General features: G+C 52.7%; 13 protein-coding genes across 13 annotated transcripts; 4 read left to right on the forward strand and 9 right to left on the reverse strand.

The window, feature by feature from the left end:
- Positions 1-46,619: 46,619 nt before the first annotated feature.
- MYCGRDRAFT_98073 (uncharacterized protein) lies at positions 46,620-47,370 on the reverse strand (the record flags this gene model as incomplete). Its single annotated transcript, XM_003846861.1, has 2 exons — positions 46,620-46,650; positions 46,784-47,370. 2 exons carry the CDS (start codon positions 47,368-47,370, stop codon positions 46,620-46,622), a joined length of 618 nt encoding a protein of 205 aa, XP_003846909.1.
- A 1,635-nt stretch (positions 47,371-49,005) lies between these two features.
- On the reverse strand, positions 49,006-49,739 carry MYCGRDRAFT_98074 (uncharacterized protein; the record flags this gene model as incomplete). The annotated part of the gene is made up of 2 exons (XM_003846860.1): positions 49,006-49,302; positions 49,701-49,739. 2 exons carry the CDS (start codon positions 49,737-49,739, stop codon positions 49,006-49,008), a joined length of 336 nt encoding a protein of 111 aa, XP_003846908.1.
- A 2,102-nt stretch (positions 49,740-51,841) lies between these two features.
- On the reverse strand, positions 51,842-52,439 carry MYCGRDRAFT_98075 (uncharacterized protein; the record flags this gene model as incomplete). The annotated part of the gene is made up of 3 exons (XM_003846859.1): positions 51,842-51,952; positions 52,002-52,054; positions 52,136-52,439. 3 exons carry the CDS (start codon positions 52,437-52,439, stop codon positions 51,842-51,844), a joined length of 468 nt encoding a protein of 155 aa, XP_003846907.1.
- Positions 52,440-54,774: 2,335 nt separating this feature from the next.
- On the reverse strand, positions 54,775-55,563 carry MYCGRDRAFT_98076 (uncharacterized protein; the record flags this gene model as incomplete). Its single annotated transcript, XM_003846858.1, has 1 exon — positions 54,775-55,563. The coding sequence occupies one exon, from the start codon at positions 55,561-55,563 to the stop codon at positions 54,775-54,777; it is 789 nt and encodes a 262-aa protein (XP_003846906.1).
- A 4,454-nt stretch (positions 55,564-60,017) lies between these two features.
- Positions 60,018-61,552, reverse strand: MYCGRDRAFT_98077 (uncharacterized protein; the record flags this gene model as incomplete). Its single annotated transcript, XM_003846857.1, has 4 exons — positions 60,018-60,397; positions 60,570-60,657; positions 61,012-61,019; positions 61,285-61,552. 4 exons carry the CDS (start codon positions 61,550-61,552, stop codon positions 60,018-60,020), a joined length of 744 nt encoding a protein of 247 aa, XP_003846905.1.
- Positions 61,553-62,133: 581 nt separating this feature from the next.
- Positions 62,134-62,517, forward strand: MYCGRDRAFT_98078 (uncharacterized protein; the record flags this gene model as incomplete). The annotated part of the gene is made up of 1 exon (XM_003846804.1): positions 62,134-62,517. The coding sequence occupies one exon, from the start codon at positions 62,134-62,136 to the stop codon at positions 62,515-62,517; it is 384 nt and encodes a 127-aa protein (XP_003846852.1).
- Positions 62,518-70,050: 7,533 nt separating this feature from the next.
- MYCGRDRAFT_98079 (uncharacterized protein) lies at positions 70,051-71,462 on the reverse strand (the record flags this gene model as incomplete). The annotated part of the gene is made up of 3 exons (XM_003846856.1): positions 70,051-70,187; positions 70,712-71,307; positions 71,416-71,462. The coding sequence occupies 3 exons, from the start codon at positions 71,460-71,462 to the stop codon at positions 70,051-70,053; spliced, it is 780 nt and encodes a 259-aa protein (XP_003846904.1).
- Positions 71,463-81,544: 10,082 nt separating this feature from the next.
- Positions 81,545-82,816, reverse strand: MYCGRDRAFT_51796 (uncharacterized protein; the record flags this gene model as incomplete). The annotated part of the gene is made up of 1 exon (XM_003846855.1): positions 81,545-82,816. A coding segment is annotated over one exon (1,272 nt), but the record flags the coding sequence as incomplete, so codon positions are not given.
- A 4,657-nt stretch (positions 82,817-87,473) lies between these two features.
- MYCGRDRAFT_51798 (uncharacterized protein) lies at positions 87,474-87,770 on the forward strand (the record flags this gene model as incomplete). Its single annotated transcript, XM_003846805.1, has 1 exon — positions 87,474-87,770. A coding segment is annotated over one exon (297 nt), but the record flags the coding sequence as incomplete, so codon positions are not given.
- An 11,051-nt stretch (positions 87,771-98,821) lies between these two features.
- On the forward strand, positions 98,822-100,358 carry MYCGRDRAFT_98083 (uncharacterized protein; the record flags this gene model as incomplete). The annotated part of the gene is made up of 3 exons (XM_003846806.1): positions 98,822-99,091; positions 99,153-99,179; positions 99,642-100,358. 3 exons carry the CDS (start codon positions 98,822-98,824, stop codon positions 100,356-100,358), a joined length of 1,014 nt encoding a protein of 337 aa, XP_003846854.1.
- Positions 100,359-104,555: 4,197 nt separating this feature from the next.
- On the forward strand, positions 104,556-105,623 carry MYCGRDRAFT_98084 (uncharacterized protein; the record flags this gene model as incomplete). The annotated part of the gene is made up of 2 exons (XM_003846807.1): positions 104,556-104,818; positions 105,452-105,623. The coding sequence occupies 2 exons, from the start codon at positions 104,556-104,558 to the stop codon at positions 105,621-105,623; spliced, it is 435 nt and encodes a 144-aa protein (XP_003846855.1).
- Positions 105,624-119,604: 13,981 nt separating this feature from the next.
- On the reverse strand, positions 119,605-122,906 carry MYCGRDRAFT_98085 (uncharacterized protein; the record flags this gene model as incomplete). Its single annotated transcript, XM_003846854.1, has 6 exons — positions 119,605-119,774; positions 119,852-119,861; positions 120,028-120,193; positions 120,469-120,978; positions 121,293-122,334; positions 122,621-122,906. 6 exons carry the CDS (start codon positions 122,904-122,906, stop codon positions 119,605-119,607), a joined length of 2,184 nt encoding a protein of 727 aa, XP_003846902.1.
- Positions 122,907-123,608: 702 nt separating this feature from the next.
- MYCGRDRAFT_98086 (uncharacterized protein) lies at positions 123,609-124,197 on the reverse strand (the record flags this gene model as incomplete). Its single annotated transcript, XM_003846853.1, has 3 exons — positions 123,609-123,719; positions 123,774-124,097; positions 124,150-124,197. 3 exons carry the CDS (start codon positions 124,195-124,197, stop codon positions 123,609-123,611), a joined length of 483 nt encoding a protein of 160 aa, XP_003846901.1.
- Between the last annotated feature and the right edge of the window lie 14,604 nt (positions 124,198-138,801).

Raw genomic sequence — 138,801 nt, forward strand, 5'->3', positions numbered from 1 at the left:
CCCTAACCCTAACCCTAACCCTAACCCTAACCCTAACCCTAACCCTAACCCTAACCCTAACCCTAACCCTAACCCTAACCCTAACCCTAACCCTAACCCTAACCCTAACCCTAACCCTAACCCCTAACCCTAACCCTCACCCTCACCCTCACCCTCACCCTCGTCATTCCATTCGCGGACGAGGACGGTGTCACCAATTGCATATTTGCTCCGGCACTCGTCGAATATAGGAACGTCATGCTTGCACTGGCACCTGAAGTCGCTTGCTTGAATTGCAACGAAGTCGTATGTGTCTTGCTCGTGAACTGTGCGGAACTTCTGGCGCACGAAGTGTCCTCCCTGCTGATATGGATCCTTGGCATACCAACATACGTCTGCCTTATCCAAGACGCAATCCAGGTCGAGAGCCGATGTGCCGCAGCTGCAGTTGTCGGACAAGAAGAGCTCATTCGCAAAAGGGTAATAGGCTTTGCCAAGTGTAGTGTCCTTTGGCTCGTACAGCCAGAGAACATCGAGCGAAGTACGATCTTTGCAAGTGTGCACGTTCTGAACATAGGCATACCATGCGTGCGCTTTGATCCCCCATTTGGTACTGACATCCGGCGCGACGCATACGACATCCCCTGTGTTCACCATGACTGCTTTGTTCCCCTCTTGAGATTCGCTTCGGCTCATACTCCTAGGCGTTAAGGTTTGCATTGGCGGTGCACTCGGAGATGCTCGTCGCGGCGTCAGTCTGAGCCTTGCTTTCAGCTCATCCGACTTCTTTAGCACATTTCGGTCCGTGATCGTCCGCTCTTCCAGCTGGTCACCGAAGTACATATGTCGAAAGCACTGGTAGACAAAAGGCGTGACGATCGTTCGCAACTCCTTGTTTGGCTGCGCTGGGATAGCTGTGAGATTATAGGGATCGACTTCACCCCAGATCGGTTGTCGGCACAATCCAGACTCTTTGTCATCGATATCCCAGCATTCTTTCCAAAGGAAGCCGACATTTGCGGCAATGGTCGTGCGGAAGTCTTTGAGTTTGCATTCAGCTAGCCATTGGTTGAAGCCAGTGTCATCGCCGTAGAGTCCAGTCAGCCATTGGTAAAATCGTCTGCGGAAATGTCCAAGGGTGACCTGCTGGTTGCTGAGGAGGTAGTCGACGAAGTGCTTCCCGAACCGTGCTAGCCAAAGGAACGGCTCGTAGAATCGACGATATTCCGGTGCAGGCGTTCCCAGCTCGTACCAATGACCAAACAGAGCGGACGCTTTCGACTGCAGCTTCGATTGAATGCAGATGCTACCGGCAAAATCTGTGAAGTCCAGGTCGCCATACCCACTGATAGCCAAGATCTCGAACCGTATGCCCTGCACGTAGCGCTTTTCGTTGCCTGCCGACAGAATGCCATCGAAACAGAACTCTGCATAGTTTGATTGCCGCAGTTTCTCAAGAGTGACGAGGTCCGATGCGCGTCGTCCGTCCGCCATGTATACCGAGAATTGATCGAGTTTGAAAGTAGCACATTCCGGAGTTTCGGTGCTAGCAGACTTCGCAGCTGCGAAGAAGCCTGCACTCAAGTCTAGGCTTGCTTCGACCTCGTTCACAGGTTGCAAAGGAGGTTTGTATCCGTGGTAAGCGCTTCTCGGAAATGCTGGTCCTGCAATGGAGATGTGGCTTAAGTAGCGAAGCTGCCGTCGTTTCCCGGAACGAGCTGTGGCCCCAGGCTCTGCTCTAGCAGCAGGCTCGTCCCCTGGTTCTGTTTCGGTCGCTGGAGGAGTGAGTGTAGTCCTGAGCCTTCGTTGTCTGGGCGTGCGCAGTGGGCCCTGGTCCTCAACTTCCCGATCTCCGACCGTTTGGCTCGTCTGCTCCTCGCCCGATTCCATCTTATACTGAACCGCTCTCTGCACTCCATCTTCTTCTTGTTGTTTCGACTCGCCTCGGTCCTGCTCAGAAGCCGCAGGACTGATCACAATCGCATTGCTTAGGGAAGCTCTAGCGCGCAAAATGTCCATCTGCAATTGTCCATTCCGAAGCCGCGGCTTCTTAGAAGGCCTCGAAGTAGGTCCTACTACAATGTTGTCCTCGTCATCCTTAATGACAATCGTGTCGACGCTGATCCGTCTCTTCATGGTTGCCGTGCTGCTTAATGCCGTCGTGTGCGAGGTAGTGATGGGGTTGAGAATGCCGCTGTCTCGCTACAAAGGCGCCATGTTCTTTTCGTTGCTCGAAGCAGTCCGTCCGCGGTAAGTGTGCCAAATCGCACAATGCGAGTGCTAGAGCTGCAAGTGAAGTCCAAGAGTGAATGCACCAACCATTCACCTTGCAAGCCGTGCACGCAGTGTAATAATCTGCCGAAGCAAAGAAGAAATAGCAGACCAAGATATCCGTAAAACGAATATCCGTAGAGGTAAAAAGGAATGCGCGCAACTTGCCGGTAAAACGTTGCTTCGTGAGGTGGTTAATGAAGTGTGGTCTAGAAGCTTTGAAGTGCGACCAAGGATGTTCCAGCTATTAACTTTTGACCGCGCCTACACCTTAATGCCCGTAATGGCCGCCATCGCGAATGGCATGTGTCAGCGCTGTCAAATTCAAACAGTGGAAGTGAGACGGATTATATTCGAGATTACTTACGCACGCCTACTTGAGGGCGGTGGCATGTGACCCGAGTCTTCGCTTAAGTGTTGTTACGAACGCTTGAGGTCCTCCTACTGTTCCTTGTCCGGCCACGGCATCGCGCTGGGCCCAGGCCTCTCGTATTCGGGGTTTGGCGTCCCTCGCTCTTTCGTATGCTCGGAGAGGGCGGCTCAAAAGTCCTTGCTCTCGCGGATGGTTCTCTACGGCGGTTCTCGCCGCTGGGGGCGTAGCTTTCGAAGTGGAGGGCTGGACAGCACGGAGGGTTATCCGTGCCTGAGAGAACTGAGGCACCTCCAGGAACCGTGTCCGGTTAGGCTTTGTTACCCTACCCTGGGCCTGGCTTAGGGTTTCTGCCGAACCCAGCGGAGAGGGATGATCCCTGCGAGTTTACGCCGTCGTTGCCTGTGCCGTGCACTCTCTCCTCCTCTTCGTAATCTTCCTCCTCGGAGTTCTCTTCTCCGTAACCATTCTGTTTCTGACGAGTCACGAACCGAATCGCAATTCTCCTCCCTGCAGCCTTCTTCCTCCTTACCTCTTCTCTCGCATTGTAGCCGCCTTGATCAACCCGATCCTCCGAAGAGCCTTTGTTGTCGCAATCGCAGCGCAGTCGCATCTAGCGCGATCGCCTCCTCCCTCCTCGAATCCTCCGCTGTCGCATCTGTCGCAATCGTAGCGCAGTCGCATCCAGCGCGATCGCCTCCTTCCTCCTCGAATCCTCCGCAGTTGCATCTGTCGCAATCGCAGCGCAGTCGCATCTAGCGTAATCGCCTCCTTCCTCCTCGAATCCTCCGCAGTCGCATCTGTTGCAATCGCAGCGCAGTTGCATCCACCGCAATCGCCTCCTCCCCGATCGAATTCTCCGCAGTCCTATCTGTCGTAGTCGCCTCCTCCCATAACCTTCCCAACCGCCTGCTTGCCAACGATGCTCGACGAAGTAGACGGAGTAGTGCGAATTCCCTTGGACATCCTGGACGCGCTCTTCCGGGCGACCGAACAGCGAGCCGGCAATGCGAACGACTTCGTCATCGTTCGCGCTGACGAGGCCCAGGACCGCCGTGAGGTCTGCTGTCTCTCTCGAGGATCCCAACGCCTTCGGGAACCGTTTGCCGTCTCCGAGGCTCAGGCTAAGGAGCGACTAAGGCCGCATACGGAGAAAGAGATAGAGACTCGTGTGAACAAGGAGGTCCGCCAGCGCATGTCGCGATATTTCGAAGAGAAGGCCTGCCGACGGATCTCGTCGGTAGTAGGAGCGGAAAGGCGGGGACAACAACGCCTACGCGCGACCTCCTCGCCTCCGCCGGCGTATACGGAGTATCCCTCCTCTGCGCAGCCGGCACTGGGCAGAGCGGGTGGTGAGGAGACAGCTCCTACGTCGGGAAGAAAGCGAAAGCGGGACGACTGCCGCGCACGGAGCTGCCCAGCGACGTCACCCCTTCGACGCTCTCCTCGTCGAGAGAAGTACTCCAAACCTACTGTGGAAGACGGGGTGGAGGAAGACCAGCCGGCGGAGAGCGACGGGGAAGAAAACGAGCCGGAAGACGAGCAGCTGTTGAAGAAGCGTCGGAAGCCCATTTCGCCGCGGCAGGTAGTGGAAAGCGACGCCGACGAAGACGCCGTCGACAACGGCAGCGACGACGGCAACGGGGAGCCCGAGGAGATCGTGGTCGCCAAGGTGAGGGCCGCCTCCTCATTCTGTCGCCCAAAAAGGTATCCGAAGCAGAGGCCGATGCAGCTCAAGGTACTGAAGGACCAACTGCCACAGAAGCGCAAGTCTGGCAAGGGGACCCTAAGATCGACCATTTCCCGTGAGACTGTAGACGAGATAACAGGTCGAGAACCAGGAGCAGCGGCGGAAGCGAGAGAGCAGGACCCTGCGGATCCGGAGGGGAATAGCGGACTGGAGAACGCTAGAGGAGGGCCAGACCCACCTGGAAGCGATAGAGAAGGGTCAGATCCTCCCGAGAACGCTGGAGGAGGGCTAGACCCACCTGGAAGCGACAGAGCAGGGTCAGACCCTCCTGGAGGCGATGGAGGAGGGCCAGATCCTCCCGGAAGTACTAGAGGGACGTCGGATGTTCCGGAGAACACTGGGGAAAGACTAGACCCTCCTGGAAGCGATGGAGGAGGACCAGATCCTCCTGTAAGCACTGGAGGGACGTCGGATGTTCCGGAGAACACTAGGGAAAGACCAGACCCTCCTGGAAGCGATGGAGGAGGACCAGATCCTCCTGTAAGCACTGGAGGGACGTCGGATGTTCCGGAGAACACTGGGGAAAGACCAGACCCTCCTGGAAGCGATGGAGGAGGACTAGATCCTCCTGTAAGCACTGGAGGGACGCCGGATTCTTGGGAAGATACTCGCCAGCCGCCCTGTGGTACGTTGAAACCCTCCGCCCTGCACCGTCCGCTGCTAACTATCCGAAGCCGGCGCTGAGGCCCGATGTGCGGAGGGCCTCCTGCAGCTCCGCTAGCATCCTGCGGCGGCGGGCGCCGTGTCTGGTGTGGAGGGAGTGGGAGGCATTTCCCCCACCCACCCGGATTACCGCCTCTGGTGTGACTTTGTTCAGGACGTCGCCGACAACGCCGGCAGCGCCGAGGACCATCACGTGAGCGCGCAAAGCCTGCGGAAAACACGAGAGGTCGACCTGGGTCTCTGGAAGCACTTCGAGAAATGCCTCGCCATCGCTCGTAGGACCATGGGAACGACCGTGATCGACGAGTGGCGAGGCTTTTTGCAACAGAGTCGAGACCTATGCCGGCGGGACAGGGACGAGGGGGAGACGGCGTTCGTCGAGGACGAGAGGCAGGAGGAGAGGCGGGAGGTGGTCGCTGCGGCATATCGGGAGTACCGTACGGCCGTGGATTGCGAGGTGGGGATCTGGCGGTCGAACTTTGAGTTTCGCCGCGCGACGGTGCGCCTGGCGGACCAGCTGGACCTCTACAAGAAGCTCCCGCCGCGAGGATCGTCGCAGACGACGGCGATGGTACTTCTGGACAAAACGCCCTCCGCGAGGGGGGCCCTCTTCCGGGAGATGCGTCCGGACTGGACCAACAGACTCCCCGCCGGCTTTACGAAAGAGGACGTAGTGCAGGAGGGCCTGGGGACGGAATGGAACGCCTTTGAGCGTGCGATCAAGGTGGGGAGGCGCTGGAGGAGGTTCGTGAGGGTTCTAAACCTTGACGCCCTGCTCCTTATCGACCTCGGGAGGGATCTGTCCTACATCCAGCACACCATCCCGCTTCCCGTCTTTGTCGCCTGGGTCCATCTCATCCGTCGAGTGCGGCCGGAGATTGCGCCGACGGCCGAGCGACTCCAGAGGTGGAGGTACTACGACCGCGCGCGAACCGCCGCGAAACCGTACGTGGCGAACCTGCGGCTCGAGATGCGCGGGTATCGCGAGCTGTCGCCAACGCAGCAGTTTGAATTCTCGGGCAGCGAGGACGGCGGGCCGCGGACGTGCGATCCGAGTGTCCTGTCGCAGCCCAGCGATGCGGTGACCGACGTCGACTGGGGTTCGTCGTTTTCGACCTTTCTGAACGACGAGGACGTAGGCGGAAGGGCTACGGAGGGACAGGATGGTTGAGAGGAAGCGCGGAGGAGATGAGGTCCAGTGAGTTATCCAAGTATAGATTCGATCTAGACCTGTCCGGCTCCTCTGATTCGTCGACCGCAAACTCTGAGCCCCACGTCTTGGTCAATTGACCAAGGTGGGTCCGTGTCCGGTCGCGTGGACGAATCGGCCGCGACGGGAGGGCCGCTGCGTCCTCCCCTGCCCATTGGCTGGCCGCAAACTCTGAGCCCCACGTCTTGGTTAATTGACCAAGGTGGGTCCGTGCCCGGTCACGTGGGCCCAGAAGCGCACCGCTGAACTGTCCCACCCGGACTCCTCCCTCCCTGCTACGACCTCCTCCGCGGTAACTGCCTCTATCTCCTGCACGGCGAACTCCTCCGTCTCGTCCGCTTCGACGCGGATTTCGTTGAATCCGAGTCTGCTCGAGGGTAAAACAAGCTCTTATAGATACGACATGGAAGATTTTGAATGGACAGTTCTTCTCGTAATTGCCCGGTCTCGGAGCCTGTCTTTGTTGCGAAAGAAACCGTCACAAGGTTCAGAAGTGAGGTTTTCGAAGTATGCGACGAGCGTCGGATTCGTCTTGCTGCCCCGACTTGCCGGCAGTGAGCTTGTTGTATTGGATTGTATTGTATATGAGGGTGGTAACAATACAATACAACATGTATCTTGGCAACATACAGTGGATATCCACTGTATACAACACTCTTAGACCTCATCGTCCACCACTGTTGCTTGTGAGTCTCCTTGAGCAGTGCAAAAGGTTGTGAAGCCGGCTGTTGTATCGCTTATGAATGAGCTTGTTGTCTGACCATCTATAGACTTCTCAATGTCCTCGTCGTCGTCAAATGCTAGTGTTGTTGCTCCGGCTCTTGTTGTCTTAATTGGAGGTCCATATGCACTGCGAAGGAACGCATAAGCCTCGATAATGTCGCCATGGAGCTGTGAACGGCGGTAGTCAATCATATCTCTGCCGGAGCTGAATGAGCGCTTAGGGTTGTCGCTCATGAGGGGGACTAAAAGGCAGTCGAGTGCCATTCGTAAGAGGCATGGCCACTAACGGCGACGAGCCATCCACCAAGCAATGGCGTCGAATAGTGGTATACGTTCGCACAACGAGTGTATTCAGTGCCCTTGATCTTAAAGGAGTCCGGCTGAAGGGCCTTGTCGAATACAGCGCTGCTCTTACAGAGCGTAACATAGTCGGAGGTGCGATCCTTGCGTGGTGGCAGTTGCCAGCCTGCTGTCGAGGGTGTTGAGGCTGAAGATGAGGCCATGTTGATGGCAATGGTGTTGTTACAATGGTCACAAGAGCAGTGGATTAATGGCTAACTTCTTAGGTGCAGACTCTGTTCATGCAGTGCAACAACACCGGCGCAGACTCCGAATACACCTCTGAAAACACCACCTCCGAATACACCACCATAAACATGGCCCTTAAAACCATGCCTACCATCACCGGATACAGCTGTATTGTATCCAGCCGTACAGCACGACAATACAATACACCAGCCTTAAGGTGAGGATCCACGACAGCTGTATACACGACAATACAATACAATACAACAAGGATACAATACAACAAGCTCACTGCTTGCCGGCAGACCCTTTACGAAGGATTTTCGGGTTTCGACCACAACTAACAACACCCGAGCAAGACATAGTACTGCCGCGGAAGAGGATAGTGAAGAGGAAGCGCGGAGGAGATGAGGTCCAGCGAGTTATCCAAGTATAGATTCGATCCAGACCTGTCCGGCTCCTCTGATTCGTCGACCGCAAACTCTGAGCCCCACGTCTTGGTCAATTGACCAAGGTGGGTCCGTGTCCGGTCGCGTGGACGAATCGGCCGCGACGGGAGGGCCGCTGCGTCCTCCCCTGCCCATTGGCTGGCCGCAAACTCTGAGCCCCACGTCTTGGTCAATTGACCAAGGTGGGTCCGTGCCCGGTTACGTGGGCCCAGAAGCGCACCGCTGAACTGTCCCACCCGGACTCCTCCCTCCCTTCTACGACCTCCTCCGCGGTAATTGCCTCTATCTCCTGCACGGCGAACTCCTCCGTCTCGTCCGCCTCGACGCGGATTTCGTTGAATCCGAGTCTGCTCGAGGGTAAAACAAGCTCTTATAGATACGACATGGAAGATTTTTAATGGACAGTTCTTCTCGTAATTGCCCGGTCTCGGAGCCCGTCTTTGTTGCGAAAGAAACCGTCACAAGGTTCAGAAGTGAGGTTTTCCAAGTATGCGACGAGCGTCGGATTCGTCTTGCTGCCCCGACTCGCCGGCAGTGAGCTTGTTGTATTAGATTGTATTGTATATGAGGGTGGTGACAATACAATACAACGTGTATCTTGGCAACATACAGTGGATATCCACTGTATACAACACTCTCAGACCTCATCGTCCACCACTGTTACTTGTGAGTCTCCTTGAGCAGTGTAGAAGGTTATGAAGCCGGCTGTTATATCGCTTATGAATGAGCTTGTTGTCTGACCATCTATAGACTTCTCAATGTCCTCGTCGTCGTCAAATGCTAGTGTTGTTGCTCCGGCTCTTGTTGTCTTAATTGGAGGTCCATATGCACTGCGAAGGAACGTATAAGCCTCGATAATGTCGCCATAGAGCTGTGAACGGCGGTAGTCAATCATATCTCTGCCGGAGCTGAATGAGCGCTTAGGGTTGTCGCTCATGAGGGGGACTAAAAGGCAGTCGAGTGCCATTCGTAAGAGGCATGGCCACTGACGGCGACGAGCCATCCACCAAGCAATAGCGTCGAATAGTAGTGTGCGTTCGCACAACGAGTGTATTCAGTGCCCTTGATCTTAAAGGAGTCCGGCTGAAGGGCCTTGTCGAATACAGCGCTGCTCTCACAGAGCGTAACATCGTCGGAGGTGCGATCCTTGCGTGGTGGCAGTTGCCAGCCTGCTGTCGAGGGTGTTAAGGCTGAAGATAAGGCCATGTTGATGGCAATGGTGTTGTTACAATGGTCACAAGAGCAGTGGATTAATGGCTAACTTCTCAGGTGCAGACTCTGTTCATGCAGTGCAACAACACCGGCGCAGACTCCGAATACACCTCTGAAAACACCACCTCCCAATACACCACCATAAACATGGCCCTTAAAACCATGCCTACCATCACCGGATACAGCTGTATTGTATCCAGCCGTACAGCACGACAATACAATACACCAGCCTTAAGGTGAGGATCCACGACAGCTATATATACGACAATACAATACAATACAACAAGGATACAATACAACAAGCTCACTGCTTGCCGGCAGACCCTTTACGAAGGATTTTCGGGTTTCGACCACAACTAACAACACCCGAGCAAGACATAGTACTGCCGCGGAAGAGGATGGTGAAGAGGAAGCGCAGAGGAGATGAGGTCCAGCGAGTTATCCAAGTATAGATTCGATCCAGACCTGTCCGGCTCCTCTGATTCGTCGACCGCAAACTCTGAGCCCCACGTCTTGGTCAATTGACCAAGGTGGGTCCGTGTCCGGTCGCGTGGACGAATCGGCCGCGACGGGAGGGCCGCTGCGTCCTCCCCTGCCCATTGGCTGGCCGCAAACTCTGAGCCCCACGTCTTGGTCAATTGACCAAGGTGGGTCCGTGCCCAGTCACGTGGACATAGAAGCGCACTGCTGAACTTTCCTACCCGGACTCCTCCCTCTCTGCTACGACCTCGCCGTCTCCTCCGCTCCGAACTCCTCCATCTCCTGGACTCCGACGTGGATTTCGTGCAATCCAAATCTGCTAGCGGGCGAATGAAGATCTGATATATACGATATCGAAGATTGAAAACAGACAATTCTTCTTGTCATGACCCGCACTCGGAGCTTGTATTAGTTTCGAAAGAACCCGTCGTGAGGTTAAGAAGTTGGGTTCTGAAAGTATACGACGAGCCTCGAATTCGTCTGTTCGCCCCGACTGGTCGGCAGACCCTCAAGAAGGATTTTCGATGGTTAAGAGGAAGCGCGAAGGAGACGAGGTCCAGCGAGTTGTCGAAAGAGCCCTGCTCCAGACCCGTCCGGCTCCTCTGATTGGTCGACCGCAAACTCTGAGCCCCACGCCTTGGTCAATTGACCAAGGAGGGTCCGTGTCCGGTCGCTGGGACCAATTGGCGCACTACTGAACTTCCCGCTGAGACTCCTCCCTCTCTGCTACAACCTCGCCGTCTCCTCCGCTGGGATTGCCTCTATGGCCTGCACTGCGAACTGCTCTACCTCCTCCGCCTAAACGCGGATTGTATCGCTTTCCGGAGCCATGGCTGAAGTCTACCCTTCTCACGATATAGACGATGCTAGGGCAGGCCGGCTACGGATTACGGGTGTGGGCGGATTTCTCGCCCAATGCCGGGATGGGCGGATTTCCAGCCCACCTTGCTGCTGGGCGGATTTCTCGCCCAATGCTGGGATGGGTGGATTTCCAGCCCACCTTGCCGCTGGGCGGATTTCTCGCCCAATGCCGGGATGGGCGGATTTCCAGCCCACCTTGCCGCTGGGCGGATTTCTCGCCCAATGCCGGGATGGGTGGATTTCCAGCCCACCTTGCCGCTGGGCGGATTTTCCGCCCAATGCCGGGATGGGCGGCCTCCGCCTGAAAGCAAAACGGAAACTTCCAAGAATTATAGCTTTCTGCTTTCACCTCTCGTATCTCGCGCACATAGCTAATTTCAAAGATTCTGAGAACACGGAGAGTAACTCCAGTATAAGAAGTTCCTTTCTATGTGTCTATATTCAATTTGAGATCGTTGTTGTAGTGTCAAAAAAGGTCGAGAAACTTGAGGTGTCGCTGCTAGACTGTGTGTCGGAATTTCCGTTTTGGCTTCCACACCTTGGGCGGATTTCCAGCCCACCTTGCCGCTAGGCGGATTTCTCGCCCAATGCCGGGATGGGTGGATTTCCAGCCCACCTTGCTGCTGGGCGGATTTCTCGCCCAATGCCGGGATGGGTGGATTTCCAGCCCACCTTGCTGCTGGGCGGATTTCTCGCCCAATGCCGGGATGGGTGGATTTCCAGCCCACCTTGCCGCTGGGCGGATTTTCCGCCCAATGCCGGGATGGGCGGATTTCCAGCCCACCTTGCCGCTAGGCGGATTTCTCGCCCAATGCTGGGATGGGCGGAGAGCTGACCCAGTAGCCGAACACGTAAGCGGCATACACCTCCTGCTCGACGCTCAAGAACAGCCACCGCAGAAACCTCTACGGACATAGAAGTCCCACGATATAAGAGCCTGCGACGCCAGCGCTACTACGTGCAGCTTTGTTACGCTTTCCACCGGGTGCCCGATGAGGAGGGGGTGGTGCTGAATGTGGGCAGGAATTACTACGACGGGAGAGCACTGCACTACGTCGTCGAGCTCCTCGTTGGCAAAAATACGCGGATGGCGAGTCCAACGTGGATTCAACGGCCTACAGAGGACGGCTCGGGCACGAGAACGGCACGAGGGAGAACAGATTAACGAGAGTAGGGCGGAGGAGGAGGAGGGAGAAGACGTGGACACAGGAGATTCGAAAGCGAGACGGTGAGGCAACAGACGAGACCGGAGACGAGCTGGGCGAAGGGAGAGGAAGACGGGAGGATGAAGAGGATATAGGCCCAGCAGGACGGGATGGCATCGAGATGAGGACGATGTAACGATGCCTGGAGAGGACGATATAACGATGCCGGGGACAGCCCATTCTCGGACCGGGGAGTGGAGGAAGAGACGACGAGCAGGACGAGTGAGTACGGAGGGGAGGGTGGCCCTTTATACCACTACCTCGTCGAGTGCGACGATTGTAATCAAGCCGTGGACCCCGGTAGACGGCGAGATGAGAGGATGGCCATCGACGATAACCATCGACGATCGTGAGGCTGACCCTGCTCGTGATTGTGAGAAGGACGACCACACCCCGGCCCTATAAGAGCCGGATGTGTTCCCTCCTCTCTGGAGCCTCGCTACCACCCGTTTACGCTCTTGGCCTCGGTTTTCCTCTACGGTGGAGACTTCGAACCATCCGTGAGCACTCTCTACCTAGGTTGCCCTCTCCTTCGAGTGCCTCCTACTACCGATCCCGACTCGTTACTTCGCCGACCTCTCCCTCGACGTTCCTCGTGGCTTCCTCCTCCCCTCTACCCTCGGCGTCGCCCTCTCTGCCCTCTGACCCTCGGATGTCATCCAAACCGTCGACGAGCGCGGTACGGCCCCAGGAAGGTCTGACGGCCTTTGCGGACGCCCTCTGGGAGCTCTATAAGGGCGTCATCCCGTGCGGCGGCGAGATCGACCACTTTGGCGTCCTGAGGAACAAGACCGGACATCCCGACACGGAAGGACGATACTACCGCACCTTCGAGTGCAAGAAGTGTCGTACGAACAAAAGGCGTACTGTTAAGGCATGGATTAAGAGCGTCACCGCGGAAATCGGCCGGTCGAGACTTACGCTTGTGGCGCAAACGATCCTGGACCAGCTTCGTGACCGTGGTAAGGATACGGCCCAGCTCGTTGCCTGGATTGAAGATCGACTGGAGGAGCCGGTGACCGCGCCGGCGAAGCGAGCACTCGAGTCCGAGTCTTCGATCGAGACGGCGTCCGCGGATTGTCGGTCAAGGAAGACGATCCGGCGTGAGGAGGACGTGTTCCTGGATATTCCCTCCACGGATCTTCCTTCTACGAGCATCCCTTCGACGAAGATTCCGTCGACGAATCTTCCTTCCACGGACATTCCGTCTACGGACATTCCTTCTACGAGGCTCCCTACCGACATCCCTTTGACTGGGCTGCCTTCGATCGACATCCCCTCAACGATCCCTACCGTCCTCGTCCCGGAGACCGACCCTGCCGCGATTCCAGTCGACCCTGTACCGAAGCCCATCGTACAGATACCCTTCTTTCAGAAATACGCCGAGGCCTGCCTGATCCGCGCGGCGAAGGAGACGAAGCGATCGGTTGACCGCCTCCTGTACACCCTGGGCGAAGGTCCTCCTCATCGCTCGGACGAAGGTCCTCCTTATTGCTCGAGTGAAGATCCTCTGGACCCTCCTGGACCTAAAGACGGCGCGAGCGAGCACCGGAAGGAATCGAGACCCGCCACGAACAGAGCCCCACCGCCTGGCCGGAACGACGCGCGAGCGGAGTCGATCGAGGAGAGACAGCAGAGGAAGAGTCTTCCGCACCGTTCCGTCGAGGAGAAGCGCGGAGGGAAGAGTGTTCCTCCCGAGGTGCGACCCTACGACCTCTTTCCTAGTAAGGACTACGACCTTCTCTCGCCCTTTTCTACGGCATCCGTCCCTCCTCCCCTTGTGCCCTCTCCGGACACGCCCTCTCCCGCAAAGGCGAAGGAGCTTACTCCCTTTCCGTTCTCTTCGTCGGGACGGTGGAGGCCGTGGATCGCGGACCTGGCCGCGCGTGCCGAACCGGTGACGCCCTCCCCGAAAGCGAAGACCTTCCGGATTCTCTCTGCGGAGCCGAAGCCACGAACGAAACCGACCTCTCCTTTGGCGGACCGTAAGCGGAAACCACTCCAACCCCGCTCCGTAAACCTTCCCAGGAGATCGTCTGCGGATCAGGTCCGCGAGTTCGTCGATCGCTATCGAGAAGCCGATAACAAATTCAAAAGGCGAGTGGTGCGGCAGAAGGCGAAGAGTGCCGGCGTCTTCGACGAGTTCAAAGCCGAGCTGATACGGCAGGGGCTGGAAGAGGAGCCGGCGGGACGGGAGGATGGCCCAGGCTCGAAGAGAGAGACTCGAGGAGCATCCTCTAAGAGAGAGAGTCGAGAGGCATCCGGGGGAGGCGAGTCCTCTCGCGGGTCGCGAGACCAGGAGGAATGCTAGGATTGGATGTATTAACATCCGGGGCTTGGGGGATGATAGGTGGCCGATCCTGGCGGCGCTGATTGACGACGACGTCCTCGACTACCTCTTTATCGTCGAGACCTGGTTCGTCGAGCATAAGAAGCGCCGAGCGGATCACCGCGTGATTGCGACCACGGCGAAGCCCGATACGGTGCCGAGAAAGGGTCGCTTGGGCTGTGGGATTCTGGTGATGGGGACGGTACGCGCGCGAAGTTGGCTCACCGGCGAGGCGCAGATCATTGGGACGGACGCCATAACCCTGCCGACGGACCGGGGAACGATTAGCGGAGTCTACTTTCCCCCCAAGCGGAAGCCGGATGAGGTCCGGTCTACGCTCGAGGCGGTTGCCGGCTCCGATGTCGTTCTCGGAGATATTAACGTCCGCTTTGGTAAGATGTCTCTCCAGAGCGGGAAGGCGTCGCCGCTTCCGAGACGGAAGGTCGTCTCGCGATAGATCGAGGACTCCGCGATGACCCATCTGATGCCGATCCAGGAGCCGATCACGATTGCGGACGCCGTGTGCGAGAAACAACTGACGACTGACCACTGCTTTGTCCGCCGGACGCTGCCGCATGCGACGCTGGCTCTACCGCGACCGACGGAGAAGATGAATACCGACCATGTCTACTGGCTCTACCTCCAGCTGGACCCGACTGCGGGTACTCTGGGTGGATCAGCCGTGCCGTATCAACTTCGACGCTATGCGATAAGCCGGCTGAACGACGACGATACAGCGCAGGCGCTCTGCTATGGCTGGGAGAGAAGGGCGCGGCATCGACGGCATCTGTACCATATGAGCGCCGATGTGGACAAGCGGAATGCGGAAATCGTGTCGCTCTGCCAGCAGGTAAGCGAAGCCGTGCTGGGACTCGCCTCTGCGCGTCGTCGAAATCGTCCTCCGGGTAGACGAAAGGCGGAGGATATAAGTGACGGAGGCGGAGAGAAGAAGAATGGAGACGGAGAGAAGAAGGATAGAGGCGGAGAGAAGAAGAATGGAGACGGAGAGAAGAAGGATGGAGGCGGAGAGAAGAAGGATCGAGAGGGAGAGAAGAAGAATGGAGGTGGAGAGAAGAACGACAGGCCTCGAAAGGCAATAACAGACCTGAAGCGAAAGCGAGCCGAGGATGATGACGACGCTGCTCGCAAGCCAAAGCGGCTACGCCGCCGTAGCAAGAAGAAGAAGGACTGGCGTCTCAAGGCGATGGCGAAGCCGAATCCGGACGCCGATGGCGGGACGCTCGAGACGGTCCGTCTCTATAAGAGAGCGCAGCGCCGCGCGAACGAGAACACACCGCTGGTGCCGACCCCGGCGGGGAAGGCGAGAGGGATGACGGCAATCGACGAGGTGACGGAGGGATTTGCTGGTCGATTTGTCTTGACGGCGACCCTCCCGGTACGGGAGATGTTTCCTGTCGACGATCGATCCGCCTCGCTCTCCTTCTCGATCGACGAGATAATGCAGGAGCTTACCCACCAGGATGCTACGAAGGCCTGCGGAAACGATGGGGTACACATCCGTCTGATGAAAACCCTCGCGACGACGAGCTTCCTCCAGATCCTGGCCGCCCTCTACAATTCCTATCTCCGGAATGGTAAGACGCCGCGGAGCTGGAACGAAACTGTCGTCTGTCTGGTCGTCAAGGACAAGACCCGACGGGAGGATGGTACGATACCGGCGAAGGACGCCAACAACGTTCGTCCGATCTCGCTGGTGACGATGTTTCGAAAGGTCTTCGAGCGCCTGCTCCTCCGGCGCTTTGATGGCAGGACATAGGCGAGGATGCATCCCAACCAGGCGGGATTTCGAAGTCACCACTCCACTGTGACGAACGCCGCGGTTGTCCACGCCCTCCTCGAATCGAGCCGGATTACACACGCCGTGTTCCTCGATTTTCAAGCCGCCTTTGACGTTGTGGATCATGTACTGCTCGCGGACGTTCTACGCCGGCGGAGATGTCCGGAGAACATGCTAGCTCTGATTGCGAGCCTCTGCTTTTTCGACGTCTGGTCCTTTGTCGTTTCGGATGGTACGGCTTCTCGGTGGTTTCCGCGGACGAGGGGAGTTCTGCAGGGCTCACCCCTCTCGCCCTATCTGTTTAACATCTTCATCGATGGCTTGCTCGAGGACTTGAATCGACCTGGGACACTCGCCCTGGCCGGCTCTTCCGACGTGATGCCCGCGGCGCCGCCGATTCCTCGCGCGCTGTTCTTCGCCGATGATAGTGTTCTCCTCGCTAGCGACTTGGACGAGGTGCGTCTACTGATCCAGATCCTCGAGTGCTGGTCCTCCGCCAACCGCATCGCCCTGAACATTAAAAAATGCGCCTATCTGGCTCCGGCGTCTTCGCAGGAGGCGATCTACCTCTTTGGTGCGGAGGTACCGAGGAGAGAGGTATATACCTACCTCGGATTTCCCGTGACGGCGCGAGGGATTGACTTGAGGAGGCACCTTAAGAGCCGGCTCGAACAGGCCGGGAAACGAAGCGACTTCCTGACCCTCGACGCGGACGGTTGGGGCTTCACGCATCGCCTGCGAGTCTATCGGCAGTATCTCGCACCAATGTTCGAGTATAGCGCGCCTCTCCTCGCGGCGTTTGCCGAGGACTCTCCTAAGTTCTGGGACGAGACGACCAAGGACGTTGCGAAGCTGACGAAGTGGATCTCGGGTTATGCTTCTAACCCTCACTTTACTCGCAATCTCCTGGGAATCTCCGCCCTACCCTCGCGATTTAAGGCACTAAAAACTGGCTTTCAGGTCGTAAAGAAGCACGCTCCGGAAGAAAGTCCGCTGCGGAAGTTGGGATTACTGATCTGGAAACCCAAAGCGTTCTTCCGGCGCTTGACGGAGGACAAGCTCTACGAGAAGTACTGCAAGACACCCGAGTCCTGGCCTCGCGACCGAAGCCTCAGCGAAGACCGCCGTTCTGTCCAGCGGTTCCTGCGCCAGGAGAGAGAGGAAGATATGGCCGAAGAGGCCAAGAAGTGGAGCCTGACCCGGATTATACCGGAAGAAAGCCGCCTGAAGCGGGACTTACGAGGAGCCGATCACTTTTTAAAGGCGCCGCGGTCCTTCCAGAAGCGCTTCCTCCAGTATCGGCGTGGAACCTTCCATACCCATGGTTTCTGCGTCTGTACGAGCAAATTCATCCGAGGACACGAGACTTGCTACCGGGAAAACAGGACGAGCTGGCTCTCAAGGAAGGAACGACGGGCGAAGCAGAAGATGCATAAGAAAATGGGCACTACGAACACGAAGTTTACTGAGGTAGACTTCCTTCTAAATACAGGATGCTGGGAGCGAGCCAACGAGATCCTCGAGCGAATCTCGACGAAGATTACGAAGGAGGAAGCTGCGAAGGAGGAAGCGGAGGAAGCGGCGGCACAGACCTAGTGTACACTGTCCTGAGTAGGACGTTAAAAGGCTCTGTCCGATGAGTAGGACGTTAAAAGGCTCCGTCCGATGGGTAGGACGTAAAGTGGCTCGGTCCGATGAGTAGGACGTAAAAAGGCTCTGTCCGATGGGTAGGACGTAAAGTAGCTCCGTCCGATAGGTAGGACGTAAAGTGGCTCCGTCGACCCGGGACGTAAAAGCGGAGATCATCCCTCGAGGATAAATTAGGCGTTTACCCTATCGAAAAGGAGTCTCTTCCCTCGAGATAAAAGTGGGCGTCCGATCGGTAGGACGTTAAAAGGCTGCGCTGCGACGTGGGAGACGTAGGCGACTGGCGAGGCCCGGACTGGCTCCGCACCGGACGATTAACTCTATCCGGAAGGCCCAGCAGTGGATGTGAGGCGTGTACCCTAGATCTGCGGCTGCTTCCTCTCAAAGCCGGGGAGCGGGAGGAAGAAAACTGGTACCTCTGCAGAGCAGTGGGAGGCTGGGAGGAATACGAAGGCGACGGCGTGGTGGGGGAGAGGAGTGGACGACGACGATCGCTGGAGGAGGAATTCTGGCCGAAGGGAAGACGGCTCTCCCCAAACCGTTCGGGAAGCACTTGTGGACTGGTGTGCAAGCGGCTCGATCGGAATCGAATGTCTCCGACAGTGGATACGCCGGACGGAGGGAGGACAGAGCTCCACTGGACGGTCTTGAAGCGGGATGTTCCCCCTCAACGAGACGGGGTTACAGTTTCGGGCGGATGAGGAGACGCACACCTTGTCCGTCACCTGGGAGGTTTGGAAACCCAAGGTACAATGGACGGTGAGCGATTGCTGGAGCGATATTGTGCGTTGGGATGCGGACTAGCCCATCGGTGGTCTCTCTTTTTGGCGGTTGGTCAACTCGGGAGATGATGAAAAGGACACCGTAAAACGTGGTTGGGCTGGGAGTAGCTGCGGTGCCGTGCATCGCGAGGCGCTTTACGTGGGAGCGTGGGTCTGTTTCCTCCCCTCTGAAGACGGCCAAAAGAGCCGGGAGCAAGGGCTTGGATGGGGCTTCAGTTCAGATCAGGTGCAAAGGTAGACTAGCCTATATAAACAAGTACAATGAACCCCTAACCCTAACCCTACTCCGCCGCATCCTAGGGTTGTGCCGTCCACCGGTGAGCGGCACGGATAGCCCGCTCCTGCATCTCCTGCCCGTTGGCGGCGTAGGTCGGCGAGGCGCCGAGGCAGTCGTTCCGGACCGCCTTCCGCTAATAGTACGAGAGGCTCCAGCGCTGATCCGCCTCGCAATCGCCGTCGACGGCCGCCGTAGCGTAGGTTAAGCTGTTCGTCTGGAAGATTACGAGGTCGTAGGGCTGGAGGTGGACGCGTAGCTAGAGCTCGGGCAGGACGAGCCAGCAGCCGGCACCAAAGTTAGCGAGGATAGAGTAGTCCGTGTCGCTGGTGTCCCGGTGCTCCTACGGCGAGAAGGTCGTAAAGGGAGTGACTATGCTATATAAGGGGTGGAGGAGGCCATCCGCGCCGGGAAACGTACGCTAGAGGACGGCGAAGACGTCGGCGCGAGACCGCAGCTCCGCCTAGATCTCCTCCGGTATTCCGTAGCGGTTAGTCCGGCTGTAGAGGTACCGGGCGATGTAGTCCTCCATATACTGCCGCGCGAAGAGGAGGACGTCGTCTACCCGATCCCGACGAGTCGTATAGGTAGCGGCCGGTCCGCCGCTCTGTTTCGTGTCGGAGGTCCAGACAGGTGTAGTTTGGCCCTGTCCCGCCCAGATGCCAAGGTAGTAGACCGGATGTCTTGCCTCGCTGTTCCTCGAATCCGGTCTCCCCGGGATCGCATCGCGCTACATAGCTTCTACCACTTGCTGGCCGCGCTTGACAAGCGCCCCTTGCTGCGCCCTTATGTTCTACTCCGGCTGCCCGATCTGCTAGAGAACGATCTCTCTACTAAGCGAGAGAAGGAGATTCCGTCGGTAGACCCGAGGTTTTCTAGTCGAGCTGGAAGGTAGGAGTATACCGTAGCCCTAGACGTCGGTCATTCCGTCGCTAGTGTAGGTATCGGGGATATCGCTGTTGTCGCCTTAGCGCACAGAGATAGTTAGGGGATTAGAGACGCTATAGATAATTTCCCGCCGGCTACGCTGCCGCTGGTCGAAGGTAGTCCACTTCGTAAGGTCTATGCCGAGCGAGAGGGGGTAATATAGTCTAGGAAGAATAGTAGGGCAGGAAACCCGGCAGAACGGGAAAGATAGCAGAGGAAAGATAGCAGAGCAGGAAGCTAGCCGTCCTAGGGAGATAGCAGTCTAGAAAAAAGAACAGTCTAGGAAAAGGAACAGTCTAGGAAAAGGAACAGTCCAGGAAAAGGAACAGTCTTAGAAAGCTAGTAGAGGAAAGATAGCAGAGGAAAGATGCCGGTGTAGAAAGCTAGCAGTCCTAGGAAAATAGCAGTCCTAGGAAGATAGCAGTCCTAGGAAGATAGCAGTCCTAGGAAAATAGCAGTCCTAGGAAGATAGTAGTCCTAGGAAGATAGCAGTCCCAGGAAGATAGTAGTCCTAGGAAGATAGCAGTCCTAGGAAAATAGCAGTCCTAGGAAGATGGCAGTCCTAGGAAGATAGCAGTCCTAGGAAGATAACAGTCCTAGGAAAATAGCAGTCCCAGGAAAATAGCAGTCCTAGGAAGATAGCAGTCCTAGGAAGATAGCAGTCCTAGGAAGATAGCAGTCCTAGGAAGATAGCAGTCCTAGGAAGATAGCAGTCCTAGGAAGATAGCAGTCCTAGGAAGATGGCAGTCCTAGGAAGATAGCAGTCCTAGGAAGATAGCAGAGCAGAAAGATAGCAGAGCAGAAAGATAGCAGAGTAGAAAGCTGGTACCGGGAGGAAAATTAGGTAGGCTAGGCCCTAACCTACATAGTGCCAAGCCTAAAACCCTTACCTGCTGCTATCTTTCCACCGCTATCTACATCTCTATTTCTTCTATCTTTCTTCCTTAACCTGCATACTCTTCTTCTACCTACACCCTTCTTATCTAAACTACCTACTAGACTACCTACTAGACTACCTGCCAGATTACCTACCAAACTACCTGCTATACTACCTGCTAGATTACCTGCTAGATTACCTGCCAGATTACCTGCCAGATTACCTGCTAGATTACCTGCCAAACTACCTGCCTAATTACTAGCTAGACTACTAGCCAAATTACTAGCCTACTACCCTCCTACCCTACAGAAAGAGCAATAGATTATACCCTAGGACAGCTACATAGCTAACAGGCCTATAAGGAGGAGCTAGGACACTAGGTAGAGATGTCTGCCCTACTAGGAGCCTAGCTAGACTAGATAAAGGGACTAGGAAGGGAGGAGGTAGTCCTAGAGAGTGTAAGGATAGGAGTTTAGATAGCAGATAAGCTAGTAGCCTATTACACAGCAGCTCTCTAGCAGATCTAGGCCTAGGAGAGCCTAAAGAGGGAGAAGGAGCAAGAGAGGGCTAAGGGAGTAGTACAGATGCTAGAGGGTAACTTTAAGTGTAATATTAAGCCCTATAAGGTATATAGAGAGATCCTAAAGGGTCTAGTTAAGGCTAGGGAGAACAGGGACCTAGAGGGAGTAGAGTTCTAGCAGGGGCTAGAGGACTAGTACATATATAGGACATAGAGAGAGCAGGAGTACCTAGAGGGGACTTTCTAGCTAGAGCAGCTAGGTAAGGAGGTAGAGCAGAGCTTTGCTAGTCCTTAGGAGCAGTAGGCTTAGTTCTAGAAGAACAGAGGTAGTTAATACTAGAAGGGTAGGAAGCTAAGGGCCTAGAGGGAGGAGGAGCAGGACAGAAGGGAGGAGAAGTTTAAGGAGGTCTAGATAGCTAAGCTAGATAAGAGGATGCAGGACAGGGAGAGGTACTACTAGCAGGGCCTAGAGCTTATTAGGGGGCAGCAGAGGAAAGAGAGGCAGATAAGGAAGAGGGGGGAGGAGAGGGAGAGGGAGACCCTAGTAGCAGAGGCTACTAGCAGAGGGTTAGCTAGGTTTAGCAGGTTAAACAGATTAGGGTAGAGCACATCTATTTCCCTTAGATAGAACAGACAATTTGCCTTTAGACAGAACAGTTTACTTCCCTTAGATTAATTTGCCTTTAGATAGAGCAGTTTACTTCCCTTAGATTGATTTGCCTTTAGACAGAGCAGTTTACTTCCCTTAGATTAATTTCCCTTAGGACAGAGCAGATCCATTTCCCCGTGGATTCGTTTCCCTTTCGACAGAATGGATAACTTCCCTTAGATCGATTTCCCTTTAGACAGAACAGATCTATTTCCCCATAGACAGAATAGATAATTTCCCTCCGATAGAGCAGATAACTTCCCTTAGACGGATAAGATCCATTTCCCTTTGGACGGAACAGATAGCTCCCCTAGAATAGAACAGATCATTTCCCCGTAGACGAAACAGGACCTAGGCCATCGTCCTTACGGCTTTTAGGACTTCCGGCGGCCGCGTTGTCGGCGGGTAGTGTCGGACTCGCCGTGTCTACGATCTCGTGCGGTTTCGTCGGTTACGACCTGAGATATCGCTGCTACAAGTCGCCCCGGCCACCGGCGACGGCGGGGTAAGGTTGTTCTGGATCCGATGGCGGATACGACACGACATAGAGACGCCTGGAGGAATAGATAAGGAGGTGTGGTAGAAGGGGTGTTGTGGATCACCCGCCGGTTTAGCTGTGGGGCGGAGGCACGCGACCCTAACCACGTAACGAGTGCTAAGGCGAAGAGTTTTCCAGCGGGGAGAAACTCCTCCCGGTTTTCTCTCTGCAAGACGATATATATCGACCGATCAAAGGGTGTCCTTCCTCTCGGCTTGAATCTAATCATAACTACTCATAAGCCCGGCGGAACTACTATATACATAGAGAATAGGAAGGATCCGGAGACCCCAAGGCTACAACCCCCACCCCAAAACCGATGTGAGCCTACGAACGGACTTATAATATGTTCACAATGGCCTTCGGGGTGCCTATTAAGTCGAACAAGTCCGACGGCACCCACTTGACCAGCCTAACTACTATCCCCGACCTCCTAACCCTAACCCAAACCCCGACCCGCTCCGCGCCTTACCCCTAGCCAGAACTAACCGGCACACATACTACACAGCCGGGACAGTTGGGGGGGGTCGAAAAGGCCACCGAGATCTTTTAGGAGAGCGGCCTTTCTTAGTTGCTGCATTGGCACATGACTTTTCTTCTGTTTCGCTCAAAGGCTTGGATTTTTAGTGTGTTAGGCAGCTCTGGGAGGCTTTAGGACGCCTGGGATAGATCGGGGAGGGTAATAGGCACCGGCATCGAAGCCTCTATCCCCGATCTTGTCGTTGTTCTTTAACCCTCTCCTGGTCCTCCCTGCCCGAAGGACGAATTCGTTTATAATTTAGGAGGGTAGATAGGTAGACCGGAGGAAAAGTGATTCGGATAGATTCTCCTAAGCGTTAAATACCGGGGCGAAATAAAGGTCGGCTTCCCTTACTTCTCTCTCTACTTCCTATAACTTATAAATGCCTCGGGGTTAGTACTAATCCTCGGCGAGTTCTTGTTTTTCTTCTGGCGGATTTTAAAGTCAAATTTTGATCCCACCTCCGGGAGGTGATATTAGTCGGCTTCCTAATAGAGCCGATGCACTCTCGAGTTACGTCTTAATATGGAAAATGGAGAGTAAAAAGTGGGTCTTATCTGTAGGGAAGTTCGACATCACCTCGTAAATTATGTTTGTTTAACTTTACTTGCTCCTAGCTTTCTAAGTCGCGGTTACTCTATAGAGGTACCGTGCTGCTATAGGTAGAGGAGTGTAGTCGATCTATCTGCAGGCATCTCTTTTGTAGGCGGCCACGGTGTGTTAATGCGCCCTTGCTCGACTTCCGGTCGTGGCCAGCACGGATAAATGTCTACATAGCGAAGGTTTGTATTAGGCTTGCCTGCGTTAAACGGTATCATCCTTAGTGTCTGACGATTGTTACAGAAGAGCAACAGAAATCTCCTATTAAGCTTTAGGCGGATGTTTAGGGTTAGGGTTATAGGGTTGTTTCCGAGCTAGATCCTAGGTCTTCCCGCTGTGAGGGGGGAACTTCCAAAGGTTCCGATCTCCCGCGGATAGTAGCAGTGCGGACGTACGAGGTAGCATAGGGGGCAAAAAGGGCGGTAAACTGTACAATTAGAGTGAAAGGTAGGGGGGCAAAAGAGGTAGTATTGAGAGCTCTGTACTGTTGGGCCTCGTGTGCGTGTCCAAGGTCCTTCCGGAGGTCGATGTCTTGATGATCCTTCGACCTGCCCACGAAGCTGAAGCTAGATACAGACCGCACGTGACAGTGCGATATTCCCCACTACACCGCCTCGGTGCTTTAGAAGACTTCTTCTTAGTCTTTAGTTCCTCCTTGTAGTGGTCCTTAAGGATCTTCTAAGTAGGTGGATCTTCATGTGTGTCGCTTGTACGCTTGCGATACCCGGGGTTTTCCCTGCGGGACCTCTTCTACTCCTTCAGCTTCGCCTTATAGACCAGGAACTGTTCTGCATCCTTTAAGACCCGTGCTCGAAGTCTGTAGTCTACAACAGTACATTCCGAGCGTTTTTCGCAAATGTTCTTGCCTTTTGCTTCGGTAAGATCTTACTAAGACGGTCGTGTACACTTCCCGTCTTTGCCTAAAGGTTTGTTAGACGAGCTCGGCCTTAAGTTTATAGCTTTCCTTTTCCGACTGTTCTCGTTGCGGCCGAGTTCTTATACTTGTCTTCAATCTTGCCGTAACCGTGACATCGGAGCAAAGGCCATTCTTCTACCTTTGTTTCTTTTAAATGTTTGGAAGAGTCGAATAGGCTTGTCCAGTGGAATCTCCTTGTCTGGCTCGTTATGAAGCATCTAGTCTCTTTATGCAGTAGGTGGATTCGCGCGGTCTAGTTCTATAAGACCCGAGAGAATCGTCCTATGGCGGCGTTGTAGCGTTGCGTGGTTGTTCATCGAATCGATATGGTCGAATTAAAGGTCGAAGTGCTGGATTTCCCGTCGGGAGGTAACGTTCGGATTTGAGTTTGCCCCTGGTAGACGATGTCCGCAAGTTACCCGATCCGGTATAGGCTGGCGTTCAAATCCGGGGCTGCAAAGACTGCTTTTGGACTTGGTCGATTTCTGAACCGGCGTTCGGAGCGTTCTTGAATATTCGCGTGTTCTCAGATGTACAGAGTCGAAAGATGCGCTGCTTCCAGGCTTATAACGTTTGGAAAAACGAGTAGGTTGTCGATTATCTACCGGTGCGAACGAGGGCTATATATATCCGTAACTACCGCATCCGAAAGGTTCTACGAAGGCGTTGGCCGACGTCGGAAGGCGTTGTATTTGTAGGCAGAAACGCGGTAAAGGTTCGATATATTTCCGACAAAGCGCTTACTAGAGGTTAACTACTGTCGATTGCCGATATATACGAGTGTCTCCTTGCTACTCCCCAAGACTGTCTCGACCCTCTTATTAAAGATTAAGCCTAGAACGGAATAGCCTTAACCTATAGAGTTAATAAGACCGACCTGTGTTTCTGCATTCCAGACGGAGTCGCGGTAATACTCTAGGGACAGATCGATGTTATTTGGTGCGTTAAACAGTCCTATCGGATCTCGTGGAGTATGCTTTTGTTCTTCGCATCGCGGCGGAGTACGAGAGACTCGAGAGCTATCCTGGTCGTAAAAGGTTGCCGATTAATCCTCGAACTCTTCGTTACTCGTGTCATCGAGCGTGCCGAGGCGGGTAAGGACAGACCTGCACCTCGCAGACCGTCCGACAGAACCGAAATCACCGACGCCATCCCGTAATATAGGCGTCTACCAAAAAGAGCATCTCGTGCGAGCACGAGAGGAACACATCCTAATATAGTCGCACGAAATAAGAGGCCGATACAGGGATTGAACCTGTAACCTTCCGTGCACTGCTGTGGACAGAAATCATACTACTTAACCAACTAGCTATAGATAAGAAACAGGGGATTTCCCCGACCTTATACACCCTTACATCAGCACTCGCATTCCAACCCCGGATAGCTCCCTACCTGGGGTTAAAACCACTCCGACGAGGACTCCGAGGAGCTCTCCGATCCAGACCTCCCCTTCTCCTCGGAAGGGAACATTTCCCACTTGGATCCGGTTTCTAATGTAAGAAGGGAGGAGATTTCCTCTTATTCGATAGCATGTATATCGGTCGAAGCTCCAAATTCATTTGACTTTCTATGTAGGATCGGCCGCATTCCGGCCAGAACGAGGAGCTAAACCCCTTAAATCGAGAGCAACAGATGTAGAAAATCTCCAGAGATAAGAGTTAAGGTAAGGCGGAAAGTAGGAAAGAACACCTCGAGATTCCCGTCACAACCCTAACCCTAAGCATAACACGGTAGCCCACATCGAAGGAAAGGAGAAGCGCTCCTCGGATCTTGCGCCCTTTCCCCCCGTTCCGGAGGAAGACTTCTCCCTTTTACGGCTGCGGGACGAGGTTAGGTCGGTGTTGCGTAGAGGACGGGGGGAGTGCGTACTATTACAATGTGAGCCTAGGCCAGTCCCTAGTCGTGGAGATCCATCCTCTGCTTGTGTACCGCTCTCCGGATAAGATTGTCGCGCGCCCTGCCTAGGTAACCGGCCGCTACCCCCTGCTCCGCGGGAGTAAGGGCTGCATAGCTGGGCCGAAACACGAAGCGGGAGATGTCCCGCTCCGCTTAAGCCCGAGTCTTTCCCTGCACCTAGGGAGTCCGGCAGAGGTTGGAGAAATCCAGCCAGTTTATGTACTCCACCGCAGCCCTCTTGTAATCCTAAGTCTCCTCGTGGACTAGGGCCCTACACAGCCGAAGAGCACTGGGAAGCAGCACCAAGTTGTCCTCATTTTCCTCCGACCTAAAGAGTAGGAATCTGGTCCAGGTGTCACATACTCCGCCCGGCACACCGGTTATTCCAGGAATAATGGGTTTGTCCCGGGCGGCGGTCTCGTAGACCTGCCGTAGGAGATCTCTCTTAAATTTGGTTAGACTAGCGGGAGCATAGTTAGGGAAGTTCTGCTCTATTTAGCGCTCGTCTAGAGTTTGGTTTAGGGCATGCATATTAGGGAAGACCGGAGCAGCTATGTCGATAATAGTGTGGACGATTGTCGATGTAGGAGTGCAGTCGTAGTAGAAGGTGTAGGTATGTAGTTGCTAGAGGTAAGGGGTAGTGTATTGTCGTAAGAGGTGGTAATCGTGGACTGTGTGAAGGTCCAAGGGAAAGGGAAGGAAAGGATTGCGGAAGTTAATAAAAGAGAGAGGGTTTGAAAAGAAGAACGCAGTCGCTTTTGTGCCCTTAGAGGGGCGACCTGCTAGTAAATTCGACCACGTACCAGTAGTCACCAGCTTAAGGCTTGTGATAGTACGTGAATTAGAGCATTCACCTGCTAGAATTAGCTGGACGATTGCACTTAAGCCCTTACCTTCCGAGCAATTACGGACCTCCTGGATTACGCTCGTTTATTCGAGATTACGCACACCCACTTAAGAGCATTGGCATATAACCTAAGCCTTTAATTAAGGTTGTCACGAACGCTTGAGGTTACGCATTTACCAAAGGGGAGGATGTTCAAAAACACCAAAAACCTCGCTTAGGTTTACTTAAACCCTTAAAGCCTCGGGCACTGTTTTACTTAAAGGCTCGTTATTATCACATAACTCGCTCGTTTCAGTTAGTCTATATAGCTTAAGGGCCTTCGCCCTCATAAATTAGTATCATTCTTTTCCGCTTTTTGATCAGAAGGGCGACCTGCTAGTGAATTCTACCCCGTGCCGGCAGTCACCAGCTCGAGGCTTGTAATAGTACGTGAATTCGATTATTCACCTGCTGGAATTAGCTGGACGATTATAATACTTTAGCTACGCTATTGCACTCACTTCGACCTTAAATTTGCATATCTGCTCTATATGTGCGAGCTTTTATTCTCAGAGCAATTTAAGGCTCTCCTAGAACTCTCCGCCTTCGAGGCTATTAACATTGCCGACCTCTTCCGGCATGAACAACAGCATTTTGGCGGTACGATTGTCTAATTCTTTAATGTTTAGGCGAGCGCTAGGACTAACATAAGGTGTCGATAGTGCTATTAGGGCTCGTGACTGCTCTTCTTCTTTAAGCGCACCTCTAGTAGCGACCGAGCTTGAATTTCCTTCGATCTCGACGTCTTCGTCCTTAGTCGGCGTTGTAGGTTGCGAAGCCTCTGCGGTGATATCGGTTCCTATCTCTTCTTCGACATGCTCGTCACGGATCTTACTTACTCTTAGAAACAATAACTGCAATCGAGCTTGCTCCTACGACTCTCGTAAAGACAGACCTAGCACGAGCGCTACTTTCCTGTTAACGCTATTGCCGACGATCTTGTGTTGCTAAGCAGGGCTACCTATCAGAACCTCCTAGTCTTAATAGCCCTAAGCTCGCCTCGCTTCCATAACAGTCCAGATCCGATTCTGAGACTAGTGCATAAAACGTCTATTAATGCTATCTCCGATGGCGGTCTTGGTGACGATAGTTGGAAAGAGGCTATTTAGGAACATTCGCGAAAACATTCTCGAGTTCTCCTGCCGACGGGTTGCGTTAACGTTGTCGCAGAATGTTAAGGGTTCTCCGCGTAGAAGCCCGAGCAATTTAGCCTGTATAAGACCTATCCTGTGCGGTTAAGTAGGTATAGCCGCCATCCGTATTCGGTTTGTTGCCGACTCTAGCAACATAGTCCGATAGTCTGGGAATTGCGGGCAAAGCTGCAGTTGCGCATCTCCGATGTCTGGCAAGTCGGCGCAAGCCTGCGCCGGAGTAACGTATAGGAACGTAGTAAACTCGTCTTTGCGACTGCCGAAAGGCAGGCCGTTGCTCGAGAGGCTAAGTGCACGACTTCTAAAGCTTATGTTTGGATAACTATAGCTGTGAGGAATTAGCGACAGTAGCGGCAGACCAGGAGCGGAAGCAGAGATAAACACTCGTAATCGTTGCTGTGGACTGCCGTGCGACTAGGCATCGCCTAGGAATTGCTGAACTTAATAACCAAGTGCGACTAAGGCCGCAACAATTTGTGAAAACACATTCTGATCTTTATTCGGTCCTATCTCGGCCGTTATCGTAACAACGTTCTTAAGGAGGAAGTACTGCGGGACGTAGAAGTCCACAAATGACACAATCGACGCTACTAGCAAAGCGTTCTGCTTAGACTGCTCGCTAAGCTTGAAGAGCTGTAGCATCGAAAATCCGGGGCATGGACTTCCGCCTGTGAGAATGTGAATATCTCCTGGCCGCGCAATGTTCGACATTAGGTCGCCCGCCATAGCTCTGGCAAGCAAGTCGTTAACTGAGCCTAGGAAATACTCTATTCTATCCGGCCGTCGAACGTTTGCCCGGTAGCTGTGCAACGTATGTTTATTCTAGTCGGCGGCATACTTGAATCTGGCGATACCGGCTTCTTCCAAGCTATGGTCAAAGGTTCTACTACCGCAGAAGAGACTTATTCCGACCATTTTCTCGCCGTGGTGCATATTAGGATTCCATCCTTCTTTCATCGGTGGGAAACTATCTCGTGCTGCGGAAAGGTCTTCGGCGAGGTAAAAGAAATCGCCAGTCCCGTCTCGGTCGTACGGCGTGACAATATCTCCAGAATCGATTTAGTCTTGACGAAAGCAGCGCACATAGCACTTCCGGATGATTTTGTCGCATACTTTGTCAAATACGACGTCCGTAAGTACCAGCTCGTTCGGCCTAGCTTTCGCGCCCATCTGCTGCTCGCTCTTCTGTAAGAATTGACGTAGAACGACGCGCCGCTTCTGGGTATCGAACTCGATGATTTGGGCAGGCTGGAGCCGGTCCTCGTTAAGGTCGTTATTCTATTCGCGGACGAGGACGGTGTCACCAATTGCATATTTGCTCCGGCACTCGTCGAATATAGGAACGTCATGCTTGCACTAGCACCTAAAGTCGCTTACTTGAATTGCAACGAAGTCGTATGTATCTTACTCGTGAACTGTGCGGAACTTCTGGCGCACAAAGTGTCCTCCCTGCTAATATAGATCCTTAGCATACTAACATACGTCTGCCTTATCCGAGACGCAATCTAGGTCGAGAGCCGATGTGCCGTAGCTGCAGTTGTCGGACAAGAAGAGCTTATTCGCAAAAGGGTAATAGGCTTTGCCAAGTGTAGTGTCCTTTAGCTCGTACAGCTAGAGAACATCGAGCGAAGTACGATCTTTGCGAGTATGCACGTTCTAAACATAGGCATACTATGCGTGCGCTTTAATCCCCTATTTGGTACTAACATCCGGCGCGACGCATACGACATCCCCTATGTTCACCGTGACTGCTTTGTTCCCCTCTTAAGATTCGCTTCGGCTTATACTCCTAGGCGTTAAGGTTTGCATTGGCGGTACACTCGGAGATGCTCGTCGCGGCGTTAGTCTGAGCCTTGCTTTTAGCTTATCCGACTTCTTTAGCACATTTCGGTCCGTAATCGTCCGCTCTTCTAGCTGGTTACCGAAGTATATATGTTAAAAGCACTAGTAGACAAAAGGCGTAACGATCGTTCGCAACTCCTTGTTTGGCTACGCTAGGATAGCTGTAAGATTATAGGGATCGACTTTACCCTAGATCGGTTGTCGGCACAATCTAGACTCTTTGTCATCGATATCCTAGCATTCTTTCTAAAGGAAGCCGACATTTGCGGCAATAGTTGTGCGGAAGTCTTTAAGTTTGCATTTAGCTAGCTATTAGTTAAAGCTAGTGTTATCGCCGTAGAGTCCAGTCAGCCATTAGTAAAATCGTCTGCGGAAATGTCCAAGGGTAACCTGCTAGTTGCTAAGGAGGTAGTCGACGAAGTGCTTCCCGAACCGTGCTAGCTAAAGGAACGGCTCGTAGAATCGACGATATTCCGGTGTAGGCGTTCCTAGCTCGTACTAATGACTAAACAGAGCGGACGCTTTCGACTATAGCTTCGATTAAATGTAGATGCTACTAGCAAAATCTGTAAAGTCCAGGTCGCCGTACCTACTAATAGCTAAGATCTCGAACTATATACCCTATACGTAGCGCTTTTTGTTGCCTGCCGACAGAATGCTATCGAAACAGAACTCTATATAGTTTAATTGCCGCAGTTTCTTAAGAGTAACGAGGTCCGATGCGCGTCGTCCGTCCGCTATATATACCGAGAATTGATCGAGTTTGAAAGTAGCACATTCCGGAGTTTCGGTGCTAGCAGACTTCGCAGCTGCAAAGAAGCCTGCACTTAAGTCTAGGCTTGCTTCGACCTCGTTTATAGGTTGTAAAGGAGGTTTGTATCCGTAGTAAGCGCTTCTCGGAAATGCTGGTCCTGTAATAGAGATGTGGCTTAAGTAGCGAAGCTGCCGTCGTTTCCCGGAACGAGCTGTAGCCCCAGGCTCTGCTCTAGTAGTAGGCTCGTCCCCTAGTTCTGTTTCGGTCGCTAGAGGAGTAAGTGTAGTCCTGAGCCTTCGTTGTCTAGGCGTGCGTAGTAGGCCCTGGTCCTTAACTTCCCGATCTCCGACTGTTTGGCTTGTCTGCTCCTCGCCCGATTCTATCTTATACTAAACCGCTCTCTGCACTCTATCTTCTTCTTGTTGTTTCGACTCGCCTCGGTCCTGCTTAGAAGCCGTAGGACTAATTACAATCGCATTACTTAGGGAAGCTCTAGCGCGCAAAATGTCTATCTACAATTGTCCATTCTGAAGCCGCGGCTTCTTAGAAGGCCTCGAAGTAGGTCCTACTATAATATTGTCCTTGTCATCCTAAATGACAATCGTGTCGCCGCTGATCCGTCTCTTTATAGTTGCCGTGCTGCTTAATGCCGTCGTGTACGAGGTAGTAATAGGGTTAAGAATGCCGCTGTCTCGCTACAAAGGCGCTATGTTCTTTTCGTTGCTCGAAGCAGTCCGTCCGCGGTAAGTGTGCCAAATCGCACAATGTAAGTGCTAGAGCTACAAGTGAAGTCCAAGAGTAAATGCACTAACTATTCACCTTACAAGCCGTGTACGTAGTGTAATAATCTGCCGAAGCAAAGAAGAAATAGTAGACTAAGATATCCGCAAAACGAATATCCGTAGAGGTAAAAAGGAATGCGCGCAACTTGCCGGTAAAACGTTGCTTCGTAAGGTGGTTAATAAAGTGTAGTCTAGAAGCTTTAAAGTGCGACTAAGGATGTTCCAGCTATTAACTTTTGACCGCGCCTGCACCTTAATGCCTGTAATGGCCGCTATCGCGAATAGCATGTGTTAGCGCTGTTAAATTCAAATAGTGGAAGTAAGATGGATTATATTCGAGATTACTTACGTACACCTACTTAAGGGCGGTGGCATGTAACCCGAGTCTTCGCTTAAGTGTTGTTACGAACGCTTGAGGTCCTCCTCGACTGTTCCTTGTCTGGCTATGGCATCGCGCTAGGCCTAGGCCTCTCGTATTCGGGGTTTGGCGTCCCTCGCTCTTTCGTATGCTCGGAGAGGGCGGCTTAAAAGTCCTTGCTCTCGCGGATAGTTCTCTATGGCAGTTCTCGCTGCTAGGGGCGTAGCTTTCGAAGTAGAGGGCTGGACAGCACGGAGGGTTATCCGTGCCTAAGAGAACTCAGGCACCTCCAGGAACCGTGTCCGGTTAGGCTTTGTTACCCTACCCTGGGCCTAGCTTAGGGTTTCTGCCGAACCCAGCGGAGAGGGATGATCCCTACGAGTTTACGCCGTCGTTGCCTATACTGTGCACTCTCTCCTCCTCTTCGTAATCTTCCTCCTCGGAGTTCTCTTCTCCGTAACTATTCTGTTTCTAACGAGTTATAAACCGAATCGCAATTCTCCTCCCTATAGCCTTCTTCCTCTTTACCTCTTCTCTCGTATTGTAGCCGCCTTAATTAACCTAATCCTCCGAAGAGCCTTTGTTGTCGCAATCGCAGCGTAGTCGCATCTAGCGCGATTGCCTCCTCCCTCCTCGAATCCTCTGTAGTCGCATCTGTCGCAATCGTAGCGCAGTCGCAACTAGCGCGATCGCCTCCTTCCTCCTCGAATCCTCTGTAGTCGCATCTGTTGCAATCGTAGCGTAGTCGCATCTAGCGCAATCGCCTCCTTCCTCCTCGAATCCTCCGCGGTCGCATCTGTCGCATTTGCAGCGTAGTCGTATCTACCGCAATCGCCTCCTCCCCTATCGAATTCTCCGTAGTCCTATCTGTTGCAGTCGCCTCCTCCTGTAACCTTCCCAACTGCCTACTTGCTAACGATGCTCGACGAAGTTCGACGAAGTAGACGGAGTAGTGCGAATTCCCTTGGACATCCTGGACGCGCTCTTCCAGGCGACTGAACAGCGAGCCGGTAATGCAAACGACTTCGTTATCGTTCGCGCTAACGAGGCCTAGGACCGCCGCGAGGTCTACTATCTCTCTTAAGGATCCTAACGCCTTCGGGAACTGTTTGCCGTCTCCGAGGCTCAGGCTAAGGAGCAACTAAGGCCGCATACGGAGAAAGAGATAGAGACTCGTATAAACAAGGAGGTCCGCCAGCGCATGTCGCGGTATTTCGAAGAGAAGGCCTGCCGACGGATCTCGTCGGCAGTAGGAGCGGAAAGGCGGGGACAACAACGCCTACGCGCGACCTCCTCGCCTCCGCCGGCGTATACAGAGTATCCCTCCTCTGCGCAGCCGGCACTAGGCAGAGCGGGTAGTAAGGAGACAGCTCCTACGTTAGGAAGAAAGCGAAAGTGGGACGACTGCCGCGCACGGAGCTGCCTAGCGACGTTACCCCTTTGACACTCTCCTCGTCGAGAGAAGTACTCTAAACCTACTGTGGAAGACGGGGTAGAGGAAGACTAGCCGGCGGAGAGCGACGGGGAAGAAAACGAGCCGGAAGACGAGCAGCTGTTAAAGAAGCGTCGGAAGCCTATTTCGCCGCGGTAGGTAGTAGAAAGCGACGCCGACGAAGACGCTGTCGACAACGGCAGCGACGACGGCAATAGGGAGCCCGAGGAGATCGTGGTCGCTAAGGTAAGGGCCGCCTCCTTATTCTGTCGCCTAAAAAGGTATCCGAAGCAGAGGCCGATGCAGCTTAAGGTACTAAAGGACCTACTGCTACAGAAGCGCAAGTCTGGCAAGGGGACCCTAAGATCGACTATTTCCCGTAAGACTATAGACGAGATAACAGGTCGAGAACCGGGAGCAGCGGCGGAAGCAAGAGAGTAGGACCCTATAGATCCGAAGGGGAATAGCGGACTAGAGAACGCTAGAGGAGGGCCAGACCTACCTAGAAGCGACAGAGAAGGGTTAGATCCTCCCGAGAACGCTGGAGGAGGGCTAGACCTACCTAGAAGCGATAGAGCAGGGTTAGACCCTCCTAGAGGCAATAGAGGAGGGCTAGATCCTCCCGGAAGTACTAGAAGGACGTCGGATGTTCTAGAGAATACTAGGGAAAGACCAGACCCTCCTAGAAGCGATAGAGGAGGGCTAGATCCTCCTATAAGCACTAGAGGGACGTCGGATGTTCTGGAGAATACTAGGGAAAGACCAGACCCTCCTGGAAGCGATAGAGGAGGACTAGATCCTCCTATAAGCACTAGAGGGACGTCGGATGTTCCGGAGAACACTAGGGAAAGACCAGACCCTCCTAGAAGCGATAGAGGAGGACCAGATCCTCCTGTAAGCACTAGAGGGACGCCGGATTCTTAGGAAGATACCCTAACCCAGCCGCCCTGTAGTACGTTAAAACCCTCCGCCCTGCACTGTCCGCCGCTAACTATCCAAAGCTGGCGCTGAGGCCCGATGTGCGGAGGGCCTCCTGTAGCTCCGCTAGCATCCTGCGGCGGCGGGCGCCGTGTCTGGTGTGGAGGGAGTAGGAGGCATTTCCCCTACCTACCCGGATTACCGCCTCTAGTGTGACTTTGTTCAGGACGTCGCCGACAACGCCGGCAGCGCTAAGGACTATTACGTAAGCGCGTAAAGCCTGCGGAAAACATAGGAGGTCGACCTGGGTCTCTAGAAGCACTTCGAGAAATGCCTCGCTATCGCTTGTAGGACTATAGGAACGACCGTGATCGACGAGTAGCGAGGCTTTTTGCAAGAGAGTCGAGACCTATGCCGGCGGGATAGGGACGAGGGGGAGACGGCGTTCGTCGAGGACGAGAGGCAGGAGGAGAGGCAGGAGGTGGTCGCCGCAGCATATCGGGAGTACCGTACAGCTGTGGATTGCGAGGTGGGGATCTGGCGGTCGAACTTTGAGTTTCGCCGCGCGACGGTGCGCCTAGCGGACTAGCTAGACCTCTATAAGAAGCTCCCGCCGCGAGGATCGTCGCAGACGACGGCGACAGTACTTCCGGACAAAACGCCCTCTGTAAGGGGGGCCCTCTTCTGGGAGATGCGTCCGGACTGGACCAACAGACTCCCCGCCGGCTTTACGAAAGAGGACATAGTGCAGGAGGGCCTAGGGACGGAATGGAACGCCTTTAAGCGTGCGATCAAGGTGGGGAGGCGCTGGAGGAGGTTCGTAAGGGTTCTAAACCTTGACGCCCTGCTCCTTATCGACCTCGGGAGGGATCTGTCCTATATCCAGCACACTATCCCGCTTCCCGTCTTTGTCGCCTAGGTCCATCTTATCCGTCGAGTGCGGCCAGAGATTGCGCCGACGGCCGAGCGACTCTAGAGGTGGAGGTACTACGACCGCGCGCGAACCGCCGCGAAACCGTACGTGGCGAACCTGCGGCTCGAGATGTGTAGGTATCGCGAGCTGTCGCCAACGCAGCAGTTTAAATTCTCGGGCAGCGAGGACGGCGGGCCGCGGACGTGCGATCCGAGTGTCCTGTCGCAGCCTAGCGATGCGGTGACCGACGTCGACTAGGGTTTGTCGTTTTCGACCTTTCTGAACGACGAGGACGTAGGCGGAAGGGCTACGGAGGGACAGGATAGTTAAGAGGAAGCGCGGAGGAGATAAGGTCCAGCGAGTTATCTAAGTATAGATTTGATCCGGACCGGTCCGGCTCCTCTAATTCGTCGACCGCAAACTCTAAGCCCTACGTCTTGGTCAATTGACCAAGGTAGGTCCGTGCCCGGTCACGTGGGCCCAGAAGCGCACTGCTAAACTGTCCTACCTAGACTCCTCCCTCCCTTCTACGACCTCCTCCGCGGTAATTGCCTCTATCTCCTGTATAGCGAACTCCTCCGTCTCGTCCGCCTCGATACGGATTTCGTTGAATCCGAGTCTGCTCGAGGGTAAAACAAGCTCTTATAGATACGACATAGAAGATTTTTAATAGATAGTTCTTCTTGTAATTGCCCGGTCTCGGAGCCTGTCTTTGTTGCGAAAGAAACCGTTACAAGGTTCAGAAGTAAGGTTTTCCAAGTATGCAACGAGCATCGGATTCGTCTTGCTGCCCTAACTTGCCGGCAGACCCTTTACGAAGGATTTTCGGGTTTCGACTACAACTAACAACACCTAAGCAAGACATAGTACTGCCGCGGAAGAGGATAGTGAAGAGGAAGCGCGGAGGAGATAAGGTCCAGCGAGTTATCTAAGTATAGATTCGATCCAGACCTGTCCGGCTCCTCTGATTCGTCGACTGCAAACTCTGAGCCCTACGTCTTAGTTAATTGACCAAGGTAGGTCCGTGTCTGGTCGCGTGGACAAATCGGCCGCGACGGGAGGGCCGCTGCGTCCTCCCCTGCCTATTAGCTGGCCGCAAACTCTAAGCCCTACGTCTTGGTTAATTAACCAAGGTGGGTCCGTGCCCGGTTACGTAGGCCTAGAAGCGCACTGCTAAACTGTCCTACCCGGACTCCTCCCTCCCTTCTACGACCTCCTCCGCGGTAATTGCCTCTATCTCCTCTACGGCGAACTCCTCCGTCTCGTCCGCCTCGACACGGATTTCGTTGAATCCGAGTCTGCTCGAGGGTAAAACAAGCTCTTATAGATACGACATAGAAGATTTTTAATAGATAGTTCTTCTCGTAATTGCCCGGTCTCGGAGCCTGTCTTTGTTGCGAAAGAAACCGTTACAAGGTTCAGAAGTAAGGTTTTCCAAGTATGCGACGAGCATCGGATTCGTCTTGCTGCCCCGACTTGCCGGCAGACCCTTTACGAAGGATTTTCGGGTTTCGACCACAACTAACAACACCCGAGCAAGACATAGTACTACCGCGGAAGAGGATAGTAAAGAGGAAGCGCGGAGGAGATAAGGTCCAGCGAGTTATCCAAGTATAGATTCGATCCAGACCTGTCCGGCTCCTCTAATTCGTCGACCGCAAACTCTGAGCCCTACGTCTTAGTCAATTAACCAAGGTGGGTCCGTGTCCGGTCGCGTAGACGAATCGGCCGCGACGGGAGGGCCGCTGCGTCCTCCCCTGCCTATTAGCTGGCCGCAAACTCTGAGCCCTACGTCTTGGTCAATTAACCAAGGTAGGTCCGTGCCCGGTCACGTAGACATAGAAGCGCACTGCTGAACTTTCCTACCTGGACTCCTCCCTCTCTGCTACGACCTCGCCGTCTCCTCTGCTCCGAACTCCTCTATCTCCTAGACTCCGACGTGGATTTCGTGCAATCTAAATCTGCTAGCAGGCGAATAAAGATCTAATATATACGATATCGAAGATTGAAAACAGACAATTCTTCTTGTTATAACCCGCACTCGGAGCTTGTATTAGTTTCGAAAGAACCCGTCGTGAGGTTAAGAAGTTGGGTTCTAAAAGTATACGACGAGCCTCGAATTCGTCTGTTCGCCCCGACTAGTCGGCAGACCCTTAAGAAGGATTTTCGATAGTTAAGAGGAAGCGCGAAGGAGACGAGGTCTAGCGAGTTGTCGAAAGAGCCCTGCTCCAGACCCGTCCGGCTCCTCTAATTGGTCGACCACAAACTCTGAGCCCTACGCCTTAGTTAATTAACCAAGGAGGGTCCGTATCCGGTCGCTAGGACCAATTGGCGCACTGCTGAACTTCCCGCTAAGACTCCTCCCTCTCTGCTACAACCTCGCCGTCTCCTCCGCTGGGATTGCCTCTATAGCCTGCACTGCGAACTGCTCTACCTCCTCCGCCTAAACGCGGATTGTATTGCTTTCCGGAGCCATGGCTGAAGTCTACCCTTCTCACGATATAGACAATGCTAGGGCAGGCCGGCTACAGATTACGGGTGTAGGCGGATTTCTCGCCTAATGCCAGGATAGGCGGATTTCCAGCCTACTTTGCCGCTAGGCGGATTTCTCGCCTAATGCTAGGATGGGTGGATTTCTAGCCCACCTTGCTACTAGGCGGATTTCTCGCCTAATGCCGGGATAGGCGGATTTCTAGCCCACCTTGCCGCTAGGCGGATTTCTCGCCTAATGCCGGGATGGGCGGATTTCCAGCCTACCTTGCTGCTGGGCGGATTTTCCGCCTAATGCCGGGATGGGCGGCCTCCGCCTGAAAGCAAAACGGAAACTTCCAAGAATTATGGCTTTCTGCTTTCACCTCTCGTATCTCGCGCACATAGCTAATTTCAAAGATTCTGAGAACACGGAGAGTAACTCTAGTATAAGAAGTTCCTTTCTATGTGTCTATATTTAATTTGAGATCGTTGTTGTGGTGTCAAAAAAGGTCGAGAAACTTGAGGTGTCGCTGCTAGACTGTGTGTCGGAATTTCCGTTTTGGCTTCTACACCTTAGGCGGATTTCCAGCCTACCTTGCTGCTAGGCGGATTTCTCGCCTAATGCCGGGATAGGCGGATTTCCAGCCCACCTTGCCGCTGGGCGGATTTCTCGCCCAATGCTAGGATAGGCGGAGAGCTGACCCAGCAGCCGAACACGTAAGCGGCCTACACCTCCTGCTCGACGCTCAAGAACAGCCACCGCAGAAACCTCTACGGACATAGAAGTCCCACGATATAAGAGCCTGCGACGCTAGCGCTACTACGTGCAGCTTTGTTACGCTTTCTACCGGGTGCCCGATAAGGAGGGGGTGGTGCTAAATGTAGGCAGGAATTACTACGACGGGAGAGCACTACACTACGTCGTCGAGCTCCTCGTTGGCAAAAATACGCGGATAGCGAGTCTAACGTGGATTTAACGGCCTACAGAGGACGGCTCGGGCACGAGAACGGCACGAGGGAGAACAGATTAACGAGAGTAGGGCGGAGGAGGAGGAGGGAGAAGACGTGGACACAGGAGATTCGAAAGCGAGACGGTAAGGCAACAGACGAGACCGGAGACGAGCTAGGCGAAGGGAGAGGAAGACGGGAGGATGAAGAGGATATAGGCCTAGCAGGACGGGATAGCATCGAGATAAGGACGATATAACGATGCCTGGAGAGGACGATATAACGATGCCGGGGACAGCCCATTCTCAGACTAGGGAGTAGAGGAAGAGACGACGAGCAGGACGAGTAAGTACGGAGGGGAGGGTGGCCCTTTATACCACCACCTCGTCGAGTGTAACGATTCTAATCAAGCCGTGGACCCCGGTAGACAGCGAGATAAGAGGATGGCCATCGACGATAACCATCGACGATCGTAAGGCTAACCCTACTCGTAATTATAAGAAGGACGACCACACCCCGGCCCTATAAGAGCCGGATGTGTTCCCTCCTCTCTAGAGCCTCGCTACCATCCGTTTACGCTCTTAGCCTCGGTTTTCCTCTGCGGTAGAGACTTCGAACTATCCGTAAGCACTCTCTGCCTAGGTTGCCCTCTCCTTCGAGTGCCTCCTACTACCGATCCCGACTCGTTACTTCGCCGACCTCTCCCTCGACGTTCCTCGTAGCTTCCTCCTCCCCTCTACCCTCGGCGTCGCCCTCTCTGCCCTCTAACCCTCGGATGTTATCCAAACCGTCGACGAGCGCGGTACGGCCCTAGGAAGGTCTGACGGCCTTTGCGGACGCCCTCTAGGAGCTCTACAAGGGCATCATCCCGTGCGGCGGTAAGATCGACTACTTTGGCGTCCTAAGGAACAAGACCGGACATCCCGACACGGAAGGACGATACTACCGCACCTTCGAGTACAAGAAGTGTTGTACGAACAAAAGGCGTACCGTTAAGGCGTGGATTAAGAGCGTCACCGCGGAAATCGGCCGGTCGAGACTTACACTTGTAGCGCAAACGATCCTGGACTAGCTTCGTGACTATAGTAAGGATACGGCCCAGCTCGTTGCCTAGATTGAAGATCGACTGGAGGAGCCGGTAACTGCGCTAGCGAAGCAAGCACTCGAGTCCGAGTCTTCGATCGAGACCGCGTCCGCGGATTGTCGGTTAAGGAAGACGATCCGGCGTGAGGAGGACGTGTTCCTAGATATTGTCTCTACGGATCTTCCTTCTACGAGCATCCCTTCGACAAAGATTCCGTCGACGAATCTTCCTTCTACGGACATTCCTTCTATAGACATTCCTTCTACGAGGCTCCCTACCGACATCCCTTTAACTAGGCTGCCTTCTATCGACATCCCCTTAACGATCCCTACTGTCCTCGTCCTAGAGACCGACCCTGCCGCGATTCTAGTCGACCCTATACCGAAGCCTATCGTATAGATACCCTTCTTTTAGAAATACGCCGAGGCCTGCCTGATCTACGCGGCGAAGGAGACGAAGCGATTAGTTAACCGCCTCCTGTACACCCTAGGCGAAGGTCCTCCTTATTGCTTGGACGAAGGTCCTCCTTATTGCTCGAGTAAAGATCCTCCAGACCCTCCTAGACCTAAAGACGGCGCGAGCGAGTACTAGAAGGAATCGAGACCCGCTACGAACGGAGCCCTACTGCCTGGCCGGAACGACGCGCGAGCGGAGTCGATCAAGGAGAGACGGCGGAGGAAGAGTCTTCTGTACTATTCCGTCGAGGAGAAGCGCAGAGGGAAGAGTGTTCCTCCCGAGGTACGACCCTACGACCTCTTTCCTAGTAAGGACTACAACCTTCTCTCGCCCTTTTCTACGGCATCCGTCCCTCCTCCCCTTATGCCCTCTCCGGACACGCCCTCTCCCATAAAGGCGAAGGAGCTTACTCCCTTTCCGTTCTCTTCGTCGGGACAGTAGAGGCCGTAGATTGCGGACCTAGCTGCGCGTACTAAACCGGTAACACCCTCCCCGAAAGCGAAGACCTTCCGGATTCTCTCCGTAGAGCCGAAGCTACGAACGAAACCGACCTCTCCTTTAGCGGACTGTAAGCGGAAACTACTCTAACCCCGCTCCGTAAACCTTCCCGGGAGATCGTCTACAGATTAGGTCCGCGAGTTCGTCGATCGCTATCGAGAAGCCGATAACAAATTTAAAAGGCAAGTAGTGCGGCAGAAGGCGAAGAGTGCTGGCGTCTTCGACGAGTTTAAAGCCGAGCTGATACGGCAGGGGCTAGAAGAGGAGCCAGCGGGACAGGAGGATAGCCTAGGCTCGAAGAGAGAGACTCGAGGAGCATCCTCTAAGAGAGAGAGTCGAGAGGCATCTAGGGGAGGCGAGTCCTCTCGCGGGTCGCGAGACTAGGAGGAATGCTAGGATTAGATGTATTAACATCCGGGGCTTAGGGGATGATAGGTAGCCGATCCTGGCGGCGCTAATTGACAACGACGTCCTTGACTACCTCTTTATCGTCGAGACCTAGTTCGTCGAGTATAAGAAGCGCCGAGCGGATTACCGCGTGATTGCGACCACAGTAAAGCCCGATACGGTGCCGAGAAAGGGTCGCTTGGGCTGTGGGATTCTGGTAATAGGGACGGTACGCGCGCGAAGTTAGCTTACCAGCGAGGCGTAGATTATTAGGACAGACGCTATAACCCTGCCGACGGACCGGGGAACGATTAGCGGAGTCTACTTTCCCCCCAAGCGGAAGCCGGATGAGGTCCGGTCTATGCTCGAGGCGGTTGCCGGCTCGGATGTCGTTCTTGGAGATATTAACGTCCGCTTTGGTAAGATGTCTCTCTAGAGCGGGAAGGCGTCGCCGCTTCCGAGACGGAAGGTCGTCTTGTAATAGATCGAGGACTCCGCGATGACCTATCTAATGCCGATCTAGGAGCCGATTATTATTGCGGACGCCGTATGCGAGAAACAACTGACGACTGACTACTACTTTGTCCGCCGGACGCTGCCGCATGCGACGCTAGCTCTACCGCGACCGACGGAGAAGATGAATACCGACTATGTCTACTAGCTCTACCTCTAGCTAGACCCGACTGCGGGTACTCCGGGTAGATTAGCCATGCCGTATTAACTTCGACGCTATACGATAAGCCGGCTGAACGACGACGATACGGCGCAGGCGCTCTGCTATAGCTGGGAGAGAAGGGCGCGGCATCGACGGCATCTGTACTATATAAGCGCTAATGTAGACAAGCGGAATGCGGAAATCGTGTCGCTCTGCTAGTAGGTAAGCGAAGCCGTACTAGGACTCGCCTCTGCGCGTTGTCGAAATCGTCCTCCGGGTAGACGAAAGGCGGAGGATATAAGTAACAGAGGCGGAGAGAAGGAGAATAGAGACGGAGAGAAGAAGGATAGAGGCGGAGAGAAGAAGAATAGAGGTGGAGAGAAGAACGACGGGCCTCGAAAGGCAATAACAGACCCGAAGCGAAAGCGAGCCGAGGATAATAACGACGCTACTCGTAAGCTAAAGCGGCTACGCTGCCGTAGCAAGAAGAAGAAGGACTAGCGTCTTAAGGCGATAGCGAAGCCGAATCCGGACGCCGATAGCGGGACGCTCGAGACAGTCCGTCTCTATAAGAGAGCGCAGCGCCGCGCGAACGAGAACACACCGCTGGTGCCGACCCTGGCGGGGAAGGCGAGAGGGATAACGGCAATCGACGAGGTGACAGAGGGATTTGCCGGTCGATTCGTCTCGACGGTAACCCTCCTAGTACAGGAGATGTTTCCTATCGACGATCGATCTGCCTCGCTCTCCTTCTCGATCGACAAGATAATGCAGGAGCTTACCTACTAGGATGCTACGAAGGCCTGCGGAAACGATAGGGTACACATCCGTCTAATAAAAACCCTCGCGACGACGAGCTTCCTCTGGATCCTGGCCGCCCTCTACAATTCCTATCTCCGGAATAGTAAGACGCCGCAGAGCTAGAACGAAACTGTCGTCTGTCTAGTTGTTAAGGACAAGACCCGACAGGAGGATGGTACGATACCGGCGAAGGACGCTAACAACGTTCGTCCGATCTCGCTAGTAACGATGTTTCGAAAGGTCTTCGAGCGCCTGCTCCTCCGGCGCTTTAATAGTAGGACATAGGCGAGGATGCATCCTAACTAGGCGGGATTTCGAAGTTACCACTCTACCGTGACGAACGCCGCGGTCGTCTACGCCCTCCTCGAATCGAGCCGGATTATATACACCGTGTTCCTCGATTTTTAAGCCGCCTTTAACGTCGTGGATCATGTACTGCTCGCGGACGTTCTATGCCGGCGGAGATGTCCGGAGAACATGCTAGCTCTAATTGCAAGCCTCTGGTTTTTCGACGTCTGGTCCTTTATTATTTCGGATTGTACGGCTTCTCGGTGGTTTCCGCGGACAAGGGGAGTTCTACAGGGCTCACCCCTCTCGCCCTATCTGTTTAACATCTTTATCGATAGCTTGCTCGAGGACTTGAATCGACCTGGGACACTCGCCCTAGCCAGCTCTTCCGACGTAATGCCCGCGGCGCCGCCGATTCCTCGCGCGCTGTTCTTCGCCGATGATAGTGTTCTCCTCGCTAGCGACTTGGACGAGGTGCGTGTACTAATCCAGATCCTCGAGCGCTGGTCCTCCGCTAACCGCATCGCCCTAAACATTAAAAAATGCGCCTATCTGGCACCGGCGTCTTCGCAGGAGGCGATCTACCTCTTTAGTGCGGAGGTACCGAGGAGAGAGGTATATACCTACCTCGGATTTCCTGTGACGGCGCGAGGGATTGACTTAAGGAGGCACCTTAAGAGCCGGCTCGAACAGGCCGGGAAACGAAGCGACTTCCTGACCCTCGACGCGGACGGTTAGGGCTTCGCGCATCGCCTACGAGTCTATCGGCAGTATCTCGCACCGATGTTCGAGTATAGCGCGCCTCTCCTCGCGGCGTTTGCCGAGGACTCTCCTAAGTTCTGGGACGAGACGACTAAGGACGTTGCGAAGCTAACGAAGTAGATCTCGGGTTATGCTTCTAACCCTTACTTTACTCGCAATCTCCTAGGAATCTCCGCCCTACCCTCGCGATTTAAGGCACTAAAAACTGGCTTTCAGGTCGTAAAGAAGCACGCTCCAGAAGAAAGTCCGCTACGGAAGTTGGGATTACTAATCTGGAAACCTAAAGCGTTCTTCCGGCGCTTAACGGAGGATAAGCTCTACGAGAAGTACCGTAAGACACCCGAGTCCTGGCCTCGCGACCGAAGCCTTAGCGAAGACCGCCGTTCTATCTAGCAGTTCCTACGCTAGGAGAGAGAGGAAGATATGGCCGAAGAGGCCAAGAAGTAGAGCCTAACCCGGATTATACTAGGAGAAAGCCGCCTGAAGCGGGACTTACGAGGAGCCGATTACTTTTTAAAGGCGCCGCGGTCCTTCCAGAAGCGCTTCCTCTAGTATCGGCGTAGAACCTTCTATACCTATAGTTTCTGCGTCTATACGAGCAAATTCATCCGAGGACACGAGACTTGCTACTGGGAAAACAGGACGAGCTAGCTCTCGAGGAAGGAACGACGGGCGAAGCAGAAGATGCATAAGAAAATGGGCACTACGAACACGAAGTTTACCGAGGTAGACTTCCTTCTAAATACAGGATGCTAGGAGCGAGCTAACGAGATCCTCGAGCGAATCTCGACGAAGATTACAAAGGAGGAAGCTACGAAGGAGGAAGCGGAGGAAGCGGCGGCACAGACCTAGTGCACACTGTCCTAAGTAGGACGTTAAAAGGCTCTGTCCGATAAGTAGGACATTAAAAGGCTCTGTCCAATGAGTAGGACGTTAAAAGGCTCCGTCCGATAAGTAGGATGTAAAGTGGCTCCGTCCGATAAGTAGGACGTAAAGTGGCTCCGTCCGATGAGTAGGACGTAAAGTGGCTCCGTCCGATGAGTAGGACGTAAAGTGGCTCCGTCCGATGAGTAGGACGTAAAGTGGCTCCGTCCGATAAGTAGGACGTAAAGTGGCTCTGTCGACCCGGGACGTAAAAGCGGAGATCATCCCTTGAGGATAAATTGGGCGTTTACCCTATCGAAAAGGAGTCTCTTCCCTCGAGATGAAAGTAGGCGTCCGATCGGTAGGACGTTAAAAGGCTGCGCTGCGACGTGGGAGACGTAGGCGACTGGCAAGGCCCGGACTGGCTCCGCACCGGACGATTAACTCTATCCGGAAGGCCCAGCGGTGGATGTAAGGCGTGTACCCTAGATCTGCGGCTGCTTCCTCTCTAAGCCGGGGAGCGGGAGGAAGAAAACTAGTACCTCTATAGAGTAGTAGGAGGCTTAGAGGAAAGCGAAGGCGACGGCGTAGTGGGGGAGAGGAGTAGACGACGACGATCGCTAGAGGAGGAATTCTAGCCGAAGGGAAGACGGCACTCCCTAAACCGTTCGGGAAGCACTTGTGGACTGGTGTACAAGCGGCTCGATCGGAATCGAATGTCTCCAATAGTAGATACGCTGGACGGAGGGAGGACAGAGCTCCACCGAACGGTCTTAAAGTGGGATGTTCCCCCTTAACGAGACAGGGTTACAGTTTCGGGCGGATAAGGAGACGCACACCTCGTCCGTCACCTGGGAGGTTTGGAAACCTAAGGTACGATAGACAGTAAGCGATTGCCGGAGCGATATTTTGCGTTAGGATGCGGACTAGCCCATCGGTAGTCTCTCTTTTTGGCGGTTTGGTCAACTCGGGAGATGGTTAAAAGGACACCGTAAAACGTAGTTGGGCTGGGAGTAGCTGCGGTGCCGTGCATCGCGAGGCGCTTTACGTAGGAGCGTGGGTCTGTTTCCTCCCCTCTAAAGACGGCCAAAAGAGCCGGGAGTAAGGGCTTGGATAGGGCTTCAGTTCAGATCAGGTGCAAAGGTAGACTAGCCTATATAAACAAGTACAATGAACCCCTAACCCTAACCCTAAGGACCACGGTTGATTTGAGAGCACCGCATACTCGCTTGCGTAGAGCCCAGTACTTAACAGAGTTGACAGATTAGGGGTCTTAAGGTGAAATTTGCCTTCTTCTGCATGATCACCCTGCAAGTTTTCGTGGAAGATCTGGCGTTGCGTCTTCGTGACAAGTAGATCCTCCGACGGAATAACCGCAGCCGGTAGAGGCCGTAGGAGTGTGTCAGGTCCCCCGATGTCCCAGAGGATCAAACGCTTCTCGCTGCAGGAGTCGAGCCGACGGAACTGCGACGAACAGAGGTTTGGACCTTGATAAGTTGCCTCGGCGTATTGCGTGTAGTACGTTATCGGGACGATCTGTACGTCTGAAGGCAAGTGCTGGATGGATGCTAGGGGAATGCCATCTCGAAGAAACGTTTGCTGTTCCTGCGTAGGCCATCAATACTTAAGGAAACCGAAATCTCCCGAGCCCTGGTCGCGTCCTAGGACGATGACGAGGCAGGACTCCCTGTTGTTCGAGCGTCGATTTAGCAGGACTTCGGAGGAATGATCGCATGGCTACTCACCTAATGGCACACTGCGCCATGAGCCTATAAAAGAGCTGCCTGTGACCAAGATCGACAACCTCCTTGTATTCACGGAGGTGCTGACTCGAAGACCCGGGTGCGGAGGAGCTGGCCTCTGGCGGAGTCGGCGGTTGCTGCGAAAGTTCCTTCAAAGTGGACAATCGAACCGGCCGAGCTGCATGTGAACGAGGAGACGGAAAGGCCTTGATGATACTCGCTGCGCTGTCCAGCCATCGATTTTCGTGGTCCAGGACGATGCGAAAACGCCTGAAGTTGTCCCTTTCGAAGGACACCGAAAGCGCACCCAATTCATAGAATAAGTCGGGAAGCTCACTCTCCGGCAGGAAGTAGAATACTGGCGGACAATCGCTACAACCCGTACAGTTGAATTAGTACATCAGAAGGTCCAATCTAGAGAGTAGGTTAGCGGACTAGTGCTCGAGGCCATCGGGAGCTGTTGTTGCCCAATACCTATCAGAAGTAGAGAAGTAATAGTGGCGCCCCGTGCTGTTGCCTCTCACGATCGGTACGTGATCAAGCTGCGAGCAGCCATGGCCTATGGCACCCAGCTTGTGCTGAATAAAGTACTGTTTCCCAGCAAAAGTGAATTTGAAGTCGGCCAGGCGAGGCTGAACATCGATGAAATACGCCATCAGTCCAGAGTTCGGCGTCCTTCGAGTGCACTGCAGAATGTGTAGGGTAGCCAGATACGCAGTGTAGTGCGGAGTAGTCTCCAAAGGAAGCAGCCACTGCAAGGAATGGACTGCTCGAGGCCTCCAGCGTTCGAATCGTACAATCGTCTAAGGATTTACGTACGTGCTCGAGCTATTTACGCATGCGATAATCGCTTCGACAGCGCGAGGTAGCATGTAGATTAGCATTCGATACGGTGAGGCACACGGGTCAAGCCAGCCGTATGTACTCGGAGGAAGTCTGCAGGTGCGAGTCGTATTAACGACGGTCTTGATCTTCGCGTCCGGTGTCGAAGCTGCATCCCGTTGTAGAACAGCGCTATCCTGGCAGTAGTTGGGATAGAGCTCGATGAAAGTCGGATCACTCGCACATATCCCGACAAAGAATGCAGCGCGGTTCCTCTGTTTCTGCGTCGTGGTGTACGCTTGGAGGCCGGCCTGTCCGTCGGTACTGCTTTTCATGTCGAAGGGAAGAACACAACAAGGCTCAAGGTGTTGTCGCTGAGTCAGACGGAGGAGTCGGTCTGTAAAGGTCATTCTAGGATCGCAAGCATACGAGCAGTCCAGTGCACCGTCGACGAGTCCGAATTGGGCCGCGCGAACAGCGTATAGAGATTGTCGAAGCACGGCGAACACATCGCCCCCGTAAATCGTTCCCCCCCCCTGCAATGCCGACAGCGTGCGCTCGATCGACGCCAACATTCCCGACATTTTGCAGGCATGTTAACGTCAAGAGTCGGTAGGAGAAGGCGTTGCTGTCCGTCTCGGAGGATGGTAAAGCCCAGTCTGCAGTAATGACGGTCGCCAGAGGGACCAGCTGCAGCGAGACTTGGTTGTTTGCTGCAGTGGCAAGCTTGTCTTAGACGAAGCACTTGCATGATCCCAATAGGTGTTCGATGAGGCACGTACTGACTGAACTCGTGTGTCAGGAAATCTCGTATGCACCGGAACAATCTCACATGTCTCAGCTACGAGACAAAACCACGCGAGTCGGGCGCTACGTTGAACCTCGGGGCGAGACAGCAACCATAATGGGGACTAAGTACGGCATGTTCGCTGTGAACGGCCTTAGTAGCACACCCACACCATTTCTTCGTCGCAACATGGCTACGCTTTTCGACTGGAGACTGCCGTTCGCTATAATTATACCCACAAACGAGTTAGCTTACGACAACATCATTCGCCAAAGGACGAATATCCGACAGCGGCATAACGCGAGCAGGTATAACTTGCCGAGAATGAGATCAGCGAGCCGAAAGAGAAACTATGTGTTGGCGCTTGACTTCTCTATGTTACTCGGAAGACGGTGCTTAACGTTCGGGTCGTTAAGAAGCAACGATCTCAATATTTCTACGGGACCCGAGGTCGAAGACTATCACTTCTTCGTGAGCTTCGATCTCCAGACAGGGGCTATATTGCTTACCGAAATCTCCCGCGTCGGCCTACGGATCTCTGGGGGCAAAAGCTGGCCTTCCCAACCATACGCAGGCGGTCGTACATATCGCCTTGCCCGTGAAACACACGTTCGCATCGGATCTGGCGACACTTGTCCGGAGTTTTCTATCCGCCTGACCGGACTCGTATACAATGCCTTGGTCTTCGTGCCCATGATGCGAAGATATCTCGAATCGATTGGAGAGCTAAGGCAACATCTCGATGCGAGAAGGCGCTTATCGGCCGCCGAGCCTGGGGCCGTTCCGCCAGTCTACCCAGAAGCCGACACACGACGCCGCTTGACCTTCCTGCGAGTAGGGGTCCGGCTGAGGGTAAGCCCAACGAGCTGTCGCAAGGTGTCCCAAGCGCAATGCCCATCTCCGGTGCGGCAGAACGCGGAACGATGTCGCTTAACGCGGCTGCTGCGAAGGAAGAAGGGATACCGCTGTAAGGCCGACATCTCTTAACTATGCGGAAATACACTTCCTCGAGCGAAGCGAGCCGGAAAGGTGCCAAATTTCGCAGCTTCTGACTATCTGCGGGGCTTCTCGAGGTGATCCAAACGTAGCGTGGTTAGTTAAGCCTCTTTTCGGGCTTCGGTCCACTAGCCGGATACGTCTTGCTCTAAAGGCCGATGATAGATTGGAATTAGTAACCTAATGTTGTAGCGAGGAGTATGAGCGACTCGGTAACATCAGAGTATATCGGACTCGTTGGAAACCCGGCGTACTGAACGGCGTACAGTGGGGTCGCTGGCTCTGAAGGAGGATTGATCATAAGTAGCGAGAGCGATGAGTTTCTCGTATGAAATTTTGCTATGCTACTTGGCTCCACGTATATCGCATGTAGAGTATGTTCGGATATTGTGATCTGATTTGTTAGCATGACAAAGCAATGCGATGCAGCCACAGCTTACCCAGGGACTGCCGTGCGCCGGCTGACAGGCAGAATGTCTGCTTCGGCGTTTGTTTTCCACACATCTCTGGAGGGGAGATAATAGAGAAATCCTTCGCCGTGCTCGCACGCCAACTCGTTCAGTGCCATGACGCGTGTTTCGTTGTCTGGAATCGCCCTTTTGAAGCCATTCAAGTCTTTGTCGATTGTCTGGTCTTGAATTTGTTGGGTGAGCGTCACCTTCCAGAAGTAACGAGCAGATGCGGCGATCTCTCTGAGTACATCCAGAAGTAACGAGCAGATGCGGCGATCTCTCTGAGTACAGTGACAGGCATCGCTGAGGTGGCATACATAACACGAGGGAAGGGAAGGTGGCAGAGAAGGGGATCTGCAGCTTGCGGCATGCGCTGCGCACGCTGGGAGGCCGGCCGGCAGCGCGCATCGGAACAAAGGAAGGCCATACACATTCCGTGTTCCAAGAGTAGAGACCCGCTGTCGTTGCTGTCGCGTCGGAGTCGATGCAGCGTGTGATTAATGAGGTCGATGTCGATGTTCAGGTCACGGTGATGATGAAGCAGAGGACGAAAGTCCAAAAGTCCTCCGCGCAATGATGCCTGAGGCAGAACTTTGCCTTCTTCACAACTTCACTTCATCGCCGTCTCGAACAGTAACACAGCAAACTGAGGGCACCTTGTCATTTCGTTGTCACTTACCCACGGTGAAGATTGCGCCTCCATTCGCAAGATGAACATCGCTGAGGTGCTTGAGGCTATCGTCGAGCTTCAGAAGAGGCCGAAGTGTGTTGACTGGAGCGCTCGAACCCAATACGTGTGCGAAGTAGTCTGGAACCTACCTAGCACACCGGACGCATAGCAGACGACGCAGTTTGCTACATTTTTGAACAACGGGGATGTGTTCGCGCTGGCTCGTCTTGTGGTCCCAGCACTGAGGGAGCGCGATATCGTGGTTCCGACCAAATACTACTAACATCTCCTTGACGGTACCTAGCATCTGCGAAGCTCCGCCAATGCAACGCCAAAATCGCAAACAGATTTCGACACGGCACTGCATCGGGCGAAGAAGCAAGCATTCTTTAATGCGGACCCGTATCGCACACAACTCTTTCTACGTCGTTCTGGAAAATTTGGATCCGAGGAGGAAGCAGCAGTGCAAGAATGGCTGGCAAAGTGTCCAGTTGGCAAAGGCGACAATAAGCGTCGCTGATGCCGCGGTCCTGCCGCAAGTCGCCAGGCAATCGGCAGTCAGGAGCTGGAATGGATCATTATTGATCTGCTCAAAAGAGAGGCTGCCAAACGTTGCGGGAGGGTATCTGCGGTCGGGAGAGCCGTCCGAAGTTAATCGATCGAAGCCCGTGTGAAGCCTGGCATAATTTGCGCAAGAAACGGAACAGAGGCCTCTCAGCTGTGCTGTAGCCGAAGGTCTGAAGCATCGGTGCGGTGGAGTCGAGAATCCTGAGATGCGCCATATCCTTAGAGACTCTACGTCATGTAGACAAGGTCGTATAGCTTATTGAAAACTCGCTTCTCTTGCCTCGTCACAGTCGCGAATCGCGAGCGCTGAGACTGTTATGCATCGTCCGTCTCTTCCTAGTGGTCTTTAGAGCGTGGTAGTATGCGTACACGTCGTTCGGAGCGAAGGAGTTCGGGCACGAGGCCACGAGTTCCACATCTTCCAGCGAGTGAGACTAGGGTATTACATCAAGCTGCCATCAATCCATTAAAGCCCGACTATTCTATACCTAGAGCAGCATCCGAGTCCTACGATCTTCGCCCAGACTAACACAAATGTTCACTGCCGCCGCAATCTCTACTCGCATTCCAACCGAGCTACTACTCCGTACGCGACTCGGTTCCTCTCGAACGAGTCTCGAAGAAATGCGGGTCGTTCACAGATCGGCAACCAGCTCGAGGATATTAAGTATATTCATTAACTTCGTTTCTTGCTTTGTTGGTCTCTAGGGCAGCTTTGCGGCGAGGAAACTTCTTGCTGTCCGAGGAATGTGAACTTAATTAAGGTGATTCTTACTACCGTCGTGTGCGTATCTCGTGCCCGTCCCGTCTAGGCAGCGGTAACTTTCTGGCGTGTGCTGGGCGGAGCAGCGTCGGCGGACGTGGCGCGGCGCTTGTTGGAAGCTTTGCCTTTGCATTCGGTACAGTCCTGGATCGCGACGCTAACAGTCTGCTTGATACTAGTCCAATAGTACTTCTCGGCGATACTGGAAGTCATCTTATTGATTCCGGCGTGAGAGGCTGCGTGAAGGTTACGTGCAAGTTTATACTGCTTATCCGGCTGTGAGACGACTTCCTTGCCCTTAAATGTCAGCTTGTCCTGTTCGCCGTCGCCGGAGGTTTCGATATGATTCGGTAGTGGATGGCAGCAGATCGTATTCGCGCTTTCTCTACGCGACCTGTGTTACTCGGATAGGTGCCGTTCTCGAGGTAGAAACGGATCTTTTCGAAACGCTGTCCGCTGCCGCGCTCGCTGTCCCCGCCTCCTAAGCCACGATTAAAAGGCTTCCCATCATCGACATCGCTCATGCTGGGGTTCCTCTCTGGTCGAGGATGGCCCACGACTTGCACATGAGAGGTGAAGGGCCGCTTGACTCGACCTCAACTTCATCCACAGCGAGCCTGGCCTCTTCGCAGTGCTGTGACGTGAGCCTTCCTGCCTCGTTTTGATGAGTAGGGAAATGGCTTCTGGAGCGCAACTGCGAAACCTATTAAAGTTTCGACGTGCCGACCTCTACAGTCACCACTCTTCCATGCTCGCTGCTGTCGCAAGTTTTTTCCCAGAAGGACTATCTGATCCCGCAACATGCATAGTCCTAAAGCTTTCAAGATTTTCTGCACGCCTCGCGTGTGAGCAGTCTCTTCCCGCCACGGATGCGAAGCGTCAGCGCTCCCCATCGTCTGATCATCTCGAAGCGTCCTCCCATCCGCTGCGTCTACTCGGTCGTCAGTCGGCACGTCATCGATGCTGTTCGGCAGACTTACGATCCAATCGGGTCGCGAGCGAAAGTATCGATCGTTCGGCGCTTTGAACGTCACTGCCACGATCCTGAAATGTCCTCCACCCGAATTGCCTGACGAAACTTTGGCAGAGGAATCCTGGGGGTCCATATACTAACGATGCTGATGATGCGACGCGCAGGCCAACCCGTGAGTCTGCGCGGCCTTGCCAGAACATGTTCCGCAGACTTTGAGCTGTGTGATAGCGGTCTTCAGCTGACTCCAGCGGTGGATGAGAGGCTCACAGCGGGCTTTGAACTCGAGGCGCTTGAGGGTGGTGGTGACGCCAGGATAGTCGGCGAGAATCTCGCCAAGACTTTCGATGTGAGATTCTGCGACACCCGAAAGCACCGTGGCTTCTTTTACGCATCTGCGTCTGCCACCAGAGATGATGCGGTCGTGTACATCCTGGTCGTCGAGCATGCTGGCCAATACATGGCGATCATTCCAAGGGCAACGTACAAGGAGCAAGTCAAAGTGGAACACGGCAATCGTCTCGGGATGCTCACGACTGCTGCGTGGTTCCTTCCCTTTATGGTGTACAGGACCGATCTCAAACAAGCAGCCGACAGCATACTGGCAGTTGAGGCCAACCGCAGGTATAGTAACTCGACGACAGGAGTCAAGATCAACTATTGGATTCCATCTGTTCGACAACATTCCTACATTTCTTCCGTATGGTCCTGGAGCAATCGGCAACGTGATCAAGAGGTACATAGCAGCAGTGTTCAAGATCTGTAAGGACTTCATTGTAGCCGGAGTGCGCGCAGATCGGAGCCCTTCGCAGCCGCCAGACTGCGACGTCGTTCCCAACGTCTCAGGGATCCGCCGCTTGGATCCGATTGAGCCCTGGGTACTGGACACTCGTTTCGGGTCCGATTGAGCCCTGGGTACTGGACACTCGTTTCTGGATTGAGAAGTTAGCCACGCATAGAGCAGCCTTCGTCTCGAGGAACGAACATTGGTACTTCGCCATTGTGTACATCGCCTGCAACCCGAAGCCCGACGAGCGGATCTGTATCGCTCGTCACCTCATTGGGCAGTCTCTAGAGGACGATGCACCCATTGCTTGCCAACTTCAGCAGAAGCATCCCGCAGGACCTGATGCTATGGTCGATGTGTGCGCAGCGCCTATGCCAAGGATGCGATCGCGCTGTCAAAAATGCTCAATCTCGACGCCTTACAAAATAGCACTCAGCCACGGTGCAGCGTTGACAAGTCCTGACACGAACGGAAGGCCGGGAAAGTATCTTCCGAGGACCAGCTCCCTTGCAACACATCTCACAGATGACCAGCAACCATGGAGCAATCCAAGCCCTCGACCGCGCTATTTGATGTCTTCTTAAGACTCCGCCCTTCCGCTGCCGTCGACAAGGAGCGATTCCTGGACGTCGAGCCGGGTGGCTTTTAGCCCCAACCCACATCACGATCAAGCCTCCGCCCTTCCGCTGCCGTCGACAAGGAGTGATTTCTGGACGTCGAGCCGGGTGGCCTCTCAGCACCAACCCACATCACGATCAAGCATCCGACGGGTGGCCTCTCAGCACCAACCCACATCACGATCAAGCCTCCGACGGGTGGCCTCTCAGCCCCAACCCACATCACGATCAAGCCTCCGTCGGAGAAGCATTTGGGATGATGGGAGGAGCCCAGCAGCAGCCGGACAGTGGTACGGGCGGGTGTGTGCGAAGCCATGGCAGTACGATTTTGGGCCTGGGAGGCTCTTTTTCACCCCAAATCGCGCCTAATGCGGTCGATGTTTTCTCCGCAGCAGCGTCGCGTTTTGAGGGCGTGCATTCGAACTCGGTAGTGCGGTTCCCTACATTGGTGCGAGAGCGCTTTATGTCGAGTCTCTATGCGATATTAGTGTCCTTTTTTATGTATTCTCCTACTCTTCCGGCTTCTTCCTTCCCCTTGTCTGCGTTGTTGCAATGTAGCATGCTCTGCTAAAGAGGCGACGGAGCAGAATGCGGATGTCTATTAACGTAGTCTCTGGAGGTGCTCGACAGACGGGAACAGATATTGTCGTAAGGTAACGACTAATTTCAGACTATGCGGAGCGCTTGGTCGAGTCTATTTTTGAAACTGTGGCCGTACATCCCGACGTCGCTGTAAGCAAGAAGGGACGACCTAAGTAAGAAGCTCGGTACTGTTTTTAACTGTTCTCTATTTGCACCATCTCAGCTTCGGGGCCAGTAAGATACACACTGCACAGGTCAATTCCGCTCTATGACACTCCGATATTCGGAGTGTGTAGTGCCTCGTTTCTCGAATCTCTGCGGGACCCCAGAGAATCTTGCTTGAGAAAAGGCCAACCTCACTGGCGGCACTGCAGAGAATCATTGACTGGCTCCTCGTCTATCCTTCTAGCTTTCTTCGTCGTCGCTAAAGCTCTCCTGTGTACCTCCGTCATCGCTTAATTCCTCCTCGTGTCCCTGTCCCTCACAGTCGACCTGCTCGCTTGTGTACTCTATGCTGCTGACCTCTTCGTTGCCGAACTGTAGTCGAGTAGAGGCCGTCAAGAGCGACTCATACTCGGCGTTGCCGAGATTGTCGACGGGGCGGCCTGTGTTGCCACGAGCCCCTACCATAGACATCACATTGCGTTGTGGTTGTCCTAAGCTATATTTGCGGCGATCAGATATCGTGCTAGTGCGCTTGTAGTAGGCCCGCAATGCTCTCTTCTTGTCCAGCTCGCTGGATCGTGCCATGCAGGATTGCTCGCTGGTGTCGGAGAATGGATCAAGATGAGCACTGCCTAGCGCCACCACTTGCAGTCTCGGAAGAGCGGGATGGTCTTGGCCAGATACATGAACACAGCACACTTCTTGTCGAGAGCCTTGACCCAGTGCTGCTGGCCTGGGTGAGATGCGAACTGTGGGTCCTTAACATATTCCAAAAATCCGTGATACGAAGCCTCCGTTCCAGACTTGCCGAACTTCTCGAGTGCCTCCTTGGAGCAGAGGACTTTTCCACCCTCTGGTAGTCGCGAGAGTAGGTATGTGTACAGCAAGAATGCCGTGTCTCCTTCGGCCGGAACAGGGCGGGTGAGTCCAGCGGGTACCTTCTTGGTCCCTCTGGATCCGATAAAGTCACTGCCAGGGTGGACATCGACCATTTTGCTGTAGCATGAGAAGTCCGCTAAAGCCTTCTGGTACCCGGTAGCCCACATTTCGTACAGGCGACCGAAGCGATGAAGGGCTTGCCGCGGCAGAGTTGAATCAGAACCATGTAGACCCCGAATAAGCCGCCCCTTCGCGTTGCGCACAACAATGCCCGTAGGAACGGCGAAGAAAAGTCCAGCATGCTGATTTGAATCTTCAGGCTCTTCTCTTGGCTCCGTTTGGTTACTTCCACGCTCAGGTTTATCGGTGTTGAAGGTGCCCTCTAAGACGCCCAGGAAGCGACCCACGTCTTCGACGGTAATATGAGTCGCCGAAAGCCCGCCATCGAGCATGGCCTGCATCAAATCGGCGTGGTAACCTCTATAGGCATGGCAAGCAACGACGTAAGGAATCTCTATGCCGGTCATACTAAAGTTCTGCATAGTTTCAGGGGTGGTCCCCGGTTCGCCGGAATTGAATCTCGGGCGTGATAGCAGAACGTGATACCGTAAGCGACGAAACGTGGGTCCGGAATGGGTAGGGGGGAGTCGGAAGGTCTTTGGGCGATGGCGGATGGAATAGTACAGGAATGATTGATCGCGATACAGCGACACAGTAGGCTCTGAAGGTCTTGTCGTTGCGGAATGGCTGAATGGTGTGACGAGGCCCTTGGGAGGGGGCGTTGCTCGTCTTTAACCGCTCCCCAAAGCTGCCAAATCGTTTGCTACAGTGGATTACTCGCAGTTGATGCAAGACATGCGTCCAGTAGGGTGAAATTGGATGGGTTCGAGACTCGCGGACTTGTACCGCAAACAGGTTTAGCAGGGAATGTGAGACCTGCAGGTTCCTCAAAGAGGGAGAGGCTGCACCGCGACCGTTGAGCACGAAAGTCGCTCCGGCAAAGGTACGAAAGTTCGTGAAGCTTATATAGCGTGTTCCATTCAGGCAGCTACACATGTAACTTTCGATCTAATCAGGGACTGCGAGTGCTTTATGTCTTAGTATTCGATGCTCCCTGCCTTAGACAAAAGAGTCCATTACTTCACCTCAGAACAGGATAGGAGGGAGACCGGCCTCCAATGGAAAGATGTTAGACAAGGCCCTTCGCTAGTCGTGCAGGACTTCGGTCGTTAAGCGTGCGAGCAGAATGACACGGCGTGGGCACTAGAAGCTGCGGATCTTGACGCAATGATAGTTAATAGCAACTGTTTAATTTATGAAATTCCATGTAGAAGAAGGAACTGACCGACATCGACAGCAGCCGCAGCCTGCGTTGTCAAAGCCCACAAGGTACCTCGTTGCACACGAGCTCACACGAGCTCCTATCCAGACCGACTGTGAGCGCAGCGCAGCACTCTCAGCGTCGTTACGGAAGTCGAGAGGTGGACCGCGTAACCGGCCGTCTGTCTCGCACAATCTTGCCGCGATTCCTACGTAGCTTTTCGACGCTCGGTATAAAGTCCAACGTAACAGGAATCTTTGCGGCACCCGAGACCACGACACTGCCATCCATTAGTGTTGTTAAAGCATTCCTGCCATTTGCCGCGTTGGCGGACAGCCCAGGCTCCTGTATGCTAGCTTTCTCTATGATCTCCGCAGTCTCTATAGTAACATCGCTGTAATCTGTTCTTGTTCCCGAAGACTTCCTGCTATCCGCCTCCGTAGGCTCCCTAATGCTAGCTTTCTCGATAACCTTCGTAGTCTATTAAGTATCCTCGCCGTAATCTGTAACTGTTTCCGAAGGCTTCCTGCCATCCGCGTCCGCAGGCTCTCTAACGCTATCTTCCTCTATGACCTCGGCGGTATCCTCGGTGACCTCGGTATCCTTAGTATCTACGGTATCTACAGAAAGCTCGACTCCGACCTCTATAGCATTCTCAACTGTCGCGGCATACTTAAACATCACAGCATACTCGACCCTAGCGGCCGTCTCGCGCTCCTTAGCCGTCTCATCCGTCACGAACTGCTCGGAGCCCACCAAATGAGGATCAAGCAGGCCTTAGAAGATCTCCCAATACATCGTGATATGTTCCTTAATGGCTTCGTCGTCCTTGGCGTCCGCCCTAAGCGCCCCAGCCATATCTTGGGCATCGGCCACGTAGTCTTGGGCCGCGCCAGCAAACGCAGCAGTGCATTGTCAATATCGCTCTCACAGCTTGTTTGTAGTTCCTCCACCCTTTCTTGTGCAAGAGTTAGCTCCTGTCGTTGAAGTCGACACTCTCGCAGACAACTATCTGAAAGGTCTGGACGATGGCACACGACCCGGCCAAGGATCACATACAAGCTGATGACCACACTCAAGCCGATGATCACACCCAGACCGATAATCACATGAAATGCAACGGCATCGTCTTAAGCCCCGGCCGCGCCAACTCCGTAATCAGAGCTCTCACACGTCTTGCGACACTGCTGGTTCTACTGGGCTTTGCGATCCATAGCGCTGCCGTGAACTTTCCACCGCGGCTTGACGCCAATGCTCAGCATCTGATACAGCTCACCAACACGGCTCCCCACATGCTTATCCAGAGTTCTCTTTAGCAGCTCGGCGGAGTACTGCGCGGCTGGGACGGGTAAGCGGATCCGAATAGCCGACTCCTCCTTGAGCATGGCCAGGATCGCGCGCGATGTCGAGAAGCCACTCGCCATCATGATCGGCGTTGAGAACCTTGCCTGGCCACCGGCTTGGGTCAAAGAGATGATACTGCAGGAGCAGAATGCGGCGGTGTGTCGTATCCTCAACCCGTTACAACCGGTCTTCCGGAGCTGCATTGGCCCCGACATGATTCTGGCGATCAAGACCAACCTCGAGAACTAATGGGACCTAGTCATGACCCACGTCCGTGCTGCATTGCGCCAAGACATCTTGCTGAAGGATATCTTCCTTCCCGGTTACATTTCCGCCGGCGCATACAAGGATTACATGCATGGACCCGAGCAAGGCATAAGGATGATGTCTCGATTGAACGAGACCATGCTCAGTCTTCCGCAGGGACTCGTCGCATACCAATCGTTGATTGCCCATGCCGTCTGTGCTGATGGTCGAGATCCTTCTCCTGCAATACCTTCTATAGCTCACATCTCCCCGCTATATGCATGCGGCCCAGACGAAAGCGCTATCGCGCAGTGTCTTGCCGATGGCCCGAGCAAGAAGGACCTCCGCCGTACGAGCAAGGACTTGGCTCCGGAAGGAGTGGCAAACTGGATCAGGCTGATGGTCACGGTTGCGAACAGTCTCCGTCAGCAGCTAATGCTCGCTTTTCTGCGATGGCTTTCACCGCACCTACAGACAACTTAGGGTGGTTGTAATGCAAAGCTAGCTACCTCGAGTAGCGGCAGGATGCTGAACAACCTCGTCAGTTAGCCTCAGCACGAGGCTATTGTGTCCAGTAAACCCGGTACAAGGTACTGTTCTTCTTTCGTATGCTGCCCTTCCGTTCCTTAGGTTTAACAGTCTTTCTTTCTAAGATTACGTCCAGCTCAAACTCTTGATGCTCGCAGTCGCTGTCGGCGACAACCTCAAGCGGCGGAGGAGACGGCCCGACCTGGCTAGGCAGAGGATCGTTTGGTTAACGCGTGAACAGGGAGTGAATGCGATGCTGTTGATTAGGCATTGTGTAGGGACCTAGCATCTTGCGATTCGATTTTAACGCGGTATGTAGGATAGAATTGTTCTCGTAAAGATTAATAGTACGGGTACTTAAGGTATAGCGTACTCCCGCGTTATACGGTCGTAGTCGTATTCGTAGTTGCTCCGTAGAGCCCTCGGTAGCCGAAGAGGATATAGAGGTTAGCCGAGGTAGATGTCGTAAGGTAGATATTAAGAGGTAGATATCGTAAGGTAGATATTAGAGAGATCGATATTAAGAGATCGATGTCGCGAGGTAGATATTAAGAGGTAGCTGTCGTAAGGAGGAGGTCGTTAAGCCGTAAGGTGTAGAGCGTTAGGAGTTCGTAAGGAGGAAGTTATAAAGGAGGGAGAAGTTAATATCCCTATTTTCCCCTAAAGCTTCCGAGTATACTAGATAGGTAATAAATAAGAACAAACGATCTAGTAAGGATATATCTTTAGACTCTTAATAATAGAAGCGAGCGAAAGTAGTAGTAGCGGATAAAGCTTTCGAATTTCCTAGCTCGCTAGAGTCCGAGATTAATAGGAAGACAACGAAGAAGAAGCTAACTAGTAAGTCGAATTTACCGCTAAAGGTAGCTAAATTATAGCCGACTAAAGCCTTAAAGAAGCCTATAGCGCGAAAGAAGTCCGTTAGTTAGCTAGTTACGAATACTAACGGTAGATAAGCGCCGACGTCCGTATTTTCCCCTAGACTTTTATCGAAACCTATAAGTATTATTCCTAGACTACGAGCTATACGAATACGGAGAGGATAGTAACATCTCTAAGGCATATAATAAATCGACCTACTATAATACCCCGACTATATCTAAACGGACTAGCTTATAGATACGGCGTCGGTATAAGGACGCTAAAAACTTTATAGACTAGCTAGTAGCTCGGATTTGCCCGAGAATAGGCTTATACACTTTCTAATTTCGAACATACGCGGTAGAAAAGCAGCAGCTAAATCGAAGGTTTCTAAGACATGGCCGGCAATGTCAACAACATTAGCAGTAAGGAGGCTTGCTAATGCGGCCGTCGAGTCTAGAACCCTTGCCAACAGCCTACAGGAAGTAATCGACATTAGCCGGGTCCTAATCTAGAAGACACTAAGCCCTTGACTCGAAAGCAGACAAGGCGGGCCGTTGAGGTGAGCAAGCTGGAGACTGCGCTTAAAGTGGCCTCTACGAACACCACCTAGTTGCTTAGCACAGGCAGATGGTAGGTAACCTAGGAATCGCTGCGTAGGCTTCGGAATCCACTTAAGCGTATCGTACTCCTCTATTACCCATCTCGTACATCATCCTCCGAATCTTCCTCGCCTTCTTCCTGGTATGCGTCTCTGTCCGCCGAGCTTTCTGGCGGCAACTCTAGGAGAGACTGAACGGAGATTTTCTCGCGGCGGCCAGCGCGAGCCGGGGCGTTAAAGCAGTTTATATCGTGGAGCGCGAAGTCTTCGATGTTCTCCTCTTGCTCGCCGTCGGACATACTAAGGTTCGGAGGTCGCATTTCGGATACGGTCAACTCGCGTTGGTACTCTAGGAAGTCATTGTGTGGGAAGACGGGCGGGACGGCGATGACTTGGTCTTTGTAGCGAAGGGCTGAAGGTTGTGATGCGTGGACGTTGGCTGAGTCTGGTATGTCGTGACCGAGTTCCACTTCGTCTATAGTATAAATTAGTAATGACTTAGTCTTTGTAGCGAAGGGCTAGAGGCTGTGATGCGTGGACGTTGGCTGAGTCTGGTATGTCGTGACCGAGTTCCACTTCGTCCATGGTGCGAATTAGCAATGAAGTGATACCGTGACTCGAGTGATCGACCTATAAACAACTCGTACGGGGCGTGGCCATCGCTGTCGTCCGTATCGCAGCTACCTTTGGTAGTGCCGTACCATCGCCAGCGCGGTCGATTATGACAGATGTATACTGCTTAGGCGCAGGAGTCTTAACTTTCAATGCGACGGGTTAAGTGGTTGCTAGACTAGTGGAGGGGCAGAGATCGAGGACGGCGATGGCGTTGACGACGAGCTCGACCCAGTGTTGGCGGCGGCGGTGGTGGTGGTGGCGATAGCGGATGATATCGGGGAGGGATGGTCTCGGACGACCTGAAGCTCAAGTGTAGAATCCTAGATTTCGTCGACACCTCTTGCCCGTGGCCATTACCAGAAGCAATGTCGTGAATCGCCGGACTTAGTCTTTCACGAAGAAGCTGGCAAATTCTATACATCGTCTATGAATGTAAAGATCTGTACGGGCAAGTCCACACATACTATTACGTACGTACAGATCTGTAGTACAGCATCAAGGGAGAATTCGAAGCAGATTTAGGGCAAACTCTATCGATTTGAGACTGGGTAGTCGGAATGATCCTTCACACAATGATCGGCGCAATCACAGCCCTGGGCGCGATTGGCGGGTGTAAGGCCCATCTAGAGATCGAACTCGTACATCTTCAGGTATCCTTCGAAAGACGTTGGCATACCGCATGGCTTCCTTCGCGCGCCATTCTCAGCTTCCTGTTCGGTCCATTGAGATGCCCGACGCAGCACTCACCAGCATCAGCTCCAGGCATGTAAGTACCTAGTATCCAGCACACTATACTAAGCACCAGTGTGCTATGTGTGAAGATGGGTGGGCATGTGTAAAGGCGAAAGGCCGAGGTGCCCGTAGGTGGGTGGTGAAGAGACTGTCCGGCAAGCATGGTCTTCGGTTCAGATTGATCGACCAAGTTTGAGCTGCTTGTGACATGTGGTATGCCTTGCCGCGAAGTGGCGACTCGGGCTGAGTATTCGTGCTTCCCTACAACTTCCTGCTCGAACATGATGTCCGCTGTGCTATTATCCTCCAGCTCTTCGGCTATGCCGCTTAATTCCGCCAACTTTGGTCGTAGATCCGCTTGAGGCCTGCCGAGACCGGATGTCTGCCACACGGGCACTCGTAGTACTTGCTCGATTAATCGTCTGGTAAGGCTGGCCGCCTTGCGCACTGCGGTCCACTCTCAAGTTCCAAGGCCGTCGTAGCTGAGCGGTGGGAGCACGAGGGCTTGTTGATTGAGGACGTGTAGGCGCTGGAATTGGCCGAGAGGAAGTGGGTGGGGAGTAATGTAACAGAGAAGCGAGTTGTACTGCATTGTGGTTGTCAGCATGTCAGATGATTCCGACACGAATACGTTGGACTCGAACACTTCTACAGCCTTGCGCTTCGATCTTGTGGATATGCTTGGATTTCATTACCATTTCTACCCCCTACGAGGTAATTCTACAGTGCGCGGGAGGAACCCGGCCTGCCGCCCCGCACCCTGCAGCTCATTTTCCAAGTCCCAAATATTGTAAGCTCCAGAGTTGCTGATTGCGCCGAGTTGTTTTTCGCGAGTTTATCGTCTTGGAGGCAGCATGCTCGGCAATGCTTGCGGTGGAGGAGGATCGGATTGCAATGGGAGCAGACAGACACTTGACACCGACATCTCACCATCGACATCTCACCATCGACATCTCACCTCCGTCATCTCACCTCCGTCATCTCACCTCCGTCACTCTCACCTCCGACACTCTTACCTCCGACACCTCCACCTCCGACACCTCCACCTCCGACATCTTACCTCCGACACTCTTACCTCCGACACCTCCACCTCCGACATCTCACCTCCGACACCTTCACCTCCGACTCTCTCACCTCCGACATCTCACCTCCGCAAGTTCCACATGGCCATCGAGCCGATCGGTCGGAACGGTAGAGGATGAAGTGAGGATTGGTCGAGCAAAGGCCGATGCAAGAGCCGGACAGTAGAGTGTTCTGTTTGGCTGTGTGGTATCTAAGGCACCACCTCTGTCGTCAAAAGTTAACGACCGTCGTCAGCTGATCCTGCCCAAGGCACCACCTGTCGTCAAAACTTGACGACCATTTTGACGACCGTCGTCAGCTCGTCTTGCCCGAGGAACCACTTGCTAGTCGTGCTGATGAAATGACACGCTTTGCGTGACTGCGTCTGAATGGTCACCTTAATTGACATGTCACGGAGATACTTCGTACCCGGGACGTGATCCAACGACTTCGCACTCAGCCTGTGCATATGTACCGACAACACCGCAGCTGACACACCGCCGCACCGCCGCATCTCCCCTGCCAGCGACGATTCCCTGCTCTCTCCCGAAGCATTTGACCTCCGGTTTCGACCTTCTGACAGCCCAGCGTCTTCATCTCGCCCAGCCATTACAATGCTCGCCGCTTCCGCTTCCCGCTACTGCCAGAGCTATCATCCTCGAATCCGGCCTTTCGATACCGACACCAAGTCCTTCTATTCCCAGCTCTTTAATTCGCGAAGTTGGAATAGCGAGAAGAATTGTAGAAGGGCGCGAACGGTGGAAGGATGCGAATCGTGGAAGGATGCGTAGAAGGGCGGCGCTGTCTCCTATTATCTCTCCCGTCATCTCTCTCATCAGATCCAAGACACGTCGACCCAATGACTTTAAGCCTTACATCCTCCGGCTGACCTATGACAGTAGAGAGGCTCCCTTTCGGGGTTTTCCGGGCTGGCTTGGCGCGAACTGGCCCCTCCCCTCCCCTTCTCCTTCTAAATCACCTCTATGTCTTAGTCCTCCTCTTCGCCTACCTTTAGCGAGAGGCATTACCGCAAGATAAGATGTAGTATATTCTTACCTCCTATCTGCCTTTCGCGGTTCCACCACCCTCCCGTTCCACGACTCTACGACGCCTCTTCCCTCCCTCCGCTATGGCACCTCCCACGACACCCAACCGCCGGAGCACTACGACTGCGACTGCTTGGCTACCTGCCTTCGTGTCCGGTCGTGTCACGGAGCACACACGGAACAGGTCCCAGATCATACAAGTGATGTGCCGAACCTCGATGACTGGCAGGGTGGCAGGACAGGGCTGGACTGGTACGAGGAGGGAGTCTGAAGCGGAATAGTTGATGGAGGTGGAGGACTGTCTGTCTCCGAGGGAACAGGGGCGCATTTTTGAAGCGGCGCAGGTCGGTCTTCGTTTTGCAAGTCGGGGCGGGAAAAGTGAGAATTCGGAGATAGTAGGGGAGACGGGGAGGTCGTCGGTACAGTGGGTGTTGTTGGAGAGCGTGCGCCGACCGGGGAGAAGCTGGCATCGTTGTCACCAAGTCGTACAGCAGCGCGCGCAATATGAGGAATACATGGAATGTTGTGACAAGAATGGAGATTTGGAGTACAACCGAATTGCAACGTGTAGTGGATCACGGACCGCCGTGGAATCGAAGGCGACCCGGCATCGACTCGAAGTGGTCCTTGTAACGAGCCGTATCGAGCAATTCCTCCAGCTGCAGGAATCACTTGTATCTCTCTATACGAAACGCCAGCAACGGGTAGAACGATTCGACAGCGGAGCTTCTCCGCGATGTAGAGAACTCTCCTAGGAAACTCCGCTACCAAGTTAGTCTTGTAGGCAATCCCGCTCCAGCCGACGAGGACTATAGAATATCTTCGACTACGACTACGTTATTACTACTAGTCGGCACCCGTCCCCTCCTCGCGCGAAGTCCTAGGTCTCTTCTCGGAATCGGCGTTTATTTAAGCTAACAAGGCTTATAAACATGCTCTTTAGCCTACATACCTCCCTCGCCGTATAGAGCGCTATTGCTACCGTTGCCGCTTTAATCGATAGCCTTAAGATACCGCGCGGTAACTAGGATAAAGTAAAACACTACCGAGGAAAATCTCGAAAGCTCGAATAGAGAGTCTCGTCGCTTAGCGTTTACTAGCTAGGCTACTAGATTAGCCGACTACTACTACTACCGAGGCGTATACTAATAGGCTAAAAACGGAGATAGAGTAGAATAGCGCTACGTTAGGATAGGCGGTCCGGAGAACGGATTAAATAAGTAAAGTATATTTAGAGGATATATAAAGTATCCGGAACACCTTAACGGCATTAATAGCGTAGATAGTCTAATAGTCGTTCGAGATAGCTTTATCCTATAATCCTCTACGACCCCTAGCTCGAGTATATCTAATATCTAATATACCTCTATAAATTATTAAGACTTATACGAATTTAAGTAGTTATATATACTATTATTACTTACTTATAACTCTTCTATCTATTAAACGCCGCCTCGCTTAAATTATATTTATAGATGCTCTATAACTATTCCGAACCTAACTTCGAGGTATTTACTAATATAATTAGTAGTAGACCTTCTCCTTAACGTATCTCTCTAAATATAAGCTCCCTACTACTAGCCTACCTATAGTAAAGCTCGTATAGAGCTTCCTTTAGACTCGATAGACCTCTTATATATATATATTATAGCCTTCCGCTTTAATAAGGATATTAAAAAGAAGATATACCCCCGCGCCTTTTATAAGGATACGGCTAAAGAAAAGGACGTCGCTATTAGGTCGTATAACCTACTAGAGGCGAGTATTATCTTTTACTCTATACTAAGTAAACCTAGCCTTATACCTTTACTATAGGCCGCGCTAGCTTTTAATATATAATATATAAAGAGGTAATCGATATAATTTATAGGTAACCTACTAGAAACCTTAAGTATAACCGTAACCGACGGACTTTAATTAGAGGCCGTTACTAAATACGGGGCCGTATCTATAATAATAATACTCGCGGCTCCTAATACGATATCTAGGGTAGAACTACCTATAGTATAATTTACCTATCTATCGTAACGAAATATTCGCGAGGTAGTATAAGGTTACTAGCGAGGTAGAAGAGGATTCCGTAATATCGATACTCTTTAATATAGTAAAAGGTTATAAGATAGGAATAAGACCTTTCGGAGGCTTTAGAATATCTTTAGGAAGTTATAGGATAAGAACGAGAGCTCTTAAGAGCCTCTTAATAATATTAAGAAATAATAGTATAGGGGAGTCCTCTTAAGAGTATCCTTAGTAATAATTACTAGCCGTAGATCGGCAAGGTAGATAATCGTTCCGAGAAAGAAGCTCGAGTATCTCGTACTAGTAATAGACATACTTATTCTCTTCCCTCCTACGCGTCTACTCTATCTTAAGGACTAGATCTCTCCTTAAGTAAGGGCTAATTTATTAATCTTCGTACCGTAATACCTATACCTAACCCTAGGATTAACCCCCTCTCCTCGAATATAATTATAGTAGATACCTATATCTACTAGTAGTATAAGCGGCCGCGTAGGCGCTATTAATACTCCTAATATAACCTACCCTTTACTAGTAATAAAAAATTAAATCCGAATAAATACTATAATCCGCGCTATTACTATAACTCGTAATACTAGGAACGAATTCTATCGAGTAAGAAAATCCCGGATTACTAGCCTACTACGACGAGGGAGATAACGACGACGAAGAAGGGTAATTAAGGTAAAGTATAACCGTAAGAGTATAAAGCGATTCTAAGAGATACCGCGTTAGAGTTCGCCGTAAGATTTAAGTATAGCGTAAGTAGTCGAAGCTCGGCTTAGACTTATAGCGGATAGCGAGGAAGACTATCGAGATACGAATCCTAAGATAGCGTTCTTATAGTATATAAGCGTAAAAGTTATCGTACTAACTACCTTCTAGGATTTTTAGACGTACTTAAAATTAAGGAGGATCTCGTAGCTCTATCCGTAGCGGTACTTAGGGCCTCGTCTTCCTAGTACTTAACGCTTAAGGTATAGATATTAAAAGTCGTCCGCGCGAGAGATACTAGGGCTTTATAATCGGCGCCCGTCGAACCTTAGTAAGGTAGCCTACTTATATAGTTACTTATCTAGTACTAAGAATATAGATAACCCGAGTACCGTATATCGGTACGTAGGTACAGCAAGGTTCCACTTCAAGACGTGCAGATCGAAGGTAAGAGTAGTAAGCACAGGAACCAGCGATGCCGGACTTTCAGGGACGCGACTCGCAATGTGACGGTAGATGGCAACATGGCTTTTCCGCGGCGTCTACGGGCCATGACGCGGCAGTCGACTCTGGAGGTAGATGTGCCTATCTTAAGCACATTGCGGAGAGTCGAACTCAGGGCTTAACGTCGCGGGTCCGGCGCTTGCTGGTGGTTTGCGACACCTTCGTGCAGACTTCTCAAAATGCGATCCATGAGCGGACATAATGGTTTGCTCGAAGATGTTTGGATCGGTGATTCTTTGCCGGTGGTGCAGCGCAAGTGTTGGTGGCCATAGTTCACTCGGCCGCTAAGGTTCGCATCTAGTCGCGTATTTGTTTTGAGAACGGATCGGAATCATCGGATCGCAACCCGCGGGAAAGTGCGGGTTGCAGCATAACAGCGGAACCACGTGTACTGACATCTCGACGTCGAGCCGGATACGGTACCAGTGGATCGTGTCGCATTGCCAGCCTCTCGAGCAGCCGCGGATTCAGCGGTAGCTATGGTGCTTGGAAATGGGGCTGCGAATCCGGCAGAAGGCTGGGCTGAGTGTAACGGATCGATGTGAACCCCGACCTTGGGCTCGTGTCGCAGCAGCGTGTGTGCAGGCACCAGTCAGGCTGTTGTCACAGCGTCGTGATGAAATCGAGGACTTGGTCGCCTCGCTCACCAGCCCTGGACTCCTGGAGAGAAGAACCAAGCATGCTGAGCGTGTCAATGGGAGAGGATAGGAGATGGTGGGCCCGAGCTGCCGTATTGCCCGCATCCACGTCTCGAATCGGAATTGTACAGCGCGCGGCGCAGGTCTACCACTTATCGGCCTAGGAATGTGAAGAGGTCGAGCGACTAGAAGACGGGTTGGACTGGAGTCGTGAATCCCATAGTAACAAGGGAAGATCAGGTGGAGGAAAAGCCAGTCGAAGAAAATGACGCCAGCTAGCCGGTGCTGTGAAAGTCGAGCGTTTCAATGTGAAGGCAACGGCCCGCAGGAGGATACCAGCGGTGATGGTGTGTGGAGTGCGCCAGGTCGATGACGGAGTTCCGCTCAAGTACCAATCGAAAGGAGGCTCGGCGCCTATCGATAGATGCTGGAGTACCCGGTCCCAATGGTCGATGTTGGTACGAGTCTGCCGATGCGCGATGCTCGTCTCAGTCTTCTCCAGGGAGCAAGCACACATGTTGCGAAGATGAGGGTTGTTCGCCATGCCGCAGACGCTGATCTGGTCTCGTAGCATAAGAAGCAATCCAGGAATACCGTTGAACAGAGTAGCCATCGCGGGCGGGCAGAAATGCCCTCCCCCCCGTCTGGAAACCCATCAACCTGGCGGACTGATGGATTGATAGGGCACAAGTTAAGCAACCCCTCTCATCTCCTTATTCAACGCTCCCTCACGTGCCAACTAGAAAGCCGCTGCGTGGTAAGGCATCGTTACCTTCTGCCGTCGCTGGATGCTGAGTAAGGCGCTCGGTCGTGATGTGTGCATGAGTGGAGCAGTCGGATGGAGCCACTAACCTCTACTTCATGTCGCTCGAGATCTAGAGATATCTCCGCGCGCCTCGTTGCGTTGCGTTGCTCGACGACGCCTCGGGGTAGTCGTGCTCCCCAAAATTCTAGAACGAACATTTGCCGGCTCTTCCGGGATCCGGGTGTTGTCCAATCCTTTACGCGCTAGACGTGCAACGGTCAGCTGATCGGGAAGGTTTTCCAATCCTGCAAGGCTCTTCGTGTTCGACTAGCAGCTGGCTGGGAAGATTGTCCAATCCTTCAAGCTGGCGAGTGAATACCAACTCCCCGCCGTCCGGCCATGGAATGACCGATCAGCTCGGATGTTTCGATGGTAAAGTGCGATGTCTATCTCGGGGAGATCTCCTACTAGATGACGCTATCTCTCTGGACGACGCCGTGGCAATGGCGCGGCCTGTGGTAGCTGGTCGTATACGGGCGCTGATCATTTGTAGGCAGGAGTTGCTAGTCGTATGCGAGCGGAGATGGCTCATCGTATGCGAATGGCTGCTGCTGATTTTGAAAGGCTGCTGTTAATGTCAAAAGGCTGCTGTTGATTTTGAAACAGGTATTGCTGGAAGTTGGGCAGCGGTTGTTGCTAACCGAGCGCGAGGTGAACTTGCTGGTGCTGGTCATATCCCAACGAAGGGTAGCGGTCGCATACGAGCAGTTGATACTGTTCTTCAGCGCCCGCAGGTGGCCTATTGTCCATGTCCGAGTAGAGGTCGCCGCTTCTATGCGAAGGGAGGTAGTTAATCATGTGGCACTGGATGCTGCTGATGCGCGAGCTGTTGTTGCTACCGTATCCAACGCACTGCTAGAGGTTGAAGCTCGCCGAAATCCCCATTGCAACGTTAAGCGCGAAATAATACTCCTTATAGCGATGCGGAATCCCGGAGAACTTCGAGCCATCTGGCGAAAGGAATTGCGACAACGTATGCAAAGATGTCGAGTCCTCGCCGACGTGAACACACTCACGGCGGAAGAGGCCGAGGCCAAACGTATTACTAATGCAAGAAAACTTCCGAATGTTTCATACTGACTCCAGCTCGGTGATCTTGCTACAGTCCACCAGACCGAGCTCGCCAATAAGGTTCTCGAATTGTGCCAGGCCGTGAGGCTTGATTAGGCCATCGGCGGCTTAGTCGTACGTAGAAATCCGGTGAACACGCACAAGGTTATTTGCAATGGCTTAACGAATCCCGTGCCGGCGATGCTCGTCGGTCGCTAGTTGGCTTGCTGGTAAGATGAATAGTCGGCTGATTGTCCTCAAACGGTGCCATCGGGTACAGATCGCTGCCGAGGTATCCCAGTTGGTCCAGAGTCCGTCTGCACCGCAATTGCTTCTTGACCAGCTAAGGTAAAAGTGACATACTCCGCTTCTGCTGATGAGAGGGTGACGATAGCTTACCTACCGGATGTCCAGCACAGAAGACCTCTTGCGAACAAGATTACGTAGCCGCAAGTGAAGCGTCTCGTGCGGAGGCATCGGATGCAGAGGCACCGATTGATGCAAAGATGAATCGAGCGGCGAGAGCATGCTCGTTAACACCTGTTCATCGCTTGAAACGTTTCGATTCGAAGCAGTACCAGTGAAAAATGAAGCCTATTTTGCCGAGCGGTGCTCAAAGAGTTGGCCCGAAGGGCTGAGACGCATTCGGCATAGAACCGGCTCCGGCCGAAAGTGCTGGTCGTGGAGCTGGCTGAGATGGGATGAAGTAAGGGCGACAATAGTCTTAGTAGAGTCCTAGAATGGGATGGTTATTAGGGCGGAGCGATGCTAGTTGGGACAAAGACGACAATCATGGGACTTGCGTCGGCGGAGGAATGGGCGACGGTAAACGTAGCGGGAAGAACCGGGAAGATGGCCGACGAGGAAGTATAAAGAATCAAGTGCACTTCTCCTCCGGTGACGTCGAAGATGTCGAACCCACAGAATTTATCGGCCTCTGCGCTTAGCTGAGACGACTGCTTCGCCTCCGGTTGTGCGAAAACGAGTTGGCGTCTTCCGTTCGCCTCTCCGCTCTCCTGTCCACCTTCCTCTCTACTCTCCTCCCCTCCCTTGTAGTGTCCGTGCCAAAGCTTCGTAAATCTACATAGATGTAGCTTATAAAGCTGGACGGCAGCTCCTCGTAGAAACATCTTAAAGGCGTCGTAGCTTGTAACACGAGCGAACACGGTCGCAGAGCATTCTTCCTCGGTAACAAAAGAGCTAGGCTCCATCTTCTCTACCAGGCCGGAGATAGCGGCGAGGAAATTGGTCCCGACCACCCACGATTGACGTCCTCCGAGGTTTAAGTGTCCCTTGACCGCCCTAAGTCGAAAAGGAAGCTCGGTGAACCGGACCGTTCGATGGTCGAAGATTGGTGCTGATCTCTGCCGAATCCAATGCTAGAAGAACGCGTCGATGTTGCATTCCTCGGCTCGAATTCTCGTAGGAAGGGCGCCCCGTACATGCGAGCAAGGGAGCATTGGTACCCGGCCCCCGGAGGTCGCGGGCGGTATTGTCGCTAGCGGCGGAGGAGGGTGCGCGTAGAGAGTAACGAGGGCTCGAGCCCGGAATGGGCGGCTTAGCTTGCCGGTTGCTTGGAATTGACGGGAAGATAGAGAGCTTACGAAACATTCCTTCGCGCGCTGTATCTGCATTCCTCGATCGAACTGTAGATACCACGCGAGTGAATGCCACGTTTAGGACGCAGGTCCGTGGCCCTTGCTTGTGAGGTGCATGTCCTGCCGGCTGGCGGGCCAACGAGAATGTGCTCGCTGCGTGTTTGATAACTGCCACCTCTTTAGTAACGACTTTGCTCACATCGGTCGTGGCCTTCTCGTAGGTCTTCAAGTGCAGCATTGGGTTGCCGAAGTTGTGGACGGCAGTGAAGTTGTTGCGCGGATGCCTGGTCACCATGTTGACTGTGATGATACCATGCGCTTCGTCTTCGTCGAATGTGACGTGATAAACGCCGTTGATGAGCTTGGTCTGGTTGAAAGCTAGCTCACGTCCATCACTCCGAGATACGTGGGTCAATGTCGTCTGCAAAGCACTGGGAACCGGCTGCATGGAGATGATAAAGCTGTGGGCAGAGTCGACCTGGAGTCGATGCGGACATCCAACTGGTCGGTCATCCGCAGAGTCTTGCGGCCATGGCATCCTCGCTGTTGCTATCTTCACTACAGCAAATCGAGCAAACTCAAGCTTCGCCTCCACCCAGGAGCTGAAACTTGAAACGCAAGCGACTCCATTTGAGCAGGGCTATGTAATGGGCATCGGTTCTGCTACTTTTGGGTGCCTTGTAGATGACGACGAGCTGGAGCTGCCTTACCTATGGTCGACGGAGGAGAAGTAGACCTTGCCGGTAACTGCGGGCATAATTCGATGGCCATTCGTATTCGGGCATGTGCGCTGTTCTTGAGGGTGAATTGGAAAGATCGGACCGCTCGATTGGGAGGGGACACTGCGGCACGGTATGCTCACATTTGGTGGTCGAGCCAGAGCCAGGGAGGTTGAGACGTAGGTATAGAAGACTATGTGCGTGGATACAAGTGTCGTGCAGAGTGGCCTCTACTGATCGCGGTACATCGGTCGACCGTCTGCTGCACGTCACGCGTAGTGCGAGCGAAATTTAAAGCATTCTTGAGCAGTAGCGGCCTCAGATGTCTTTCGGCAGCTCCGGTCTAACGCGGTCGCATATCCAGTTGCGCTTGACGCGCATGGCGTGGACGATGGTGCCGGAGAAGTCTCGACCGTTGGAGCGGGCTCAAACTTCGAGGAGTTGGACCTACGGAGCATTCGATTTGGGATCGGCCGCTGCTATTCGTCAATGTCTCATGTCTTACCGCCATCTTTCCCACTCATACCCGGTGGTAGGCCGCGCACTGAGGATCATACCTTGAGAGGAATGCACTATTCTCTTCGGGTTCCCTTCCGCACTCGGGTTACCCTCCATCTCATCGCCTTGTCCGGCACTCCTGATGAAATTGAGCACGACTTGGTCACGGACGGAGCTCGGCGGCGCACGCCGGGCTCATCGATTCGCAATCGGAGCGACGGCACCAGAGACAAGAGTCCATTGCCGCGGAGTCTTGCGTGTGCGAATGAATGCAGGACTGGATTGCGGACCCGGCGGGGGTGTTCTCGATGCGACGCATAGAGAAATGGTCGAGTCGTGATCGTCGAATCTCTCGTACGCACCCGCCCGGAAACTGGATGGCGTGTCCGACAGCTGCACTGAAAGTAGACGGACGGGCTTGATTACTGGCGATTCTGCAGGCGAGACGAGACTGGGCTCAAACAATAGACTCTGCGCTGCTGCTGCTGCGCCTTGAGTTTGCTGGCTCTCACCGATAACAATTTCGGCTTCGGCTTCGTCGGCGCGGGTACCTGCGATTGGATCCTCGTTGGCGGCAATGGAAATGATATTATCAGTCGGCGAGCTATCGATGACTCGCTTTGGTCTTCGTCGTGGCGTTGATTGTGCTGGAGGCAGTACGTCTTCCGATCCCTGCATCCCTCTCAACCCCATGGTGACTCCCAGTGTGTTCTTGATAATGCATGGGAAAATGGTGGTCTCCGTCTGAGCACGACGGAGCTGACAGTACGCCCTCCATCCCTCCAAACCCTATGACTCCAATGGTATCCTTCATGTCTTCACCGCTGTACTGTCCGCCCTTCAAGCCCAATCAATGCCCTCTCTCTTCTTTCACCTCGATTTCCAGCGGGAGCTTCCGTCACGGTTGAGCGCGACCGATCGAGCTCGCCTAGAGACCATGGCGAGGAAGCGTCGTGTAATCGTTTTGGGGGCGCGGACTTCGTTGGTGAACGGTCCTGCATAGTCGAATCTGTTGGGGATTGTAGCAGGTCAGGATAGCAGGTCAGGCGAAGGCCGCGAAGATGGGTCAGTGGTCGCAAGCCGAGTTTGGCGGGTGTGTTTCGCGAGCAGGACCGAAGCTTTCTGACATGGCGCTGGCGGTGTGGTGATGCTCCTATCGGAGAACAGAGCGGACGTCGGCGGAGCGGACATGGAAGGGAGTGGCGTCGACGGCGCTGCGGCGGTTAGGCGGCGGTGAGGATGTCGTGTCGATGAAGCAGCATTTCCATAGTCGTAGGTTGTTGGTCGATGATGAGCCGACCACTCCTCTCCGTCACGTGGAGTGAAGACACTTTGGCTCATCGAAGAAAGGTGTTTGGTGTATATTAATCTCGGATAGTGGTAGACGAGAGTTGATGACCCAACTTCCGACGGTCGTCAACGGTCGTCAAAACTTGACGACCGTCGTCAGCTCGTCTTGCCTGAGGCACCACTTCCGCCATCAAGTATTAACGGCCGCCGTCAACTTGTCCTGCCTGAGGCACAACTTCTGTCGTCAAATCTTGACGACCGTCGTCAACTTATCCTGCCTGAGGCACAAATGATGATCGCAACATCCGGGACGCATTAATTTGGGTATCTTCCTACGATGTCCTCTAGCAACAATCCATGGCGAGAATCAACCGCGATTTCAGCAACAGCGATGACGATCAAACGGGGGCGCACAATGTCACGGAGCCTGCACGTCGCCAGCGACAGCGACAGCAACCAGCACCCGACGGCGATGCTGCAGCCCCACACGCGCCGCCGACCATGCTATCGATTGCGAAGTCCGTCCTCACCACCGCCTCGACGAACAAAGCAGGCCTTGATAGATAGTGTAGCGCCTATCTGGCCCAGCCTGTGACCGAGCAACCAACATGGGCATCCGAATTCCAATCCACGTACGCCGATGCTCACGCCGCCCTGACTAACGCCATCACCTACGCTCGTCGATGCGAGCCTCTCGTGCGCTGCTTGTGCAATGTCTGGGGAATGCAGACGCTAGAAGTGTGGGCAGTTTTTGGGACTCGTTCTGAGAGAACACTCAACCAAGCCAAGATCATTGCTGGAATGTGCGGGAGGGAGATAGGAATAGCGTTGGTGCAGGGTATGCAGAAAGAGGAAAGGTCTCCCTCGCACTACAGCGCTTTGGTTACGAAGTTGGTGGCGGACGGTTACAAACAGGCACCGCGGAGGGAAAAGAGGAACGGCCTGCCGAAGGGAAGGAAAACAGCGGCGAAGAGCCGCGAACACAACGAGGAGCAAACCACCGAGCATGAGCAGACCACTGAGCACGAGAAGAGCACCGAACACGAGAAGAGCACTGAGCACGAGAAGAGCACCGAGAAAGAGCAGAGAACGGACCGCGGGAAGAGAACCCTGGATGAGCAGAGCACACAGCAACGCAACGATTTGAATGAAGAGAAGTCTACCATCGAGACAGGGCGAGGTGCAGATAAGCCCGACTTGACTGACGAGAGCGACGTGGACGATATGCACGATGGACATGGCGGAGGATTCGAACACACATTCGGTCGTGATGGGGATGGGGATGACTACGGCGGCGGTGGTGGAGGAGAAATTGATTGGGAGCTCGAGGTTTATCCCGCCCAGCTCACCTCTCTCTCTTTCGGCCATGTGACGTCAACACCGAGCGCTTGGCAGTCCTCGTGCAAGAAGCAACCACGTCAAGATGCTCAGTCCTTATCGCACCCTCAACATCACCCTCAACATCACCCCACATACGTAGCCGCGCATACACAAACATCGCCAGGCTTGTTTCCCACCACCACCATGTGGACCCCTTCCAAGGCAACCACTTCCACCTCCGGCACTGCCCGGCCAGACCGCACCGCAGATGGTCCCGAGCCCAAACGTCAGCGAACTGAGAAAGAGGACACCGCCACCAGAGTTGCCGCACTTCTCAAGGCCATCGGAGTGGTGGATGCGTACGCCAAGATCTCAGGACACGACGGCGGGGATACGCAACAGTCTGCCGGAGAGCCAGAGCCAAGAGGAGGAAATACGCAACAGCTGGTATCGGTGGCCAGAGATTGGGTCCTGGAGGGCGCTCTGGAGGCGTTGCAGACCGTTCATCCTCTTTCTGCTCACACATACACACACACGCCTATCGGATTGGTACAGCACCTGAAATCCAAGCATGCGACCGCTTTGGATCTGAAGCAGGAGGGTGAGCTCAGTATCGAAATGATGAAAGCCACTGCGCTACGCGCAATGGACCTTCATATCGCCGAGCTCAAGGCGGACTACGAAACGCTGTACGCCGCCCAGGAGGTACAATTCGAGATCGTAGGGATCTTGAAACCCGAAGCCATTTCATCCGACGGTGACCAGTTGGTGGAGGATCTTGAGCGGAAACGTGAGCAGTATACAAAGGGCATCAGAACGCTCAACGATCAGCACAACCTGTGCGTCGAGGTGCTCAAAGGTGACCTGGAGAAGGTAGAAGCCAATATCCGGCAGATGAAGGAATATAAAAGCAGGAGAGAACAGCAGTTGTTATTTGCCCGCGGCCAGTTTACGGCATATTCTGAAGCCGCGTCGGAATGCAAGAGAACCTATCTTTCAGAGCAGAAGCAGTTGGAGGAGATTGCATCGGCCTTTTCGCCGAGGTGAATTGATGAGGACCGTGAGGTTTCACAACTACCCGCGCTCTTTCTACAACTCGGTTTGCTCGAGGACGACCCGAAGGTAGAACGACGTACATCTTCAATCATGACAGTGATAGCTAACGCATCGGCTGGAGCTTATGCAAGGTAACAGTTCTTCAAGCTCCCATTGTTCTTCGCTTGCTGACATACGAACAGACGACCGTTCCCTCCCTGGGTTGTTCCCACATCGTACTGCTAGTCTAGGCGCCATTCCAGGGCTGGAGGGCGGTGACGATACGCTACGAAGGCGGTGACGATCATGAACCCGATTGAGTGGCACTGCGCAATCGATTAGCCAGCGCTTTTTCAATCGCACCATCTTCTGGAGCGGGAGCATTCCAAACCTCGAACAAGTCGACGCGTACCTACGTATCTATCGGTTAGTACTGTGTACAGCGAGCAGTTTAGAGGAGAGTAGCTAGTGTCGGACATTTGCTAATCCAGACGGAGCATGCGTTCGAAATCCGCCGCCTTGGCGCAGTGAGTGTATTTTCGCTATTGCCTAGGCGTTGATAATCAATTGCCTCAGTCGTAGAGCTGTGCTGGCATTTACCCGAGTCTCTCTGTCTCTTTCTCTCTTTCGCCGACGCAACGTATCGCTCTGCCCGTCGGACACCGCCTTAAGCACTGCCCTTCGCCGTGCGTCCTTGCTCGTGCTCTTGCTCGTGCTCTTGCTCGTGCTTTTGCTCTTAGTGGTGGTGACAGCAGCGGCGGCTCATATGTGGGTCGGCGCATGCATTGGAGGCTCCGTTGACCGGTGTCTCGAGCGCCGCATTGACGGTGAGGGTCGTCCAGACGTGGTCATTGCAGTCGTGGGATGTGATCGGCATCTACGGAAGCTTTGGCTTGTGCGGCGAGACTACGGTCGACAATCCCTCTCGTGGGACAGTAGCTGATGACATAGATCCGCCTCGGTGACCTTATGCCTGCAGAGTACCGAGTAATGTCGTGCTGGTGGGTGTCGTTGTCGTCGCTGGTATCGATTTGTGACAGGTGCGCGTCCATAAAGGAGGTTTGTGGTCATGAGTCCGCTTTCCGACTCGGTGATCCACCTTCTCTCCTGCAAATGCGCTCCATCTCTATCTGCAGTTCAGATCGCTGTGTGCGAGTGTGCTAGAAAGTTCGCGGAACAGAGGTAAGCAATAAGCGTAACCGAAAAGGAGGCAGCGTTTCGCATGCTATCTGCGCTGGTCGAGGCGAGGTCATTAGCCTGCGGTGTATCTTTGGATCCAAAGATGGACACGATCTCGACATGTTGCACTTACCGCCTAAGGCTATTGCGCGACGGCAGTGGCACGCATTCACAAGAAGCGACCGCACCGAGGCAGCAGATGTTTCCGCCGATGCGTCCAAGCAGGAGTCACCGACTTTACTTGCCCATTTCGGCGGCCAGTCCGATCTGACTAGCAATCAGTCAGATCTGGACATTTCCCGGTCAGATTTGACAGCATTGATTCCACCAGGCGGATCGCGAAGTCTTCTCCAGCAAAGTGTGCCTGTCTCGCCCCTTCTTCTCCATCCCCTCCTCCTGCTTGCACTTGGATGCATAATGTTTTGGAATGAAAGATGATGTTTGTCGAAACTACAGAGCGCAGAGCTGGGACTTGTAATTCGAGGCTCCCATATCATGAATCCTGGTCTATATTTGCGATTAGTGTAGCTCGTGCTTGCGTGACGCTCGCGAGCACACCGTATTCTTACAAAGCTAGCGTCTAGCAGCTCTCTCGATGCGAGATATAGATAAGCTTGTGCAAGACCATACTGACCAACGCGCCGCCACCGGGCTGTATCCCAGGATCTTGCTGGGATAGGAGAAAAAAGGTCGCAAACTTGCCTGGTTACACCACTCTTGTGTAGGTGGACTGGTTGTCAAGCTGCTAAGACGGACTACGATCATATCGCCCGTCTCGAGCTGACCAGCCCGAATTCTCGTTCCTGCGAGCTCAGTTCTCACACATCTCCCACCTCACCTTTCTCCTCACAGGAGACGTATCAAGGCTATGGGATCAAACACTGCCGAGCACATCATCGCTGCGCTGTCTGATGAGGAGGTGGGTGTGCTTAAGCAAGAAGCAAGAGATGGTGGCATTTCGGGACATCGGATGCTGCCTTGGGCATATTCCATGCAATATTGAGCAGTGCGAAGAAAGACGAGCTTGCCGATTTGGGCTCCCGAATCAGTGTCGCGCTCGGAGAGAAGACTGATAGTGTAAGAGACAGTGACCGGCAAAGTGGTCCGGCGTTCTGAATCTAGAATCCGGCATGATGCGATAGCTCTTCAGCCGCAGCTGGGCTCGGCTATTGCGATAGGGCACGACTTGCCGCCTCCTTCTCTTTCCTGGGGTTGACGACGTCGATGCGGACTTGTTTGGGAGGCCGGGTGAGTGTTCGACTCGGCGAGCTCCAACATGATGTCTTGCTGGCAACCTCGACAGCCTGCAATAAAAATAGCAGCTTCAGTTCTTCCTAGGACGAGCGCGGCAAACATAACAAGAGGCGCGGTCAGACTACATACGTTCATCAGAGCTTCCCTATCGAGGAATAGATAAACGCTTAGAAGACCACTCTACCTTTTTCGGGCCTCTCCTACACAAGGAAGACAGACATGGAACATTGCCGTCCTTAAAGCTTGTCTCCCGCGTCCTACACAAGAGAGCAAACGTGGAACATTGCCGTCCCAGATTCATTCTAAGGTGACACCAGCGCACGCGAGCACACGCCGGCGACCATCGCGACGCAGACAGACGGCTATCAAGACTTGCCGACAGCCTGTCTTTGCACGCATGGCAGCTTATGCTCTAGCGACGATGGCTGATAATCTGGTCGACGCACTTGAAAATCTTGTCGCGAAATGCACCAGGAAGACGAAGCACAAGGCTGAGAGGAGAGACATGGCCTACACTCTTGAGGAGCTGGCTGCGTGACGACTCTGGGAGAAGAACCGGTAGAACTCACCCCACTCCGGCACCCAATCGTCCCCGCGGCGGTTAACTAGCAGGAATTGTTGCTGGTGCAGAGAACTGTTGCTAAACGGGAAGCGCGCAGCATTATTGTCGTGCATTTCCATCGTAACATCCAGTACGGATATTCCAGGCCACGCAATAAAGACATGCCTTATCCCAAATAGTGAAGGTCCTGGCTGAGGTCTAGCGTACGGCCTGCAATGTCGAAGAGACTACTTTATGGTGATTGCAATGACTTCTGTCGAATGCAAGATCCTATAAGCATGAACCAGATTCTCCGGCTTATCAGGAGCCGTAGAGGGCTTCCTTGGAGCGCTGCTGTCGACCTACCCTGCGCCATGATAGGCGTGACGAACGACTGCATAAGCAATGGGCGATTTGCCAGACGGCCTAAGTACCACCGGGCCCGTGTCTCTCTTCCCGTGATGATAATAGCAGTTGATGTCAGCATTGACGAGGAGTTTGTCTGCTCGATCTGTTCTTGCTGCCTCATTCCTCCCCAAAATCCCATACGTACATCCTGCAATCCGTCAATCTACTCGTCCGGCTCGACGTAGTTGTGCTCATTCCTACAACTGCCGTTCTCCTCTTCCTACGCCGCCATCTCCTACGGCGTCTTAGTACCCGGGTTAAAGTAGGTTAATCTCCGCGAGAAGTTGCGGTGCTATCTCGAGCGAAGAATTTTCGAATTTTCGAGTTCAACATCGTGACCCAGTACAGTAGGTAAGACTTTCGGCAGCAGATGTAAGAGCGTAGCCGGTAGCGTTGCAGTGTTGGGCTGTAGCCCTCGGAGGTGCGTCGTCGTGATCGAGGTCGGCAGTGCGAGCGAGCAGTTGCAGTCGCAGTCGCACAAGAACGAGTAATCCAGGTTAAGGGAATGCCAATGCCTGCAGACACGTGGTTCGCATCAGCAACGGCCTCCGCATCATCTATCTCGATAGACCTTCCACTGTCGTCTCGGCGGCCAATCTCCAGCACGCTAATGGCGCTTGAACATGTCTCGCCGCAACTTCCATGCTGCCCTCGACACCTTTCCGCACAGACGACAATAGCACCCATGCTGCGAAATTTGCCCTGCCGCTCCATCGATCGAAACGAATTCGCGCAGTCAAAACAGGAATCCGGGCAACGACAAGCGGGAGGATAGGCCGTTCATGGATCGCTGGGTCGAGCCATCGCCGGCGGTACCCAAGCCTAGCTGCCGCTAATCCGTCTTTCTGTGCATATCCGCCTCGACGAATCTACGCAGCCGCAAGGGGAACAGATGTAGCTTCGGCTTCGGAGTCTCTCGACGGTGGAGATGGAGGTAGTAGCAGTAGGGTGTGCGCATGGGTGCGGGTGTGGGCGCTGTGGAGCGAGTCAGTCTGGAGCAAGAAGGATCCAAGTTTTGGCGCGCCGGCTGCATCGTCGAGGCCAGCACGCGCTGGTTCGCTTGCTGCCGAGCTCAGATGTCCGCAAGCGAGCGGTGGAGGGCGGCCTGGGTGTTGGACTTGAAGGGGGCCGATGAGCATCTCGGAATATACGAGCAGAGGAGGGGAGCGAGCGGGTTGGGCCGGAATGATATAGACATTGTAGTGGTCGTGGAGCACGCGGACTGCATGCTTCCTGCGCCAGTATGTTTTCTGGTCCAGCGTGCTTTCTACCCCAGCAGTACTCGTACCAGTTTGCAAAAGTGCTGTTACGGGAGTCGATATAAGTATCTTGTCCTTCCATTAAATCTCCTCCTACCAGCAACCCTCCACGAGGCAACACCCGATCCCATCTGACGTTCTCGCCTACCCACTTTGCCACCAACGATCGGTCGGTCCGAGCGGACCATAAATCATTTCCACGCCCGCAGCAAGAACGGCGCCCGGATCTCCAAGTACGCGCTCAAGCTGCACGACGAAGAAGCTGCGATTCTTGCCAAAACGTGCAAGGAGTTCTCTTTCGATCGGTGCTATAGATGCGAAGCGCTTCCTATCCCTTCTCGAAAAATTGCACTACGTCCAGGATCTGGAGAGCGAGATCGACGTGCGAGAGGTTGCATTTCGGGCCGGGACGATCTCGATCGAAAGATATATGGGGAGGAAGGAACGTGGCGGTGGATCCGTGGCTACGACCGAAGAGGTCGAGGTTCTGGCGATGGAGGTCGGTCAGCGATGGGCAGTGAAGAACATCAATCTGGCCGAGGGAGAAAATAGCGAGGAGGAAGAAGAAGAAGAAGAAGAAGAAGAACAAGTGGCCGCGATCAGGGAGGCCGCGATCAAGCAGAACGCCGAATCTCTTGCTTTGCTCGAGCAAGCGTACGCCCCGCGAGTCTCCGTGCAGCCGCGGGTCCGCTCGAACCATCACCTATGCCGCCCAGCTCTGAGCACGACGCCCTGCCGCGACTCCGCAATCTGGACGAGGATCTGCTGACGGACGCCGTGCAAGATCTCGCCGAGGACCAGTACCAGGCCGCGAGGATCACAAAGGAGCACCGCGACCAGACGACACCGGCGACCAGCCCTAGCAGTCTCCATCGCTGAGAGAAGCGGCTGCGCGCGCGGCTGTCTGTGGCGGGAGGGATCTTTGGAGAGCATTGACGGGCGGGAGGTGTGATAATTGTGTGTGCGTGTGCGAAATTTTTCATGGGCATGACGTCCAACGCATTTGGGCGGGATATTCAAAAGGGAGTCCTGTGCAAGAACGACTGCGGGATTGACTGTTGTGTCTTAGCGAGTTCTGACGCAAGCATCGCAAGGGCCAGGACGTCCAGAGCAGCGGATGCACTTGTGCACTTGCTAAGCGTTCGAAACGCGGCCAATGAATGTCCTTGTTCAGATCCTCGTCTTCAAGGTCCGGATACAATCGGAGCAGGGTTGGTCGAGTCAGGCTTTTGGTAAGACGTCGATAAGACTCTGCAATGTCTGGTCCGTGGAAAATCGTGGGGTATAGGATCTGGGGATTGTCTTGTTGCTGCCGACGTCATCCAAGGTGCAACTATCATCGGGGTTCTCGAGCAGATCTTCTTCCTTTTGGCCTCTTAAATAGTCTGTCGGAGACCGTAGTGTCGGAAGCTGAGGTAGGTTCCCGGTTGGAACTTGATGGTACGTTATCCTGACCCTGGACAGAAGCAGAGCCTGCGTCGGACTGACTCATACTGCGTTCTTCGAGATCTTGCGATAAGGCCGATAATCGCTCCGAGTAGCAGGAATCCGAATGCACAGAAAAGCTGATGTCAGCGGGGATCTGGTCGATGGCCGAGCAGATGCGCGCGAAGTGAGTCGGCATCCAGTCATGGTAGACATTCCGCGTAAAATTGTACGCCGTCCACTTCTCCTTCCCATTGGCAGCAGTAAAGCTGAAATCGTGGATCGGATGGCGGTAGTACTTCGTTTCCGACTCACCTACACCAACCTCGGCGTAGTGGCCATAGATGCGAACATTTCGATGATCGTGCGAGATGGAGAACGCGAGAATCTCGCGGTGCAGCTCCTTCTCGCGTTTTACTGCTCGGAACAGCTCCACCACCGCGCGCACCGCAATAGCCGTGCTGTGGCTATTCTGGCGGTCTGCAACGTCGAGGGCCGCGGCGCCGCATTTCACTTCGCAGGTAAGAAAGGGAAAGTACATGTACCAGGTGGCCATAAAGAACGACCGTTCCTGAGTAAGGTCACCAACGATAGGGCGCATTCTGTTGAGACGATCTTGTGTAAAAGCCTCTCGACGAAAGCCAACTGCATAGTCTGGCTGCGGTCGTGTTTTGGTGATAGGTATAGAGGAGTTCCAGCCTTCGTTGACGCTCTCGATGAGGACCTGTAGGTGAGAGGCGCCATATGTAGTAAGGACTTCTGCTGACGGGACGATCAGCCTGCCTATGTCTTGGATCACGCGGGCTTCGTTCCGGTCCTGAATGTTTCTGCACGATGCCTTGAACCGGTCGCTGCTAAACAAGGAGTCGCCAGGCAGTTCTCCTTTCTGTTGCAGTAAACGTTCATACACTCGCTTGCTTCCGAGCGAAATGTCCAGTTCTGACTCACGCATGAAGACGTTTTTGGTAGCAAGAAGAGTCCCATACTGCGGCTGCCTGTACTCGGCGCTCTTCTGTCCCCGCGACTCCCGATCGGTCGAGCTTGGTGTAGCAGCAGAATCCGTGTCCGACGGTTTCCTGTTCCCGGCCGACCTCGATCTCTTCCGAGCAAATATGCGCTCCATATCCTCGCCTCTTTTAGAATACCACCGAGGCCACTCGTGATGGACAGCCCAGTGTGAAATTGGATGTTCGCTGAATTCGCTACGATCGGCCGGGCATGCTGTGCTTTCTTCCGCGCGTGCTCGGCGTCTTTTGCGATGTGGTGAACTGGGCGCGACTAAATCGTTCGGAGCTCTCGATCGCTTTCTCGAGGTTGGCTTCGTGGGTTGCTGCGTAGCCTCCTGCGGTGGTGTTAGCCACGCCTTCTCCTCGGCGAGCGGCGACCATACTTCTCTGCGGACGTGTTCGCTTGAATGATAGGTCTCGTCTTGGACGCAGCCGTGCGCCAGCGCTGGCTGCTCACGATGCAACGCTTCCAGGCGCGCACTCTTGCGAGGTGGAGGTGCAGCCGCGATGAGTTCTGGCGCGCGACGTCGCTTCACTGGATGGAGGTCAGTTGCTTCTAGCCGCCCGTGCAAGTGGGACGACGTACTTGCCGCGGCGGAGAGGCACTGGGTCTCGAGGTATATAGAGAGAATGGTATGCAACGGGCGGAAAAGAAAGTTGAACTGTTCGTACGGCGCAGTTGGTAGCTTCGGCTAAACCACGGGATTTGCAACAGCGATGGGAACCTGAGGCATCCTTTTCAGGCTCCAAGGCATCACACGACTGTTTGTCCAAGTCAACGTCAGATGGCAAAATCGGATGCGAGTGCTTGAATAGCAGGCCTCGGGTCCATTGTCGGGTCCGGCTTCAATGTCAAACCTACTGGTACGGAGTCTTGAATGTGGCGATAAGTAGTCCGTGCGAAACTGCGCGTGCGTGTGCGTGTGCGGTTTCGCACGCTTCTGCATGCCTGTGCGTAGACCTAGAACTAGCCTGCGTAGAATACATACCCGCCCGTGGACCCTCACATGGCTGGGCTATTCTTTGATTCTTTGGAGGATTGGATTCTCCGACTTGACCACATCCGACGCCGCAGGACTTGTCCGTGCTTCTATTGCACACCGCAAGATCCTGCTGCGCTTGAAGGAACTCTCCAGCTGGTCGAGACTGCGTCCTGATCAATTAAATAACAGCGAGCATACGAATATGGGATCGACCGATCGCGCCACAGCGATTTCTCCGCATCCCTGAGTCCCTGGCATGCTGCTGAGCGTCCTCCGGCTCTGTCGCTGCTATTCGGAGCTACAAACTTCGCGAGGACGCTGCTAAGATCACTTGTACCTGGATTCCAGGACCGTATTCCAGGAGCAGGAATACACGCCTCAGTCTCTTCGAAGTCACCACCACCGGCGTCCAGTCCACGTGTATAGATGGCAACCATGGCGAGCAGGACGTTTCTCTTATCCATTCGCCCTTCGGTACCTGGCTACTGCTGGAGGCAGCAAACGCGTGCGAGCACAAGCTGGGAGGCCGATGCTTAGCAGATCTTGACCGGCCTGTGAGAGAGATTAGTGGACTCGGAGCTTTTGGAACCCCAGGAAACCCTGCTGTACCACGTATCTTCCGAGCATGAGCAACTCGCAGGGCAGTGCATCGTTTGCTAGAAGCTACCTAGATCTACCCTCGAGCACAATACAGCCGCAATAGAACATTGCATCGGATACTATCGAACCGCAATAACACGCCACTTTACTTAAGTCTGCGGAAGTCGCCTCTTGCTAGCGGTATTGCGATCACTTGCTCGGAGTGCTTAAGCACGAGATACCTCCGAGACACGACAGCTTCAAGCCGGCAATTGTCTCTACGTTTCTGCGGACCGAAGCGGCGTGCTAGAGCCGATACCGCATAGCGCAAGCAACAGGAGAGGTACGTGCAGCCCTCGCGCTCGCCGTCGAATTTCCAGCCTAGCGATGAGAATGCAGTTATCTGTCCGAACCAAACGTCTGCCGACCCGACCGGACCGTTTGGGGCGATCGCAACAGGAAGATGGTGACAAGGAGTCGGTCAAGACGAAGGCAAAAGAACTTGCTTCGGATCTGCGAAGGAACACAATTGTATCGCCGACACCTCCAAGTCATCTAATTTGAGAAAGCAGAAGTCGAGTCGTACCTCTGCTTATGCCCTTCTCGAAGATCACAGCGTTCAATTCTCAGGACGACGCTCTACGGAGAAGCTCGGGAATGCCGCAGTCTACATCCTAAAGCGAACAATGGCGGCGCAGTGACATTGTGAGCGCTGTCCGAGTCTGCGAGCGCTCGTCATGCGGTGCATCGAGTGCAGTAGATAAGTAGGAGAGTGAGTTGAAGGATGGCTCACTGAGTCGCCGTCAGTCGTCAGCCGCCTCTCCACGACTGCCAGACATCGCACCGCACTGCCGACTGATCCCAACCAACACCGGCGACACCTAACGTCCCTCGCAACACATCCAGTGCGGATGCTACGTCCGTCTTCCACCTAAACGTCGAGACTGAGCGGTCTCATGGCCCATACGAGCTTGAATGCATCCTGCTCTCTACAGGCGACATGTTTGAACTGAGCTGAGGGCAGACAGCATACCCACCCGGGCCAAGCTTACCTCGTCTCAGCACCTCAGTACTAGCTCCGGCACCATGATTGCAACGGTTGATGTTCGCTTCCCCCGTTCAGGTCCTTAACAACTACTATTTCGCTGGTTACCATCCTCCTTAGGATTGCCTTTCAAAAACATCAGCTTCTCCATCGCTTTCTTTCTCGAATTCGACAAGCTCACTGGAACACCGGGAAACTCCAATTTCGTCTGGCTCTCCTCCATAGTAGACGATTTCGAGACTTGTCGTCAGTCGACCGTGGTGCTAGCGACCCACATCCTGTGCTTCCACAGGGGCACTTATTCATACATACGAAGGCTTCGCGGATCCTACCGAGTTTTCGACGCAGAGTCATTGATCGCGGGTTGCGACAATAGTAAAACAAGAAATTTCTCCTTCCTACCCTCCTAGCACCCTCGCCAGGTCATTAATTGTTCATCTGGCACTAGGGCGGATCTCGACTACCTCTGGCCGCCGGTTGGTGAACGTGGCGTTGTGCGGCGAGAGGACTTTCTATAAGCCACGGCGATGGGAATCTCGTCCGCAATCTCTCGATTCCCGGTTTACATTATCTTCGCTGGTCTCGGCAAACCTCAGATCGCTCGCCTAATTATAATGCCGATCCTATGAAGCTTGGGCATTTTGACGTGTCCCGAACCATAACCTGGCGCAACAATCGGGAAATTCAACATTGCAGTTTGATACATGTACGGATCGTACGTCCAAATCGCGACCCTGGAGGCTCGACGGACAAGAACTGTGCAGGAAGCAATCTCTAAGGGGCTTTGCTACTCGTTAAAAAGCTGCTGTTGAGCAACTTCGACATTAGTCCGCTCTCGGCTTAGGATGTGCGCTCCTACCTGAGTGTTATCTGCACCTGCGTCGGCGTCCGGCGATTACTTACCTTAGAACTAGAGTTCTCTCCGACTTCGTCGAGGTCGACGTTCGATTGGTGCTATAGATCTGCATTCTGTCCAGCCCGTCTAGTTGCTTTATAATATTCGTAGGACAGGACTGTGCATACATAAATCTCCTTTCTATACATTGCTCTTGCTTCTCTGCTTTCCACTAACGAGGCAAGAAGTGTGGCAGTGCAGTAACCTAGGAGACAATGGCGAGGACTTACCTTTCGAACACTCTTGTCGGTATTCCACACTAATAGCAACACCACCTACCAACAGCAGCAACAGAGCAGCAGCAACAACAACAACAGCAACAAAACCAGCACCAGCAGTGCCGGTAACTTCTACGCTTAGGGAACCAACGCTGTCTACGGACAGTTCCGCGGTATCTACGACAAGATCGCCAACCAGATTGGTCTCGCTTCCGCTGAGGCCAAGGCCAGCTTGAGCGCCGCCTCTTCCATCGCCAGCGTCACTGCTTCCAGCCTCTCTTCCGTCGCCAGCGTCTCCGCTTGCAGCGTATCCTCCGTCGCCAGCGCATCCAAGTCCAGCGCCTCCTCCAGGGCCAGCGTGAGCTCCGCCTCTTCCATCGCCAGCGTCACTGCTTCCAGCCTCTCTTCCGTCGCCAGCCAGTCCGCTTCCAGCGCATCCTCCGTCGCCAGCGCATCCAAGTCCAGCGCCTCCTCCAGGGCCAGCGTCTCCGCGTCCAGCGCCTCTTCCGTCGCCAGCGTTTCCGCTTCCAGCGCTTCTTCCTCCTTAAGCGTCAAGGGCTCCAAGTCTTCCTCGGTCACCAGCAGCAGCAGTAGCACCATGGTTCGCGAGAGGAGTAAGTCTTCGATCCCAAACGCTACTACTGATGCCCAACACTAACCATTCGTTCCTAGTCGCACCAGGCGGATACACACTCTGTACGATCGATGGGTATACTTTACTACCCGCACGCCTTCTGACCTCTATGTTGCGTAGCTCTCCCACCTCCCCGTCCGGGCAGCTCTCCCTTTCCCGCCATAAGTAGTCCGACCTCCCGGTTCGTGGAACGACGAGAGGAACGACGCGCGGAGGAGAGGAAGAGGGATCAAGTCAGTACAATCATTTCAGTCTTGTTTTCGGATTCACAGCTAAACATCTTGGGACATCTAGGAGCTCTGCGACCTGCAGCTCCTCGGAGAGCTCGAGGCGTCGCTTTCGGTACGTCCACTTCATTCTTTGTTTGTCGCTTGTTGATTATCCGTACAAAGTTCTGACACCTTCTTCTCAGAGACTGGTACGATTGCGCATCATCCAATGCCACCACCTCGAACACATGCTGATTGCTGACATTTCACTCAGGCAACGGAACGTACGTGCCGCGCACCATCTACGCCGATCTCGAGCCAAACGTCGTCGATGAAGTCCGCACCGGCACCTACCGCAGCCTTTTCCACCTGGAATTGATGATCACTGGCGAGGAGGATGCGTCCAACAACTACGCTCGCGGACACTACACTGTCGGCAAGGAGCTCATCGATCAGGTGTTGGACAAGGTCCGCCACGTCGCCGACAACTGCTCTGGTCTCCAGGGTTTCCTCGTCTTCCACTCCTTCGGTGCTGGCACTGATGAATTAAAAATAGATACGCAATGATGACTGTTCTTCTCTCTTGTTACCGGAACCTCCATGTCCAAGCCGTCGCAAGCGTGTGTCCCGTGAAGCTTGTATGGTCCAATGAATGGCGGGAAGGCTCGCATACGCAAAAGTCATGAATACGTCCTGTTGTGAGATGCGTGCAGATCTACGTGCAGATCTGCTTCAATCGTCGTTCAACCCGACCGACCGGATGGACTCAGGTACACGGAAAAGCTATCTCCTGTTCAGCCCTTTCTGCTTCGGACCGGCCGGTACGGAAGACGAGTGCATACATCGACATCACGACGTCCACCGATCGAATCGAACCGACGATGCGCGTTGATTCCTACTCATCACCCGCCTGTGCGCACCCAGCTCAGGACTCGCACGAGCTCACATACACCGCGAAAGGTCTGCTGCGAGAGTAGATGTCGACCGCAGAGCTACGCCAAACAAGAATGAGCCGAGGCGACCACGGCAAAACGATAACGACTTACGCAATGTCGAGGATGGTCCGATTTCAAGAATGGCGTCGGGAAGGGTTCACCAGGTTGCCTAATCAAGATGAGAAAGAGATGTACGGTACAACAGGACCCAGTAGTGAACCGCCCGTATCGCAAATTTGCTAGAAGATCTGAACTTTCACAATTCGCCGCCGGAAGGAGACTTAAACGATATGCATTAACACGCGTTCAGGAATGTTGGAGCTAACAGCATGCTGATGTCACATTCCACGACCTCTTCGCCTTCGCGAGGAATTTCAATACAACGACGGGTGGTGGGGCACTAATGTGTGGGAAACATTATATCTTGCCTCTCCCTCTCCGTCATCCCTCCCGCACCTCTCGTCGCCATCTCCTCTGCGACGTATGCTCTTTTCATCGCCTCGATTTACTCTCTTCTCCTCCAAGTCCGCCCTTCTTTGATCTCGTTTGCCGCATCTGTCTGCCAGCCTGGTTTGACGGTGAACAAGCCTTGTGATCGATGGACTGGCCTGTACCAGCGTCCTAATCCGCAGCACTACACAATGCGACAGTCACCGTGGAGCAGTTGGAAAGATAAGTCCGCCGACCGCGGCAGACCCGATTGCGATGGCTCCACGATGTCTCTGCACGACGCGGGCCCACACCACGCTGGCTCCAACGAGGACATTTGCCTCTCGACTTCGCCGGCCATACGAACATGCCGAGCCGGCCTCCTGCACGAAACATCAGCGCCGCTTCTTGTGGGCGCCACCGATACATGTTCCGGTCGTTCATGCCATTCACCGTCCGCTACCCACTTGCTGAGCGCTGCCCAGCATCAACGGCGGTTCAGCACCGATCCTCGGCTTCCCAATCCTCCGTGTGATCCTACCGACCGCAAAGCGATTGGTGGTGGTGGTGGTCAGAATGTCAACAAAAGTATTATCACCCTCAAGCACAAGCGAGCACGACCATACTGACTCTCATCCACGTAGATCCACCCATCGCGCCTGGTCTTGCCCACACCTACACGACCGGATCAGGTTGTGGTGGTGGTCCTGCTCACAGTGAAAGCTTGCTTCCGTGTGAGATCCTGGTGCTGATAGAGTTGGCTAGCACGTCGGGCTTGAGCTGCAGCGTTAATGCGTTGACGCTGGGAGAGAACAGTGCATGCTGTTTGTTGTAGATGTCTTGCATATTTCGGGTCTGTCGGGTTCAGATTGGTGCTTTCAAAACTAGCTTAATTCATTTTAATTCACGAAGCATTTGCGTTGAGGACATGGCGTTCCATGACGCTCCATTCCATTCCTAGCAAAACATTGCTCCTCGTGGCATCTGACGCTCTCATTTCCAATCTTTGCAATTTCAAGTAAGCGCCTGGTAGGAGCGCTAATTCTCATGCCTTCGGGCTGGAAGGGCATTACGGACTGGAGCAGCATCATGGATCGGAAGAGCATCACCGGCGAAACGGATATTGTCGCTAAAGGAGCGCACAACATCCAAGCTAGCATCGCATTCCAACGCTGTTGCGCCATGCCGCGGCCGCACCAGACGAGAAGTGAACGAGGACGAAGAGAGCTGTCGTCGCGGCTCATGACGTCTGCCTTAAGCGGGACAATTTCCACGATCCATCTTCGTCGTTCCGAGCTGAAGACAATGGGCCAGTACGACAGGCAAGCAGCAGCGACGGAAACAAATCCTCTCATCTCTCTGCACCAGACACAGAAGATGGTGCTTCCTGGAAAGCTCCTCTACAACGTTCAACCCGGATCCCTCCTACTCCATCAACATCTTGATTGCTCCTCTCCGGTCTGTTAACGTCGAAAGGTGCTCGGCGCGAAAGATGCGGGTCATCTGCGTCTGCTTGTCCGTCTGCCACGACCTACCTTCGGCTGCTGATGTGGGTAGAAGTGGTGTCGGCAAGGTAAGATGGATGACCGCTGTGCTGGCGGCACCAGTTCTGCCCGGCGAAGACATTCGTTTGCTCGACGTTGATGAAGTCGTCTGGAGTCGATCCGGAGCGCGGGTGGTCTGGTCTGCTTTCTTCTTCCGCGGTCGTGTTCGCGGCGGTTGTCGATGTCAATGGGTGCTTTGGATAGATTCAATTTTCGACTCATTCATCCCGCCATTGGCTTCATGAGGACGACTCTTGTCAGAAAATCCTTCCGTAGTCGAAACCCTCCCGCACCGCTGTGTCCAAAAGATTGCATTCCCGTTGTTCATCATCTCATCTCTGGATTGACGGTCACTGCCATGTCTTCTCAGCTCCTCCGCCCCACACCGGATTTGTCTATAATAACAACTCGGGTGGTGCGGGTGCACTAAGAAGGGTTAGCACTTTAGCAACACGCGTTTGGTGAGGATTACCACCGGTGTCGATGCTTGGCAATGTTATGGCTTCTCACCTTCCCCGTCGCGTCGCGTTATTGCTTACACCTCACCGTCGCCGACCGTCGCCGCCCTCCACCGCCCTCAACACCGCCATGGATATCAACACGCTTCTCGTGAGTGCCATGGCTGCGGCTGGCATTGATGGCACCGCCGCACCACCGCCGCCGCCGCCGGATCCACCCCTACCAGTCGCGGTCCAACACAATGCCAATCCGGAGCTCCTTGAAGGCGTGGAAGTTGTGGTAGACGAGACGAGCGACGACGACAATGGCCGCGACGGCGTTGCTGATCGCAACTTCCGGCGGCGTCGACGCGTGAAGAGAAGGCTTGTGGATACAGTTACTGCCGGTCATACAATGTTAGCAACACCTCCGGATATTATTGAGCTGCGAGAGCGGCTTTAACAACTGCTTGAACCGGTCGAGCTGTCGCCGGCGGTGTGGCATTAGTTAGAGTTATTCATTGACGGCTTCTGGATTCGGATTCGAGCTGGCCGTAACAGCGATGCTACGCTCACTGAGCGCTACAAATGCCGCTTCTCTAGATCGACTGCCGCCACTCAAGGCAACCACGTGAAGCTAGAAGAGAAGAAGATCAAGCGTGGTCATTGCTGCCCTGTAAAGACGAAGGTGGTGTTCGAGGAAGAAGAGGACGACGAGGGGATACTGCGTTCGGTTAACGTTCGAATTGCTCGCACAGGACGGCAAGGTCTTGCCGAGCACGCCGAGCATTGCACTGTGCGCAAGATGGACCTGTTCGGGCGTTGCTCTGCTCCTATGCAAGCAGCCGGTTATTAGTGCTGCAGAGGATATCGGCTAGCTACTGTATAAAACAGTATCCAAGCGTGGAACAATCCGGAAGCTCGCGATATCTTTAAGGCAGTCGGTGGGCTCACTATGGTGCGCCACGACGTCAACAACGCAGGAGCCGCATACCGCAGGAAGTTTCCGGACGCCAGACTCGGTGGAGCGATCGCGACATGGCCGGCGTAGCAGGAGGAGCTGAAGCGATGGTGCGATAAAGGTAAGTGTTTTAAGGAAGTTTTGAGAAGTTGAGAAGTTAAGAAGTGCGGTCGAACTTGGATTACTAAGCTACGGGAGCACCCAGCACTGCCTTAATCCGGAAGGACACCTGCCTGTTCCGGTCATTGCAACACCTCTAAAACGTCATCTTAACGACGCTGCAAACGCGCTCAAATTCGAGTCTCAAGACGATGGTTTTGAGCTTCAGTTTTGAAGCTCCGAGGGCTGGTGCGTTTGGAGATCGCGCACCTCCGAAAGCTGCGAGCAACATATTAACGATATCGTCAGACTCAAACACGTCGCCAGGACACAAAACATACATCATTCGATAGAGCGTAAGCAACTTTATCGGTTGAATGAGTTTCAAAATAATCGTTAAGCAACTGCATTCGTAGTGCCCGGTTGACTGCACAGCGACCTCACAAAGCGCGCAACGTTCAATTTCCTCAGCCCTCGCTCATATTTCATAGAAGTTTTGAGGTGTCGCCAAGTGGACCCTGAAGTTTCGGCTCGAAGACGGTCCGCGCGCGGGCCGCAGATTTGAGCCAATCATAAATTCGACAATACTAGCAAATTTCACGCTAGTGGAACTTCAACTAGTTCTACCTCTCAAAACATCCGAGAATTCTGAGCGTTTTCATCAACATTCACTAACGATTTATCGCAGAGCGCCCGCAACGCCGTCATGATCACCCACAGGATCGTGACTTTCGCCGCGAGCATCTCTACTACCCTCTCCCCGACCATCACGATTGCATCTGGCATCATCTCCTGCTGGGTTTCCGGGAATGCTGGACTCCTCGAACGGAATCAAGGCATCGTCAGATAGAGAGAGCGGCGGCAGCCAGGTGGTACTTGTGGCCGAGTGAGTGGTCGGACGGTGGGCTGCGCTGCTTGGATTCGAGCGAATAACGTGTGTTAAACGTCATCGGGCTGTCCCATGATGGAAAGCTGGAAGGCGGATGCTGAGGGTTGGAATCGTAGTTGAAGAGTCGGCGACCGGTGGTGACCATTCCCATTCTTCGGCCCTCTGGGATCAAGGCGGCGACGTGGCTCGAATGGCAGAGGACGGTCAGCTGGCGTATCACGTTGGCAGGGAACGATTTGTCGACCGGTGGCATTCAGTCGAGTTCGCCTTGCTGCTCGGTGGAACTCACACGACGGCGAGGCTAGATTGACCGGACTAACACAGGAGACGAAGAAGGTATCTGCAAGTCATGCGCGCGAGATATGTGTTGCTCTAGCATGTTCCGAAAGAACAATTGACTGGCTTGCTGCGATAGCATGGGTTGATCGACTGGTAAAACTGCAGAGACTGAGTTGAACAAGCTGGTGGAGCTGGCAGTGGTAGCAGTCGCAGTGGCGGACGCTCCCTTCGGTGGCCGCTCATTGTGCGGAAGCTCTCGATCGGGTATCGAGCAAATGAGGGAAACGGCTTGCCATCAAGGTCGTGCTACCGGCTCGTAAGGTAGTGGAGGGTCTGTCCAAACGATCCATGCGTGCTCTGCGTGTCCGGCGCATGTGGATCATCGCAGCCTGCCGGTCGACGAAGAGGCCGGAGAAGATCCTCGCGCACTGCCACAAGCGCATGCTTACGCATTTCTGGAGGCCTCGCATTTCGTTCATGTCTAGCCACGGCATACCATGCTGTTCAAGGCACCGCATCTAGAAGCCATGCTATTCAAGGCACCGCAGCAATCGCCGGCAGCCGTCTGCTGTTGCCAGAGTCTGCGGAAGCAACGGATCGCTTCCTGCTAATCGTACAGTATCTTCCCCACGAATCGGACTACTTCGACTTTAAAGTCAATCTTGCCTCGCAGGAGCTGGCAATCCGTTTAACTCATATGGCTGCAAAAGAGGCGATCAGGCTTGCTGATTAATAGGAGAGCTAAAGGCACTGACACGTCGGTACAAAAGGTGTTTTAGGGCAGGGCAAGAACCTAGATGTTCTTAAGAACTCAACATTGTCAAGTTGAAGGACCTTCTCGGCATGATCGTGCTACAAATGTTAGTAACTTAGGAGAGCTGGCAGCGTTGCCCAAAACAGGATCCCGCTGCAGTTCCTGTTCGCGAAGACTTTTACGACAAGTACTACTGTTTCTACAAACGCGCATCACGACTGGAACGCCTTAACAAACATTCTCCGCAAGGCGCTTAATGCAACAAGTCCGCTACCCTGAAGCGACAGGGAATGCAAAATCACGGCATACTGTTACTATACCTGCCGCAAAGCGCACTAGAAGGTCTAATCACAGGAACACGTCCTCTTGCCGGCCTAGCCTGACACGAGCGATGAAACTATCGCAGCGTATGTGAGCTTACTTAAATAAGGCTTTGAGATCTGTGTGGATGTCGTGGCCGGTAGCGAAGGAACATCTTGTTCGACAATGGTCCACAACAGAAAGAGCGTAAAAAGACAGATCTCCGAGACCTCTACAAAACAGGATGCGATTAATTGCGATATACTACATGTCGCTACATAGTAAGATCTGTCTGGCGCGCGTTCCTTTCTTCCCCAACCACACCTTCCAATTACGCCTCAAAATACATCGCGGGGTCTTCTTCTCCATTACCAACCGGTCTGTCCTCTGTCGGCAGTGGCAGAAGGAGGACACACTGCTCTGTCTGCCAGATATAGGGTGCCTTCTTCGCGACGCATTCCTTGCATACATCGATTACACTCTTTTCCGTTCCATCTACATTGTGCAGCGGTCTAGTATTATACGCTTTCGGCACAAGGCACCCGGTCCTCCACTCTGCATTTATAATTGACCTCTTGCCGGCGTACAATTCTACGCGCTTTTCGATGGCCTCGCTTAACGCACCCGGAACGGTCTTAACGGACACCGTATGTCTATGCAGTTCTACTCGCATGTTCTTTATTACTTCATTCTTCGTCTAGATCGCGGTCGGTTTTAGCTTTATCTTCTTTATAGCGTCTACTAGAGGCGTAAAGCTAGCCGCCGTTACGGTTCGCTTCTTCGGCGCTAGATCGCTCTCTTAAGTAGTTATAGAGGACGAGGGCTATCTCTTCTCTCGCGCGGAACGGGTCCTAGTCGGTCGAGGCGCTAATTTAGGCGGAGTCGTTAGACTAGAAGAAGTTCTAGTTGTCGGACGCGCTCTAGCTGTCGCCGCACCATCTCTCACCATACCCGCTCTAGTTATTAAAGGCGCTACGGCTGTCGCCGCACTATCTCTTACGAGACCCGTCGCATTCTTCGTAATGGCAACGTCGTTGCCGATCGCAGCGGTCGCATTGTTAAGCGAGGTCACTTTCGTTTCGATCGATTAGACATCTTTCTCGACAGAGAATATAGTCTCCTTCGTCGTTACAACATCTCTTCCAATCCCTTCGAGACGGCTAGTAACGATAACAAGGTCTTCGGGCATCTTACCGATCTTTAATAAAACAGATTCGACGACCTGCTACATCGACTGCGTGCGGCTATCGATAGCATTAACACCGGTAAGGTATAGATTCAAAGCTTCCTTAACGGCAGAAGTAGCTTCCTAGATCTTTATAGGGACGGATTAGATGGCTTCTACTATTGACTAGGTGTAGGCGTTAATAGCAGTCATACCGGTAAGGACCGGTTCCAAACTATCTTTGACTACAGACGTAGCTTCCTAGATCTTTATCGGAACGGATTCGAATACATTCTTCAGTGACTTAGTGTGGCCGCTGATTACAGTAAGGCCGGCGACGATCGGTTCCAAACTTTGTTCGACGGACGAAGTAGCTTCCTGGATTTTAGAAGGAACGGATTGGAGGACAGTCTCCATTGACTTGCTGCGGCCATCGATGGTAGTAACGCCGGCGAGGATGGGTTTTAAATCATCTTTCACGGCAGAAGCGACTTCCCGGATCTTCGATGGAACGGATTCGGCACTTTTCTCCATTAACTGTGTGCGGCCGTCGATCGCAGTTACACCTCTCTCTATTAATTGTGTGCGGCCGTTGGTCGTCAAGTCCAAGGTCTTGCTATGGAGCTTTGCACGCTCGAGATCCTCCGCTGCGTCGATAGCGATGTCGGCGAGATCAAACAAATCCTCCTAGCAGTCGATTTGGATTCTTGGTACGAGCAGGGTGAGAGCATCACGGATAACTTCCTTAGAGTCTCGATAGTCGTCAGAGTCCGTTTCACATAGCTCAAGCTTTTGCATCAAACAGTTCGGGACGCGAACTGGAGCCATAATAAGGCTGGGAGGTACAACGCTTCGCAATGCGTTTTGTGATGACGGCGTGGTGGGACGAACAGGTGTGGGATTGTTGACGGTCCTCGGTATACAACTCGCATACACGGCGGCTTTACGAGATGCTCGCCTTTGTCCCCACTTTCTTAAATACCTTAATTCTAACCTTATTTCTCTACCGCAGTATATCCGGCCCCACAGGCTTGGCTTCTCCGCAACAGCCCGAGGCATCCTACATACCGACTGGACTGGCATCGTACACAGACCGAACGGACTGGCGCTATACACCAAGACGACATCGCTCTATGTATTCTCGACTTCCTTACCAGTCCAATCGACTCGATTCCGCTGCCGGCGACGCATCACGACGGAAGCGGCCATCATTCTCGGACATCCTGAAGCCTTAGCAGGCAAACATCCAGAGCCCCGTTGGCCAGCATCAACCAATTGTCGCTCCCACTGTCGTCACATCGAAGCGCCTGTTTGGACCGCCCCCGATGATCAAGGAGAACAGGCAAAAAGGAGGACTTTGACATACAAGAAAATGAAGGCGTCGCTTTGGTAGATGGATCGGCACGGTTGCAGTACCCTATGCACAGCGTTCGCAATGAAGGTGACTTCATCCCAAGAGTTGGAAAGGTAGGTCTCGCATGATCGGCTGACCATCGAGCAAATCAACACACATTGCGCACATCAAACACGTCGAGCATCCCAAGCGACCTCCAGACACCTGGCTTTCTGAGCGGCGCAGCCTACCATCATCTGTGCGTAACATCTTCACTCGCAGCGGAGAGCTGGAAAAGCCACTCACTTCGGCCCGTGAGTATTCAAGAAATATCATCAAAGGATATTCCAGGTACTTCGTAGACCAATTGCGTCGTCTCAAGTGCGCCTCTACCCTTCTCTCGCCAGCGAAGAGCCCACATTCCCACTCCCCAATGCATCGCAGCGACGCTGGTCATTGGATCCGCATACGTGAAAGAGCTAGAGCACGGGCATATCGAGTTGGAATCCGACCGTAACCCAACAACGAGAACCTCAGTCAACGAGTCGTTCGCGCCGACGAAAGAATGTACAGAACGACTGGTCGAGGAGCAGCGCCAGTGACGGTCCATTCCTCCACTCGTGTGCTGACAAGTTCTGAGGGGCGAGGACAAGAACGGCCCGGACGACAGGAGAAAAACAACATCGTCGTAGACGCCACTATACTCAGCCGGCCTCACAGTCCTTTGAAGAGAAACCTGACCGATCGGACGATACAGCTCAGAGCTCATCGTAACTTGTGTCTCACATTTGATAGGAGGTGAAGAGCGAGTACGTTCGAGCATGAAATTCATTTTCGCGCGACGCCACGGCTCGAAAGTATGATCTTGTCGTGCTGGGAGCTACTCCACGAGGGAAATTGATAAGGTAACTTCGTCCAATTGAGGCATCACAGTGCATTGACGGCTGAAGCTCAGGGTCTGTGGCCACCAGCAACAATACATCAAATCCCCAGCCCGGAGATGGCTCTACATCAAAGGCAACGAGCTCGAGGCCGGCGGGTAACGCGAACGCTTCGCTCTCCAGGTACATCTGCCATTGATCAACACTCAGCGCCATGCTTCATTGATTACTACCAATCAGACCATGCACCGTGTCATTTCCATAGACTCGGTCAACACCACGCAGCGACCAAATCACATCCACCACCACGACGGTCGGGATAAAACACAAAGGCTGACCTTATCCTGTGGTTTAGGTTTCCAAGTCCGGGAAAGCGCACGTTTTCCCTGAGAGTGTCTCAGACTGGACTCTTCCTCTCTCTATTCGAAAACCTCGTTGGAACTTCGGCCATCACCCTCTACTGCGGCAGTGGGCAGGGTGCAGTCAGCCTCTGAACAGGTCCTAAATTCAACTCCACGAAAGGTGCACATCTGCACATCCACCCTCTCGCCCGGCCATATAGCCGCCTGCGTCGCCTTCAGCTTGGGCCTCAATACCTCAACAGCAATTCGGTCTCTCTCCTCAGAGGGCAAGACCCTTAGACTGTTGCGCATCAGCTCAACTATGCATTGTGAAGCAACATTTTCAGCACGCTCACGACAGTCGTGGCGCATCCACGGTCGACAAAAACGAAACAATGCGCCCGCGCTCATGTTTAGATTGTTACACTTCCACCGTCAGAACTTTTACCTCAGTATCCGTCAATCAGAAAGACTGACATTTTTGCCGCAAAGTCCAAGAGATCTTTTAAGTGGGCGAAGGCCGGTTGCACGAGGGAAGGTACGTAGCAGTGCAAAGGAGGCCTGCCCAACCGCTAGCATCGCATCAAGAACCCCGCGCTTGGTCTTCATGTGGGCGTCCGCGAAAGGTAGGGGCATCTGACATTTCTTGACGACATTGACCTCGGCAAAATCTCCTCTGACATCAAACACATCTCTTACAACAACATTTCGTTGACCGACCGACCAGAAGTCCGACAAAGTCGTGAAGGCGCCTTCATCACACGCTCGTCACAAGCGAGACTTCCTCGCCCAATCACACATGATGGCAAACGTCATCGGAGCGGAGGTCTTCACCATGCGAACAAAGCAATAGCCTAAGTCGACGACTCCAGGTCAATCAAGGAGGTGGATCTGATCTCCAACGCATGCACACACTTGACATCGAGGACTCAACATGCAAGCACTCCGCAGAGATCCAGACTGGCACTTGCGAAGACCCGACATCTTTCACCATCACTTCGGGACCAGGAAACGGCTACTATGTGCTCGCGGTCCCGCCCGTCCCACCAACTCGATTCTTCGACCTGCCCATTAAGCTGCGAGAAGAAGTCTACAAGGATGTTCCAAATGGGTAGATTGTTGCGATGCAGCGTTCATCACAGGGCTACAGTTTCACACCTCACGTCTCTGACAATACTTCCGAGGATCCTGCACCCATGTCCCAGTGATACCATGGAAAAGAGAGAGAGGGCGCTGCGAGCAGACATTGAGATGCATCTTCAATTACCGCCATGGCCCAGTCTCTCATCCAAGCAAAGCTGCTCAAGCGCCTCGAACTACACGGTACCGGTTCGGATGGATACATGGATAACAAACAAATCATCCGCGAAGGCCTAGACCTCCTCGTCCTAGAGACAGCTCTTGAGTACCGGGCCGCTCTCTTTGATTTCGCCGAAATCACCATCGAGGGAGCAGCCGAATGGTCGCTGAATGAACAGAACAAAAAGGAGCTGGAGGAAGCGAAGTCTGCCTTGGCCGTCGATCAATATGACGTCTCCAATGTATGGCGTTCCGGTGAACACCCATGCTCCTCTCTCTGTGGCTATTTATACACATTTCCAGCTCTACACTTCTCGTGGTCCAAGCACAGTCTGTACTGCTCATTCTCCGGAACGCGTGCCTCGGTGGAGGTCGGCGCTATTTGGGGTTGGGTCTCAGTCCTTGTGCAGGCAAAGTAGAGCTGTCCTTCCACCCTAGTGCCACTCATCTTTCTTCCATCCATCGACCCGATTTTCGGGCGGCCTGCCCTTGTCCGCTTTCGATGCCAAACATTCCAGCTTCTAATCTCCGTTCAAAATCGCAGACTTGGCCTACTGGACGCTTTGTCTGCACTGCTGATCCTCCGGAATGCGCGCCTCGGCGCTACTGGGGGTCGAGCCTGTGTTGGTGTGGTTGTTGGAGCCGGTCTTCCTCTCGAAACATCTGTCTAGCGAGCCATAGGCGAGCCGCGATTCGGGGTTCAGGTGGTGGAATCTCTGAAACGGCTTCTGGTTTACCTCATTTCCTGTCTGCGCCGTCAGATGTGCTTCCCGGTCGTCCTTGTCAGCACAGGCTCGCGCAGGTCGCCTTCGGCTCCTCACCACACGGGATCACCTGTCGACGCTCCCTTGGATCACCCAAAGACAATGCTCGGATTCCCACACGAGTACCGAGTACAAGCCGCTCGGTATCCAGGAGAAGAGACTAGAGATCCAGCTAAAGAAGCTGAAGATGGAGCTGGAAGACGAGAAGCGCAGACCCGTGCAGAGAAATCAGCAGTACCCGTGCGGTAATACGCGGCCATGTCAAGAATTACAATATCAGATGCCAGAAGAAGGTCAAACCCAGAAGCGCAAGGCCAGTGCGCATGATCGTCAGAGGGAGAGCAACCGGCCAAAGCACATCAAAGCTGAACCGGGCACTGGAGCACCCGCAGCTACAACGTCCAGCTCCATCGACCTGACGACACCACCTCCAGCAGAGACTGCGGAGATGACCATACGAAGTTTGGTGTTATCGCTGCTTGGTCCCGCGCTGCCTCCCTCACTCTCTCCCGCGGCCGACAGGATCATGCTGCTCACATCGCTCGAGGCCGTGCCTATCATCGTGGCACTTCCTTTTAAATACTGCGGCTTGACGTCGTTTTCCTCTTCATTCGTGTTCAAAGCTGATGTTAGCTTCCAACGCCCAAAAGCCAAGTTTCCCATCGCACGAGTCTTGCTTCGCTTACATCATGCAGGTTCACTGCAAGGATCGCTTAGCATATCCTCCCCTCTCGCACGCCCGTAGGATACCGCCCACACGTGCAATTCCGGCGGATTGGACGATCGAATTAATCGCGGCGCTTCTGGCAGAGCCGGAAACCCCAGACACGGAGATGGGCATACGAACAAGCTGAAGCCGACTGCTTTCGGCGCGCCTGAGGAGGCTCTACACGGCCCTGTGCCTGCCTGTTGTCCGCGTGTGGTGGAGAAGGCGCAGACTTCCTAGCGGCCATGCGTGGTCTGCCGATGGCTGACGCCCTCATGGTGCCCGCATCCCTCGAAGTCAGCCCAACCTTGCTTGGCGTCCTCTTCGTCATCTTCGTCTTCATTGGTGCACGGCGATGATGAGAAATGCCTGTTTTACATGGCTCACAGCATGGATCTTAAACCACGCCAGGCTGGAGGGAATCGCAACGACAGTGATTGGCGATCTTGCTAATGCACAACGAGACCTCGCCGAAACAAAGGAGCCCTTCTCAAGGACAAACAAATGTCTCTAAAAAATGTCGCTGAGAAGGACCAGGAACTCAATATTCACCTAAAGGCGAGAGAGGACGGTCCACATGCCACAGACAGCGATAGCAGCGAACGAGGTATCTGCCTTATGCATGGAATCTCCCAAGCCGACTTATGACAACAGTCAACGCATGCTTCTATAACAGAACTTCGTTGTCGTGGATACCATGATGCAAAGTGATAACACCTGCACCTAGCTTCATCTCCTACTTCGCCATGTGCCGCTTCCAGCCACCTCGGGAACAACATTCATCTGTTAACATCACTGGCACCGGCTCATTTCACCTCACGACCTGCAACCACCAAAGCTCACATGCAGTTATGTAGCGCTAGCGTGGTTTCTGACTACAGCAAAGAACCGCCGCCCAGCAAAGAACCGCCGCCCAGCAAAGAACCCCCGCCCAGCAAAGAACCGCCGCCCAACGAGGACGCAGAGTGCACAGGTTAACGAAGAGCCAAATGCCGACGAGGATCAACAAACCACAATCGAACGAGGCGCCACAACCAACGACGAGCCGGAATTAGGCGAAGAGATGGTCGAAGATACTCCAGGCGTCCAATTTGGCGACGAATCTGCAATAGCTGGAGTGTGAGGAAGGCGCCTTCAGGCCCAGTTCGCTCGGTCTCCAACAACCAGAACGGAGAGTATTTGAAGGCTCTAGAGCGGACACAAGGAGGAACCATCCCGGTCTTCGATATACAACGGTTGCTCGCCAACTCACGGATCACACGAGGCGGAAAAGGACTCTGTCTACGACAACATGAAAAAACCTTTGCCAGGGAGAACGGAGAAAGTGCTCTACGAGGTACGACGGACAAGTTTTGCATGATGAGAAATTGGGCCTTGCGTTCGTAAGAGCCGTTCAATGGGTCGCCTTGCCGTCTTGTCAGTACCGACCTCGTTGAGGTGGAGGATGAACCTTGTCTGGAATCCGCGGCTGGACGTGCTCTTCATGATATTCGTCGATGCTTCGCGCGAGGAAGAAACGCCTGCTATGCGTGGCTTCCGAAGCGCAAGCAATGCCGTACCGCAACGACAGGGTGGACAGCAATGTTAGCAACCCTTGAACACTACTACACTCCGGCGAAAGAGCAACTAGCCGTCCGACCAATATTACTCCACGGACTTATGGGAGCCGGTAAATCCCTGACACTTTCTGGAATCTTGACACCCCGAATCTCGCTGCAGACAGTGATAGCAGCACACGAGGCACTTACCGTATGCACGAGTTCTTCCAAGCAGAATCCTGGCAGCAGAGCGAGCACCAGGTCAACGCATCTCTTAAACTTGCTGCAATCTTGTGCAACACACACGAGGTACCCATTTCATATCCCAATTCATAAATGGCCTCAGAACCAATATCAGGTCGAGACGTGCATCCATGTCTCCCCAGGTCGACCACCGCTTTACGCAGGCTCTTCCCATGGATTGTTTCACGGAAGCGACGGCAAGATGTGTTCATTCCTTTGCCAGGCCGTCAATCTGCTCCAACTATCGCCCAAGCGGATGATAAGATCGCACCGAACACGGATGCGCCCCTACAAGTATATATGCAATCTGACGCTCATTGGCCATCGGAACACCATGTCAGAATCCGAAAATGGCCACCCAGCGCTTGGCACGTGGCCTCGAACTCGTATTGCTTGATGTGGAGACACTTCCTGACTCGGGAACTGGATGTATTGCTGGTGGTGGCCGCGAAGTAGTGCTCTCAGGATACTGCAGCCTTCTCCGAGTAGAGGTCGACTACCAACAAAAATGAAAAACCACGCCGCACGCCCCGAACGCCTATTGAGATGCGATGCTGAAGGAGTACAACATGAGCTGGCGGAGCGCATCCAGTTCAATAACATAAGGAAGCGGGCGCTGATACCGACCAACGACGTTGTTTCACTTCTAGAGAACGCAACTTGATGGTGCAGTGCTTTATGCAGAAAGGACAGCGAGATTGCGCCGAGCGTCAAGGATCACGGACATGCCCAGTGGCCAATCGTCCATCGTCAGCCGCGTTTTCTCTTCAGAAAAGTCCGCCTCGCCTGAACGCGCTTCCTTTAGCTTGTTTTGTTCCAGGAGAGGCAGCATAAGAGGTCTTCCTTTCGTTTGTCAAATGCAGGGCGATTTCCTCGCACGGTACCCGCCCTTCTACTCTCCGTTTAAAATGACAGACTTGGAGAGGGTACTTCCGCCGGTGAAATAATAATTAACATTTTCGATACTCTGAAAAGACCGAACGATAGACGTGAAGACGTCAACGCCTCCTACTCCGCCATATTCTACCTTCGCCTACTATGACGACGACCTTCATCTGTCGACATCCCTGGTTCCGGCCATCTCGTAACCTCGATCCACCAATTACTACTCCGAGTAATACATTGGCAGATCGAGTAATGTACGCACCGAGAAGTGCCGAGCTCGACTAGAGTTAATAAATTGACGAAAGAGCCTGGACAACATATCGCACACGCAGACGACAGAGGACTCGCAAACTAATAATAATAAGGACCGCAGTGCAACGAGAAGCATCTCTCGTCGCATCTCCGCTATCGTTTCGCCCTGCGCCGACTTCTCCGATCTCCGATTGCCTCGTTCCTGCGCATATGCTTCCGTCCGCTCCTTTTCGAAAGAGAGCTCCTGCTTCACGTCCTCGAGTCGTTCCGCGTCATTTCTCCTTACGCGGTCCATCTTCTCCCGGCGACTCCATAGGAATCGAAGAATCGGGAGGGCTCGAAAGCTGAAGAGCAACAACCCGGCGAGGACAGCCGGGACCAGGAACATGGTTAAGGATGCGACAGGTGGACCTTCTAGGTAACTGATCGAGCGCCATGTCCTATTAAGAAGAGCTAGAGCGCTACTAAGGAGATGTTGCGGGGAATACAGAAGAGGCCTACCTATCGTATCTTGGATGCAGTCTACCGTCCTAGCGTGCTCGATCTTAAAGTCTCAGTGTGCGGCTGGTGTAGATCTCTCCTCTCTGCGCCGGACATTCGTCAGGGCGAGGCGCGCGGCCTTAGAAGAGGTTGATTCGTTGTTACTATGACAGAGAGTGGCTAAATTGACCTATCAACCGGCGTTCGCACGACATTGCTCGCTAACTTAAGGACCAACTGAGGAAGCTAAACACAGAAAATAAGGGTTCTAACGACGCCGATAACCTTCCATACGCCGGCAGCCTGGACAACGCATTTCCCGTGCTAACGTTGAGGAGGCTCGAGCCGCTGGTACAGAGAGCCGCTATTAAGAGGGATTAGGCGAGGGCGGACAACTTCTAGGTGACGAGCATAGGCCGTTAAGAGATGCATGCGGCATACTTTCATACGTTCGTCAACATCGTTCATATCCGCCGTCTTTGCTCAAGAAACCACTCGACCTAGGCCGAAAGATTGCGACTTTACATTTGATTAGGTGGTCGATGCGATCCTGATTTCCAGAAAATCTGCAGTAAAGTTGGAGAACGCGTGGGACATCGCCAATAACATGGTATCTACATGTCGCTCATAACTTCCGCGAACGGCAAAACCGTCGATTAGAAACTAAGCGGGCGGACTGGGCAATCTTATATCCTACTCCCAGGAGGAAGATCGCACGGCTATAGTTGGCTTGACAGGCGTAGACACGCGCTATGCCTATGACCTACATTTCGCACATGACTTTCGCGAACTGTCTAAAAGTGACGCTTGGATACCAAGCGCGGAAAACTTAATTAACATGTGGAGCAAGTATTATATTGTCACATTCAGGAAATTCTGTCGACGGAACGGCATCTGGAGACCCAAGCCAAGCGAAATGCAAGTGAACTTTAACATCTGCACCGAGGGTGTGTTTGAGGAAAAGGCCGGGGTTACCTTGGTCGCATTGAACAAGAAAGCCTCGGGTGTCAATACCGCTGTTGACTCTGGCATCATACCAATACCCAAACGTCTGGAAAGCATGCTTGCGGAGCAAGCCTATCAAGGTCTTTTACATCCAAGGTGTGTTTGCTGCCAGGGTCGGGATTGGTAATCTTACTCTAAACATGAGCGCACCGGATGTCGATGCCACTGTCAAGTCTGGCATTGTGTAGATTGCCAATGAGAACTTCCAAGACCTGGTCAATGCCCCACCACATTAGCCAGCCGCGGATTCGCCTAGCTGCTGAATGACAGGAACCGCCTACAGGACAAATGGATGGAGGTCTCGACGTGATCTACGATGGCTTCTAGGCATCCTTCCGACATGCCATATCATCTCTTGATCTACGCTTCTTCTCAGAAGACCGCATACTGCCCATTTCGTGTCCAACTGAGGCCACAAGCGCCACAAACAAAAGGTCCTCAAGCGCCACAAGCAGAACCTCCTCAAGCGCCACAAGCAGAAAGTCCTCAAGCGTTACAGACAGGACCTCTCCAAGCGTCACAAGCTCCTCGTTCGCAGTGAACAGGCTCAGACAGCTCTGAACAACATGAGCGGCAAGTTAGCACCGGCCGCAACTGTTCAGATTTTCGTGGTGGGCAACAAGGCATATCTGAATGGGCCAGCTCTCTCCATATCCATCGTACGGATGGAATCCCTCATCACCCGCATTCTGGGCATCGAGGATGTGTCTACTCCATGGTGCGTCGCAGGAGCAACTACCGCATACGATTGTCAAGCCGGAGCAATGGAACCTTGGGCATTACCGTCGCCACGGACATCCTGATCCCACATAAGAGCTGGAACACCATGGCGTCATACTCCGCGCCCAAAGCGTGCGGCAAGCAATGCGAACGATTCGCAATCCGCACCACCAGCAAGTAGGCCAACGCCGTCGTCTGGACCGAGCAAGCGCAGTCGAATTACCATGGAGGAATCTTCTCCAATCGCAGATGCCATCAAGAAGCTTAGCACGGGCAAGGGTAGGGGCGTACAGGTTAATAGCCGCACATGTACATTAGCAAGCCGGGTCGAACAGCTGTACAGGTAGGATGCCTGCGCGATAGCATGCCGGCCTGAAAAGCTGTACTGGTATCTTAGTAGGCAAGCGCAGAAGCGTAGATATACTGTGGCATGCCGGCTTGTGTACTCGTTCACAACAGCTCATCTAAGCAAGTGACGGTGGTAGGCCGGCTTCTTTAGCTATATATATAAAGTACCGGCAGACTTTGTTAGCCGCGCATGTAGTTTGACCGACGCCTTCGTCTAGCCCGAGCAAACCCAGTCGCACTGTGATAGAAGGTTCATCTATATTCGCAGATGCGATCAAGATTCAAGAAGCTCTGTACAGGCAAGAGTTAAGTTGATAGACGCATAACGTTGATACCCAGCTGAACGCCATGTCGAATAACAAGCCATCACTACATCTGCTCTGCTCGTCTTCATTTGCACGATTCTTCCGCATCTCTACCTTAAGCTACAGTTCACCCTTTGATAGTTTGTCATTCTGAGCCCCTTCAAGCCGGATGACACTGCTATCGCCGGGCACATCGTAGAGAAACTGTTCTCGACACCCTAGGATGCGGTGGATGCTCGCTCCTCAATTAAAGGTACAGAAGTTGCAGAGTGCGATCATTGAAGGCGGAGTAACGACAGATCTTATACAGCTGATAGAGGCAAACGTAGGGAAGTGGCACGGGCCTACGCAAGCGGCGTGATAGCAAAGGAGACCGAGTGACGGAAGAAGCAACTTCAAGCAAGAGACGCAGTAGTACAAATTGTAGAAAATCGGAAATATAGCTCGAGGAGGTAGAGTAGCCAAAACTGCCTCGAGGTCCATAAGGAACACAGAGCAAGGAGAGCGACCAAGGGGCTTGTAAATCTGCTCAAGGGGCACGGTCGTGATGGGATAGGTGGAGCAGATGCACTGGAGGCCTGGGAGCAGTTAGGTCCAAAGCCGCAGTTCGATTCCTTCTCCGATCGTAGATGCGATAAAGGAGATAGGGCGCAAACTCGACTGACATAGTCCTGGGCTACCTGCAAATTCCGCCCAAAAAGAGCCTCTGGATGTGCCAACATCATCCCGGCGGTATACCACCAACTCGTGCAGAAAGGAAGTACCAGCTGTGATCGGAGAGTGAGATCAGGCTTGTCTCGTCTGCGAGGTCAACGGAGAGATGGGAACCAGAAGGATCAAATACCGCAGCATAGCCGATATCCATGCATGGATTGTACTGGAAGAGTACCGCCTGGCTTTATCGCCGATCGCGTGGGTCTGTGGGCAATATGGGCAGTATTAAATAGCAGGCGGGACAGTCTGACGGTCCGGAGGCCGATTTCAGTAGTGTACGTACTTAAGTACATGCGTTTCTTGTGGTCGGAAAGGACTTTAACTGGTTCACCGTCGTCTAAGGCGAGCTCTGGTCGCCAATCTTCGAAGGCTTTGACGATAGGTGGGAGCTCCTTGTCGTAGATGTCGTAGTTGCATTCGGCTGGTGACATCTTCTTCGAGAGATAAGCGACTAGTCGCATAACGCTATCGTTCCCGCGCTGAGAAAGCACAGCTACGGTGACGAAGTCGGAAGCATTAGTTTCCAGGATAGTCTCGACTCCTGGCGTGAAGTAGGCAAGGACTAGTGCCTTTGTAAAGCGAAGCTTTATTTCGTCGAAGGCTTGCTGGCACTGTGGTAACCAAACGAAGGGGAGGCAACAAGACTTGGTCAGAGGTGCTTTGGCTTGAGGGTCACGGTCCGGATCCAAGGGTGTTATGTGTGTGAGGGCGGTCAATAGTGCGGCGGTAGAAGTTGGCGAAGCCGAGGAATAACTGCTCCTTTACGCAGGTAGGGGTTTCCCACGCTTGAACGGCCGCGACTTTCTCTGGATCCATGTGGATACCGTCCTGCCGATGGTAAGGCGAAGGTACTTAGTTTCTTAAACGAAGAACTTGGACTTCTCGACGACGTACTCGCCTTTAGCGACAGCCTCGAAGACCACGAGAAGCGTTCTTCCACGGCATGGCCAAATCTCAATCAGCTCTCCAGGACAGACGACAAGCCTTCTCGAGAGTGGTCCTGTACTCGTCTATAAATGTCGGTCCGTCAGAGTGTCTCTGCGGGGTTGACCCATAATGTAGCTGTATACGACTTGGGCCCATAATCATAGATTCTATTCCCATGTCAACCAGGCCATATCATCTCTCCCACAGTTCAAAGAACATGCAGAAGCACCCTTCGGACCCACCTTCTATTCCCGGGGACACTATGTCCCGTCTTCCTATCCATGGGTCGCTGTTAGTTCAATGCCGACTCGCTTCCATGACGAACAGGGCTTCAACACCTACAAGGCTTGTGCAGTCCGGGAGCCGCAAGAAGATGGAGAAATGTGTCCTCGATCGTCCACCGTTGCGGGTATCGAGTTTTGCCTCGCGGGATGGATATGGACCTGTTGTCGCTTCCCTCACTCAATCTGGCTGATGATCTGGATCCATCTCTGTCGAAGACAGCGATGGCTACCTATACTCCGGGACTCGAGTGAACATCCGTAAAGGGTTTTTGGAACTATCGTAAGTGCTGAATACAACGTCGAAGAGTGACGTTCTTCGTTGTTGCATCAAGTCCGATTGCTCACCAAATTCTGGTAATAACTTGGATTTGCTCTTCATCCATCATTCCCGGCATGTTATGAACCCTGAGAGTAGACTGGACTTCCGTAAACTGTTCTTAGAGCGACCTAGCTCGTATGTCTTCGATCCAGGGTTCGGCCAGTAGATTTGTTGCATTAAGTCCGACTGCTCACCAAATTCTGGTAATAACTTGGATTTGCTCTCCAAACATCACTCCCGGCAAGTCATGAACTCCGAGAGTGGACTGGACTTCCGTAAGGAGGAGTTCTCGGAGCGACTCAGCTTGTGTGTATTCGATCTAGGATTTGGCCAGTAGCTGTATTCGATGAGTGTCTGTCGGTCGTGCCACCAGATTTTGGTGAGAAGCTAGATTTGCTCCCTGTAAGTCCATGCCCACTTGGATGTAGTCCGAAAACTGCGAGAGCCTCCATAAACATTTCTCGGAGCGATCCAGAATGCGGTGTTTAATCCAGGACCGGCGAATAGCTGTGTTCGACGAGTGTCGGTCTACTTACCAAATTTTAGTAACACTCTTATATATCAGCTACCACCCTCCTGTGTTCCGTAAACGAAAGGCAGTTCCGTAAACACTTCTCGGAGCGGACTAGCAAGTGGTATCCAACCCGGGAGTCGGCGAAGAGGTGTGCTCGACATTTGTCGGTCCCCTCGCCAAATTTTGGTAACACTCTGGATTTGCTTATAATATATCGGCCATCACCTTCGTGTGCTCCGTGAACTACAGGAAGTTCCTTAAACGCTTCTCGGAACGACTAATGGTGTCGGCTTTAGATACGGAGGCTCACCGGTTGCCGTCGGTCCTCTTATATGTTTTAGGCTGGCGACATAGACTGAACTCGGTTCCTACGTGCCTCCCACGCCTCGTAGATCACCCGTGAAGTACAGGTAGTTCCTTAAACACTTCTCGGAACGACCGATAGTGTCGGCTTTGGATCTGGAGGCTCGCTAGTTGCCATTTCTAGGTGTCGGTCCTCTTACTAATTTTTGGCTAGCGACATGGACTCGCATCCAACATGCCTTCTACGCCTCGTAGATCACCCGTAAACGAAAGGAAGCTCCGAGAAGAGTTCTCGGAAGTATTAGACGTGCTAGCCCTTCCTCCGGGAACCTGTAGGTAGCTACTATCGACGCTGAACTAGGCTTCGGTTGTCCCACCCGTTTTGGCTAACGACCTCGACTTACTTCCAACATGCCTGCCACGCCTCGTAGATCACCCGTAAACGGAAAGAAGCTCCGAGAAGGGTTCTCGGAAGGATTAAACAAGTCGTCTTTACTTCCGGGCACCAAACACTAGCGATACTCGACGGTATCTCACTAAAGCGTAGCCTAGCATCGATATTTATCTGTTCCACAATACCCAACGCTATTCGGCAGTCCGAGAGTTGGCTGAGCATGTCGATTGGGGTGCTATATCGACTGACAAGGCACATTCTACTCTCAGGTATGTCGATTAACTGGCAGACTTATGTCCAGTCCCTCACCAATGTTTTTGCTAGCGTTGTGGATTGGTCTCTTTTGCAACATCGAGCATTGCCATGCACTCCGAGAACTAGCTGTATTTCCGGAACATGTGTTTCTATTATGCAATCGTACCGCTTTCGTGTGCGGTTAACGTAGACTGCTAATCGGCCTTGTCCGACCACGGGCCAAACTTAGGCTAGGATCGAGGCTTTGTCTCCTTTACAAGAATCAGCGCTGCCCTACACCCTAACAGTTGGCCATAGTTCCGATACAGATGGCTCTGTCGTGAGAGGTCATCATCCGGACATATGGTCGTCAAAGACAGCTGCTAGTAGACTCTTAACACGTTGTTAGCGAGATTTGCTTGGGCCAAGATTCGCTTCTTTGTCCAGGACGGACATGCCCTTAGACTCCAGGATTTGACTGCAGGTCCGGGTCATATGCCTCTATCGTACCACTCGCATTAAAGAGATTGCGTCACCCCAAGCACGATTTGTGGTGCAGTTGGGCATCGATCAAGGTTCAGCCGCCCAGCTGGAATCCCAAGTCGAAACCACCGGATTTCAACCTCCGAAAAAAAAAAAAGGTTTCCCAACCATAAAGATTGAACCTGGAGGTCCTCAATCGTAGTCCGATGATGCGTTTTCCGAGGGCGGCGGTCCAGATTTGCAACAGGGTCCCACATATTCCCCTCCAGCAGGCGTCGCAGATAAGACGACCACCAGTGAGCCTTTTGGTCAAGATCGACTTGGACTTGAGCCATCCGCCAGGGCCAGCAATCAATATAGCCAAATAAGCGAGTGGCTTAGCCAGACGTGGCAACGAGGAGCCAACAAAGAGTTAATGAGAAGCTCAGAGTGGGAATAAAAAGTAGCTACGCAGAAGAAGCACGAAGTTCCCCTGTCTGCCTAGCTGCTGTCAGACTATATAGTGCTCTCGGCTTGGAATGGAGTGTGTAGCAATGTGTCGTCCATGGGGTGATTGTCCCAAGGTACAACACTCCTGTTATAATGCAACGAAACGACAAACGTTCTGGCACAAAGCAGTGGATCAGTGTCTTGTTACTATCGCAAGGACGTTCAGCGCTGACCAAGATAGGACTGCAAGATCCCCACGGAGTTCGGATTTCTCAAACCAAACCAGCTACCGCTAGCGGGGAATCGTGAATCGCGATTTGAATGTTGAAGACATGCCTCCTGGTACCTGACGGACGTTCCGGAAAGTTGGTCTTCGATCTCCATTGCAGCAGCACTGTGTTGCTAACCGATCGTCGTGTACTCGAATTTGGTGTCCCGGCTACCGTCAAGTTTTGGTGAAAGTGAACACTTCTCCATCCCGTTGCAGCGGCCAAAGGTATAGACTCCGTCCGGAATGCAGATCCTCGGTGTTGTCAGCATACACATCCCATTGTGAAGGGGTATGATCGATGTGAGATCCGCTGTGCCTGTTGAAGCTTGAAATCAGAATTGTCGCTTCCTTGAGGACCTGGACCACCGCCCATTTCCTGGCGGTCTTATCGACTGGCCGTCGTGTTCACCGTGCCATCTAATCGTATAAACTGTCCAAGGGTTGGAGACCGCAAGAGCATGTTCAGGGTTACGATCGACAAGACACCCCAACGGTCAAGTATCATCAAGGTCTTGCAATTGTTGAAATTGAATGATTGATGAAGTGATTTATTAAGGAACTAACTACCAACGGAGAGAGATATCCTAATATACACTATTTGGAGCTAGCTAGCCATTGCTAGCCACCGACATTTTAACACTCCCCCTCGTTAGCTGTTCTATGCTAGCCTCGTTAAACCCTCTATAAGGGAAGAGTACTAGCTTACCTCTTGTTTACTTAGCGGTATAGTGTTTCGTTAAGTATTCTATTTTAACAAAGGATTCCTACCGAGGGTTACTAAGGCTATGTTTCTTGTCCTTAGGATTAAAGTAGCGGTCCTTTATCTAGCTTATTTTATAAACCTAGCGCATCGTATGTCCGATATAGTAGTTTTTATTAATCTCGATACTAGTGTCGCTAAATTGACGCTAGTCTATAGTGTCGGTAATGAAGTCGTTATAGATATTACCTATAAACACCCGATTAATGCGCTAGGTAGACCTAATTTTGTTATAGAACCGGACGATACTTCCGTAGACTCCGTTTAGCTTAACTTCTTTATATCGGCGCATAAGGTTCCCGCTATCGTAGTCGTAGATAAAGAGGTTCTTCCTATGCTTAGTAGGCCTACTAACGATTACGAAGGCCTACATATACTACGGGCGTTAGCTCTAGTTAGAGTCGTTTACCTAGTTAGCTTAGGGGCTCTTAACTACTACGATCTAGGTTTTAGCCGTATAGGGATTAAGTAGTTTACTTCTCGTCTTACTAGCGGTTTAAAACGCGGTCTAAAGGTTAGAGTCTTTAGCGTCGTCGTATATAGTAGACTAGTTTACTCGTTCTTAATCGGAAAGGAACGCTAGAGGCTTAGGGTAAATATAAGGTCTTATACGGCCGTATTTCTTAGCGGATCCCTAGTTAAAGGCTTATAACATCCTAGCTATCTTACGGTAGTCCTTTAATTGCTCGGTAGATATAAAGTAATCTCGGTAGATTCTTTTAAGGGTCTCCGGGGTTAGAACACTAAAATCTATACTAGTAAGGTTCTTAGGTAGTAGTAGGCGCCTTTGTTTAATCCTTTAGCGAAGGAATCGACTAGGAGCGGTTGCTAGGAAATTAGCTATATTAGATAGAGGAAGCGACTAGTCTAAGTCGATTCTTCGTAAGGTAGGGCGGCCGAATTCGTTCTCCGTAAGCTTAAATCTAGACTCGGTTCTATAGTTATAGTTTCGGTAGGAAGGGAAATCTTCTATAGTTGTTATCGTTAGCGTTAGTATCGCCGGATATTCGAGAAAGGAAGTAAGTTTAGTTCTAAAGTTAGAAAATCCTTATACTTTAGCGCTAAGGTTAGCGCCGAGGATTATATAACTCGGAGTTTTATATAAGGATTTAGGGTCGACGGCGATATCTCGATAAACGACCGGTTAATCCGTCCTTAAACTTCGTATACTTGTCCTAAAGGGTATTAGCTCGGAGCTCGTTGTCGAAGAAAATTAATAGCGACATTATTAACGTCGCTATCGTAGCCTTAGCGAAACTCCCCCTAGTCCGCTAACTTATTTTATGTCTTCTAGCTATTTTAGCGTTATAGCGGTAGTAGGGAGCGTTAAACTAACGGCTTTTCGGAAAGCGTAGAACTAGCGATTCGGAAGTAGCTTAGTAAGACTATTAGCGATTATTCTATCGGTTTTAACCTAGTATAGTTTAATGTCTCCTTCCTAAACTCGCTCGCGAATGAAATGTACGTCGATACTAAAGTGCTTAGATCGCGAGTAGAACGCTAGGTTCTTCGCGAGAGCTATAGCGCCTTAGTTATCGTAGTATATAATAGTGTCAGAGGCTGGTGCCTGAGGCTGCATCGGCTGTGCCGATGCCTGGGCCAACGCCCAACGGACGAACGCCGGTTCAGAAATCCACTAGGCCGAATCGGGAACAAGCTTCCTTTCGGCCGACTGGAAGGCCACGTATGCGCCAAGCGACGCTACGCGCACACACAGCTTATACTCGACGTTCCGTTGTTCTAGATAGATCTTCTTTTCGGTAGCTTTAGAATTTCATACATTCGGATCTGGACCTTTGTGCGCAACTTCGGTTCAGACCCTTACAAATAGTCGCCTATAGGCCTTTCTCGGAGTCGGGGAGAATTTAATCGAGAAGGGACTTTAGCTAGATAGCTTCCTTTACGGCTTATGTTTCGCCTATATATTCTACTTTAACCGTTAATAGCGCTACTCTCGTCTATCGTTTTAACGACTAACTAATAGCTCCGCTACCTAGGCTAAAAACCTAGCCGGACGTAGAGCGGCGTATCTCGATATCCCTAGCCTAGTCGGCATCTATATAGCCGCTAAGAGGTTATAGATCTCTATAGTACACTAATTCGAATTAAATAGTATAACGTAGGTAGGCTATAATCCTCTCGACTAGCTTCTAGTGTTCTTCGGTAGGATTAGCGTAGAACCGACTAACTATAGATACGGAGTATACGATGTCTAGTCGAGTACTAAGCATAGCGTACATTAGTAAGCCTACCGCTAACTAATACTTAGCTCGGAGTTTATCCGGGGTAATGTAGCCCTCTTCTATAGGTTAGATCTTCGTAGAGGAGTCTATTAGTGTCGTTCTAACTTTCTGTTCCTATATGTTGTATTACCGGAGGAACTTCTTAATATAGGCCTATTAGCTAAGGAATATCTTTCGGTTAACGCGGTCTCTACGTACTATTATACCGAGATAGTAGGCGTACGGCCCGAGATCGGTTATTTCGAATCTTTTCGCTAGTTAGCTCTTAATTTCGCCGACTTCCTTCTTCCGTAGTCCGACGATAAGTAGATCGTCTATATATATAGCGATAAACGTATTCCCTCGGATAAAGACACTAGTATCGGCGTCTAGTAGCTTAAATCCGATTTCCGCGAGGTAAGAGGTTAGGGTTTTATACTAGGTACGAGGTAACTACTTTAATCCGTAGAGCGACTTTTTAAGAAGGTAGACATCGTCCCTTTCCTCGAATTCGTAGGGTTGTTTAACGTATACGGTTTCCTTAATAAGGCCGTAAAGAAAGGCGGTTTTAACGTCTATTTGTTCGATCTCGTAGTCTAGTGCTACGGCGATTACGAAGATAGCTTTGTAGCTTATCGGCTTAACGACGGATGCGAAGGTCTCGGTGTAGTCTAAGCCCTCTTCCTATCGGTATCCTTTAACTACCTATCGCGCCTTATATTTAAGGATCTTACCGTTTAGCCCTCGTTTAAGCTTAAATACCTACCTACCTAGTAGGATATTCGCCTTTAAAGAGATCTATAAGCGCTTTTTAAGTCGCTACGTTTTGTTCTTCCGGAGTAACTTTACTTCCTCGCTTATCGTATCTTTCTATTTAGACTAGATAGTAGTACCCTTAGCGTCCTATACCGTACGTAGCTCGTAAGGTTCGAAAGTAGCTATAGCTATCGTAAGGAAGGTGTATATTATTATCTACTATAACACTAGGTAATAGTCGAGGGTCTTAGTAAGTAGATTCGTATGTACGTAGAGCAATGCGTACTCGCTTTCGGGGAAGAGAGAGGTCTTCTTTCGGACTCGTTTTAGTCTATCCGGTACGGCGTCCTAGATAGTTTCCGTAGGAGGCGGTAGCGTTAGCTCCTTTAGCGTTAGTTCTCGAGACAGGGTATATAACGAGGGCGTTAGCGACTCGGGTAGAGTAGTAAGTTCCGAGTCGGTGCTTTTAGAATCTGTCGATTTATTATCTACTTTCTTTATAGTAGATATTGTCTCGCCCCCTAGAGTAGCAGAGACTAAAATCGGCCCTAAATCTACAATCGGACTAAGGAGTCTAACGGGGCGTTGCCTCTTTACGCGCTTTAAGGGCGGCGCGTTATCCTCTTCGGAGGCAGAGTCTATTTCGACTTTAATATACTTCCGATGTTCCTTAAAGATAACGTTATAGACCTATCTAGGCTCTTTCTATCCCGGACAGATTACGAGGTATTAGTAGTTCCCCTTAAAGCCGAGAAGCTTACCTTCTTCCGCTTTGTCCGTATAGCCTACGCGGTGTTTAGGCTCCTTAACGAGGCAATAGGCTTTTAAGCCGATCTTACGGATATTCGATAGGTCCGGTTTTTCTCCGTAGAACGCTTCGTGTCCTATAATAGCGTGCCTTAAGTTAGGTAACCTATTACGTAGGTAGGCTATTATAGACACTACCGCGGGCTACTATTTTAACAACAATTTACCGGCGAGTAGCGTTAGCTCGAGCTTTTCTAGAATAACCCGATTAACGGCTTCCGCGACTCTATTTAATTAACTTTGTTCGGTAGACGTAAATTCGAGCTTAATGCCTTAATCGTAGTAGAAGTCTTTAAAGGCGTTGTTAACGAATTCGCTTCCTTAGTCGAGTCGTATGCGCCTATACTTATAAATAGGGGTTTAATATCGTTTTAGGTACTATTATAAGCGAGGTAGAACGTCGAGAACATGTTTGTACGGAAAATAGTCGGTGTTAGTCGTATAGTCGTTAACTAAAGTAAGCTAGAATCTCGACTTATCGTAGCCGATTATGTCTTTCGGGCTATGCTTAGAATCTATATATAGGAGCTCGAGTTTTAACGACACCGGTTTTATGTGCCTACGGTAAGGTTTAGCGTAAAAACGACCGTATACGTAGCTCTCGTATATATATTACCCTAATAGACTCGAGGCTTCTATTCCGGTAACTATGTCTTTTAGTCGGTAAACGCTTTACTAGCCGAGATATCCTATTCTTTCGTACTAGAGTTATGCCTACTAACTATCGACTTCGTAAGTAGCTATACAAAAATCTATTTTAACGTCTATTAGTATAGTGTCGAGAAGGAGAAGGCCGTCTTAAAATCTTGTATTAAAGGAGCGGTTTCCTTTAACTAGAGAAAGGCCGGTCGATAAGGCAGAGATATTGTCGAAGAGAGGCTACATTTGTTCGAGAGAGAGGAGATTAACGCCTACCTATACTAAATATTTAACGTTTATAATGTTTAGCTAGTACAATTTGTCGCTAATCCTAGTAGGTATCCGAATAGTACTAATATACGTAGGTACGATAGCGTTTCCTCCGATTCCTCGCGAGCTATATCCTTCGATTAGGGTTATCGAGGTAAAGACGTCCTTTCTTCCGACGAGATAAGAAGAGTAGCTAAAGTCGACGATCTAAGTGTCGAAGAGATTTAATCCCTTATGTACGGCGAAGGACTCGCCGTTAGCGTTTAACGCTCGGAAAGCGTAGTCGTTTATTAGGACGATTAAACCCTTAGTCTTCTTTAGGGCGGTGTCGTAGATAAGAGTAGTTTCTTCGTCTTCGTCTACCTTTCGCTTTCCGTCTCTACGTTTAGCTTCTTTCTTCTTCTACTACTTAGGCGCCTTACTTAGGTTAAGTATAAAGCATTCTCCTTTATGCCGGCGGTCGTAGTACTTATACTACTCCCGAGGGTTGCTCCCGCGAGCTTTTAGCTTACGGTTGTTATACCCGCTATAGAGACCGAGCTCGTTAGCGCTGTTTAAAGCGTTGCGGCGCGTCTCGAAGTCCTTAGTACTAGAGATAACCTCTCCTAGCGTTACCGCTACCTTTTTAACTACTCTATTAATAGTCTTTAGAATAAGTAGGCGGTTTTAGTTAAAGGAGGTAACGAATAGCTCGAAAGACTCTAGTAGGCCGGTAATAAACTTCTAAACGGCGTAAGGTTTAGGAATCTTAAGTCCTAGGTCGATTTCGGCGAAGCGATTCTAGAGTCGGCGAATTTCGGAGCCGTAAAGGCTAATACCGCCCTTAACGTTGTCTATAGTAATTAAGTTCTAGAGGTTCGAGATCCTCGCGAATTCTCTAGCGCCTCCTTTAGCGAAATGCTCTACGAGGGTGTTTAGCGTATTAAAGGGGATAGTATCCGCTAGAATAAGCTACTTAGCGTTATATCCGCATCTGTCTCTAATAATTCTAAGAGCTCTCTTTTGTTTAGCCTTAAAATCGCGCTAGTAGTTAGTCTAGTTAACGCCGTCGTAGGGAAGGTTAGGGTCGTTAACCGCTTTAGCGGTCTCGATAACGGCGCTATATCTAAGTACGATAAGCTAATTACGAATTTTGTCGTTCTAAAGGCTCTAATCGTCCTTTTCCTCGAGCACTAGTACTAATAGGGTTAGTAGTTTCTCGGCGGCTTATATAGTTGATATAGTTAAATAATCGAAAAACAAGGTACGAGTTTAGATGTTCTTCGTAGAATCTTCCTAGTTTCTCGTTATAGAATGTCGTAGCCTACGTAAGGGGGAGCTAATTTAGCGCGAGAGAAACAGAGGTATTGTTCGTTGCCTCTATCTTTGTCGACGCGAAGGTAGAGAGGAGGTAGTATTAAAGGAGCGAGGCTAAAGAAGTCTCGAAGAGCGGGAGAAGGAGGATCCGGGATATCTAATACTACTACTCTTAGAGAAGGTAAACTGTATTCTTTCCGAGGACGTTTACGAGGAACAAAGTCCGATTCGTATCTAAAAGGAATTAGATCGATGTTAAGCTTAGGAAGCTTACCGGTTTTAACCTCTTAACGTATCGTTTCGACGATATATAGGAAGGAGTGCTTGTCGAGGTACCGGCCTAGCGAAGGCTTTTTAAGGTAAAAACGACTCCTAAGGAGATAACGATCGCGACGGTAAGGTTGTTTATTAACCTAGAGGGAATCGAAGAAGGATACGAGTTGTACGTTGTACCTCTTTCTCGATAAAGGAGGAACGACCTTTATATTAGTCCTAACATCTATGTTAGCGTTCGATTCTATTACAATAAGAGGAGGTTAGTATATTAATTAAAGTAGCTAGTAATTAGCGTAAGAAGTTTTTTACGCCAGCCTTCGAATTTCTAGCCTTATAGCGGGTAAACCCGTAACCGAGGCAATTGAGGCTGGTTTATTAATCTTAGGGTTTTGAAAGGTGTTATCTTAAATTCGGTACGAGTACGTAGCAGAGTGCGTAAAGGATGACAACGATAGTGTAGTGTAGTATGCGCAAAACCCGGGCTCATAACCTGTTAAAATTGAATAATTAATGAAGTGATTTATTAAGGAACTAACTACCAACGGAGAGAGATATCATGATATATACCATTTGGAGCTAGCCAGCCATTGCCAGCCACCGACATTTTAACAGCAATGGCGTCCTACAACATTATGCAATGCGAGCATCCGAATGCCAACAGAGTGTCTCGGTCGACTACTAAAGTGCAATCCTGCTACTCTGTCGGATTCTGCGCTCGAGACAATCTCCACAATCATCCTTTCGATGAGCTTGATGGGCATCGGCAACATGCTGCGGGAGAGCGGGCGCCGGGGTGCTCCTCATCATGGCATTTGATCCCTGCTGAAAAGCGCCGCGTAGTAGAAGTATGGCTGGCTACCACCAAGCATCCAATGTGGTCGTCGGCAATCCCTCCAAAGAGTCTGTGACCATTTTGCCCCTTCGGGCAACGCCGTTGATCATGGTGTTGATTCATCCAAAGGGCTGTATGGCCGCCACTGTCAAGATAGATGATTGTAGTGTCATGAGCGATGAGTCGCTTTTTAGCAGGTTGTGCGACGGGGAGACAATGTGGACTCTGAATAAATGGCCCCTCTAGTGGCGATCTGATAGCTAGACGAAGAGTAGCGTCAGCCTTGGCCAGCTGAGCCTTTCTATCGACGTCGATATTGGCCTTGTCGTGTTCTGCATCCCGCTTCTTGTGGTCGGCCAGGTTTCGACCAGCCAAGTGGGATCGACCAGCCAAGTGGGATCAAGCTCGCCATTCTATCAAATTCCAGGCCAACACTGTAGTCTTGTCATCCTTCCACAACGTGCTTGTATCCCATATCCTGCATGTGGCGTGTACGAAGGGGTAGGATCGGATCGCTGTGAGCGCAAGTCGCAACTATCGCATTCTAGAGCTGGCGCCAACTAGTGCCGGTGTGCTTCAGGCGACAGGTGTCTCCGTCGATGAATTGGCCGCGACTCGAGAGAAACTGTAGTAGTGCATACTGGCAAGCGTATCTCGGAGAGTGGCACTGCCTCTCGGTCAGAGAAGGTGAGGACTGGTAGTGAAGGTGGCTGCTCTGGGTCGTTGCGCTGTTGTTGTTCTTCATTGCCGACAGGGACTTCAGGCTCTGTTATGGAGCTTCAACGGGGGGCGTCGAGACGGTTGGGGAGTGGCGGTGTCGCTGCTTCTGGGTTGGCATCGCGAAGAGCTTGGAGTTCTTGGTTTTCACGCAGTCGCTGGGCTTGAAACTCTCGAAGTCGGTCCGCCAGCTGGTCAATAGCACGATCTTCCGGTCCGGTGAAGGCGACAGCTGTGCGGTCATGGCCAAGATCCTCTCCATCTTGCTGATCGTGTTGCTCCACGACTGGACCTTCCGGAGCCGCTTACTGGACGTCGGCTAGGTCGTACGTCTCACCTTGCAACTAATCTTGAACATCGACACCACTTCCATCAGCGTCCTTAGGGCTGTCACCTCCGGGTAGCTAGGACAATGCGCCCTCATCAATTACGATGTCAGCATAGCCTGGATGATTAGCCTTAAGCCAAGTAAGCCATCGACGAACAGCCCATCGACGAATCTTGAATTCCTTGGTGAACTGCTGCTGAGCGGGGGCATCACCGGCCGGACCCTCATTCAGTACAGGACGGAGCAACACAATGTCGAGGTTCTTTGGCTCCTGGTGTTCGGGTGGAGATCTTCGCCGGTACCAGTCTTTCTCGTTACCGATGCTGTATCGGTCATCATATCTTTCCCAGTCACTGACTTGCCAGCTCAGCTTGTCGGTTCCGCATGACAAATGATTGCTCAGAGCTGGTATGGGGTTCGGTTGCTGTCATCTTCGAATCTCTACCGGCATGTCTCTCGTCGTTACTGCATGTCGCTCGCGTACTTGACGCTCGCGCCGGATTCGGACGCTAGCATCTGATGGGCGTAGACGGCTCTCTGAAGAGGCGCTTCTCGTGCTTGGCTCGATGATGGACGTTGGGCTCCTGTTATATCTTACGAGAGCGGCTTCCTCATTCTCCAGGTCTTGTTCGTCGCCGTCCTTGTCCCCTTTGCTTCATCGAATGTCTGTGCACAAAGCGTGGTCAATGTGTGCTTCTCCGCCATCCTCTTCGTCGAGCGAGGCTTTGTCGAACTGGATAAATACTCAGGCAATCGAACCTCCCGTCCAGGCATGCGAGACGGCCCATGGTATAGTGGATGCCATTCCCAGCTCCCACGTGCTGTTGCATCGTGCGCCGGGCCGGATATATCAACTGGAGGCTGTATGAGTTCCATGCCGAGGTGAGGAAGTTTTCCGGGTTTCATTCGCTCAGCCTCATTGAAACGCTCAATGAGCCATGGTATGCCAACCGTGATTGGAACGCTGTCGGACGGATTCCCACTCTCGTCCTGGTCCATCGCTCCCTTCGCCAATTGCCATTCAGGCGAGACCTTGATACAGTGTCCAAGCTCGCTCGCTGCGCTCGTTGCGCGTTCTGTGGGTGCCTCGCACTCCGGTCTCTTCAGCCTGGACGACAACATTGCCTTTCACCTTCGCTGAAACTTGACCACCCATCCGGGACATTACCCAAGTGACTCTCGATCGGATCCATGGTGAGGCTATAAGGTACCTGAGAGAGAAGGACAGACTTTCAGTACAAAATAATATACGCCTGTGCGGTCCAAAGCCAGCGACGCCTGACCTCAGTCCGACGCCAGATCGTGGGACATCGTATGATGGCGGAACATCACTCGACCCACTTCAATAAGTGCATTTCTTTCCGGATCGCACCATCGATACTCCTCCACAGGCCACGGCCTATGATACTGCTCCGGCCTTACAGCCAGTCTCTACACAGCGTATCAAGATCACGCCGCATGGGACCACCGAGCATATTCCGCACCTGCTGGACGTTCCGCGCTAACACATTCATTCGCTTAAGCCGCTCTCCTCCTTCAAGCGCGGCCAGGAGCTGGTTTTCCACGAAGAAAAGATCCAATCGATCAAGAATTAACGGAAGGGTGACATCCAACAACGTCCGCATGCTATTGATTCGTGATCTGTTTGGAAGAGATGCTATCAGTCTTCGTAGGTTGGGGATGTTCGTGGTCTCCACGGATACAGCCGGGGTTTCCTCTGGCCTGAACGCTTTCAGGTGAGCCGCATAGTCGAGATTGGATATCGAGAATATTGGCACTCTGTGGCACCCACGCAGTTCACGGCGAAGTAAGTGCTGTCCCGCCTGCTCGCCGAGCACATAGATTCGGTGCGCCTTCTCGGCATTGAATGCGTGTCGGGTGAGGATCTTAAGCTCCTCCCAACGCAAGTCGAGCTCTTCGAAACGCTGGACCTCACTGAACGGATCGAGTTCCTCTCTCTCGATCTGCACCGCCGCCATTTCCTGTTCGAGGTCGGCCGACTTTTCTGCGAGGTTACTGGCCGTCTCTCGCTGAATGTCGGTGGCGCGACCCATGTCACTCTCATCAATCATTCCAATTTGGTCCCACTTCGTCAACGCAAGGATTGCCCGTTCGTCTCCGAGCGATCGCACCTTGGCGACATCAACGGCCGACGTAGAACTGTCCGTGGCACACCGACAGTCCTCCACAATGATGCCATGCGTGATCCCGTCAAAACGATATGACGGCAGCAAGCTGAATTCATCGGATTGTGGGGCCTCCATGAAAGACACGCCAATGTCGATCAGAGGGTCGCTAAAATGAAAGCGGACGCCACCGACAAGTGTGGCCAAGGAAGAGATGATCTCGTACTCCATACAAGTGGTGTGTCTCTCGAGTTGGGAGCAAAGGTCTTCCGGATTCGATGCCGTGAATGTCAGACCCTCGTTCTCCCCACGACTTCCGCAATCGTCTCGTCCGACCACTGCATGAGTTCGCCGACTCCGTGCTCGTTGTCATTTGGCTTGGGTTTAGCGAACCAGCGATGGATTGCATGGACACTGTTGCATTCAGGGACTTGCCTGAAAAGCGACAGCGGACTCCTCCATAATAGCCGATAGCGAATCCAAGAAAGACTCTAAACCGATCATGTGGAGGATAGAAGAAGACATCGGCGAGAAACGGTTCGATCTGGTCCCGCTTCTGGCCACAGAATTCCTGGGTGACCATTGTGGTGCGCCGGCCTCCACAACCAACTGAGGCGATCCTACCCAGTTGAAGGAGAGAGTTGATGGTAGTGCTGCTCCCAGATCCCACACTACCAATGACACCAACCACGACGCGCGCCGGGTCATGCAAAATGTCGTCGATGGCCTTGACGAGATCTTGGATGCTGTCGTCGTCCTTGAGCATCGCGAGTGGTTCCGTGAGGAGTTTGTGTATTCCGGGCAGTTCTCTTGTCAAAGTGCGCCACTCCGGGGTGTTGGAGCTCACATCAAAAGGAAGCTCTTGCCGCGGGTCGTACGCAGCAGTGCGCCTCATGTTCGCCACTTCCATCTTGATCTATTCGATGTGTACGACGGTCTGGTCGAGTTCTGGGTGCGCGGGCGGGCTGAGGACGAGAGTAGTGTGGCGCTGTCCGAGCGCAGGTCGTATGGAACGGTTTGGTGTCTTGTTGGTGTCGATGCAGTGTCGGGAGTCGGGATGATGTGCGTCGATGAGGCCCAAGAGGTGAAGGTATGTGTGAATGCGCGCATAGGCAGTGGATAAGCGCAGGCGGTGGCTGAATGGCCCGCGTTTGTGAGTCTCAAGCTTTTGTATTCATCCGCAGTCTTGCGCTCACCAGCGTGGAAGCCCTGAGTAATGCGCGTGTTCCGATGGTGGTGGTGGTGTCCGATGTAGTGGTGAAGAGTGAAGCGCCGTTGAGCGGACTTGCCTGACTATCCCCGACGGGTATTGTTACTGAGTGAGGAGACGTCTGCAATTACAGGACATGCAATATCGATGCGATCGGATCGGACGCTGACTGGAGGTGTAATATTGTCAAGACTGTGCTAACAGCCGCCCAACACATATCCACCCACCTGTCATATCTCCTTCCATCTATGCGAAACCCAGTGCGATGCCAATCGAAATCTTTTCATTCCTCCGGCTGATCGTGGGGCTCCGAGTAAGCGCGGTACCTTGCATTGATGGAGTTGCGGCGACTATACAAATGTCAGCAATTGCGGCGTACGACGAACTGAAATAGATCCATACCTAGACGGCTTTGCGAGGAGCCTGGTTGGTCTTGTCGTCGAAAGCTTTGCGGAGCGCTTTAGTGGTCTCATTGTCGAAGTCTTTAAGCTTAAAGATGTCCATCCTGTGTAGCTGTAAGATATGTCAATTTATGACTTGAAGCCTTCGGTTAGGATGAAACCATACCTCACGGCCAGGCCCATGGACACAGAAATGGACCGGAATTTCGAGCGCGAGAAGGATCGAGCCGATGATGCGGAGGGTTGCGCTGTCGGGAGCCTCATCGGGCAAGCACATCCAGATGGGGCGTCTGCCGATTTGCTGTGCCGTCGTGAAAGCAATATGCGCAACGCTGTACTGTGCGCCTCCTTCCGTAGACGGATCGTAGGTGAGACACGCAGCGATAGGTACGGGGATGTCCTCCACGTCGTGTCCGCATTGGCTGAAGGATTCACCAGATGGGCCGATGAAAATGCGGCGGTGTCCAGACGGAACGATCTTGTCCCGAAGCTGAATGCTTGTCAGTACGCGAACAAGGAACCAAATGCTTCTGCAGGCTTACGAGCTGTGCTGGGGTGCCCGCGAGCCATGTACCCCACCGGTCATCCATGGCTGGTGATGGAGATGGAATTGTTGTTAGTGTGGCGTGGATGTTGTTCAGAAAGAGACGTAAGGTAAGCGTGGACGATGAAGTGAACCTGAAAATTTGCAGTGACGAACCTGAACGCTACAAGAATGACGAGCCCAGACTCGACGGCAGGTGCCCTGCGATTGACTAAACCTCCATCCTACAACATGCAGCGGAAGACGTGATCACGATGTTCTCTACACGTCCGGACCTTTGATATTGCACGCGATGTTGTCCCGCCATTGTCGACATCTTCCAGAACCCCATGTCACTTCTCTTTCGCGTGAGATCGTCATGCTCTTGGAACCTGAATCGACCCAGCAACCATCATGTCAAGCGATACACCTCCCCCCTCGTCTGAAGTGAGGACCAATGCAAGCCGGGAGCGATGAGCGGCGAAGGTCGTGTCCGATCGAAGCGAAGTTCCTGATGCGTGAAGAGACGAGCCGAGCGAGCGGCTTCTCAAGATCGATGACAGTAGCGGGCCAATTTCGTGGGATCGTGAGATTGTGTGAGAGAAAGAGGTGAGGTATGCGGATGTCAGACTCTATTTGAAGCCCGATGTTTGACATCACGCCATGACTCGCTTTGATGCCCTGGCGCTTCTTAGAATGACTCGCCATACCTCAAGCTTCCGTACGCGCAACCACACGAACAAGTGCTCCACCACACTTCCGCGCTCGAACTCAAAAACGAACGCAGCTGCAAACTCGTGGACATCATCGCAGAAGACGAAGACCTACGCCGCTTACGCTTCGAGCTGCGTACCGTGGAATACAACAGTGACGATTTTCCGCGAATTGCCAGTACAGGAAGAAGACTGCTCGGAAGACTCTAGGAGGCCGGTCACAGGATGTTGCTTGCGCACAGTCTGCTACGACGCCTCTGCAGCATAGAGGATTTGGTATGGGAGAGGGAGCAAGAAGTTAGGACACTGAATGCTTAGAGTCACGCGTTACAATCCAAGTGCGGCGGATTTGGAAGCATTCTTGACGGAGAAGTTGGCACTCACGAGAGAGTTGTTAGTGTTCATAACCGCAGTTATAGAACTTCAAGGCACACCACAACTCGTTCATCAACACGATGTGTACACTGCAATTAGAGAGAGGTTTCTCGACCACAACTTCGGTCGGTACCATACATGCATCTTCGCATACGGACAAACAGGAAGTGAAAAGCTATACACTGTGATGGGCGCACTTGACGGAGAAGTTGGAATTGCAACTGTAGCGGTCTGCTGTTGAGATAGACGCTAGATGTGATGCGAAGCGCGCAATGGCCAAATGTCGCACCTCATTGTAATGTACGTTACCAGGTTCGACTTCGCCTTCGTCGCTCTCAACTTCAGCTCAGACGGAATAGACTCACTAACACTACGAACACAGACTCAACAGGGAATGAGCCACACGCTGATCTCTCGTCAAGCACCGCAATCTTACGACCCACTTCCGGATTTAACATTCTGCGATCCTACGAGCACATAAATCCGCCTCGGTTTAGCTTGCTACCACCTCATCATGTCCGCCGAAAACAAAGGACGACTTAGCACCGAGCAGAGGGAAGGGAGAGGAGAAGGAGCAATTGTTGAAATGAGTATCTCTCGGGCTGGCGAGAGCCGATGCGCAGGCAGGCGGCGTTTTCGATGGCGTAGCTACTGGCGCCAGTCGAGAGGAGTGGAGACGATGAGGTGTGGTTGCAGGGCCGGTAGAGATGATACATTCGCGTAGGTGCGTAGGTGGTGGTGTGTATCGATTTGCAATCGTCGTGTCGAGGTCATGGCATTCATAGCATGCATGGCATTGTGATACCTTAGCTACGGACTGTCCCGTCGTTGGCGAGCGGATTGACCTCTTCAGCCGCCGTCGCCCGAGAGTTTGGTCTCGATGCTTAGTTCTACGCCGAAGCCGAGAGCGAAGCCGAAACCGAGAGGCCGAGCCCAGCTGTGCAATCCAATAAGCGTTACTGCACATCGCGAATAAAGCCGAGCGAATTGCCAATATGCGAGAGGGGAAAGTCCAGTAAAACATCAGCAACGTGAGACGCTTAAGAAGAGCGTAGCTAAGCGGCGGGCGGAGGAAGAGGCACTCGGGAAGGAGGTAAGGATCAGGCAGAAGCAGTTAGCTTAGTTAAGGAGAGAGTGCGAGGCTTGAAGGCTATGTGGCAAGTGCGCATCGAGATGGAAGACCTGCCTGCTCGAGGATTAAATGTCCGTTTAAAAGTGCGTAGTTGAATCGAGGTGATGAGAGGGACGTGCTCGCGAGGTTCGGATATTCGTGTCGTAGACCGCGGTACAGTCGTCAGGCTGAGACGTGTGAGGAACCACTTTGGAGCTTTCCTACCGCACATGCGCCAAGGAGTCTGCTGCCGTAGCTCCATTAGTGAACCCTTTCGCAGAACATGTAAACATTGCTTTGGAACAGCACCTACTCAAAGACAAAACCGACCGGGACGAGGCGTGCCAGCGCGCGTAGGAGGAAGTGCTTAAAGAGGAGACTACTCAAAGAGGATGTCAGGAAGCGTGCCCGCATCGGAGAGAACCACCAAGTTGGCTGCAAATTGCTGCCGACAGACCGGACAGGCAGAATTTACAAGAGACGGCAAAAAGTCAACATCGATGCCACCGCACATCCACCGAGCTTCGCTCTCAAAGCGATGTTTCCTTTTGCATGAAGATGACGAAGGTGTTGTTCTTGAAGGAACGACCATGTGCTTCCTCGCGGATCTGGTGGCAGGTCGCTCTAAGTGCTTCGGCGCACTTGGCTGCTGGGCTTCCACTTTTCTTCGCGGGCACAGGCGTCGATGGCGAGAAAGTCGTTGGCGGCGAAGAGGTGAAACTCATCCCTCAGCTCACGAGGCAAGGTCAGTAATGTGCAGGGTATCTTCGCCATTTTGTGGTAAGTTGTAGTGTTGTTGTGTTGCTGGTCTGTACGTTTGTGTTCGTGCGGCCCGGTCGCACATTCGTCGGTACGGGTCGGGTCGTAGCAGTCTTACGCGTGTTCTGGTCGTCTCTTGTGCCATGCCGCGGCTCCTTCATCTGCTCCTTCCTTGTGTGGACCCGATTGTGAGCTGTAACTAAGACACACCTCTTCGGCGGATGCCGGGGCAGCGAAGATGATTGCTTCCAGTACAAAGAGCGGCGTGGCATGTCGTAGATCCTGGTCCAATAGTCGAGTTGGGTCCACGTCGTATCGTTGCGAGGGTGGATTGAGGAGCTGCATTTCAGCGGAGCGGGACTCTCCGCGTGGAGGCGAGAGATCAGCGCCGATGCAGCGGAGGATGTTGTGAGGCCAGAGCTCGGTGGGTCATAAGTATGCGAAGCCCAAATCGTTTGTCGTCCGAACGAAAGAAAGGCTTCGGAGTAAGCTGGCGGCTGCTCTCTCCTTATGCGCATCGTGTCCGAATCCTCGAGTCGTCCTCCACTTCTCTTCTGCGCCCGATGCCCCACCACATCTGCGCGATTTCACAAAACCCCCATCTCCACCGCGAAAGCCTTGCAAGCCATGAGCATGAACGCAGCCTGCATGAACGGCACCAGCATTGGCGACGTGGAAAGCTGGGGTGACCCACTGCAAGAACTTTGGAACCGCGGTCTGCAGCAGCACCAAGCCGCACACGATGTTCCAGATCTTGAGGGTCGCTGCCGGACTTCTTCTATGACTAGACCATCTCGCAGTCTGAGCACGCACGCCGGGAGCAGCGAAGCCGCGTACGCATATTCGGCGTAATGACAATGTTGGAGTCGTTGGAAAATGGAGCGGGTGGCGATGCAACAGTCGATGCCATCGGTGCTGCAGTTGAAAAGGAAGCAGGATATTGGAGGAAGTTGGCGGAGGATGGAGCGAGTATTTCATTGGCATTGCTCTGCGCCATGCCGAAGTGTTGGTTTGCTCATTGATGTTCATATTCCATTGGAGTTCTCCTCTTCGTGAAGGTAGCCCAGATCCATGTCCAGACCGGATTACCCGATTAGTTCTATCCGGCCGGTTCGTCGAGCCGTCGTCAGCTGGTTTTGCCTAAAGCAGCACCTGTCGTCAAGTTTTGACGATCGTCGTTCTCTCTACAGGGAAAGATGATCCGCCTTCCCTGGCGACACGCTCCAACGTAGACACCCTCGAGACCTGCCCGCGCCATTTCGGATCCACCGCCAGTGTTCCAGCAACATGACACGAGGAAGACGAGCACAACTAGGCCAGTGGAAACCGAGATAGAGCACCCTGTCAGGCCTGTCGGGAAGATGGACAATAGGAACGAAAACCCGGACTGCAGCTCAACGTGTCGCACCCACTGCCCATGGCGCCTAAAGAGCTGAAGAGACCTTCGGCCAAACCAATCGCCCAAAGGCTACAGCGAACTCATCTTCACCGACACCGCCGCCTACAGACCGCCGCTGGCATACTTCCAAAACAAATCCGCCATCCAGCCCATCTACGACAAAGGCGAAGCTGAGCTGCTTTCAGGAAAAGCCGCAGAGACAACGCTGGCGATGCAGTTGGCGACAGTGAAGAAACGCAGTTGGCGCCAAAGATGAGACGATTTTTTTTTTGGACCAGGAGGACAGGAGTTGGCGATGCAGTTGGCGACAAGAGACGGGAAATTCTTCTTCTTGGACAAGGAGCTACACGTGCGCATTGGCAGCCCGGGAGAATGCTCTTGACCACCGATGCAACTTGGACAAGGCGGGTCGCAAGGCCGCACCATGTCATCCACCATCAAGCAGAGCCCACCAGCGAGCCGACCAGCGAGCCCATCAGCAAGACCATCAGATGTTGAGAACTTCCGCGACTGGATGAGCCACCACATGCATTGCCGACGGCTCTTCACATCCAGCGGTTCGACGGGACTTGCTCAACCTCCGTGGCATTACTCTCCCAAATAGATGTTCCAAAGGTTCTGTTAGGATTGCCTCGTGATAAGGCAGGGAAAGGCTGAAGTAGGGAAGTATCGAACAATAGGTTTTAGAATGTAACGACTCGATTCGTTGAAGGAGGGAATAGAGGAGGAGAGCCTCCTTCGCTATATACATAGCTACTACTAGGTTCTATTCCCTTATCCTTTACTTCTCTCGTTATAAGCGGGATCGTCTGTCCCTTCGTAGCCCTTCGATCCTTATCGTTAGGCATTAAGAGGTAAGCTAGATCGGACTGCCTTAATCCGTACGCTGTTGCGCTCTTCGTAACTAGGATAGCTCGTTGTTATGTTCTTCGAAACTAGGTTGGCCTAGCTTAGGGGAGATAAGGCTAGACTGCGCTTACGTAAGGGGATCCTTACATTGCCCCCCTCCCCCCGGTGCAACTAACCTTAGTTGCGTGTGCGAATCTTTAGCAGCGTTTAGCTGCAGGTTCAATTTACTAACTGCTAACGTTGCTAGGCCAGCTGCTCGGTGTCCCAATTGGGAAATAAAAGTGGGTCCCTCGCGCATATACCACTCTTTCTCGCCCTCGAATTCTTCTCTTCTTACAAACACCTACTAAAAGTAAGTACTAGCAGCTAGCTCTAGAACGGTCCAGATTGGCGCTAGATTAGCTAACATTGCGACTAGACTAGCACAATGTCCAGCGCACTCTACTATCTTCGCGACAAGTACTACAAGAAAGTCCGAGCTAGTAGGTAGAACGAGAATCTATGCTCGTTATGCCTCTCTAGCGTTAAGGAGGGCTAGGACCTGTCTAAGATCTGCCAGATTGCGGCAGAGAAGCCCCTACCCGGCAACATCCTGGCTAAGTGTTCCGGATGCCTAACTAGCAAGAATGCGGACTGTCTTTAGGTAGGTCGGTTTAGTTAATTCTAGCGTGTTCTGTCGCTAACTGTCCTATTTAGATGCCGGTCGACTAGGAGCCCGCCTGGAAAGCTATTAAGTAGGACATCGACACCGTCTACGGCCGTACTACCTAGTCTAAGGCTAAGAAGGAAGACTTGCTAGATCGTGTTCTGTGTTTTATAGGCTCTGTAGAGGCGTAAGTATCCCTTTCTAGCGTGTTCTGGACTAGCAGCTAATTAGGATAGTTAAACAGGAAGTTAGATAGCAGTTTCCGTAGCGAGGACGGTCTCTCCTAGCACCCTGGCACTGCTACCTAGGAGGATACTAGACAGAAGGTGCCTAAGAGGGACCGCTCGGCTAGTACAATCTTAGCGAAGGCTATATGTACCATCCCTAGCTTAATCTAGCCCTTACTAACATTCTTTGTAGCAGTCTAGTAGCACCCCTAGCAAGAAGCGCTGCTTAATAGACGTGCGCGGCCGCAAGTCGGACTGTAAGTATGCTAAGGAGGCCGAGGATCGCCTAATCGCGGTTAGCACTGCCTTAGAGGTGTTTAACCGCATTGTCATAAGCGACTAGGCTCTAAAGAAGGGATAGTTGCGCAAGATAGTCTTTCCGACGACCGCTAAGGACCGTAGTAAGGTAGAGGACCCGAACTAGGGCAACTCCGACTTTGATTAAGCTATTCTGGACTAGAATAGCGGGCGTAGGTCTTCCGGGACTAGGGGTATAACAGATAACGTCGACATAGCATATTAAGACTATAGCGGGGCCCAGATAGTTGTTAAATAGCGCAGAGTTGGTTAACTTAGACTAGATTAGACTAGAATAAAGCCGATTCCGCCCTTCGAATTTTTAAATTTAAGTAATTTTGTCTAAGTCCCTTAGAAATCCTCGGGATTTTTTCTTACATCTTCCTACGCCTTTTTAGCTCCTTCTGGCCTATCTTGCGGCGGAATGCTCTTATTGCCGCCGGGCTTATGTTGTATCTAGGCTCCCAGGAGTTCTTGTGCTCCCCGAAGCCCTTCTACTTAATTAGGTAACTAAAGTTGTATAGGTCGTCCTCTTTTTTATCTAAGATGTCTTCTACCTCCTATTCGTCCCCGTCCCCTGCGTCGTACCGCTTTATTTTGTCCTGTTTGCGGCCAGAGTGGTCCGGGATAGACTTCTTAAGGAGCGAGACGTAGAAGGTAGGGTGGATGCTTAGCGAGCTAGGGAGGTCGAGTATGTATATTACGTAGTTAACTATTGCCTTAACCTTATATAGTCCGATGTACTTGTAGTCGAGCTTAGGTAACGGCCGCATAGACTTAATATTCTTCGTATTTAGGTAGACTTCGTTACCTACGTTAAAGGAGACGTCCTTCCTATACTTGTTCGCCTACTTAGCTATCTGTTTCTTCGTCTTAGCTAGTCTTTCGCGCATTTTCTTCTGGTTAGTAATTATCTACTCCGCGAGTTAGATAGCCTTTAGCGCCTCGCCATCTTTCTAGCGCATTCTGGGCTAGTAGGACCTTCGTAGGTCCCTTGTTATATATGCTTAGAACGGCGTTAGCCCGGTTGCTGTATGCACACTGTTATTATAGGCGAATTCCGCCGTCGATAGTAGAGAAGCCTAGTTGTCCTACTTATAGTTGTAGTACGTCCGTAAATACTGCTCTAGTGTCTGGTTCTGCCTTTCCGTCTAACTATCCGTCTGCGGATGGAACGCCGTACTCAGCTTCCGGCGTACCCCGAGGCAGTAGCAGAAGGTGCTCTAGAATTTGGAGGTAAGGATTGGCCCGCGGTCGGACGTAATCGTAGCCGGCTGGCTATAGAGGCGGACAACCTCTCTTATTATAAGTTTAGCGAGGTTAGCTAACGTAATCGTTTTCCGGCATAGCACGTAATAGACTATCTTAGTGTAGCGGTCTACTACTACTAGTATACAGTCGTAAGACTAGCTTAGGAACTTGCTCGGCGGGAGGTTAGTAATAAAATCTAGCGTAATGTCGGCCTAGGGAGTTAGCGAGGGGGGTTCGGGGTATAGCAGGCCGTGCGGTTTGTGCCTTCGTAGCTTCGCTCTTTCGCACGCCTAGTAGGTCCTTACGAACTCCTTAACATACTTCCGCATCCTAGGCTAGTAGAAACTACGCTAAAGCAACTCTAGGGTCCTTATAAAGCCGAAATGTCCGGAGAGGGGGTCGTCGTAGCATTCCTAGAGTAGCTAGAGCCTTATAGCGCCTTCTAGCACGTATGCCTTGCTATTTATGTACGCAACGCCCTCTTCTAGGGACTACCTCTCCGCCTAGAAGGCAGGCTCGGCGATAGCCTTCTCCTGGACTATCCTCTTATAGGTAGGGTCCTTACTAAGGGCTTTCTTAAGCCGCTCTAGAAGGTTCGGGGTCCTTACCGCTGCCCCGACGTACTGGACTAGGCTATCCTGCCCTGTCGGCGGTGCAAATACCTTTCGGAAGAGGCGGACGCTAGCGTCTACTTCCTCCTCGGTAGCCTATCGGCCCGAATGCGACTCCTTAGTAAGGTCTGGTCTCCTACTAAGTGCGTCGGCGGCGCTATTCGCCTTACCCGGCCTATATATAGTCCTGAAATCGATCTACGACAGCTATTTAGCCTATCTGACTTGCCTCCTCGAGAGGGTCTTCGTCGTTATAAGGGTCTAAAGGTTCGCATAGTCGGTTAGCAACTCTACTTGGTGGCGGGCGCCCTCGAGGTAGTACCTAAAGTGTTTAAAGGAGTCTACTATAGCGAGGAGCTCGCTATCTTCTGTTCCGTAGTTCCTTTCTGCCGCAATTATCTTCCTTAAGAAGTAGGCGACCGGGAACTACTACAGTTTGCCCCCCTCGTTATAAGGCTGGGATAGGATGCCCGATATTGCTTCCCCCGATGCGTCGGTCTCTACCCGACAGGGGAGCTCTAGGTTATAGTAGCGCAGAACGGGCTCTTCTGCGAACTTGCGGCGTAGCTTATAGAAGGACTAGATCGCCCTGTCGTCTAATTCGAGATAAGCACGCTCTCTTCGGCGCTAGTTCGCCGCCTTCTTGCCTTTAGTGTAGCGGTTTAGGGCGGCCGCCAGCCGCGAGAAGCCCTTAATAAAGCGTCGGTAGTAGTTAGCAAAACTAATAAAGACCCTTATGTCGTAGATAGACGCAGGGACTGGCCACTCCTAGACCGATTTAATGCGTTCTGGGTCGATCCGTAGCCTATCCTAGGTAACCACGTAGCCTAGGTATTCGACCTAGCTTTTGTAGAACTCGCATTTAGCTAGGTTGGCGTATAGCTTGTGCCGTCGCAGCCGTTCTAAGACCTGCCGGACGTGATCCTCGTGCTCTTTAAGCGTTCTAGAGTAAATCAGGATGTCGTTAAGGTATACAACGTAGAAGACATTAACTAGTCCTACCAGGACGCTATTAATAAAGTTCTGGAACACTGCCGGGGCATTGTATAGCCCGAATAGCATTACCGTGTATTCAAAATGGCCGTACCTGGTCTAGAATGCCGTCTTCTACTCGTCGCCTTCCCTAATACGCACCCGATAGTACGCATAGCGCAGGTCGACCTTAGTGAAGTACCTAGCACCGGCTAGCTAGTCGAGGGACTCGCTAATAAGAGGTAGACCCCCCCTGTTCTTAACTATTACCGCGTTTAGACCGCGGTAGTCGACATATAGGCGGAGGGTACTATCCTTCTTCTGTGCGAAGAGGACTAGAGCGCCAGCCGACGACGTCGACCGCCTAATAAACCCGTTCTTCAGGTGTTCGGGTAGCTAGGTCTGCATAGCCTCTATCTCTGCCTCGGACAGGGCGTACATCGGACTAAAGGGGACCTTCCCTCCTTCTACTAGCTCGATCTTTAGATCATATAGACCGTAGGGAGCCAACTCGCCTACAAGTTCCTCCGAGAAGACATCCGCGAAGTTAGAGTAGGCGCTCGGAACGCCCCCCTAACCTGGACTAGCTTCTTCCGACGCGTCCTAGATCGTTATAACATAAAGTGCCGCGTTTACTTTGCTAAGGTACTCCCTGTAGAACCTCTCTAGCCTAACGACAGCTATCGCCTGTCGTTTTCGGGGCTTCGTTCTCTAGTTAACCCTTTTTAGGGTAAAATCTATGTTTGGATTGTATTTCTCGAGCTAAGGCATCCTTAAGACGACCTTATAGCTATAGATGCGCCCTACTCTAAAGGTGTCGACGCATCCGTGCATTCGTCCTAAGTCGTCCCGGGCCTTATATGAGCTCCGCGTTTCGCCAAGGACCTAAAGGCTTTGCCTGTTTAGCGTCTTGTACGCGACCCTAGCGGGCGGCTCCTAGATAACCTAGTCTATGTCCTTTGCTAACAAGGAGTCACAGAAGTTATCCTGCGCGCCGCTATCGATTAGTCCCGCGACCGTTCTGGTCCTCCCTGGACTATTTAAGGTTAGCGTAACTTCGATAAGGCGCCTATGCTTATAGCGGCGCCGACCCGGCTCCGCCATCCTGCGCTGCTCCTTAGTGTAGAGAACCTAGCCTACTAAGATAGTAGCGTCTACTTGGGGGGCGCCTCTTTTTCCGAGTCCTTCTAGAGGGAAGGGTTAGGGCAATCGCGCTTAATATGCCCGACCTAGCGGCAACTATAGCAAGTAGCCTTAGATAGGCCCCTCTAGTCCGATCTGTCCTCCGACTTGGACTTCTTAGAGTCCTAGTCGTCGACACTGTTGCTTCTGCGTCTCTTTCGGTTGCCCTTGCCTCTTCTACGGCCCGGGTTATCCCTTAACTCCTGCTTCTAACCCTCGATAATCCTGTAGGTTTTGTTAACCCTCTCTTAGGCCTTAATAAGTATAGTAGCCGGAGCCGGGTAGTTAGAGAGGCGGGAGCGGTAGTTCTATAGCAAGGAGGCCTTAAAGTTAAGGATCTTGCGCCCCTCGTTCTCTTCTTCTAACTCCTTCTAAAGGATCTTTAGCTCTTCGAGGAGCTAGTCGGGGGTGCGGTCTCCGAGGGAGGCCTTCCGCAATTGTTCGTAGGCCTTCTCGCGGCGTTCCGCCTCTGTCCCTATAGAGTTAAGCATAACTCCCTTTATTATAGTCTAGGTTAGCGTAGTCTGGCTGTTAAGCTAATCTACGTGGCGCTCCTAGTAGTCTTGCTAGAGCTTGCCTATATAGTCGGCGGCGTAGTCGACCTTTCGGTCCTCCCGGTTGGAGAATCTATAGTGTCTGCGGAAGTTGCGTTCTACCGCGCGGAGCTAGTCTTCGTAATTAGTACAGGTCTTCCCTTCGAATACGGGTAGTTCCTTAGACTTAGGGAGGCTGTCCTTGTTCTTGTCGAAATAGTCCGTTTCTACGAAGAGTTTAGTAAGTTTCTCCCTCCTTAGGGTAATTAGGCTATGTAAGGCTAGTTCGCTCCGGAGTTCCTTAATCTTTTGCTGGAGTTCGAGGAATTCGTATTCCGCCTAGGCTTCCTAGTTCCGTTTCTTACGGGTTAGTTCGTCCCCTTAAACTAGGTTAGCCTAAGTAGTCGAGTCGGTGCCTTCCTAGGTCGTTCCGGCATCGTCCACAGTTTCCGCGATAGAGGTAGCGCTTAGCTGGCGGGCGGCGGCGTCCGCGTCGGACTTAGCGGCTAGTGTAGCACCCTACTGGCGAGCGGAGGTGTCGGAAGGAGATTCCTCGCGTCTACGAGTGGCCTTAGGTACTATGTCGATCAGGGGTTCGATACCGTAGTACGTAAGTTTAAACGAATCGCGTGTTAGGATTGCCTCGTAATAAGGTAGGGAAAGGCTGAAGTAGGGAAGTATCGAACAATAGGTTTTAGAATGTAACGACTCGATTCGTTAAAGGAGGGAATAGAGGAGGAGAGCCTCCTTCGCTATATATATAGCTACTACTAGGTTCTATTCCCCTATCCTTTACTTCTCTCGTTATAAGCGGGATCGTCTGTCCCTTCGTAGCCCTTCGATCCTTATCGTTAGGCATTAAGAGGCAAGCTAGATCGGACTGCCTTAATCCGTACGCTATTACGCTCTTCGTAACTAGGATAGCTCGTTGTTGTATTCTTCGAAACCAGGTTGGCCCAGCTTAGGGGAGATGAGGCCAGACTGCGCTCACGTGAGGGGATCCTCACAGGTTCCTCAAGAAATGGAATGTTAAGCATTCTTCCAGCCATCCAGCCGTGTGAGACACAGTCATGCTGCGATGCCATGTTGCCCATGCATCCCACGTCCTTTGGCTGAGCGATTTGCATAACTTTCGTGTGATGGAGGATGATGGATTCGTTACTGGCGTGCAACATGTGAAGTAGATACGATGGAAGATGGGTCTGTACAAGAAGGTCGCTGCAGCTGAACGAAAAGCCGCTGAGGAAGCGTTTCGCGATGAGCTGGACAACGGCGATATCGAGAGCCTCACTTCCTGTGTGCCGCAAAATCAAGACCGAAAGTCACGAAATCTCTCCCCGACTCATCGACGTGAACGAGGCTGCGGTCGAGCCCAAGGCACAACACCGAATCATAAGGACTGCGAGAATATACTTCAACTGCCACGACGAACCGCATGCGAACGTCCGCACACAACCTCGTTGTTCTATCTTGGAATGCAACGGCATCGTTTGACCACATGGCTCGCAGCCGCGTCGACTCGACCTGGACGACAATCTCAGGCTGCTTTGGCGTCCCGAAATGACTCCTCCAATACTGCGCAACTCGCCCCCGGCCAGATCTCCTACAAGGCTCCACCTTCTTCCAAGAATACCTCGACCCGAGTTGCGATCCAACCAGCATCATCAGCATGGACGACCAAGAATACCTCCAACCGGATTGCGATCCGGCATTCTCATGAACGACCAAGAATACCACAACGTGGGCGACCCACAACGTGGGCGACCAAGAATATCTCGAACCGGATGTCGATTCGTCCAGCATCATCATGAACGACCAAGAAGACCACGCCCGCGTTACACTCTTGATACCTCGACCGCTGGCGCATGATCGACATTTCAAATTCGTTGCTCCATAACAAGATGGGCTCTCGCACGGCCATCTCCGTTCGAATCGAGCGATACAACGACACCTGCACCGTCTTCTACCCCGTCGCCCGTCCATCGCGACGTCTCTGCACTACGATCACGTTCAAGTTGCTCGATTCCCCAGCCCTCGGCCCATATGAGTTCCACCCCATGTGCCACCGCACGATGCCCTGGTCGAGAAGTACTCCTTGATGAAGGAAAGAGCGAAGAGACGCAGCTCTTGTGGATGGCCAGCAATTGCAAAAGCTCCAAGGATCACAGAAGCCTCGAAGTAAATGAGGAAGAGGATGACGTGCAGTTTTGAGCAGATGGCGTGGACACGATGGAGGAGGCCAAGTTCTGGACCGGCAACAATTGCTGCCCGAGCGTAGCGAACCGTTGCTCAAACAGCACGCTGCATCGTTGCTGGCGGCCTTCCGCTGTATGCCTTACCTCGACGTCGTCAACACGGTTCGAGGACCTGCATCAATCCGCCGCACGCTCGCCTCACAGCAGAGTCGGTCATTTCTACACTGCACCCCTCCCGAAAGTCGGCGCAGAATTCACGGACCAGTGAACATACGTCGTTTATTCACTCCTGCTATACGGGAGAGAGCAAGGCCTATCGCCGCTGCTTTGCAAATCTGGACGAACCCGTTCGATTACGGCAATCATCTGCACTACTTCGCATTGTTCTACAAACAAGTCCTCCTGGTTCATATCCTCTGCGCACCTTTACAATCTCTCGTGTCTGGTCGAACTTTACTCGAGTTATCGTTCGAAGATACTGATGTCTGCCGCGAGTTCCTAACATCATGCAGATAACCTTACTGTTGCCGCTGCTCTTGCTCGGCTGCGCAACTCGGAATGAGTAACAGCGAATTTTGTCCTCGTATCGCTGGCTAATGATGGATCCCAGCGACGAATCGTATCTTTCTGACCTGCGACCGCTCGACGCCTCCACCGCCGCCCCGGGCAGCGAGCATAAGATCACCATCATCAGTTGCGGCCTGCCGGTCACCTCCTGGATCATCTCCCACCAGCTCACCATGATCATCGCCCGCTGGGCTGTGCTCGAACCGGAGAACTACACCGACACTCTCGCAGGAACCTACCGAAGCAGTCACTTGAGGAGCGGAATGGCTGAGAGATGGTTCTGGTCTTCTGGATAACGCTATGCACAGACCATCGAGGTTTGTGCACTGGCATCGCGGCGGTGGCAGCGGTACGTTCGGTGGTGGTATGCGAAAGCGTGGACCGAAAAAGGCGGAAATCATCCACGACGTGCACAAGGTGACGGGAGACTGGAGGGTATCTACCGCAGCAAATCCTGCACATGTCCTCCGGTACGACACTCGCGAGGATAAAAAGCCCGAGACCGTATCTGCTTTCGATCACGCAACACAGGTAGGCTGTAGGAAGCTCTGATTTCCATGCGTTGCTACTCTCGCTTCGTCCTTCCTCCTTCTCCTTCATTCCGTGTGGTGAAAAGATTGGACCATGGACACCATGTCGTCTCCAAGCAGCTGCCTCAACCTTCTCTGGAAGTAAATACCCGGCTCGGCGAGTCTTCCGGCGTGCACACTTCTGGCCTTCAGGTCGCAAAGGTTGGGATGACGAGATTGTGGTGATCTTCCCTATGTGTCCCTGTCTTTTCTGGTCCTCGCAATTCACGAGGCGCTATTGCGACGGATCCATACGCGCATGCTGCAATTTGGTCAAGCGGCAGGACTTGGCCAAGGATACGAAAAGAGTTCAATGATACACAGCGACTCATCCCTCGCAGCATCACGTCAAAAGTGTTCCGGTCCCCACGGTTCATGTGCTGAGGCCATTTCACATACTTAGCAAGCCCAGTCT

The sequence above is a fragment of the Zymoseptoria tritici genome, chromosome 21, assembly GCF_000219625.1.
Source record: "Zymoseptoria tritici IPO323 chromosome 21, whole genome shotgun sequence".
In the NCBI taxonomy this organism is placed as follows: domain Eukaryota; kingdom Fungi; phylum Ascomycota; class Dothideomycetes; order Mycosphaerellales; family Mycosphaerellaceae; genus Zymoseptoria; species Zymoseptoria tritici.